At 41.0% G+C, this 144,179-nt stretch overlaps 3 protein-coding genes across 10 annotated transcripts in view; 2 read left to right on the forward strand and 1 right to left on the reverse strand.

The window, feature by feature from the left end:
• The first annotated feature begins 9,207 nt into the window (after positions 1-9,207).
• Sirt1 (sirtuin 1) lies at positions 9,208-30,022 on the forward strand. Of its 2 annotated transcripts, none has more exons than XM_050141079.1 (9): positions 9,208-9,691; positions 11,496-11,612; positions 12,850-13,091; positions 17,245-17,397; positions 23,020-23,167; positions 23,763-23,842; positions 25,119-25,305; positions 26,329-26,883; positions 28,172-30,022. In XM_050141079.1, the coding sequence occupies exons 1-9, from the start codon at positions 9,283-9,285 to the stop codon at positions 28,477-28,479; spliced, it is 2,199 nt and encodes a 732-aa protein (XP_049997036.1). In that variant the 5' UTR covers positions 9,208-9,282; the 3' UTR covers positions 28,480-30,022. The 2 variants fall into 2 exon arrangements, with proteins under 2 accessions (XP_049997036.1, XP_049997046.1); XM_050141089.1 differs by having other exon boundaries at positions 12,991-13,091.
• A 1,107-nt stretch (positions 30,023-31,129) lies between these two features.
• Positions 31,130-102,422, reverse strand: Herc4 (HECT and RLD domain containing E3 ubiquitin protein ligase 4). 7 transcript variants are annotated; one of them, XM_050141014.1, is made up of 26 exons: positions 102,082-102,414; positions 100,627-100,657; positions 99,931-100,234; positions 84,193-84,352; positions 80,550-80,626; positions 77,173-77,394; positions 75,772-75,863; positions 72,194-72,324; positions 71,779-71,939; positions 68,387-68,463; positions 67,975-68,099; positions 66,160-66,219; positions 65,612-65,723; positions 64,941-65,130; positions 63,443-63,615; positions 52,685-52,804; positions 47,625-47,648; positions 44,935-45,033; positions 43,386-43,553; positions 42,795-42,938; positions 39,316-39,482; positions 39,043-39,109; positions 34,882-34,964; positions 33,281-33,464; positions 32,578-32,680; positions 31,130-31,743 (listed from the first exon to the last, which is right to left on the reverse strand). In XM_050141014.1, the coding sequence occupies exons 3-26, from the start codon at positions 100,154-100,156 to the stop codon at positions 31,535-31,537; spliced, it is 3,174 nt and encodes a 1,057-aa protein (XP_049996971.1). In that variant the 5' UTR covers positions 100,157-100,234; positions 100,627-100,657; positions 102,082-102,414; the 3' UTR covers positions 31,130-31,534. The 7 variants fall into 7 exon arrangements, 6 of the variants coding, with proteins under 6 accessions (XP_049996971.1, XP_049996978.1, XP_049996997.1 ...); XM_050141021.1 differs by lacking the exon at positions 47,625-47,648; XM_050141040.1 differs by lacking the exons at positions 100,627-100,657; positions 102,082-102,414 and adding an exon at positions 96,378-96,510 and having other exon boundaries at positions 99,931-100,067.
• Positions 102,423-133,271: 30,849 nt separating this feature from the next.
• Mypn (myopalladin) overlaps positions 133,272-144,179 on the forward strand; it is a 75,397-nt gene continuing 64,489 nt past the window's right edge. The window contains exons 1-2 of the mRNA XM_050140200.1: positions 133,272-133,451; positions 133,947-134,069. The gene's annotated coding sequence lies outside the window, so the exon portion shown is untranslated. The remainder of the gene's footprint in view (positions 133,452-133,946; positions 134,070-144,179) is intronic.

Here is a 144,179-nt window from a genome sequence, read left to right on the forward strand (position 1 = left end):
AGAAGACCCTGTCTAAACATGGGGAGCTGGAGAGATGGCTCAGCAGTAGAAAGAGTTTGCTGCTCTTCCAGAGGACCAGAGAGTTTGGTTCTCTGCACCCTCTAGCTGGTAGTCTATCAGGTGTTCACAATGGCCTTCAGGTGATCTGACACCCACTTCTGGCCTCCATGGTCAGTTACCTGCACACCAACCACACAGAAACAAACACGTCATTTGCCTCCGCTCGGCTGTTATAACCACCAGCTGGGCACTCAATCAGAGTTCATTTCTCAGGCTCTGAAGTTGGACGTCTGAGACTGTGGCACCTGGAAGCCCTAGGACTCCCAGTGCTGGCCAAGGTGACCTTGCTATCCCGGAGAGCTGCCCGTCTCTGTCTCCTAAGTGCTTACATTAAAGGAGGGCATTGCGTGGGAATCTCTTTTTATAGGGGCCCTGATTCCATTTTTTTTAAAGATTTATTTATTTATTATGTATACAACATTCTGCCTCGATATATGCCTGCACACCAGAAGAGGGCGCCAGATCTCATTACAGATGGTTGTGAGCCACCATGTGGTTGCTGGGAATTGAACTCAGGACCTTTGGAAGAGCAGGCAATGCTCTTAACCGCTGAGCCATCTCTCCAGCCCTTTCATAACCATTTCTGAAAGGCTTACATCTCGGTGTTATCATTCTGGGGGTTGGAACATATCACAAAAAGCACTCTGTCCTTGATATTATTAAAGAGGTGGCTGCTAAGTTAATGGCTGACAGGGAATGGTGTGTAAAGTTATAATGGGGGACTAGAGATGTACCTCAGTGGCAGTGTGTTTTCTTTCTTTCTTTCTTTCTTTCTTTCTTTCTTTCTTTCTTTCTTTCTCTCTTCTTTTTTTTTTTTCTTTTTCCCCTTTGGTTTTTTTTTTGAGACAAGGTTTTTCTGTGTAGCCCTCACTGCCCTGGAACTCACTCTGAAGATGATGCTTGCCTCGAAGTCCCAGAGATCAGAGTGTGATGTGGGAGTGATTTCTTACTAATAAAGAAACTGCCTCGGCCCTCATAGGACAGAAAATTAGGTAGGCGGAGTAGACAGAAGAGAATGCTGGGAAAAAGAAGCTGAGAGTGAGTCGCCATGATTCTCCCGCTCCAGACAGACGCAGGTTAAGATCCTCCCTGGTAAGCTAGCTCGTGGGCTACACAGAATATTAGAAATGGGTTAGAACAATATGTAAGAGCTAACCAATAGGAAAACTGGAACTAGCCGGGCCAGGCAGTGTTTGAAAGAATACAGTTTCCATGTAATTATTTCGGGCATAAGCTAGCCATGCGGGCGGCCGGGTGCCGGGGACGCAGCCCTGTCGCTCCTATTTCAACAAGAGTGCCTCTGGGATTAAAAGCCTGCGCAACCACCTCCAGGCAGAGTGTTTCCTTAAACTTCACAATACTCAGTAACAGCCGCCTCCACCACCATGACAGTGGGCAATCCAGTGGCCAACACAAGCACAGTACATATGGCTACAATACCTGTTTCGTTTTCTTTCTGTGGTGGGGCTCAAACCCAGGGCATACTAAGTAATCCTGTAGTAGGGTATGTTGTAGAGTCATCGTGTCCAGGGTGAACACTAGCAAGAAGTAATTGCTTTCTACCCAGTTACCACCCAGGCCCAGTACCAGCAGTGAATTGGCCCACCCTAACATCCATCCCATCTGTGAACTGCCGAAGTATGTGAAGGGGCTGGTCCTGCAGATCCAAATCTATAGGATCTTCACGGTACAAGGCAGCAACAGGATATCCAGGAGTCCCAGTATCGATAGCTAGTGTAGCAGAAGCCAGAGACTTAGATCCAGACCAATGACTCATTGCAGTGAACACAATAAAGATATAAGGACCTGAAGGCACACTGTGTGACTCACTGTGACATACTACAGTTTCCATGGTGAAATTTTTTTTTTTTGTTTTAAATTTTATTTTGTCAGGGAGGTTGCAAGGGCAGAGGGCAGATTCAAAGGGATGGGGAGATGAATAGGATTGGGTGAATGATGTGAAACCCACAAAGAATCAATAAAAAGTTTATTTAAAAAAAAAAGAAATAGCTGTGTTCTGGGAGTATTTAGACCTTGAAGAAATCACTGTAGGGGCTGGAGAAATGGCTCAGTGGTTAAGAGCACTGACTGCTCTTCCAGAGGACCTGGGTTCAATCCCTAGTACCCACAGCTCAAAACTGTAACTCCAGTTCCAGGATATCCAATACCCTCACACAGACATGCAGGAAAAACACCAATGTATATAAATTAAAAATAAACAAATCATTAAAAAATTAAAAAAAAAAACGGTGTGAAAAACTGACTGTCCTCTTTGATTTAGCGAGGTATTTTCCTGAAGGGCTTCACGGCCTTTGCCTGACTTTAGTCACGAGATGGTCCTGGCACACCTGAAACATCTTCCATTATCGAGTACTGCAAACAGTGCCCAACAACAAGGACTAAAAATGCAGGGGCGTGACGTTTCCCTTCATGAAATAGATAGATCAGGGGCTTTGGTATGAGGAACTTGCTTTACCCAAGAATACAATCTGTGTGTCACAAACAGTAAATTAACCTCCACGGGTCTGTCTGGGGTTCAGGCCGTCAGAGACTCAGAGACTGTTCCTCTCTGCAGCCCCACAGCCTGCTTACATCCTGAAGTGATCCTCTTTCTCTGATCGTCCCCAGTAACTCAGAACACCACTGCAATCCCCAGCAACCTCCCAGGCATTGCCTCTGCTCTTCCTCCTGCTCCTTCTGCTTCCCCCTTTCCCACCCTCTTTACCCTACCTCCACCCAAGACGGAATCTCAGCTTGGTCAGTCCGACCTTAAATTTGCTACTTGGACAGGTGCCTTACTCCGGGTTTCTATTTCTGTGGCAAGACACTGTGACTGTAAACACCTGGGGGAGGAAAGGGGGTTATTTCAGCTTCCACCTCTCAGGTCACACTTCCATCACTGAGAGACTTCAGGACAGGAACTCGAGGCAGGAACCTGGAGGCAGCAGCCTGATGCAGAGGCTGTGAAGGAGTGTCGATTACTAGCTTACTCCTTAGCTTGCTCAGCCTGCTTTCTTACAGCACCCGGGCAACAGGGATGGCACCTGGGACCAGGGATGGCACCACCATCCACAGTGAGCTGGACCCTCCCACATCAACCAGTAATCAAGAAAATACAAAATGTACCACTGATGTGTTGACAGGGCAACACTAGTGGGAACATTTTCTCAATTTAGGTCCCTCTAACAAAATGACTCTAGTTTGTGTCAAGTTGGCACAAACCTAGCCAGCATAAAAAGGTTGATTTGTAACTATTGGGGGCGGGGGTTGAGACAGGCTTTCTCTGTGGAACAGTCCTGGCTGTCCTGGAATTTAGTTGGTGGGCCATGCTGGCCTCGAACTCACTGAGATCTGCATGCCTCTGCCTCCATCTGGTAATTTGTAACTTGTGATCCTCCTGCTTCCACTTCCCAAGTCTGGATGAAAGATAAGGACCTCCACGCCTGGCTTAGACAGTGCTAGGATTGAACTCAGAACTTTGTGCATGCTATGCAAGCTCTCTACCAACATCCCCAGACCCTTGATCCTTGCTTCTGATTCCTGAAATACTCCATTCTGCCAACCTGGATGATACAACCTGTCAGTCTTCTTTGTGTATAGGCACATGACTAACGTCTAGAAAGCCGGATGTAAGAAACAGTGCCACTTCCATGGTTAGTTCATAAAAATCCTTCAATGTGCCTGGTGGTGGTGGCACATGCCTTTAATTCCAGCACTTGGAAGTCAGAGGCAGGGGGATCTCTGTGACTTCAAGGTAAGCCTGGTCTACAGAGCTAGTTCCAGGATAGCCAAGGCTACACAGAGAAACCCTGTCTTGAAAACAAAGCAAACAGACAAACAATCGTGCAACATGTGCACAAATAGCCCGATGCTACACACATCTCCTACCTCCCGTGCTGTGTGCCGCAGAGATCTTCCTTTATGAGAAGTTAAGAGTTTTTGTGTTGGAAAGATGGGCGCTGAGATGTGAAAAGCTCAGTTTAGAGTGCATAAATGCTGCGAACAACAGTAAGGCCACTTCTGGGAACTGTAAATCCGAATGTGAACTTGAAGGGCCAGAGAACGACAAGATTCAGGTCAATGTTTTTCAAGTATTGGTAGAACAAAAACATAGCTGTGAGGTTCTTTTCCCCCCTTTGGGTCTCTCCTTGTTTGTTGTTAGAACTCAAAGTCACGATGTAGCAGAGGATGATCGTGAACTTCTGGTCTTCCTAGCTCCCCCTCACCAGGGCTGGTACTATCACACGTGGCTTAGGCAGCGCTGGGAATAGAACCTGGGTCTAACTGACGTGCATTCCCGGGTCCTGCTGGGGTGTGTGTGTGTGTGTGTGTGTGTGTGTGTGTGTGTATACACAAGTGCACTGGAGTGCTATGGTGTCGCTTGTGGAAGCAGAAAGACAACTTGCAGGAATCAGTTGTGTTTTTGTTTTGTTTTTCAAGACAGGGTTTCTCTATAGCTTTGGAGCCTGTCCTGGAACTTGCTCTGTAGATCAGGCTGGCCTGGAACTCTCAGAGATCCACCTGTCTCCAGCCTCTGCCTCCCAAGTGCTGGGATTAAAGGAGTGTGCTACCACTGCCCAGCATGCTATTTGTGTTTTTGAGACAGGGTCTCACTGTGTAGCTCTGGCTAGCCTGGAACTTGCTGTGTGTAAACCAGGCTGACCTCAAATTCCCTTTCTGCCTCTACCTCCTGAGTGCTAAGGTTGAAAGTGTGTGCCACTGCAACCCTTGGGCCTGAAGATTTTTATTTTTTAAATATGTTTATGTATGTATGTGTACACGAGGGTAGTCCCTGTGGAGGTCAGTATTACCTGGAGCTGGGGTTACACATGTTTTTTAGCCTCCTGAAGTGGGTGCTGGGAACCGATCTCAGATCCTCCCGAAGAGCAGTTCATGTGCCTAACCACAGAGCTATTCCTCCAGCTCCCAGGCTTAATTTTTAATTTTGAAGATTTATTTTTATTTGCGTGGGTTGTTATAATTTAAAAAACGGCAGTAAGGGGAACAAAATGGGGCCTCAGGTTCTTGCCAATGGCAGTCAAATACCTCCTTGACCCTCGAACAAGTCTCAGGTCAGGGACTATGTATAGGGACACTACCTGACCACTGCTGACCCCTGTGCAGTCACACTATGCCCCTCACAAACCAATCAGGATATTTGGTCCCAGCAAACGATACCTGGTGGGCGTGTTCCTCTGGCCTAACACCTTGCGCCCACGTGACTGTGCTGAACCGAACGAAGGGGTTTTGTGTCCTTGTACATCTAGTTCCCAGAGTAACCTACCATGCGCGCTGAGGAACCGTTAAGCCTTAGTGAGGCTACCCAGTACGCTCTTAGACAGAGAGCCGGTCACAGTCCTTACCCTTGGCATCCTGATGGGAACCAGCTTAGCAGGATTGGGGACAGGGGCAGCCTCCCCGTCACCCAACAGCATTATTATGCGGATCTCCGCATGTCAATAGATGAGGACATTCAGAGAATAGAACCTCCATACCCCACCTGCAAGAGTCATTACAGAACAGAAGGGGCCTAGATTTACTGTTCCTAAAAGAAAAGGGCTATGTGCAGCTCTGGGAGAAGAATGCTGCTTCTATACAGACCACTCAGGAATTGTAAAAGATTCCACAGCAAAGGTCCATGAAGGCCTAGCAAAAAGGAAAAGAGAACACGAAGCCAACTAGAGTTGGTTGGAGGCCTGGTATTCCAAATCCTCTTGGTTCACCCCCCTCGTTTCGTCCCTCATAGGGCCTCTGCTACTCTTCCTCCTGACACTCACCTTATTGATAGAATACTCCAATATACGAAACAAAGGTTGGGAAGTATACAACGTATGGTGCGACAGGGGTATACTCCACTCAGGCCTTATATAGCTGAAATTACGATCGTATCAGTAGGGCCGGTGAAATACACAAGCCATATAGCAAGCAGGCTCGTGATTGAGCCCCCTTTAGGACCAAGAGAAGCGGGGAATGCAAGACCCTTATCCCTTATTCTCAAAGGAACAAGCAGGAATTTCCCAGCAGAGTGTTTTAAAATCAAAATTCCCAGACTGGCTTCAAGTTCCCAGAAAAGATAGTGCCCTCCACACTCGGGATATTCCAAAGCACAAGGACCCCCAGTCACCAGGTGGAGACTGGTAAAGGTGTCCTGACTCAGGGACAGGGTGACCTTGCTCTGAAGACAAAAATAAATAAACAAACAAACAAACAAGCTGATGAAACAGGATGGAAAAGAGTAAAGACCTTGCACCCGTGCCAACCCCCCCCCCACCTCAGCCCTGAAGGGCTTGTAGTTTTTACCTTTAAAAAGCTAACCCCACAGAGGGACTCTAACTCCTCCCTACCTCGCTATGAGGGCAAGTGCTGGGGCTGAGTTCAGTGCTAGCTAGCTTACAATAACAATAAACCTTGCTTGTTGCAGTCTGGGGGAAAAAAAGGCAGTAAGAAGTCATGCCATACAACATGGCTCACATAGGAGGTTCATTGGAAGAGGAGAGAGAAGGGGCAGTAAAAGGGGGCAGTGAGGGGCGTGGGGAAGGTGGGCAGAGGCATGGCCCTGGGCACGAAAGTGGCAGAAGAGAGAGAAGGGAGGTGGGTAAGGCCCAGCTTTTAAAAGGTGATGTAGCAAATAATGCGCACGGGGGGTGCTTGCTTTATTTTGTTGGTATTTTGGTTTCTCTGTAGCTTTGGATCCTGTCCTAGAACTTGCACTGTAGACTAGCTGGCCTCTGCCTCCCGAGTACTGGGACTAAAGGCATGTGCCACCACTGCCCTGCTCACAGGGGGTGCTCTTAAGAGTTTGCAGTTGCCAGGCGGTGGTGGCGCACGCCTTTAATCCCAGCACTTGGGAGACAGAGGCAGGCGGATCTCTGTGAGTTCGAGACCAGCCTGGTCTACAAGAGCTATTTCCAGGACAGCCTCCAAAACCACAGAGAAACCCTGTCTCGAAAAACCAAAAAAAAAAAAAAAAAAAAAAGAGTTTGCAGTTGAGGACTATTCTGTCAGGACCCTAAGGGCAGGCCCGTACAAACGCCTGAATACTAATATTGGTGTTTTGCCTGCATTTATTATGTCTGGGTGAGGATGCCAGATCCCCTGGAATTGGAGTTACAGTTGTGAGCTACCATGTAGGTGCTGGGAATTGAACTAGGTCCTCTGGAAAAGAAGCCAGTGTTCCTAACCACTAAGCCATCTCTCTGGCCCCTTAATTTTTAATCATTTTTCATAGTCTTTAAGACAAGGTCTGAATAGCCCTGGCTAGCCTGAACTCCATATGTAGGCCAGGCTAGCCTAGATTCTCCTGCTCCACCTCCCCACCCCCACCCCGCAGCCCCCATACTGGTATTAAAGTGTGCCACCATACCTGGTGATTGTTTTGTTTTTGAGACAGTGTGGGCTCAAATTCCCCACGTAGTGAAATGCCTTAAATTCCTGATCCTCTTGCCACTAACTCCCGAGTTATCGGATTAGGGGATTACATACCAGTCTCGCTGTAGTAATTGAGCCATGTGTAATTGAGTTCTAATGACCCAAATGGATAGAGGGGCCCAGAATTTCAGGATAACTGGAAAGTGAAGGAGCTTCGAGTTGGGGAGGAAATAAGGCTTTAGAAACATTACTTAAATTCCAGGTGATGGTGGCTCAAGCCTTTAATCCCAGCACTTGAGAGGCAGAGGCAGGTGGATCTCTGTGAGTTCGAAATCCTGCAGCCTGATCTACAAGAGGGAGTTCCAGGACAGCCAGGGCTACACAGAGAAGCCCCGTCTCGAAAAGCAAACATACAAAGTGTCTTTTTATGTGTCTGGGTGTTTTGGCTGCATGCATGTCTGTGTTTGCCAAAAGAGGGTGTCAGATCTGCAGGTGTGAGTCCCCCTGTGGATGGTGGGTGGCAAACCCAGCCTTTGCAAGGGCAACAAGTGCACTTAGTCACTGAGAGCCACTTCTCCGATTCTAGAACTAAGATTTTTACATTTAGTTTGAGCCATTTATTTTACACCTGGCCAGCTGATTTCTCACCAGAGCACTGCAAAAAACACGGCCTGTCACTTTTAAATTTCATTTTCGAGACAAGTTTTGGGTATTTCAGGCCTTTTCTGAACTTCCTATGTAGCTGGAAGATGACCCCCGGGCCCTTCTCCCTAGAGCCTCATGCATGTTGGGTAGCGTGACTTTACACCTGAGCTGCATCCTCAGTCCTGGTCTTGCCACTTTAGAAATGATTAAAGATTAAATTTAGATGGTTTGCGGTGGTGGTGCACACCTTTAATCCCAGCACGCGAGAGGCAGAAGCAGGTGGATCTCTAAATTGGAGACCAGCCTGCTCTGCCGATCAAGTTCCAGGACAGCCAGGAATGCACAGAGAAAACTCTGTCTCGAAAAACAAAACATAAAACCCAAAACAAAAAAGCCCAAATAATAATAAATTTTAAAAGGGTTCAGAAAAGACTCAACTGCTGAAGTCACAGGAGCCGGGCCCCAAATTTGACTCCTTCACAGGAGTGCGTAAGAACCAAACTCTCTCCCTCCAGTCCTCGCTCTTGCCGCCCCACCTGAGCCAAGGGATTAAATTTTACAAATGACAAAAGCGAGGTCCAGAGACCGGAGCTGGGGGCCTTAGAGCAGAGGGGCCCAGGTCCCCGGGGCTCTGGGATTAACATTCCTTTGCACGAGATGAGGGAAGGTGGGGACGGCGCAAGCTCCGGAGGAGACTACAGCGGTAAACTGAGGAAGAGCTGTCACAAAGCGCCGGGCAGGTGGGGGAACTCTTCTCAGGGAGGCCGGCCTCGGCCAGTTCGGGCTGCTCGCCGCTCCAGGGCTTTGAAAAACCCCTGAGGGAGAAGCCGACCGAGGCGAAGCCGGGCAAGGTGCACGCGGCAGGCCCAGGTGGGAACTCGCGGCGCCGCCGCCAACTTGAGCCGCAGCCGAGCAAGCCGAGCCGAGCCAAGCGAGCGGGAGGGAGGCGAGCAGAGGCCGCCGAGGGGAGCCGGGCCCTTGGGTGGGGCCGGGGAGGGCCGAGGCCGCGGGCGGCGCCCGGACACGTGACCCGGCGTGTTGTGGTCCGGCCCGCGTGGGTGGCGGGAGAGGCGCGGGGGCGGGGGCGGCGAGGGGCCGGGTCACGTGACGGGGTTTAAATCTCCCGCAGCCGAGCCGCGGGGGCGCCAGTGCCGCGCGTCGAGCGGAGCAGAGGAGGCGAGGGCGGAGGGCCAGAGAGGCAGTTGGAAGATGGCGGACGAGGCGGCGCTCGCCCTTCAGGCCGGCGGCTCCCCTTCCGCGGCGGCCGCCATGGAGGCCGCGTCGCAGCCCGCCGCCGAGGAGCCGCTCCGCAAGAGGCCGCGCCGAGACGGGCCTGGCCTCGGGCGCAGCCCGGGTGAGCCGAGCGCGGCGGCGGCGGTAGCGGCGGCGGCGGGGTGTGAGGCGGAGAGCGCCGCGGCCCCGGCGGCGCTGTGGCGGGAGGCGGTAGGGGCGGCGGCGGCGGGCGCGGAGCCGGAGGCCCCGGCGACCGCCGCGGCCGGGGACGGAGACAATGGGTCGGGCCTGCGGCGGGAGCCGAGGGCTGCCGACGACTTCGACGACGACGAGGGCGAGGAGGACGACGAGGCGGCGGCAGCGGCGGCAGCGATCGGCTACCGAGGTGAGTGGCGCGCGCGGGGTCGGGACCGCGCAGTCGCGTCCCTCCGCGTCCCCGCCTGTGACCCGGTCCCGGGCTGGCCGGGGCCCCGAGGGCTCCTCGGGCTCGGCGGCGGCAGCGCAGCTCGGCCCTGGCTCGGCCGCGCGCCGCCGAGCTCGCCGGCCCTGCAGCGGAGCCGCGCGCGGACTCGCCGCTCGCCCGGGCCGCTTTGCGCTGCGCGCAGTCACCCGGCTCTCGTAGTTGTCGTTGAAGTTTTCCCTCCCTCGGATGCTTTTGACCCTAGCGCCTTTATTAAAGTTGCATTTTCCTGGCCGCTCGCTTTGGGCTGTCCTGTGGCTCGACCTTCTGCGATTGCGTTTGCAAGCTGACACCTGTATGGTGGTGTTTTTTTCTGTTTGGACCGATATCTTTTTTTTGAAGTTAGAAATTTTAATAGACCAAAGCTGTTTCGTGAGGCACCGTCTTAAATGTAAGGAAATGACTGTTCTAAAAACATTAATTTCCTGAGATTGCATTTAAGCACCTAGGTATAGAAGAGTAATAGTTTTACAGTACTTATTTTTCTTCTGAAATCATGTGCTCATAACACTTTTTTTAGTTTCCTAACATAGCTGATATTCTGAAACAAACCGACTTCTGTATGCCATTGACACCAAAGGTGTTGTATATGTAATAATGTCATCTGAACGTTTTTTGCCCAGAATTTATCGGAGTCTGTCAGTATTTGTGGACCATCATGTATTTAAAAGAAAAGAACGGCGTGCTAGGGACTGGAATAGTAAATAGCCCTGGATTTCAGCTATTAAAGGGGGAACGGATAGTGTAGTGGGAAGCATGTTTTATGTTCTTTAAAGCGTAAATTTGCTGAGGCTGAGGCAGGAAGTTTTCTACTTTGAGGGCTACAGAAAGACTGGCTGGGGCAGGGAGGACACTGCTAAGGATTAAGGGTTTTTTTTTTTTTTTCTTTTTCTTTTTCTGAGACAGGGTTTCACTGTAACAGTCGTGGCTGTCTTGGAACTCATTGTAGAACCAGGCTGCCTCCCCTAGTGCTGGGATTAGAGGCATGCGCCACCTACCACTGTCCTGTTTGTGGTAATTTCTGTTTGTTTTGTTTTGTTTTTTGTTTTTCGAGACAGGGTTTCTCTGGCTTTGGAGCCTGTCCTGGAACTAGCTCTTGTAGACCAGGCTGGTCTCTGAACTCACAGAGATCCGCCTGCCTCTGCCTCCCAAGTGCTGGGATTAAAGGCGTGCGCCACCACTGCCCGGCTGTGGTAATTTCTGTTTGATGCATTTCATGAAGCTGTAGGTTTTAGCCCTTGACGTGAAGCTCAGATCCTATTTTTGAAGGTATTTTTCACCTTAAGCTTTTTTTAAAAAACAAACAAACCAAAAAAAAACCACAACTTTTTTCTTTTGAGACAGGGTTTCTCTGTGTAACAGCTCTGGGCATCCATTGTAATTAGGCTGGCCTTGAACTCACAGAGATTGACCTGAGTGCTGAGGTTAAAGGTGTGCACCACCACTGCCCAGCCCCGTTTTTGATTTTTGAGCTAGGGTTCCACTTTAGCCCAGGCTGGTCCGGATTTCACTGTTCTGTGTAGGTTGGGTGTTCTCAGCTTCTGTGCCTCCCATGTGCTGGAAGCATAGATGTAAGTTGTAAGTAAAACCTTTCTGGTTTTTGATTTTTGTCTCAATAACCTGAGTCTTGTCCTGTAGCTCAGACTAGCCTGAAAGTGCCAGTGACTGCAGGTGTGCACCCCTAGCCCCAGATGAAGATGGTTTTGTCAGTAGCCTTTGTTTTTCACAGACAACCTGCTGTTCACTGATGAAATCATCACTAATGGCTTCCATTCCTGCGAGAGTGATGAGGACGATAGAACTTCGCATGCAAGCTCTAGTGACTGGACTCCACGGCCGAGGATAGGTATGCTTCGAACCTGTAAGCTTTGAATAAATGCCCTTTCCTTCCTTCCTTCTTTTTGAGACAAGGTGTTTTGTAGCCCAGGCTAGCCAAATTGCTCTGCAGGTCTTTTGCCTCTGGAGTATACCATAACCAGTGCAGTCTTTTTCTTTCTTCCTTACACCTTTTCTTCTCTCTTTCTTCTTTCTTTTCCCTTTCTTGATTTCTTTGACAGTTCCATGTACCCAAGCTGGCTTTAAACTCATGGAGTCTAGGATGTAAGGATGATGTTGAACTTCCTCCCAAGTGCTAGGATTATAGGTGTACCACACCATGTCCCTATGTCCGAGGATGTTCCTCATCCCTGTTCTTTTTCTTTCATACCGTTGACCTTTTTTTTTCTTTTGCTCCATATGTACAAATATTTTTAAAAATGTGTCCGCTTTCTTGTTGGGACAGGATCACTTTCTTGTAGCCTAGAACTGGCTTGAACTCATTGTATAGCCCCCATTGGCCTTCAGTTCCCTACTCCTTTGTGTTTAAATACTGGAGATTATAGTTATGTGTCACCAACGTCTGCAGCGACTTCCCCGAAGCTATTCTTGTACCATCTTTAAATTTTCTCACCTTTATCATTTAGATTTAGTTTCTCAGGTATTGGTAAGGTTTTTTTCTTGGCTTCCTGCATGCTAATTCCTGAGTTGCTTCATCTTCTACCCATTTGATCCTTAAAATATAATCAAAATACTTAGACCTCCCAGGCAGTGGTGGCATGCACCTTAATCCCAGCACTCAGAAGGCAGAGGCAGGTGGATCTCTGAGTTTGAGGCCAGCCTGGTCTACAAAGCAAATTCAGGACAGCCAGGGCTACACAGAGAAACCCTATCTTGAAAAACAAAACCTCAGACCTAAGCAAGCTCTTGTTCAATCAGATTTTGTTTGGGATATGACATGAAATACCTTTAAATTGCACTTTTTTTTTCTGTTTCTATTTTATTTTAGGGAGGGGGGGGCTTTTGGAGACAGTTTCTCTGTAGCCCTGGCTATCCTGGAACTGTCTCAGACCAAGCTGACCTTCTAATTCAGAGATCCACCTACCTCTGCCTCTGTCCACTACCTGGCTCTAAACTGTATTTTTAAAACAATACTAAATTAAACTTTGCATAAAAATTTTATATATTGCTAACTTATTTACTTGACAAAATAAATGAGGTTTTAATTAGAAGTAGAACTGACTGAAGCCTTTCTTCCCTTAATATAGGTCCGTATACTTTTGTTCAGCAGCATCTCATGATTGGTACTGATCCTCGAACAATTCTTAAAGATTTACTGCCAGAAACTATTCCTCCACCTGATTTGGATGATATGACACTGTGGCAGATTGTTATTAATATTCTTTCAGAACCACCAAAACGGAAAAAAAGAAAAGATGTTAATACAATTGAAGATGCTGTGAAGTTACTACAAGAATGCAAAAAGATAATAGTTTTAACTGGAGCTGGGGTATGTACGATGCATAAGAATAGTAAAGAGACTATATCTTATTCCTTTCCCACTACTTGTTTTCTGCACTTAGTTGAAGCCTTTGTGTTTAGAAACTGCTAAAACCTGAGGGACAGCAGCAGTTGCTATAAATTAGTTCAGTGTTTTGGAAAGTCTGACAATTTTTTTAATGTTTATTTGTAGCTCAATTGGTAGGTGGGATCATCCTCCCCCCCCTTTTAAAGATCTTATTTGTGTATGTGTGTTTGCCTGCATGCATGTATGTGTACTATGTGTGTGCCTGGTGCCAGCAGAGGCCAGAAATGGATGTTGGGTTCCCAGGAATTGGAACAATTGTGGGCTCCCATCTGGTCACTAGTAACCAAATCTATCTTCTCTTCAAGGGGCAGCAAGTTGTCTTTAATGGCGAGGCCATCTCTCCAGTTTCTGTGGTCAAGTTTATTTTTAATTCTATGTGTATGGGTAGTTTGCCTGCATGAATGTTTTGTTGTACTGTGTGAAGTGCCCAAGGAGGACAAGAAGGCATCAGCAGATCCCCTGACTGGAGTGACAGATGGTTGTGAGCCTCCAGGTCCTCTGCAAGAGCATCAAGCTATCTCTCCAGCTCCTGGGAATTTGGAGAAATTAGATTCTTTTGGAAAGCATGATAGCAAGGCTCTAGTGGAATCAGTTTTCATGGAGAAAGCAGAAACTTAATTCATGGTTAAAATACGGTTGGGAAGGTAACATGCTTACCTTTTATTTTAACTTGGTAAGACTGTAGAGACTTGGCCTTTTTCATTTGACTTGGTCTAAGACCAACTCATAATCCTGTATTGTGTAGTATATTAGACATTATGTTAGCAGCAAGAAGCACTTCAAGCAAAGTGAAAAGGTATTAAATGATCATTAAGAATCCCAGTTCTGGAAGACAGAAGGTGAGCCTGCCAAAGCATTCTGTGTGCACTAGCCTCTCAACACCAGAATACAATTAGTTTTCCCTGTGGGTGTGATTTAGACAAAGGTTGTTTTTTTTTTTTTTTTTTTTTTTTCCTTTTTATTTGTTTTTCTTCAATGGGGTTTTACTGTGTAACATCAGCCTTGTTTATCCTGAAGTGGCCCTGTAGACCAGGCTAGCCTCAGATCTGCCCGCCTCTGCCTCCCGAGTGCTGGAATTAAAGGCCTGCACCCCCCACCAGCTGCTTTGTTTGCTTGTGTTTGGTGTGTGGCAGTTTGTGTGCTATGGCCCCTTTGGAAATCAGTACAACTTGAGCTGCTTGTAGCCTTCCTTCCTCTGTGAGTCTTGGCTTCAGGCTTGGTCAGAAGAACCTTAACTGGCTAAGCCATTCTGCCGACTCCCTGTTTTAGTTATTTTTGAGATAGGGTTTTACTTATAGCCCTGGTTGGCCTGGAACTTGCCAGGGATCCTCCCAAGTTCTGGGATTCTTAGAGTGTGCTCTCATGGCTGGCTGATGGTCCCTGTAGCCTACAGGATGGTCTCAGCCTTGCAGCAGTCCTTTTCTTCCAGCCTGTTAAGTGTTGGGTCAGGGATGTGTTCCGGAGACAGTTTTCTTTCACTGTGAAACTGGGACAATAAAGCTTGCTGAGTCCTGATTTGAACTGCCAGGGTTTATCTGAAGGAGAAGTTTTGAGTCTAAAACTTTTTATTCATTTAGAAACAGTATCTCCCTGTGTAGCTCTGGCTGAACTAGAACTTCCTTCATAGACCAGGCTGTCCTCAAACTTGCAGAGAACTAAGAATAAAGGAAGAAAGGCATGTGCCGCCACACATGGTTATTTAAAAAAAGTTGGGTAGCCAGGCAGTGGTGGTGCACACCTTTAATCCCAGCACTTAGAAGGCAGGGGCTCTCTCTGAGTTTGAGGCCAACCTAGTCTACAGTTAGTTTCAGGACAGCCAGAGCTGTTACACAGAGAAAGCCTGTCTTGAAAAACAAACCCAACAACAAGAAAAAATAGTGTGTGCGCACACACATGAGGGTGTCAGAGGACTACTGGCATCAAACAAGTCATCCAGCTTGGAGCCTTTAGCTGAGCCATCTCTCTGGCCCTTTATCGTAATTAGTGATGCAGGGGATTTGACCCTGGGGCTTATACATACATACTAGGTCCTAGCACTCTACAACAGACGGATCTTTAGCCCTTTCTTGTTTTTGTTTTGAGACAGGGTGTCATTGTGTTACACAGACCTGAACTCAAGTGAGTCTGCCTCAGCTATCTTAGCTTCGAATGTAGACTTGGGCCACTGCTCTGGATTTGATTTTTGTATTTAACAGTGTGGCAGGTTTTCTTTTGGGCCACCAACCAGCTCCCAAATCATGACATGGAGACTTACTAGTTATGAATGCTTGGCCTTAGCCTATGCTTGTCTCACTAGCTTTTATAACTTAACCTGTTTCTTGCCTATGCTTTGCCTTGGCTTTTTAACCTTCTTTCCTTTCCTTCTGGATGTCCTGCATTCTCCTCATTCTTTCTATTCCTCTCAAGCCTAGATTCTCCTATTTATTTATTCTTTCTGCCTGGCCCTATCCCTCTACTGCCTAGCTGTTGGCCGTCCAACAGGCAGTGTTACACATGTAAGTAACACCTTTACATAGTTCAACATAAGTAGATGTGATCTCTGCTTAAAGTAATATTCCATAACAAACAAAAAATCACATCCCATAGCTGGGTATGGTGATGCATACCTTTAACCCCAGCATTTACCTATCAGGGCCTGACTGTAACCTCCTCACTGGTATGTAGAGACAGACTCCTGGATCTCAGTGGCTAGCGAGCCTAACTAAAGTGGTGAGATCTAGGTTCAGCAAGACACTATTTAAAAAACACACACACACACACACACAAAAACAAAACAAAACAAAACAAAAAAACAAGAAATTAGGTGGCTTTCAAGACAGGGTTTCTCTAGCTTTGGAGCCTGTCCTGAAACTAGCTCTTGTAGACCAGGCTGGCCTCGAACTCAGATCTGCCTGCCTCTGCCTCCTGAGTGCTGGGATTAAAGGAGTATGCCACCACTGCCTAGTGTGGTGGCCTGTTTTTTAATGCTAGCACTGTGGAGGCAGAGAGAGGCAGGTGTATCTGAGTTCCAGGCCAGGCAGGGATCTATAGTGAGACCCTATTAAACAAAAGACAAAATCCAAAGAACCCATAAGTAAATATGTTATATTCCTGAACTGGAGAGATGATTCGGAACTGAGCTCTTGCTGCTGCTAGACGGGGACCCAGGTTCAGTTCCAGCACCCACATGACCGTTGACAACTGCATGATGTGATTCCTTCTGTCCTCAGGACACAAGGTGCCCATGTGGAGCACAGATATACATGCAGGTTTCCATACAGACATAGAAAACAAAAAGAGTAAAGCCTGATAGCTTTTTGGGGAGGGGGACCTTTTTTTGTCCTGGTTTTTTTGAGACAGGGTTTCTCTATGTAGCTTTGGAGCCTGTCCTAGAATTTGCTCTGTAGACCAGGGCTGCCTTCAAAGTCACAGAGATCTCCTGCCTCTGTCTCCTGAGTGCTAAATTAAAGGCATGTGCTACCACTGCCTGGCAAATTACTTTCTTATGGTATGTGGGAGACAGTTGTACTGTTGAACGTTGTGAATACCCAGGGCCCACAGCCCCTTTATTGTAATGGTTTTTCTGTTGTGATTGTTCCAGCTAGTCTTGAAAATCTGAACCTAAACAGCCCCTCAGTCTCAGCCTCCTAAATATCTGAGACTACAGTCATGAACTTGTGTGCTCAGCTTTACAGTATAGGGTTGAAATTTTGGAATTCTAGTGTTCTTGAGGTATTAAAAGCTGGCCATATGAAAGCAGTTTCTTTGGTATTATCTGCAAGGAAGTCTTACCTACTTTTTGGTTAAAAAAAATGAGGTTGATTTACTCTTAATTATATTTGCTTTAATTTGTTTAAATGCTTAAAGTTTTTTAAGGTTGGCTCGACTTAGCACCACTAAAAGCAGTATGTGGCAGATTAATTATTCTCATTAGTTTACTTGTCTCTTCTTTATTTGAGAGAAATTAGAAGGGTGGTGTTTCTGTTCCTCAAACTTAACTTTTCTTTGCATTCTTACCACCTAATTGTGTGTACTAGAGGTCCTAATTATGAAGGTAGATAATTGAATGTTGCGAATTACGTCTTGAATATTTCAGGTTTCTGTTTCCTGTGGAATACCTGACTTCAGATCAAGAGATGGTATTTATGCTCGTCTTGCTGTGGACTTCCCAGATCTCCCAGATCCTCAATCCATGTTTGATATTGAGTATTTTAGAAAAGATCCAAGACCATTCTTCAAGTTTGCAAAGGTATCACAGTTTTTTGTTTGTCGTTCATGAGAAAGTGTTGTTCTCATGTATAGTCGTCTTAAATTGACATTGGTTGCCCAGTGAAGTGAATGCTACAGTGTGGTAGGTAGAATTTTTGTTTTAGGACTGATTGTAAATAATTTTGGGTTTTTTGTCTGTCTCCCCCACTCCTTTAGTGGTTTGTAGATCATAAAAAAATGACCTGTTTTGACTTTGAATCTATTTTCTGAGTCATAAAGTTTATAGGACCTACTGTAGTATGGTTTGTAGTAGACAGGTTCTATTTATTTATTTATTTATTTATTTATTTATTTATTTATTTATTTATTTATGATTTCTGTCTCTTCCCCGCCACCGCCTCCCATTTCCCTCAAGTTTTAACGGTGTGCCTCTGTCTGAAAAACGATTTTTAGTTACCAAAGACTGAGATTACATTTTTTTGGTGAACAGATGACAGGACCCTTGTAGAGTCTTCTAGTCTTTCTAGTCACTAGCTGCATATGGCTATTGAATACTTGAAATGTGTTGCTATACGTGAGGGACATACTTAGGGATATTAGAGATTTTGCTAAAGAAAAATGAACTACTAATTGCATTTATTAAATATTAAGAAACAAATATTCAGAGATATTTGGTAAAATGTTCAGGAGTCAGGCATAGTGGTGTAATCCTGCATTCCCAGGATTCAAGAGGAGACTCTTGACTTCATGATCAGCCATGGCTGCATTGTGAGACTCAGCTTCAAAAACAACAGCAACAAAAATTTTTATTAGGTATTTGAAATTTTCACTTGAATGTGAATTAGAAAATTGAAATTGTATCTCTGGCTTCATATATCTGCTGTGCAGCTCTGCTGCTATAGAGTATATATATTGTCCCAAGATTTTCATCTGTCACTAGAAAAGTTTGCAGTTTTTCTGCAGCTCATCTCAAATTCTCTTTATTTTTGAGGCAGTCTGTAGGCCTTTTAATTTTTATTTATTTATTTATCATGTATACAATATTCTGTCTGTGTATATGCCTGCAGGCCAGAAGAGGGCACCAGACCTCATTACAGATGGTTGTGAGCCACCATGTGGTTGCTGGGAATTGAACTCAGGACCTTTGGAAGAACAGGCAATGCTCTTAACCTCTGAGCCATCTCTCCAGCCCAAATTTTCTTTATTTTTGAGGCAGTCTGTAGGCCAGGCTAGTCTTGAACTTTGCATAGCCATGGATGGTTTTTGAGCTTCTGGTCTTCCTGCCACCACCTACCACCATGCCTCTTGTTAGTTCATTTTTATGGGACTTGTAAATAAATCCCAAAGGCTCTTCTGTATTAGGTAGACTTTTTTAGAGAATCCAGAAATTAAATAGGATCTTGAAAGTTTTATTTCAGAAGGGGTGGAGTGGTGAGTGGGTGATGCGCATGCCAAAGTGGTAGAGCTTTAGGCCCTGGATTCAGGTCCTACAAAGGACATATATGCTAGACTGTTTTTGTTCTTAGGGTTTAATTGGGTTTATGATGCAAGTGAGGAACATAAAAGTTAGCCTTCATAGAAAGATATACATGGGGGAATCAAAGATCCTCAGTTTATGGATGATATTCTATACATAGACTCTTAGGCTCCAAACATGGCTAAGAAGGAAATCTGAGGAAAAGCCTTTCACAGTCAAAAATTGGAGAGATGAGACAGTGCTTGAGTGCATTCTACTTAGAAAGTTTGGAAATCAGTTTCCAGCGGCTTGTCTCTACAGCTGCTGGAAGCCTGTGCTGCTGGCCTCCACCTCCATGGCACCTGCACTCACTCACCCCCACCCAAGACATACATATAACTAAAAGTTTTAAGATAGGGGCTGGAGAGATGGCTTAGAAGTTAAGAACACTCAAGAGTTTAGACCTGTTAAGAGGGACCTGGGTTTGGTTCCTATCACTCATGTGGTGGCTCACAACCATCTCTCCAGCTCTCTGAGAGGGTCCAATGTCTTTCTGACATTCTTGGGGACCAGGCAAGCAATACATATACATATTACCTATAGGCACAACACTCATAAAATTTCTTTTTAGTATATAAAAAAATAAGGGTTAGATGTGGTAGTACATACAGGTCTTTAATCTCAGTACTCTGGAGTGAGAGGCAGGTTTATCTCTGTGTTCCAGACCAGTTAGGGCTACATGAAACGCTGTCTTTAATTCAGCCTTATGCATGTAAGCTACATAACATGTATAACATGTGAAGTATGTATAATGCTCTACAGCATTATAATGTGAAATACAAGTATGGGTTTTGCATGTTCAAGTTCAGTAGGGATTAGTTTTGTTGTTGTTGTTGTTTTTTGTTTTTTCGAGACAGGGTTTCTCTGTGGCTCTGGAGCCTGTCTTGGAACTAGCTCTGTAGACCAGTAGGAATTAGATTTTAGCTTCACTAATTGAAATTCTTTCATTAGATTAGACATATCGGTGTACTCTGAAAAAAACTTGTTAGAAACGTGTAATTTTAAGTATTAGCTGACTGAGCTGTGAATTTATTTAAATGGACATATAAGTGAATATATTGATAGGATATACATTATGTTGCTCTATATACATTATGGGATGGTTATAGCTGACTAGTGACATCCAGTCACTTAACATACTTTCTACTCTTACACTCAGACATTGAGTGTTAATTGTAATCTCTGTGTTGTACAATATATCATCTAAACATCATTCTGTCATATTGTGTCTGCTCACCAGCTTCTTCCTGTCTTACCACACATCCCACTAGCTGAGAGTTAATTGGTAATGACTAGGAGTTCTCAGGTTGTTTTTACAACACATGACACTGAAATTCTACTGTATTGTCCCTAAGTTGTTTCAGTGACAGCCAAGTCCACTTAATAAATCATCTCTTTGTTATATGAGACCATATGGCAAAATGTGTAGCCCATACAGCCTAAAATATGCACTGTCACGATCTTGTCTAGAAAATCTGTTTTCTTAAAGTTAAATATCCCCCAAGAGGAAGCCAGCAAAAGGTTTTTATTGAGTAAACTCTACTGAGGTTTTCTGAATGAGTATGAGGAAGAGTCCTTACTGGAATTTTTGGTTTCTCTATGGGCATGTGTGTGATGTTTATGCAATGCCCAGGTGTAAATGTGCATGTCACAAGTGGTGGCCAGAGTTGACTTTGGGTATCTTTCTCTATTACTCTCCCCACATTGTGTATGGAGGCAGGGTCTCCTGTTTCTACCTTCTGCATGCAGAGTTATATAGCAAAGGCTTACCCACTGACCCCTCCCTCCCCAGCCCTTCACTTTTTTGTGTGGTGCTAGGGATTGAGCTCTTAGCCTCCCACATGCTGAGAAAGAGCTGGGTTTTTCCCTGTACATCAGGCTGGCCTCAAATTGGGAGGTCTTCCTGCTTCCTGCGTCTGCCTCTGCCTCTGCCTCCCAAGTGCTGGGATTAAAGGTGTGCACCCCAAGTGCCCTGCAGAATGTTAGCTTTTAAAACTACATATTTTAAATTTGAACTCAGTAGAACGGTCTAACACTCATGATTGTTTTTTGTTTTTTGTTTTTTTTTTTCTTTTATTGGAGGGCTAGGGGGTTCTCTGTAAAAGCTTTGGCTGTCCTGGAACTTGCTTTGTAGATAGACCAGGCCTGCCTCCTGCCTCCCAAGTGCTGATTAGAGGCATGTGCCACCATGCCTGACTTGAATGGTTTCCTTTTTGGGTTTTTTGAGATAGATTTCTGTATGTAACAGCTCTGGTTGTCCTGGAACTTGCTCTGTAGACCAGGCTGGCCTTGAATTTCCGGATATCCCCTGCCTCTGCCTCCCAAGTGCTAGGATTAGCAGATTAACAGCTGCATCCCTGCTATTGATTTCTTAAAAGGCTTTAGGATGTGCAGACCTGAGATTACCTATCTGATACAAAGTTCTTTTAGAATGCTATAATTTCTAGCTATCCTTTAGTTTGACCTCTGTGTGCTGGGCTTTTAGGATGTGCCGCATAATCCAGATTCAAGTTTTTTTCTGTATACATTGGAATGGAAATCAAAAATCTTGGATTTTTGTGTAATGGACCACAAAATACATGACTTCATAGAACCTAGGTTATTGTTGAGTGTGGTGATGTACATCTTTTTAATTCCAGCACTGAGGAGGCAGAGGCAGGTGGGTCTTTGAGCTTGAGGCCAGCCTGGTCTACATAGTGAGTTCTAGGAGAGCCAGGGCTATGTAGAGACAGACCCTGTCTCCTTAAAAAAATAAAAAAAAAAACAAAAACAAAAACAAAAACCAAACCAAAAAAAAAAAAACCCCAAAAATTAGCTAAGTTGAACTTGTGAGTTACTAAATAGGTGAAAAGTTAAGTCCTCTAATCCTACAGAAATCTTAGCCTTGTTTACAGTTGCTGTGTGTTCTCCTCACGTGTTTATACAGACAGAACCATCCATATGTGCATACAATTTCAGGGTTTTTTTTTTTTTTTTGCTTAATAAAACAAAAAAGATTTACTCCCTGGTGACTAACTTGCTTTTTTCCTGTGTCATGAACTATTTTTCAGTTTAGTGCATGAGAGCCTTCTCATTCTCTCAGTGGCTAAATAATCCACTGTATAGGTTTACGTTACTATACAACCAGTTTCCCTATTGATGGACATAATGGTTGTATTTAATTTTTGCTAACATTGTGATGAATTAGATAGAGCCTATAGTGTAAGGAAGTAGAAAGTATTGCTACTTTATTTATTTTTTTTGGTTTTTCAAGACAGGGTTTCTCTGTGGTTTTGGAGCCTGTCCTGGAACTAGCTCTGTAGACCAGACTGGTCTCTCACAGAGATCCGCCTGCCTCTGCCTCCTGAGTGCTGGGATTAAAGGCGTGTGCCACCATCGCCCGGCTAGTATTGCTACTTTAAAGAAAAAAAGAAACTTCCTTTGCCATAGTCACTTAACTAAATGAAATTGAATAAAAACACTGTCAAGGTAGGAGGACCAAAATTGATACTTTTTCTCTGATCTTTTTGCCATGTGTATATCTGAAATCTTTGTTTTTAAAGAAGAAACAGCATTGAAGCATTATTTGGGGGTAAAAACACACACACAAAATCCAGCAAGTCAGCACTCATGAGCAGCTCTGTTCTATCCCAGTATGCCTGTGCAGTGGAAGGAAAGCAATGTTGGTAAGGAATTAACACTTCAGCTTTAAACCCCCAGCAGGTTGATAATTATGAATGATAATCCAATTGCTTTAAATAATACATTGAGAGCTTTTTTAGTTGTGAAGTCACCATACCCTTTGATATCTGTAATTTCAGTGTAAAGTTTACCCTTTTTTTCCTTTTAAAAAAAAATCTGAATTTACAGCCAACAAAATTCTGATGTACCTAAGGTATGTATTTCTTCTGATTTACATTATCCATTAAGATGTGTTTATGGGTCACCTTACCTTGTTCTTCAAGGGACCACGTTCACCAATGCTGAGTTTTGTATAGTAACAGCCCTTTCCTAGGTGTGCCATCCATCTAGGTGCTTTAAAATGCTCACTGTGTTTATTAAAGTATTATATACATGGGGGTTATGATTAGTACATTTGACTAAACAGAAGCAGGTTATCTGTTATGCTTAATTAATGGAAACCTTTCTCCCTTTTGCATTATATAGGAAATATATCCTGGACAATTCCAGCCATCTCTGTGTCACAAATTCATAGCTTTGTCAGATAAGGAAGGAAAACTACTTCGAAACTATACTCAAAATATAGATACCTTGGAGCAGGTTGCAGGAATTCAAAGGATCATCCAGTGTCATGGTTAGTAAATGTCAACAGTGGTTTCTGTGGTGTGCTTAGATAGAAATATTGGGCACGGGAAGAAGCTGCGTAATGAGATTAAGCATTATTTGATAATCTTGAATGTACATAACTGAAAAACATACACAATAAATGCAGAAATAAGGCCTGTGGTGTATGCCTAATGATAGGCAATTCAAGACCAGCTATGACTATATAAGACAACTGAGCCAAGGTTGGTACCTTCTAGTTGCAGAGATTTATTTAGCTCTTGCAGAGTTGTTTATCACAATACCTTTAGAGGATAAAGAATATATACGTGTATTATTTATTTAGTATACAATATTCTGTCTGTGTACATGCCTGAAGGCCAGAAGAGGGCACCAGACCCCATTACATACAGATGGTTGTGAGCCACCATGTGGTTGCTGGGAATTGAATTCAGGACCTTTGGAAGAGCAGGCAATGCTCTTAACCTCTGAGCCATCTCTCCAGCCCTATACGTGTATTCTTAAATAACCCATATTATATTCCTTGTAAGACTTCAGGAAAACTCAGGTTAAAGTTTATTGTGTAAGCCACAAATATTTCTTAAAGCAGGTATATTTTGTTTTAGGTTCTTTTGCAACAGCATCTTGCCTGATTTGTAAATACAAAGTTGATTGTGAAGCTGTTCGTGGAGACATTTTTAATCAGGTAATTTAATTCATCTGCTCATTTTAGGAATTGTGTAATACTTGATGTTTGGTGTTTCTACCTTCATCTTTTCTCCCCTTCTGTAAAAAGCATGTGCTATACAGAAGGAACGCTGGAAATTCTGATAAATTATGTTTTCTAACTTAAGTAGCAAATCCTTGTATGGTGAAGGTGTTAGAGCACACTAAGGAGGTGGGGGGGGGGGTTGCCGCACACGCGTGCATGCTTGCAAGTTAACCTGAGTGTGTGTGCATATGTGCGTGCTTGCCAAGTGAACCTGAGCTATATAGGAAGAGTCATTTAAAAAAGAAAAAGTTGAGCCAGTTGGTGGCACATTCCTTTAATCCCAGCACTTGGGAGGCAGAGTCTCTGTGAATTCAAGGCCAGCCTGGTGTAAAGAGGGTTTCAGGACAGCCAGTACTATTACACAGAGAAATCTTGTCTCAGAGAAACAGAAGTTGGAATGTTGCTTGGTTGGTAGAATGCCTGTTTAATTAACATTCAGAGTCCTGAGTTTGCTCTCCAGCACCAGTAATCTGGTTAATCCCAGCACATTGGTGGCTGGAGAATAAAGAAGCTGAGGGTCATGCTCAGCTACAAATAAGTGATACAAACAAGTGATAGTGAAGTATTTACTACATGAAAGCAAGCCTGGTGGTGGTGGTGCACACACCTTTAATCCCAGCACTTGGGAGGCAGAGGCAGTCCGGATCTCTGAGTTTGAGACCAGCCTGGTTTACAAGAGCTAGTTCCAGGACAGGCTCCAAAGCTACAGAGAAACCCTGTCTCGAAAAACAAAACAAAACAAAAAAAAACCCATATAAACAAAAAATATAGCAACACACATCCAGAAATAGCTGCACAGTTAATTATGTATATTGGAATGGAGTCACTTTCACAAACATTTTTAAAGGTCAAGTTTGTTTCCTTTTTTTTTTCTTGTGCTTGCTTTTTGCATGCTTAGTATTTTGTGTGCACACAGGTGGGCATGAGGAAATAACAGCACTTGTGTGGAGGAGAATAGTAAAGGAGATCAAGGTGTTGGGGTCAGAAGATCATTGGGGAGGGGGAGGTGTCAGTCCTCAATCTACCATGTGGACTCTGGGAGTTGAACTCAGATTGGTGGCTTGGCAGGAATTGTCTCCACCTGCTGAGCTGTCACCTAGCTTCACAATAGGCTCTGTCAAATTTATTTCTGCTCCGCTTTTATGTTTCCTGGGAATATAATATTGACTGCTACTAACTTGGGCTCCCTTCACTTTCTCAATTTGTGCAGGTAGTTCCTCGGTGTCCCAGGTGTCCAGCTGATGAGCCACTTGCTATTATGAAGCCAGAGATTGTCTTCTTTGGTGAAAATTTACCAGAACAGTTTCATAGAGCCATGAAGTATGACAAAGACGAAGTTGACCTCCTCATTGTTATTGGGTCTTCTCTGAAAGTAAGACCAGTAGCATTAATTCCAAGTAAGTTGGTTTAGGGGAACAGTTCTGCATGCCGTGTGTTGTGGATCTGTGTAAGAGGTGATTTTACTGTTTCTATTTAGAGAATAGTTGAAGGTCTAAGCTTTACTTTAAAAAAAAAAAAACTTCTTTGTATATATGAATATTTTGTTTACATGCATGTATGTGCACCATTTGGATTCTCTAGAACTGGGGTTACAGATGGTTGTAAGCTATCTTGTGGGGGAATCTGACAACCCCATTTGACCAAAGTGGTCACAAGTACTCAGATTGGGCACTTACATGCTGGTAGACACCGCCCCCCTTCTTTTGAGACAATATCTCACTATAGCCTGGGATATTCAGACCAGGCTGGCCTCATACTTAAAGAGAGATGTCTGCCCAGTCTTCTGAGTGCTGGGATCAAAGGCATGTGCTACCATTCCCAGCTAGTAAATCTTTGGTAGTTAGGAATGATGACACATACTTGTAAGCCATGTCGTGGTGGCGTCAGGAGTTCAAAGAATAGCGTCTGCCACATAGCAAATTTGAGGCCACCTGGGTTAGATGAAAAAATAAAAGTTCATCTAACACCTTTAACCCCAAGAGGCAGATATCTGAGTTTAATTAAGATCATCCTGGTCTATATACAGTGTTCCAGGACAGCAGGGTGACACAATGAGAGCGTTTTAATACGCTTCCCTGCCCCCCCCAGAAAAAGCTTATGTCCAGTTCAAGTTTGCTATTCTTGAATTACTCTTTCATGTTTCTGTTGCCACCTCCACTGTGTGAAGCAGCTAAGACTATGTGCCCTGAGGCTGGGACAGGATTGCCATGTGTTTAAGGTCAGAGAATATGGGAGAAATTTGTCGCTTCCCTCATCCCCCTCCATTTTTTATGGCTGAGACAGAGTCTCAGGGGTTTTTGGCTGCTGTCTTGGTGGTGGGATTAAAGGGTTGTGCTACCATGCCCACCCATATGTATCTATTGTGGTTATAATTGCTTTCTCTTCCTTTTTCTAACCCCCTTTTTCCATCCTGTTTTTAGGTTCCATACCCCATGAAGTGCCTCAAATATTAATAAATAGGGAACCTTTGCCTCATCTGCATTTTGATGTAGAGCTTCTTGGAGACTGTGATGTCATAATTAATGAGTTGTGTCATAGGTTAGGTGGTGAATATGCCAAACTTTGTTGTAACCCTGTAAAGCTTTCAGAAATTACTGAGAAACCTCCACGAACACACAAGGAATTGGTTCATTTATCAGAGTTGCCACCAACACCTCTTCATATTTCTGAAGCCTCAAGTTCACCTGAAAGAACTATACCACAGGATTCTCCTGTGATTACTACACTTGTAGACCAAGCAACAAAGAACAAAGTTGACGATTTAGAAGTATCTGAATCAAAAAGTTGTATGGAAGAAAAGTCACAAGAAGTACAAGCTTGTAGGAATGTTGAGAGCATTAATGTAGAAAACCCAGATTTCAAGGCTGTTGGTTCCAGTACCGAAGAGAAAAATGAAAGAACTTCAGTTGCAGAAGCTGTGAGAAAGTGTTGGCCCAGTAGACTTGCAAAGGAGCAGATTAGTAAGCGTCTTGATGGTAAGGAATGCTGTTTGTTGAACCATTTCAAGTATTGTGATCCAAGAAAGAGGATTCCCAATGTCAAGAGAAAAATTTAGTGCTGTGTGTGTTGAGTTAGAGAAAGGTGGTATGTTTATTTTTGCAGGCAATACTGTGATACAGGGCTTCAGATGGCTAGGCAATGATCTCCTAAGTGAGCTATATAACCTCAGCTCTAGGAGTGGGTTTTAAAATATATTGCTGTGCTGTTTTAAGTGGTAGAAATGACTTAACAAGATGGATGGCTCACCAGGTAAAGACACGCTGTGTTTCCCTACCTCCCCAGTAGGGGATAGGGCCTCATACTTGGGAGAGCAAGCTGGCCTTTAAATGTATCCAAACCATAGCTGTCTAGACAACAGCAGAGCGCTGTAATATAAAATCTGTTTTCCATCCCCTATAGAAATAAAACACCATCAGACTTTTTATATATAGCCCTGGCTGGCCTCAACAGAGATCCGCTTTTCTGCTGGGATTAAAGGGGTTGTGATGCCCAGCTTTGACATTAAAAAAAAAAAAAAAAAAAGTTTATAGTTTCTCTAAAGTTCCCTAGAATTGTGGCCATAAGTTGTCACAGCCCAGGGTAAGAAATTTTAGATATTAATGGTGAACTTCTTGCTTCATCTCTCTAGTACTAGGATCATAATAAATATGTGTCACCATACCTGTAATGTTATTAACTCAAATTTTAGTGGAATAAATCTTTAAATTCTGGGGCACTCTATTGTCTACTGTCTATATACTTGTAAAAACAGGTGGTAAAATGCTTTAATATTTAATATTTCTGAAGCAGAAGACCCTGATAACAGAGCCCAACTTTTAAGCAGTAATTTATCCTCGTTCCAGGTAAACATGAACACTTATGTTTGGAAATGTTGGTATGAGAGGTGGTTTAGGTATGCTACATAACTCTTCCCCCTCCCCTGAAGTCTGGACATACAATGGGAGACTTAGCTCTGGGAAGTATAACTTGCCTGTATCATATATACATCTTTGCCTCTGGAGCAGTCTTTTATTATCATACTGTATTTTACAGGTTTTGTAGTCTGCAAGGTAAAAGCTATTTTTGTTTCTGATCACCTTGACTAACACGTAAGCCAGGCATGGTTTACAATACATACCTTTATAAATCCCCTGGACTTAACAAAACCACAACCTAGAAAGTTTTGTGAGCCTTCCAAGATATACCGAATGGACACTTGTAGAATGATTCTCCTGCCTAGAATCAAACAACTCAAAAGTAACATTTCTTACCACTCTATTTCAGGTAATCAGTACCTTTTTGTACCACCAAGTCGTTACATATTCCATGGTGCGGAGGTGTACTCAGACTCTGAAGATGATGTCTTATCCTCTAGTTCCTGTGGCAGTAACAGTGACAGTGGCACGTGCCAGAGCCCTAGTTTAGAAGAACCCATGGAAGATGAAAGTGAGATTGAAGAGTTCTACAATGGTTTGGAAGATGATCCTGATAGACCTGACGGTGCTGAAGGAGGGGATCAGGAGGGAGTTAATGAAGCTGCCGCCATGCGGCAGGAAGTGGCAGGTGTGGACTATCCATCAGACAAATCATAACGTTATCACAGCTGTCCAGGTACAGGAACTGCTCCACCAGCATTGGGAACTTCAGCATGTCAAAATGAATGTTTACTTGTGAACTTGAACAAGGAAATCAGAAAGATGTAATATTTATAGACTGGAAAATAGATTGTCTTCTAATTTTTAAAAGTTCCATCATATTTCTGTACTTGTACATTCAACACTAACCTTTTTTAAAGGTACCTAGGTATCTTTAATCAGCTGTTAGCTGACTTCAATTTCCTTTAAAGGTTTCATTTGTATGATACATCCATATGTATATATAATTTTGTTTTTGCCTAATGATTTTCAACATTTTAAAGTTTTCAAAAAGCCATTGGAATGTTAATTAATGTAAAGGGAACAGCTTATCTAGACCAAAGAATGGTATTTCACACTTTTTGTTTGTAACATTGAATAGTTTTGAAATCCTCAATTTCTGTTCTGCTGAATTTTATTTTTAGCAGTTACCTTTTGAAACACTGGCATTTTCAAAAACTTGTGGCAGCTAACTTTTAAATCACTGACTTTACAATGTGAGAAGGAAGTCAGCATGTGTGGGGAGCACTCAAAACCTGCTCAGTTTGAAGTGTATTTACTGCTTAAGATGGCATGTACTTGCTGCAGTCAGCAGACTAACCTGATGATTTGAAAATGTTTCAGTTACTCTAGAAACAATAGTCCTGTCTATAGGTCCCCTTAGCTTAACCTATCACTGTGGTAGAGCCTGCATCTGTTGTCATCACAAGTACTAAACTGCCAAGATGTGCATATGCAAAGCCTTTCCCAACCTAATAATGGTAATGGTACTTCTACTGGGAAGAGTGTAATATTTTGACTGCTGTTTTTCCACTAATGAGGTAAGCTACAGGTCTCTTAATTAAAGTTCCAAAGTAATAAATTATAACTTAGCCAGAAAGTACATTGTTTCCTATTGAGGATCCCAAAGTGTGAGCCTTGTATTATGGAGATGAATAGTCAATGAAACTAGTTCTTATTTATTTAAAAGCTTAGCTTGCCTTAAAACTAGGATCAGTTTTCTGAACTGCAGAAGCTTTTAGCCTTTCAAACAGTTCACACCTCAAATTACAGTCAGTATTTATTTTACAGACTTCTTTGGAACATTACCCGCAAATTTAAATATTCAATGTTGGTTTAGTATTTATTACCCCCAAAAAAAGTTTTGAAATATAGCTGTTCTTTTATGCGTAAAATACCCAGCGAGGACCGTTACTGCCAGAGAAGACTAATTAATAAAAGTGGCTCATTTCCCTACCTAAAAAAGATTTCAATCTGAATTTGGCTTACACTAAAGAATGCAGTATATTTAGTTTCCATTTGCATGATGTGTTTGTGCTATAGACAATATTTTAAATTGAAAAATTTGTTTTAAATTATTTTTACAGTGAAGACTGTTTTCAGCTCTTTTTATATTGTACATAGACTTTTATGTAATCTGGCATATGTTTTGTAGACTGTTTAATGACTGGATTATCTTCCTCAAACTTTTGAAATACAAAAGCAGTGTTTTATACTTGTATCTTGTTTTAAAGTCTCATATTAAAATGGTCATTTGGCTCCACTTCCCACCCCCACCCCCCATTAACTTGCCAGCCCAATAAGGTTCACTCATGTTGGGGTCTTATGGTGTCTGATCCCAGAATGCCTTCTACCTCTAACATCAACTTACTGTTGAGAACGAATCTCAATGACATGAATGTGGAATGAAAGCACTAGAGGGCACCTTGTATGGACCAAGTGATAAATAACATGGTTTTCCCTCCTGCCTTAATCTGGAAATCAAATTAGATGATCATAGAAATAGCCAGAACCTCACCTTGTGGCATAGAGCCAAAAATGTGAGCAAGAAATGAACTCTGCCACGTGTATGGTGGGCATGCCTGAGACAATGGGGTCACTGAACGACCGCTGAGGCTACAGTAGGTGAGAAAGGCAACAAAAGTGCCACCATGCTAGGCTTCTGACGGCATTTACCTGTAAGATGTCCTTATTACAGGGAAGAATTAACCTTAAAAATATGAAAAAGACATCCAGAGCCCATCTAGGCATTTTAAAGTCCCATTTAGTGAATAGCTTGAGCAGCCTTGACAATTCAGAATACTTACATCAGCAGCTGAGTGCGTTTACATATTCCTTAGCACCAATCAACATTGGGGCTTGTGACTTCAATGCCTGCTTCTAGCCTCTCGTTCATAGTGCACAGAAAAGATATACAAACCTCCCTGAGTTTGAATCCGATGAGAACCACTGGAAGTTGAAATAGTAAGCTTTTTAAGTTGAAAAGAATATTTGCATTGTAGCTAACAGAGTTACATATTTAACTCTTCCACAGTTTATTAACAAGCTCATCCTTAATTAAGACTTTCTAAAGCACCGAAAATTTAACAAATACTACAGCATCAGTTCCAAAGTGGCCACTGGTTCTGTTTCTGGCAACTTTGATTGTCAACAGATAGTCCTGAGATATACAGCCAGTATCAGGAAGGAGGAAAGAACTTCAAGTTAATTTACATCTGCACGGACATTTAATGTAGTAAAGATGTTTCTGCCACGCTTTTATGGAGGCAGATAATTTTTAACCCTTAAAATTGAGCTCAGTTCAATTACAGCCACAGAACTACTGGTATCTGAATGTCACTATTTTATTACAAAACTTTTATTTACAAAATGGAAAAATAATCAAATAACTAAAGGCAGGCCATAGTTTTTAACCCAGTGATTGAAGAAACATTAAGCAACAGTTCCATGCACTCACACATCAGGTCATTTCTGAAATATGCAAACTCTTAAAATTCCTGTTAGTAAAACTTTAATGTATTCACAATACTGTATGTTTATGAGGACAGGGACAATTCATGGTTATGTACAGTGTAGTATTAACAGTTGCTCAATTTTTCTTTAATATTTGGCTTTCATCAATACAGTAGTGAACAATTTGCAAGTGAGAATTACAAGTACTTCTCACTGCTGAAATTCACAAGAAAAACAAGTGGTTTGATGCCTTTGCACTAAACAGAACAAAACTCCAAGGTTATATTAAACTGAAGCCTTCATTGTGATCAATAGCTTGGATCAATTTAGATCGTAGAGTTTCTTTTTCTGTATATTTTGGTAGATCTAAAAGATTAAAACAGGTATGGGAAACCGGAAGATAGCTCTCACCACCTCCTGTTGACTGGATGACTAGTTTCAGACTCTTCATGCCAAGAATGGGAATGCGATCACTACCTGTCAAAAATACTGCCAAGAAAGATGATTTAGACAACAGTCCAGTGACCACAGTCTAGCTTTGCATGAACATCACCCACTGTCTTAAAAGTACTCAATAAATACTTGGTGAAGAATGTTGGTATTGACAAGCATTTAGAAGTCATTTAGAGAACTAGTTAAACTAGTTTTGTGTGTGTGTGTGTAAGTCAAAACTTTTAGAAGTTCTCTCCTGCCACACGGGTGCTCGGTTCTGAAGTCAGGTGTTGATGCTAAGCTGTGTTTACTGTTGCTTTTTACTTTGAAACAAGATCTTGGCAACTGCCCAGACTTCAACCTATTTTCCAGCAGACCTTGGAACTTGAGATCCTGCCCATGTCTTCTGAATAGCCAGGGACTTTGCAAAAGCAGTGCACACTCTTAACTGATAAGTGGACACTCCTGAGAGTGGGGAGACCTTCAACAGAGGAATGCCCTAGAACATTTTATACAAGGTAACAAATAGGAAAAGAAATTAAGCCATGCCCTACAGCACAGAATCCAAGTTAGGTTTCCGAATCTCAACCACCTATAACAACAGTTCCAGGGGTCAGACACAATTCTTGCCTCTGCGGACAACATACACAACACAGATTCAACATACATATAAATAAAAATCTTAAAAAAATAGCAAAAACTAATTTTTAAAAACTGGGCTAATATTTACAATTTTTAAGGATTTATTAATTATGTATACAGTGAACTCAGAACCTCTGGAAGAACAGTCAGTGCTCCTTAGCCTCTGAGCCATCTCTGCAGCCCATATTTTACAATTTTAACAATTATATTCTTGTCTAATAGACTATACAGCTGGTCAGAAATACTTACATAGAAATTGCTTCTTCTTTTCTAGTGGTAATTCATGAAACACTTCCCAAAAAATTTTTATTGTGGGATGTTCTGCCCAATACTCCCCTTTGTATTCTGTATTCTAAAAAGAGTACAGACAACTTTTTTTTAGCATTAAAACTTATCACGGGTGAAGTGAACTACTGCAATTCTACTGGTTCCCAGGAAGAGGAAAGAACAGATCTAAAATCACTAGAAATGCTTATGCAACACTATCAATAAGGATTTATTAAAATAGCACAAAAGGTTTATTAAAATGCTAACATGAAATTTTATAAAATTTTACTGTTTCCAAGAAGAGAAATCAAACTTTTTCTTTTTTAAACAAAAATGCTAAGAGGAATACAACAATATTCTGTGGTATAAATGTCTGAGCCAGCCAGCCCTCAAAGTTTTTCCTTTGTAGTCCCCTCCCTGTAGGAGTTACCAATTTAACACTAGATTTGCCAGAAAAGCACTGGGTGGAGAGCCATTCAGTCTGGGCACTCCTATGGCATTGTCTCAAGCACCTCCCCAGTGCTATCAGAAAGTGCACTGTGGGTAGGGGGGCTGGGGTGTCTACCAGTGACACCAATGAGTTGTACATACGAAGGGCAACAGCATACAGATGGGCTAGTTTTTCAACAGCAAGCCATATCCTTCCCTTTCTACACTGACAGGTAAAGGCTGGTATTTTCCTTACCTTCTCCAGTTCTTTCCAGTCGTAATTTGTATTCCCAATAACCATAGCTTGTAATTCATTAGGCTGAAAGAGCAGAAGAACTTTTCCTCCACAGACTTTATGAAAGCCTGCATGGAAAGCATCAAATAAAGATGCCACCGATTTATTGAATATGTAATCCACATAGGCATCAACAAACTCTTGCCTAGAAATGAAAGCAAAGCATGGTTACACGGGTCACACACACCATTTATGGAGAAAACTCAACACTGTCCAAGTCGCTTTTTCACTTCTTGCCACTTTTCAACTAAACTCAGAAAAGAGGACTTCAATGAAAAGGACACCATCATTATGGGGAAAACAAAGCCAAGCCAAAACCACACCAATCCCAGAATATGCTATATACAGAGACCCTATCTTGAAGGGGGAAAAAAAAGGCCTCATGCTATTCATTCCTAGGCTACTTCTACTGGAAAAAAAAATAATAATAATTTCCTATTCAGAGTAAGGCAACTGGCTATCAAATAATTTCAAAATAGACCCAACCCATGGAGAAATAAGACACTGGGTGATAAGAGATCTCCCTGGAAGCAGGAGGTTTATGCTACAGAGAACAGATTTTCCATCCCTTTGGTTTCAATGAACCTATATAACATTCATACCCAAGGAATAGGTATTAAGCATTCTTTCGAGATCATCTTTTAAAAGTTACAAATTCTTTTTTTTTTTTTTTTTTTAATTTTCAAAAGAGGTTTTCTCTATGTAGCCCTGGCTGTCCTGGAACTCACGCTGTAGATCAGGCTGACCTTAAGCTCAGATCTATCTGTCTCTACCTCCAGAGTGCTGGGACTAACAGCCACTGCCAGGCTAATAACAGTCTCTTTTCAAATGCGTGGAGTAGACACAAGTGGTTCTTTCCTGCCTCTCATGATGTTATGGAAACTGTAAAGAAAAATGCAAAGCTGGTCAGATGGCTTATTGGCTAAATGCACTTGCTACCCAGCTGGATGAAGGAGAGAAGTAACCCTCATGGGTTGTCTTCTGACCACCATACAGGCACTATGGCATGGTTGTTTGGAGTTACTGGCAGCCATGTGCCCTGGGGACAATGCTGGGTGACTAGACATAAAGGTTTCCATTTGATTCTTTACCAATCTTCCTGCTGAACTCCAGGAACTCCTCAAACCCTTAGCACTCTCTAAGAGTGGGTCAGACTCAGTGTCTTAAGCTGCTAGTCTGTAAAATGAACTGGTGGCTTCTGGGTGCTCCAGTCCATCTTACACCTCTTCCTCTCATCAGCCAATTAGCTGCCACCATTTCCGTTTAAACCGTATTTGCTGTTTTTCTTTTCATTTCTCTTTGTGCCACTATTCATCATGATCTTTTCACTCTTTTACTTATACCTTAAAGGGGATTTCAGACTTTCCCATTAAACATTCAATTATGGGTTGTTTTTAGACTGTTTTGAGACATGGTCTCATCATGTAGTCCTGGCAGGATCAGAGAGATGCCTCCTCTGAAGTGCTGTGTGCCACAACCTATAGCTATGACACGTTTCTAGTAACATTAGAGAATGCCTACTAACCCTTATCACTCCCACTGAGGTCACCGCAATCCCTTACCGATTTTGTTTGTTAACAGCTGTGTCTGCACCATTCAGAACCAGCTCTTTCACTTCTGTTGCACCAAAGTTTTCAACTGTGATCTATTAATTTAAAAAAAAAAAAAAAGGTCAATGCCAGATTCGAAACCTGGAATACTTTTAAATGTAACATTCTTCTCATTAAATATACAAACAAATTTATGCAAAAAAAAAAAAAAGAGCCCACTTACAACAGAGCCACAACTAGGACTCTAATTTTCTAGTAGTCTGATATCCCACAGCAACCCCAATATATTACACCAAGTACTTGGTTAGGTAAACACTGGCAACTTGAGCATTTCTTATAAATAAACCACTTCAGAAAGAATATCGTAGGAAGGGAACTCAGAAGACTGGGCAAACCTGAGAGATCTCTGCACTTAGAGCAGTGCACTCTTCCACATGACAACAATTTCCCCAGATTCTTCTGCTAAGTGTACTTGACAGGTAGTTTTTAGTTACATATTAATTTGATTTATAAGGAGGTATATTATTTTAAAACCTTTTATTTCTCCTAATAGTCCATGTTTTGTATCCACAAGCACTATGGGAATACATTTTTGCTTTCAATTCACTATGTAGTAAGGCAGGAACCCTTTATAAAAAGGATAAGAACAGAATTTTACCACACTACATAGGAATCATCTACACTACTAGACACACACCAACTCAACAAAAAAGTAAATAAAAAGTTCTGAAAGCGCATGACAAGGTGTTCTTAAAAAACAGTGTATGAGAAAATACTGTATAATATAATTATATAAATGGAGGAATAAGGTGGAAAGATAGCAGCTAGAGACTAAGTGGATAGAGTGTTCCTTTGCAAGAATGATGAACTGAGTTGGATCCTGAACACCAAGGCTAGGAGCTATGGAGAAGGCAGATACTGGGGATCAGTCCAGCAAAAAAGCAAGTGCAGTGAGCTCAGGCTACCGTAAGGGACCCTGTCTCAAAAGTAAAAAGCAAATGAGGAAGACATCCCAATGTCACCCTCGAGCCTCCATATGTGCTGTGGGACAATGGCCTGTACCCTGTCACTTGTATTTTAATAAATGGCCAGGAGTCAGGCAGAAGTAGAGGTGGGCAACGAGAACAGGAGAATTCTGGGAAGTGGAAAGCTCAGTCTGTAGTCATTATCCAGATACAGAGCAAGATATGACTGCCTCGCCAAAAAAGGTACCAAGTCATGTGGCTAACACAGACAAGAATTATGGGCTAATATAAGTTATAGGAGTTAATAAGAAGCCTGAGATACTAGGCCAATCAGTTTATAATTAATGTACACCTCTGTGTGTTTCTTTGGGACTGAATGGCTGTGGAATCCAGTGGGACAGAAATCTCAGTCAACACACACACATGCACCACATGGGCAAGCAAATCAGTGTATACACACCACACCCATCCCCCCATATAATATATGAATAATAAAATTTTATTGCCAAACCTGAAACTTGAATACAACCCCTAAAATTAAAGTTAGGAGATAACCGATTAAGTTGTCCTTTGAGCTCTGCACACACACACACACGAGTATACTAATTTTTAAAAAGAGAAATCATATCTTTTGTTTTCATAGCTTTTATTGTGCAAGTGATAATTAAAGGAGTGTGGAGAATCTCTAAGGCAGCTGGAAGCAATGTTCCTGAATGCATAGGAATATATGTATTAATAAATGAATCTGAGCTTAAACTTCACAGAACTCAATATTTTATTCAACTACAATACTAACAAAAAGTCAAGGAATGAGACCAGAGAGATGGTCCAGTGGTTAAGAGTTCAATTCCCAGCACACACATAGCAACTCACAACTGTGTGTAACTCCAGTTCTAGGGTGCTCTAACACCCTCATACAGACATACATGCATGTAAAACACCAATGCACCTTAAATAAACAAATCGTCAAGGAGTCTTAAACTGACAGTGAATCCACTGAAAAGTGGAACCAAAATTTAACAGACATTGGAAAGCATTCAAAGTTCCCTCCCTCTTCTTTCTTCCGCCTTCTCAACATTTGTCCCCAACCCAACCCCTTGTTCAAAACAGGGTCTCAATGTGTTGTTCTGGGTCTCTTCAAACTCAACCAAAAGATTCATGAGTCTCTGCCTTAGAGTTTTGGGGTTGAAAGTGTGCACCATGAGACCTGGCTATTATTTATTATTTTTTTTCCTTTTTTAAAATTAATCCTCCCAGATTCACTCGTGCCTCTTATACTGCCCCCAATTTTTGGGTCTTTGTGTTTGATCTTTCTAAAGGAACTCATCAATCTAATTGTGCTCACTGTTGTATAACAGTCTTCCCCAAGACTGAAATACTTCATCTTGTTCACTAAGCAAGAAGGTAAACAACAGCTGGGTGGTGGTGGCCCACACCGTTAATCCCAGCAGGAGGCAGAGACGCAGATGGACCTCTGAGTTTGAGGCCAGCCTGATCTAGGACAGCTAGAGCTACACAAAGAAACACTCTAAAAAACAAACAAGACACCACAAAACAAAAACAAAACAAACAAATGTGGGCAGTGGTGGCACCTGACTTTAAACCTAGCACTCAGGAGGCAGAGGCAGTTGGATCTCTCTTGAGATCAAGGCCAGCCTGGTCTACAGAGTAGACAGACTCAGGACAATCAGAGAAACCCTGTTTCTAAACAAACAGCCCTCCTCCATATCCCCCCAAACAAATAAAACAACCAATCAAACAACCAAAAATAAAAAAAAGGTAAACAACTTAAAAGGCTTCAGGAAGTCCCCAAGACTGATCAGATTCACTAGGTTCTTCCCTGCCAGAGTAAGCAATAAAAGCTGAGTCCCTCTCAGATGGAAGGAAACTGAACTGCAAAAAAGACTGAGAGCAGACCAGCTGCCTGTAAAAGCAGAAACAACCAAGCTGTCTGGAAGATGTTTAGACTAGAGGCACCTAGAAAGGACATTCTCCAACCTGCTGTCCCAGCTTTGTGACAAATCTGTCACCCATGTTGGGATGGGCCTTGGTGATGTTGCTGTAAGTAAACTCATATTCCTGTAAGTAATGTACTTTAGTGTTATCAGCACATCTTCCCTGGAAAAATTTGTCATACAGCACCCAAACATAAAGGGTATGTGGTCATCTGCTATGGTGAACCTACCAAAAACCTATCTAAAAAGAAATCTGTCTAAAAAGAAATCTAAAAAGACTGTCCCTTCAAATAGAAGCCATCAACTTAGGTGTGTAAATCTAAGTGTAGGTGTGTGCCTCTGAAGGACGCAGGCAGTGGTCCATGGAGCTAAGTTAAGGGCAACTGTGAACTTCCCAAGTGGAATGCTGAAAACTGAACTTGGGGCCTCTATAAGAACAGTAGTGTTCCAGGCCCCAGGAAATTTTTTTCTTCTGGAAAAACTAACGAACAAAAATAACACAGTAATTTTACATTACATTAATGATACAGGCTAAACATGTATCAGATTTCCTTACAAATACACCATTCACATTCTAATATATTAACAGTCTGGCAAGAAAGCTCAGTGGGTACAGGTACTTGCTGTACAAACCCAACAGTATACGTTCAGTTTCTGGATCCACAGTGAAAGGACGGAACTGACAGAAGAGAGTCAAGAATGACAACCAAACAGAAACACTGGAGGAATTCATCTACTAAGTAGTTTAAGCTCATTAGCAGTTCTCTTTTGTTACTCTTTCCATCTTCTAATCATTCCTATAGCTACAGGTTCAGAAGTGAATAGTAAAGTATGCAATTACTGAAATCACAGAGCTGGTAAATAATGACTAACATGCAATTATTTCAGTTTTAACTGTAAAACTAAGGATACAAAAATCTCATAGAATTGTTGAGAAAAAAATGAAATAATGCATGTAATTGTGGCTGGCACATAGCAAATGTTCAATAAATGTTAGCTGCAGGGTTAAGAATTCCATGCATGGGGATAGAGAAATGGCTCAGAAGGTTAAAAACAATGGCTGATCTTCCAGAGGTTCAATTCCCAGCATCCCAGCTCACATCCATCTGTAACTCCAGTCCTAGTCTGACCTCCATGGGCAGCAGGCATGCATGCTACTCAGATATAGAAGCAGACTAAACATCCACACACACTGGAAAAGAGAAACCCAAAAGCATAGCTGTTAAATAAGGCCACACAGTGTCTGCTCTTACTGTGAAATTCAGACAAAACGTTTCCTCTATATCATCTTCTGGATAATCCAACAACTGCTGCATGCTTCTGCAAAAAAAGAAAAAAAAAAGAGTGCTTCTTTAAAGTAAAACAGGTTATTTTGATAATTCTGATATGAATAACTACATGTAAGACTTTCCTTTACTGAAACAATGTTTATTTACTTAAAAAATGCTGGCAGAAGAACAAAACAAATATTTCTAGAAGGAAAGCTTTCTGTCCTTTCCTCTCTCTTAGCACTGCTAAGCACTAACCTCCCAACATCTGGCATCAGCTCCTTCAGATCATCCAGGGACGGCTTCCGTTTCAGCAGTTTCTTGTATAGAGCCAGGGGAAAATGGAGGTCCACGATAGTAAAGTTATAGATTGCTAAGCCACAGATAACACCAATTAAATGGAACAAATCACTGTCCTCAAATGTCTAAAAATACAAAGAAAAATATTTTTATTCCAAATTAAATACTTTTATTCCAAATTAAAAACCTTTATTTCTAATACAAAACCACATTTTCCACAGTAGAAAATTCTGAAGACAGAAAAGTAACAAGAAATTAGCTCATTCGTTTCCTCGTCTCCCTGGCATGATCATCACCGGCTATATCTGCATTCAATACTTTCTTTGTAAAAATTTGCTTAGTAGCCAAGAGTGGGGGTGCACACCTTCAACTCTAGTATCTGGGAGGCGGAGGCAGGTGAATCTCTAAGTTCAAGGCCAGCCGGTACTACAGAGCCAGATCCAGGGCAGTCAGGACTACAGATAGACTGTTATCCCAGAAACAAGCATTTCCATGTTATGAAACATAAACTTGGGCTGTCGGGCTTGCCTACTGTGGGATGGGAAGGAACAAGAGGATGACTGATAGACAATAAGAGCAAAACTTAAAAATGTGTTCATGGGAAGTGCCTATGTGTGCATGCACATGTGTGGTGGCGGCATGACAACACAATGTGTCACTCAAGAAAGCTATCTACCTCCTTCCTTGAGGCCTTTCAGGCTGGAGCGCAACAGTCAGTCTAGCCTGTCTGTCCAGTGAGTCCCAGAGAACCTCCTCCCTTCGTTAGCACTGCGGTCACACACTACACTTAGTAGGTCACAAAGCTACTTCCTAGCTTTTGGTTTGTTGTTATTTTGAGAGAAAGGGTCTAGCTTAGTCTAGATGTAGTCCAAGCTGTCCTCAAACTCACCTCTCAAGCAACAGAATTATAGATGTGAGTCACTATACCCTGTTTTCATCATGCCTTTTTTTAAAAAAAAAGATTTATTTATGTATACGGTTGTGTTGTCTGCATGTACATCTGCAGAGAAGATGGTATCTGATCCCAAAATCCTGTGGGACTATAGTGAGACACTTGTGAGTTGCCATGTTGGAACTGAACTCAGGACCTCTGCAGAGCAGCCAGTTCTACTGAACCACTGAGCCATTGTTCCTGAACCTTATGGCAGGGTATTGGGGATAAACTCAGGTCCTTATACTTCTAAGGCATGTGCTTTGCCAAGAGTCATAATCACAATCCCTAAAACAGTAACCTTTTTAAAAAGTTTAAAGGCTGAGAGTCATGGAGCATGCCTTTAATTCCAGCACTAAGGAAGAAGTAGGCAGCTCTGTGAGTTGGAGCTCAGTCTGGTCTGCATAGGGAACTCCAGGCCAGTCAGGGCTACATTTTGAGATCCTGTCTAAACAAAAACAAAAATATCAAAGTACAATATACATTCATAGTTATAACGGTGTACCCCTGTGATCTTGGCAACTTGGGAGGCTAAATATCAGGAAGTCAGCCCAGGTGACAGCACACGTTGGCAGAGGTAGGCAGGTCTAGTTCAAGGCCAGCCTGGACTACATAGAGAGATCCCACTAAAACAGACAGACAGACAGATAGATAGATAAGAGATAAACATCAACAAAAAATCCAAAAGGGTTATTTACAGGAGAAAGGAGAAAACGACATAAAGCTTAGCTTCTTCCAATCTATTCTCTAAATTTGACTGTAGAATTACAAACATTTATATACTTACAAAATTAAAATATACTAAAATAATCAATTTTTAAAAATCCCTTAAGTTAACCTAAATATGCAGTTACTGATAGAATAACCATAATAATAAAAATAAAAAATGTAGTACGACTATTTCAAATAACAGCAAACATCATTGTATCATGACTATACCCTAAATATGAAATAAATCAAACATTTAAAATGTATTTTCATTTATATCACAATATTGTTGCTATTGTTTGGCTATTTTTTAAGTTTAACTTATTTATTATGTATGCAGTGTTCTGCCTGCCTGCATGCATGCATGCCAGAAAAGGGCACCAAATTTCATTACAGATGTTTGTGAGCCACCATGTGATTGTTGGGAATTGAACTCAAAACCTCTGGAAAAGCAGCCAGTGCTCTTAACCTCTGAGCCATCTCTCCAGCCCCATTCCGCTGCATTGTTGAAGTCTAGAACATTTAGTGGAACTATCAGAGTGCTGAGGGTTGCCAGGCAACACGCCTAAGTCTTTAACAGACAAGATAATGTAGGTGGACACCAGTAAAGATAACAACTGCAACAAACAGAAACATAAGATCAAAAACTACACTGTAACTACTGGAGGGCTCTAGAGAACGGGTAACTGAACAGACAGGCCCCTTTCCTGGTGAACTAGACACACAACAAATAATGCAGGGTTGTTTCTCTATAAAAGTATCCAAGATAGTATAATTACAGTAGCTTTATTTTGTTTCTCCTCAGGAATTATCCTAGTGTTACCCTCATACAAGACAAACAGCCTCCTGCAACAAAGACCACAGACACCCCCCATAGGACCAGCTGTAAATATCTTAGTCTTGGACACAGCCTTGTAACTAATTAACTCTGCCCCTGACACACACGTGTAAAGAGCAGTCATAGCCTACTGGTGGCTTCCTATATGAAAATGTGTGGTGGGAAGATCTGGTTCACACACGACAATGTTCTAGCCCTCAATCTAAATTATAAGAGACATCAATAATCTCTAATGCTAAATGAATCCACCCTAGAAGAGAAGCTAACATGGTGATTACTATTCAGTTTTCCAAACTGAAATATACAGAAGGAAAATTCAGCTTTTTGGTTGTTTTATGAGACAGGGTTTCTATATATAGCCCTGGCGGTCCTGGAACTTGTTCTCCAGACCAGGCTGGCATTGAACTTAAAGAGATCCTCCTGTTTCTGCCTCCCAAGTGCTGGGATTAAAGGCATAAGCCACCACTGCCCATCAGCATTGTTTTTAAGTTGATTGGTCCTCAATTTATTTTCTTTTTTTAAAAAGATCTATCTATCTATCTATCTATCTATCTATCTATCTATCTATCTATCTATCTATCTATCTATCTATTATACAACATTCTGCCTCCATGCATGCCCACACGCCAGAAGAGGGCGCCGGATCTCATTACAGATGGTTGTGAGCCACCATATGGTTGCTGGGAATTGAACTCACGACCTCTGGAAGAGCAGTCAGTGCTCTTAACCACTGAGCCATCTCTCCAGCCCCCTCAATTTATTTTCTTAATTTTAAATGTTAAAAAAAAAAAAATCAGGGTTGTGTTTTGACAATAAGCCTAAAAGTTCCTAACTTCAAGTTGTAATAAAGCAAACCTCTGGCCAAAATACGTTAGGAATCTAGTCTTCCTGAGTGAATCTGATACACAAGGTATAGAAACAAAGATATAAAGAAATAATTGTGGTAGGTGGGCATTTTACCTGATCTGAAAACCAAATAAGCCTGGAATCTTCATAATATCGAAACATGCCATATTTAGGATCCAATAATTCCCTCATGATGAGCAGGAAAAATTCTTTGCGTACACCTCCCGCATCAACAGCATCTTCTCCAACAAATATAACCTAAAAGAGGGTAAGTAAGGTCAGCACTGAATCTTAACAAATATAACCTAAATGGGTAATGTGAACATTGAATGGGCTGTAAAGAAAGTGCATTTCAGAGACCCTGTAACATGCTATTTATTGCTAATCATTTAATTTCCCTGAGGCTAGAGAGCAGGCTCAGTGGTCAGGAGGAGCGGTAGCTCCTGCAGAAAATCCAGTTTGCTTCCCAGCACCCACTTGGTGGGTCACAACTATCTGTGAACTACAATTCCACAGGATCTAACCCTCTCTTGTGACCTCTGCAGGCCTCAGGCCACACACAGCGGACATACATGAAGGCAAAACATATGGATAGAATAAAGTAAGCCTATAATTTAAAAAAAACACAAAAACTTTCAAATACACACACACACACACACAACCTGAAACGTAAGTCCCAATGTCTATAGAGAACTGTTCACTTACTTTGAGTGGCTTTTTGTAATCTATGTTCTTGGTTTTCCTGAGGACTTCCATTGCATCTCCTACAATGTTTTCTCTGCGAACCACTAGAATTAAGCAAGGATTCACAGACTCAATCACTGGGAGAAAAAGAGAGGAGACATTCTGTCTGTGGGCCTGGTCAATAGCCATCTAGAAAACAAAAACAAACAAAAATCAGCATTTTATTTTACTTTGAGACAGTTTCATTTAACCTAGTCCGGCCCTGAATTTGCTATGGAGAGCTGACTATGGAGATTTGAATGTGCATGGCTTCCATAGGCTCATGTATATGAGTATTTAGTTCCCAATGGTGGACAATATTTAGGAAGGATTAGGAAGTGTGATCATGTTGGAGAAAGTGCGTCACTAGGGGTAGGCTTCCTGCCTGCAGATTAGGATATAAAACTCTAAGCTATTCAGTGCTATACTTGTCTGCCTTCTGCCACGATGACCAACTCTCTAAGACTGTAAGCAAGCCCCCAATTAAATGCTTTCCCAAACAAGGCACTTTAGTCATGATGTGTCTTCATAGCATTAGAGCAAGGACCGCTATGAACTCCTGCTTTGCTCTACTTTACAAATGCTGGAATCACATGTAAGCATCACCATGTCCAGATTTTATTTTAGTTAGCATCGAGTAATCAGTTTCATTGTGATATCCTCAACACACGTGTGCACACACACACTCTCTCTCTCTTTTTTTTTTTTTTTTTTGAGGCAGGGTCTCACTGAGTAGAGCTTTAGGTAGCTTAGAACTCATAGACATTGACCTGCTTCTGTCTTCCAAGTGCTAGATTAAAGGCGTGTGCCACCTTACCCAGACTCTTCCATGAACTAGTTTTTAAAATCTTCATTGTGAATAAAAAAACTCATTGTAAAATTGAAAGAGGAAGGAAAGGAGGGATTCTGGAGGCAGATCTCAGCAGTAAGACTCCCCTGCCAACACCAACAAAAAAAAAAAAAAAAAAAAAGGAAAGGGGGGGTCCCTATGACCAGCCTCAAGGAAATCAATCTTTCCTTCCCTCTGTCTATCTGGACCTAGCTGTATAGACCAGGTTGGCCTCTGAGTTCACAGAGCTGGGACTAAATGTGAATTTAGTGTCACCATGCCAGGCTCCAGGCAATTTGAAACTCTTCCCACTGAAGTGATGAAATGCTTCCAAGTTTGATTTTATCTCACCTTTCACTCCTTCCACTTTTTATCACCATGAATAACGGCTGCATTACTCTATTTTTATTACAGTTCCTTTTTGAGGAGCAAGGGGGTGGGTTCATGAAGAGAAGTCAGGATGGGAGCTCAAGCAGAAACCGGGAGGCAGAAACTTAACATGGCTCCTTTTTAAAAACAAGCAGCTTTCTTTCGCGCGTGTGTGTTTACAACAGTCTTCAGAGTTACACAAGGCACCATGCAAAGGACAGCCTACAATACTGTCCCCACACATTACACACTTTGTGTGTTTCAATTATTTAAAAAAAAAAAGAGAATTTTTAAAAGCATCCCCAAATCAAATGAGCACTGTACAGTACTTACCTGCATCTGTAAGACTGCATCTGTTTGCAACAGAGTAGTTTTTGCTTGGGCATCAAATACAAATGGATATGTACAAATTGTCACAGGGACATCGGCCAACTGGAAAGAAAAGAAAATGACTTATTAGTTCAAGCTGGTTATGGTCTGTGGGTGCTGTCAATTTTGGTAAAGATGATCATCATACTCTTGTTCATTCACTGGTATGGTTAGAAATTATCAAAAATGTCACTCTTTTTATTTTGGCTTTTCAAAGTAGGGTTCACTGTGTAGCCCTGGCTGTCCTGGTATTCACTCTGTAGACGAAGCTGCCCTGGATCTCAGACCCGTCTGCCCCGCCTTCCAAGTGCTGGAGCTAAAGGTGTGCGCCGCCACCACCTGGCGTCACTCATTTCTGACTACAGGATTTTTATTTTATATAAGGCAGAATAAACCAAAAAAGAATTACATAGACTGCATAAAATCAAAAATAACAGGTGGCCAATGAACTCAAGGCTTTGTGAATGTCACCTAAGACCTCAACCACTGAACTACATCCTCAGCCCTTTGTTTAAGCCCGAGAAGGCCTCAAACTCTTAAACTTCCTATCTTTGCCTCCCAAGTGCTGGACAACAAAGTGTGTGCCACAAACGAAAATAATGTAAACAAGGTAACAAAATAGTAATCCCCAGGTGATTTTTGTTTCGGACTTCAGAGACAGGGTCTTTCTACATAGCTCTGAGTGTCCTGAAACTCACTATGTAGAGTAAGCTGGTCAAGAACTCTCAGAAATGCACCTGCCAGGCCTCTGCCTCCCAAGTGCTTGGATTAAATGTGTGTGCCACCATGCTCGACCTAAATTATTTTGTATGAGTATATATGTGGGTACGCTGATGTCATACATGTGAAGGTCAGAGGTGAGCTCTTTCCATGGAAGGTGGGGGGTGGGGTGGGGAGTCCCACAGACTGATCCCAGGCTACGGGCTTGGCAGTAGATGCCTTTATCTGCTGAGCCATACGGCTAAAACTCTCACACAAAAAATAACATTTAAAAACTTTTATTGTGTGCTTGTCTGTATATGTGTGCAAATATGTATACGGAGGTCAGAGGACAACCTCCAGCACTTAGGTCTCTCCTTCCACCATAAGGGCCCAATGGCCAATGCCTTCACCCACTGAACCACCTCCATATTCCTCAGTCAGTCTTCTTTCTCTGTCTCTCTCCTTGTTGTTGCTGTTGTTTTTGAGGCAGGGTTTCTCTGCCTATCTCTGGCTGTCCTAAAACTTACTCTGTACACCACACTGGCCTTGAACTCACAATGATCCACTTGCCTCTGCCTCCCTGAGTGTTCACATTAAAGGCATGCGTCACCACCGCTGGCTGTCTTCATATTTCTATACATGACTATGGAGCTCTATTAAGCTCGTGGTTCTCAGCCTTCCAAACACTGAGACCCTTTAATACAATTCCTCATGTTGTGGTGACCCCAATCATAAAATTATTTCTGCTATTTCATAATTGTAATTTTGCTACTCTTTAGAAATCCTAAAATTTCAGACATTCTTAGGCAACCCCCACGATAGGGTCATTCGACAACCACAGAGGTCACAACCAAAGAGGTTGAAAACTGCTGGTTTAGTTTCTACAGGAAGTCTATGTGCTTACAATATTTCAAATCCTAATCATGTTTTCAAAACTGTGTTTTTTGAAAATTTTTCCCCTCTCCAACACAAACTCTTATTGTGCCCACGTAGCACATGGAGCCTTTGCGTAACAGGCAAGAACTCTAGTACTGAGCCCTGCTTGATACCAGTCCTATCTTTTCTTAATTGTATGTGATACTTACCTGAGGAAGCAAACAAACAATAGTTTATAATCTAAGCCAAGAAACACCTCATTAGTTTGGGAAAACCGGACCAAATAAAGTCTAAAGCAAAAGCAAAGCAAAACTAGCACTGTAACATAAAAGAACATAAAACCCCCGGTTCTGAAAAGGAAGTTCAGGGTCACTCATTAGTCAGGTCAAAGTACTACAACTTTACATAGTAAGGTCACAACAGAGGTAATATTTTTATAGTAATTATTAGTTTAAAAATGTATAATTTTATTTAATAAAATTTTACTCTGAGAACATACTGCATTTTATATTGGGAAACAAGGAGAATAATTCTTGTTAGAAGGTATCATACAGGTGTAATGTTAAGTAACATGATTTTTTTTGTTGCTGCTGTTGTTTTTTCCTAAGAGAGAGTCTCAGGGTACAGACCTGGTTGTTCTGAACTCACACTATGTAGACTAGTCTAATCTTAAACTCAGATAATCTGCCTGCCTCTACATCTCAAGTGCTAGGATTAAAGAAGCATGCCATCACACCCCGCAGCAGCATCTAATTCAGAAGACTTTTCTGAATAATATACAAGATAACTTAAATAGATTTTTTTTTACACCCCCCCCCCTTTTTTTTTTTGCTTTTTCAAGACAGGGTTTCTGTGTGTAATAACCCTAGCTGCCCCAGAACTTGATTCATAGACCAGGCTGGCCTCAAACATACAGAGCTCTATCTGCCTCTGCCAGGGTTAAAGGAGCACCATGCCTGGCTTAGAGTTTTATAATACAAAAGTTAAAATACAAAAATGATAACAAATTTGACTCTTCACAAAGGAAAAAACAGAATATACTTCAGGAATATGAGACTTTATCACACCAAACTTACCTCAGTTAATCCATGGCTGACATCCTAAGACAGCAATGCAGAATGCAACAATGAGGAAAGAGCAATGTTAGTGTTCTATTTCTAGTCAAGAAGTAGTTCATATATTTTGCTACAGCTGAAAATTGATTTAATGATGTAGAAAATAAATCAACAAAAAAGTTCACCACCCTATAAGCAACTTCCGTGTCTGTATCTATAAATTTAAGCTTTAGGGTTCTCTATATCATGAAACTAATAGGTTTGAACATTGTGAGATCTATATTCAGCAAGTAAGGTTTCCTACTTGCAGAATTTACGTAGACTAGCAAACTAATTCTAAGCCTAACACAACTTAATGGCTGTTTCTTTACCTAGAAAATGGAAGAATTATTTTCAGACTTGACTGATTTCAATGAAGTAAAAATGTTTAGTATATTAAAATATTGCATGGAAACAAAATAAGAAAACCGCCACAAATTGTTTTGGGACAGATAACCATAAAGATATAAGGTATCTTAAAAGTGGTTGTTTTTTTTTTCCCCTTAAAACTTCTTTTTGAAACGGTCTCTCTGTATAGCTCTGGCTGGAATGAAACTTACTATGTAAGCCAGGAAATCCTTGAACTCAAGAGATCAGATTCCCCTTTCTCTCTCTCTCTCTCTCTCTCTCTCTCTCTCTCTCTCTCTCTCTCTCTCTCTCTCTCTCTCTCTCTCTCTCCTCTCTCTCCTATATTCAAGTTGAGTATGACCACGCTCAGCCTGTCCTTACATTATTTTGTTTATTGTTATTATTGCACAATAGAGAATACACGTGTGCCTTTGGGGGTCAAGAGGCAGCTGTATAGGTGGTTTTCTTCCTTGCACTGTGAGTTTGCACAGCAATTACTTTTACCAATCACTGAGGCATCTTGCAAGCTCCCTTAGTGTTTTTGAAAACATTAACATAAAAGAAAAAGCATAACACAACATAACAACAGGTTGCTAAATTGTAAAAATACAGATTTATGAAGGAAAAATAGTGAAAACTTACTTAAATGGATAGAAAAGGAATATATACGGCTTTCCTTCCAATTCCAAGGATTAAACCCAGGGCCTTACACATATCAAGCCAGTTTGAACAGTGAGTCACATCCCCAGCCCACAAATGTACAAGCTTTTTTTTTTTTTTTTTAAGGAGGGTCTTATGTATCTCATGCTGGTCTTGAACTTAGCATGCAGTTTAGGATGATCTTTAACTCTGATCTTCCTGCCTCCTGGGACTGTAGACATGTGCTACCATGCCTGGTTTTGTTTGGTGTTGGGTATCAAACCCAGGGCTATTAACACCTTAGACAAGCATTCTATCAACAGAGTTATATGCGTTCTTACTGAGTGCTTCCACATATGCTCAGGATTTAGACTTCTAAGTACAAGAATCTCCAAAAGTGTGCCACTAAGTTTACACCTGGTGACTACTGTAGTGAACACTTTGGAATGTCTTTGGAATGACACGGATTTTTAGCTGCTGAGAATGTAAATAATATTATTTATGATGCAGACTTCAACCATCTGATATCAGTTCTGCCCTTAGGATATTCAGGCATAGAGGAGAGATGGCTCAGCAGTAAAGAGCATTTAGTGCTCTTACAGAGGACCCGGGTTCAGTTCCCAGCACCCACATGGAGTTTCACTACCGTCTCTAATGTAGATCCTGGGGATCTGATGACCCCTAATCTGACCTCTGCAGGCACCCTATCCACTCACAGAAAACAAAAAAGACAGCCATATTGTGATAAGTGACAGACACCCAATAAAAGCACTGGGCACAAGTTAGCTTCATTGCTTAGCAATCCTCTGAGCACTATCAAATATCAATGCCACATACCCATTTATGATTTTCCCATGAGAAAAGAACAGATGCTAATGACACCTCTCCTAGAGTCTTCCTGATGTGCCTTCACTTGACCAATTTTAATTTGTATTCTTAACAAACTACATTTGGTTGTGTGGTAGCTCTCTAAGTTCTATGAAATTAAGAACAGATGATAGAACCTGAGACAGAGTGGGGCAAACCCCGTCCCAACTTGGCAAGTGTGTATCAGAAATAAGGACAGTCACAGTGGTTTTCCTACAATTTGTAGGTGGCTAAATTCTAACATGCTTTGATAATTGAGAAGAACTCCCTACCTGAGGAAGTTAAATATCAGTGTGTCCTCCCAATGCTGGTCTATCCTGATGTTACACACCTGCCCATCTATCATACTAATGAGCATGCCAGGTTGCTAGTTCAATCACTATTCAATTAAATTCCCTAGGACAAATTTAGACACACAGCACAATACTGAATGAACAAGATTTATAACTTACAAATATATAACAAAGCAAAATAAATAAATGAACAAATAAATAAATGACCACAAACCCCAAGCCCCCCAAAAGAGCCACTTAACTTAAATCTCAATGTAATTGACAAACCAACATGGACCTTTCTTTTCTTTTGAAAAAAGCAGAATGAATTTCTGATCATTTGCCTCAACTTTTTGAGTGAGTGCTGGTATTATAAATATGCCCTACCATACCGAGGTCATAACTTTGAGCTTTATTTTTAAAGCATTTATTTGTGTGGGCGTGAGTGGGTGGAGTGCACATATGCCATAGCCACGAGTAAAAATCAGAGGATAACTTGTAAGAGTCCTTTTCTTCCACCACATGGGTCCCAGGTCATCAGGCTTGGTAGCAAGATCCCTTTACCTGCTGAGCCAGCTCAATGGCACACACCATAACGGGGGGGGGGGGGGGGGGGGGGGGGGGGAAGGAAGGGAAAAAGGAAGAGGAAAAGATAGCTAAATAGATAAGAGTTCTTCCAGAGAACCAGGTTCAATTCCCAACATCCACAGGGTAGTTCACAACTCTAGTTCCTGAGGATCCAACACTATCTTCTGACCTCACCATGGTACACAAGTGGAGGCCAGATACACACATAGGCAAAACACCAATACACATAATAAAAATATTTTGAAACTGCACATTATTATTTTTTTTTTTCAAGACAGAGTTTCTCTGTATAACAAACAGTTCTGATTGTCCTGGAACTCACTCTGTAGACGGGGCTGGCCTTGAACTCAGAGATCTACCTGCCTGCCTCCTGAGTGCTGGAATTAAAGGCGTGTACCACTATGGCCGGGCTGTACTTTACTATTTTTAAACTGTGTGTATGTGAGTGTCTGTGTATGGGTATATGTACATGAGTGCAAAAAGGGACATTGGATCCTCTGAAGTTGGAGTGACAGATGGCTGTGAGCCATTATATGGGTGCTGGGAACTGAACTAAGGTCCACTGGAAGAGCAGCCAGTGCTCTAACCACTTAAGCCATCTCTCCATCCCCTATCTTAACTCTTGGTAGGGAACTATAAACAAGCTGCAATGGTCACACTGGGAAGCTGAAGCAGAACTTTTCCAAAGTTGAATCTAGCCTGAACTTATCTTCAGAAAAGTTTACAACAACCGGCCACATAAGCCAAACTGGCATTCATATGTTTATGAGTACAAAAATACAGGCATACATGTATATACATACTTGTACTTGCATACAAATGTACACATCACCACAAAATAGCACGACTATCTTTAGGATCGCCTTTAAAACTTTACTAAAACTGTGTGAAGATGATGCCCAACTTAGCATTAAGACTGGCAATGAAACCTGGTGGTGATGATGCACGGCTTTAATCCCAGCACTCAGAAGACAGAGGCGTTGGGGGTGGGGGGAGAATGGACAAACAGGGACAGGACACAACTCTGAGCTCGAGGTCAGCCTGGTCTACCAGACTAGTTCCAGCGCAGTCAGGGCTGTTACACAGAGAAACCTAAATGTGCATCTTATTTCTTAAGATTTCAAGAAAGTCTTAAAAGTTCTGCATAAATGCAAAAGTTTGATGAACTCTCTTTGTTTTAAAAACAAAGAAGAGATGGCTCAGCGGTTAAGAGCACTGACTGCTCTTCCAGAGGACCCAGGTTCAATTCCCAGCACCCACATGGCAGCTCAAACTGTCTGAAAATGCAGTTCCATGAGATCTGACATCTTCACACCAATGCACATAAAGTTAAATAAATCATTAAAAAAAAAAAACAAAAACAAAGGAAGAGCTAGGTGTGGTGGCGTAAGTGTTTAATCCCAGAACTCTGGAAGCAGAGGGAAATGATCTCTGTTGAATTCAAGACTAGCCTGGTCAACATAGCAGGTTCCAGGCCAAGCAGGGCTGTCTTCCAAAAAGGGAAAAGAGACCAGCTTTCTGCAGTGATTTCACATTCACGTGTAAATGGAGACAGGAACTATATTATAGATCAGAAAGAATGAGAAGTAAAACAAAACAAAAAACACTAAAAAAAAAAATTATAGTCCTCAATTACCTCATTCTTATCAGAAAACAGTGAACAATAAAATAGTTCCTTAACAGATTTAGTCTGAAATCATCACAGCTTTGCACTAAGACGTGTATGGATGACGAGACTACCAAATTTCATGCAAATATTGAAAGACAGAAGAGCTGCTATCTTAACTAGGTTGTCTACAGATGGTATTACTTTTCCATTAGGCTGGCCCAGAGCTCACTGCCTCAGCGAGTGGAGCGCTGAGACGACAGGTGTATGCCATTGTGTTTGGTTCTCGTGGGACAGTAAGTATATGGTTACTAAAGACCTTCAGTCACGCAAAGAAGCTCATCCATAAGTGGACAATATTAACAATCTGAAATAAAAAAAAAAAACTCAGCGGTCCCACAACTCTCTTCTGCTTCTGAAGCAAACATCTTATAGCATAGCTAAGAGATCCAATATCTACTATGCTGAAAATTAGAAAAGAGGCAACCTTAAAGAAAATAAGATGAGTTCAAAGTCCAAGCCACACCTCCATTTGCTCAAGAAAAATACTATCTGTACTGTTGGTTTGGTGTTGAGAGAATATCTCCTATATACAATGCATTATTTTAAAATAATTAACTACTTGGAATAAAAGCTATGAAAATGCTTATTTGCTTCCAAAATGCTTCTTTTGTATTGTAACAAATGGCGCCTAAGTTCAATCTCCAAGTGTAGAGACGTACCACTCCATAGGCTTGCTGTTGGACCCAGTTGATATAGTCATTTCTTATGTCTATCAATTCTTGTACTTCATGTATATAGAATTTGTCGTATTGTATAAGGTGTCCTGTTTTCTCATTTACCTAAAAAAGAAAAAAGAAAGAAGTGTAATTAAATTAAATTTAGACAGTACTTAAAGCAGAGAGTAAACAGCTCTTAAATAGAAAAAAGGCTTTGGAGATTTCTTTAGCTAACTTTCTATGGGAAAAAATACAATTACTGAGTGCCTACTATATATGCAAAATCCTTATCAGGTGCTATGGGAGACAAAATATTTATAGGATGTGATATCTACCTGTGTTCAGTACCCCCAAGTCTAGAAAAAAATACCTTTACAACCAAACATACTATAAAATGTATAAATCAGAAACTTTATGGACTTCAAGATGGCAAACAAGACCTGAACAGTAATAGCTAATACCTGATAAATGTTATACTATTTAATATCTGATTAGACAAGAATTTTAATTATTCTTTTACTTTCATTTTTGTTTATATGACTGTACACTACACATGTGGAGTACCTTTAGAGGCCAGAAGAAGGGGTCAGATCCCCTGGAGCTGGAGTAAAAGGCAATGGAGAGCACCTAACATGGATGCTGGGAACTGAACTCAAGTCCCTTAATAGAGTAGTAAGTGTTCTTAGGCACTGAGCAATCTCTCCAGACCCTGATTATAAAAGGTGGTGTCTGACTACAGTGAAAAACAGACAAAACAAGGCTGCAGACTCACTTGAGAGATAAGCAAGTACACAAGCAAAGGTCATCCCTAGTGAAGAGCATCACCGCAACCAATCCTGGGACAGTGACATCTGCTGATGCAATGCAACAAGTCCACACCTTTTTATCAAGCACACTAACCCGAACTGAATCAAGTCTTAGAATCTAAATTCTGGTTTGCAGAAAATATAAAGGACGGTCAAGCATCACGATCACACAAGGACACGACCACAAAAATCCTCAATTTCACAACACGCACCACAATTCTTCAAAAACCAAGGAAATAGAAATTAAGGAGGGAAAAGGATGAAGGGGTTCTACAGTGAAGAAAAGGGGAAGGGGCTAGGTCCTGTAAGATGGTTTGGGGGAATAAAGGAGCCTGCTACTATGGCAGGTCTGGAAGCCATGTGATGGAAGTCTTCTGACCATGCAATGATAGCCACAGCACCCCCCACATACATAACTAGAGACTGCCAGGGAAAGAAGCTTACAAGGTCACCCTCCTCCTCACAGTAACAATGACAACTTGTTTTTTCTTTTTCTTTTTCTTTTTTGGATTTTCGAGACAGGGTTTCTCTGTAGCTTTTGGTTCCTGTCCTGGAACTAGCTCTTGTAGACCAGTCTGGCCTCGAACTCACAGGGATCCGCCTGCCTCTGCCTCCCGAGTGCTGGGATTAAAGGCGTGCACCACCACACAATGACCAATTTTTGACCATAAATAATGTTTTATTTCAGTAACAGAATTACACTAAATGACAGTCACAGAGAGGTACAGTATAAACTTCTAAGGACTCCTATAAGAGAATTATCAGAGCTAATAATTTGCCAAAATCATGGAGTATAAGTTCAATACTTAAAATTTTCAACTCAATTTCTCTACCAAGAAAGCTCTGAAAATGAAACATTCAAATTATATATAATTAAAAATATAAAATATTGAGGAACATTTTAAAAAAATGATTACTTTATGCATATGAGTATTTTGCCTACATGTTTGTCTGGACCAGAAGAGGGTGTTGGATCCCCTAGAACCGAATTACAACAAATGGTTGTGAATGCTAGAACTGAACACTTGGGTGCTAGGAATTCAACCTGATTCTCCTCAAGAGCAACAAGTGCTTTTAGCCACTAAGTTATCCCTCTGGCTGCCTAGGGGGATTTTTTTCAAGGATGCATAAGACCTATGAAAATGGTAAAACATTAAAAGAACAAAGAGACCTAGATAAACCAAGAGAAAGACTATGATCACAGACTGTAACAAAATTTAATCGGATTCTGCAAACCCTGTTTCAACCCCCTCTCCACCAAAAAAAACCCAACAACAACAACAAAAAAAAACCAAAAAGCAAAAAACCCAAAACCAAACCAAAAACAGTGCCTTAAAGAACATCCTGCTATAAATGGGGTAAACTACATATGCACAGACACTGCAGGATTATAATAAGAGAAATAATATTACTGTTCTGTAGAAAACCACTTGTCTACTCAGAACTGGAATACCGAGGACTGATATATGCATGGGGTGACACAGATGGCTCAGCATTTGCAGATCCTGCTGGGGGACCTGGGTTCTGCTCCCAGTACTCACAGGGAACCTAACAATCTCCAGTTCCAGGAGATCTAAATGCCCTCTTCTAGCCTCAGAAAGCACCAGGCATGCATGCAAATGTCTATGTACATGGTACACAAACATGTAGAGAACACATCAATATACATAAAATAAAAATTAAAAAGTGTGACGTGTGGTATAGTCACAAATGTTTTATAAAAATGTACACACACTAAGATAAAGAACAAATACAACAGGCTAACAATTGATAAATCTAAGATGGGGAATATAGGTATCCATTATACTTGTCTTACAATGTTCAGTATGCATGAAAATAGTTAAAAACTGAAGAGGGAAGAGATCAGGCATATAGCACAGTGGTAGAGGCTGGCTTAGCATGCAGAAGATTCTGGGCTTATTACATTACAGATACACATTCATAAAACAAAGTAAAACTCACAAGTGTAAAGATTTAAAAAAAAAAAAAAAAGGCTGGGTGGTGGTGGTGCACACCTTTAAACCCAGCAGTTGAAAGGCAGCCTGGTCCACAGAATGAATTCCAGGACAGCCAGGCTAAACAGAGAAACCATCTTGGGGGACAACAAAACAAAACAAAAACAAGAAGTTTGAGAAAGGTGAGTCTAAACTTGTAGGCAAAGAAGCATGGGTTAAATAAAGGAGGAAAAAAATTATATATCCTGGCTTTAACATCTGGTCCAACAAGAATGAAAGACATAGGAAACAAAATTGGACAAAAGACACAGCTCCAAGAAACTGAGCCAGCTTACTTGGAAACTGCCCTCCAGTGCTTCACTGAGGAACTGACAAGACCAATGAGGAAATAATTTGAAGGCAACAGGTTAAAAAAAATCAGTGAAATTTTTAAAATTATTCTGTTAGCTCAATAATATAAAGAGAAATGAGAGACTAGTGGTAAAAAAAATGAAGAAGAATATCAACAAGATACTAATTTCCCGCTCATAGGACATGCAGAGGCCATGGCAGCCAAATGGACAAAGTTAAATTTTTTTTTCAATACTTCAAATCTGGTGAACAACAACAACAAAAAGCCAGCAGTATCACCTATAAGTCAGAAGACACTCTTTTTTGGTTTTGTTTTTCCGAGACAGGATTTCCCTGTGAAACAGTCCTGGCTGTCCAGGAACTCACTCTGTAGACCAGGCTGGCTTCAAACTCACAGAGATCCACCTATCCACCTGCTTCTGCCTCCCTGGTGCTGAGAGAAGACATTCTTGGTACAGCAGGAAGTAGGAGTTGGGGAGGACGAGAAGTTTGGCATCAGGTCTTTGCAAATTCTAAAGTAAGAAGAGCTAGGTACAAAAGGTCACAGCACTCATTCAGGAGGTAGAGGCAGGAGGTTCAGACTTTTAAAGCTATCCTAGTGTCTTAAATCCCTAGTGAGGGGAAGCCAAAAGGGACTACTAAGACCACATGTCAAAAAAAAAAAAAAAAAAAAAAAAAGCCAAATAATTAAGTTAGTGCAATGGAAAGAACGATATAATTGAGAATTGTTTTCTTTAAAGAAAAATACTAAAAGCGATGGTAATAGTTAATTCAACACACATTAAAACAACACTAACTTTATATGGGAAACAATGAATGCAACTTTATTAATGGCTCCAACACAGTGAGTTATTAAAATCTTTTCTTGATTGAGCATGATGGTGCTTTTAATCCCAGCATTCAAGAGACAAAGGCAGGGATCTCTGAGAGAAGTTCCAGGTCATCCAGAGCTAGCTTCACAGTGAGACCCAGTCTCAAAAAAACAAAATACACCAACAAATAGTAACCCTTTTTTCTTGGGAAGGCCAGATGGCTCAACTGGTCAGAGCTCTTGCCTCCATAGCCTGACTGGTCACAGGAGTTGATCCTTGGGATCTATAAGAAAAGAAAAGAACGGAGTCCTGCAAGCTGTCCTCTGCTCTTCACATGTGTGCTGCGCTTCTTCATGTACACAAAATAAATGGAAAAGAAATAATTTAAACAGCATGTTATGGCGGTCCATGTCTCGTACTCTAAACAAAAAGAACATCCATTGAGTTGAACCCTGGTCTGAGTTCTGGACTAGCCAGGGCTGTAGCGGGACCATGTCACAAAACAAAAGTCAATCTATTAATGAAATCAACATCTATTCCTAATAAACCTGAACTTATGAGAAAGCAGAAGGAAAAGAGAGAAGATCATCAATTGGATGTATAGATCTAACTGGACAATGTCGATATTTTAAAGCAATAACAAACCTCCACAAGGAGGAATGAAAAGACAAGACAAAGAAAAGGTGCAAAGATATGCATACAGTTCAGCTTCCAATGAGACTTTAACACAAACCATCTCTAGCCACTGCACCTTCAGAGGGATGTGCTGTAATGAACAGCCACTGTTAACTTTTAGTAATGAGAAACAATTTTCAGATTCCAAATTTTTGCTTTGAAGGAAAATTAGAACAAACACTGCATACCACTTCTACAAAGAACAAGATCAGAAATCTTAACTGCAGACTTTTGCCTTAAAACCAGTTCAAACCGTATGTTTCAATAAGAGCCATGATTAGACCTAATGGTGCACATTATTTCAATAATCTCGCAAAAACAGTACTGCTTTTATTTTCAAAGTCATGTTTTTAATCCCTTTATTTTACTGATTAAAAACATTCTGAGCTCTTTTCCTGTTTCTTTGGGGTGGGGTGGAGGGAGACAGAGTCTCACTGTGTAGGTATGGCTTCTTTAAAACTAGTTATGCAGACCAGGCTGGTCTCAAACTCTAAAGGTCTGCCTCTTTCTACTTCTGGAGGGCTGGGACTAAAGGTCTGTGCCACCATTCCCTGCGCATTTTTTTCCCCAATGTTCTCATCTGGAAAAAGCAACCAGAGTGAAGCTGTTATTACAGAACAAAGGCCTACTTAATAACGGAGATGCAAAGTGATAAATACTGCCCAGACTTTTATAGAAGAAGCTGCTGCGTCCTGCCCTACAGACTTCTAACAGTAATAGTATTATAGCATTAGCAGCTGCAGTCTTTACTAAAAACACATGCAGCATCACACCTGCACACAAAAATTCTATAACAGCTTTTTCCTCAGATACTCATATTTTTAAGTATAAATACAACCCTCCTCCCACTCCTCCCCGGAGACAGGGCTTCTCTGTGTAACAGTCCTGGCTGTCCTGGAACTCACTCTGCAGAACAGGCTGGCCTCGAACTCACTGAGATCCACCTGCACTCTGCCTTCTGAGTGCTGGGACTAAAGGTGTGCACCAGGGGCTGGAGAGATAGATGGTTCAGTGGTTAAGAGCATTGCCTGCTCTTCCAAAGGTCCTGAGTTCAATTCCCGGCAACCACATGATGGCTCACAACCATCTGTAATGAGGTCTGGTGCCCTATTCTGGCTTGTAGACATACACACAGACAGAATATTGTATACATAATAAATTTTTTTTTAAAAAAAGGTGTGCGCCAACACACCTAGCTCATATTATATTTTTTCACATCATATTTTAATCACAGTTTTCAGTCTAAATTTAATGTCTCTTGTTGAAAATAATTCAGATCCGATTATTCTTTAAAAGAAGCATTTTAGTAGAATATAAATACTTTTATAATATTAAAAAAATAACTCAGTTTCCTCCCTCTCCCCACACAGTGTTTGAAATCTGAACTATTTTGTAAATGTAAGACATAGAGGTTCTGGAGAGATGGCTCAGCAGGTAAGAGTACACACTGCTCTTCCAGGAGACACAAGGCTGGATCACAGACCCTAACATCTGAGTGCTCACAAATACCTGTAAGTCCAATGCCCTCTTCTGTACTGCATGGGGCATTGCATTCAAGTGCACACAGACATAGGCACACATACTTTTTTTTTTAAGGTATGAACATTTATCAATAGAAATAACAAAATAATAAAAATTTAAAATCAGTGAAATGTTGACTTGTGGGAACTATAACTAGTAGTAAATTCAAACATAATGATTTAATAACAAAAGAGAAAATAGGTACTATAGCATTTAAAATAAACTGTACTGGAGAGATGGCTTAGGAGTTATGAGCATTTGTTTCTCTTGCAGAAGAGCAGGGTTGCAGCACCCACATGGTGGTTACTGCACACTGTCGCTGCAGTTCCAAAGAATCCAATACTATCTTCTGACGTCTATGGATGCGTGCGCACACGTACGCACACAGAGGCAATACTCATACACATAAAACAATAAAATAAACAAATCCATTAAAAGTATGAATAAAAATATTGGGTATTGAAGGGTTTTGATTGGTTGGTTTTTTTAAGGCAAAAATCTTTCTACACAACCTTGGCTGTCCTGAAACTCATTAAGTAGACCAAGTTGGTTGGCCTCAGACTTGAAGAAATCCACCTGCCTTTGCATCCCAAGCATTGGAATTAAACGTGTGCTCACCGTGCCTGGATCAGAAGAATTATCCAAAAGACATGCCTACAAATTTATACATAAAACACACATACACCTACCTCTCTGAATGGTATGCACACTTACAAGCTATCTTACAAAGCTACTTTTTCTCTAAGAAGCTCTTAATCCTTCAGTTAGTATATTTTCCCTTTTCTAGCATTTATGCTATATCATAAATATTCACTTATATGTACATATATAATATTTCTAGTTCACCAGCTCAAAGGTGGAAATCACATTTCCTATCACTAAATCCCTACCATCTAGTATAATAACAAGCATACAGTAGGCACTCAATAAATATTTGCAAAGGAAAACACAGAAATCACAGGTAAGTTAAAAAAATCCGTATATAATTTTTACTAAAAAATGTTCAAAATAAAATCTAAATTCTGGTCACAATGCTTTGATTTCTCATTATAATTTAGTATTTTGGTTAAGGAGTGACTATGCTGAATAAATATACGTTCTATCCATTCATCAGTTTGATGCCCCCACCCCATGTGTGAAAACCAGTACAATGCACAGCAACAAAACTAGACAGACCAAGCAATTCATTTTCTTTTGGCACACTGGTATTGCTACAATGTACTGTGTAAGAACTCAAAAACCAACCCAATTACTACCCAATAAACTTATTTATCTCATTATAGATCCATTCCTGACAGCAGGTGCCAAAGGTATTTTCCTCATGATGCCATTCAGAACACTGGAAATATTTTCAACTTACAAAGTTTTCCAAAGGACATGACATATGGGAGGAACAAGCACATCCTGAAATGAACAGTGAACACAAAATATAGTTTTCTTGGTCCTAAATCTGCTCCTAACTTAGGTGGGTCAAGGAGCAAACTGAGGAAACTTCCCCTAATTCCTAATCACTGAGCAGAGAGAAGGAATAACTAATATAGTGTCTTTAAAATCTTTTTAAATTAATTTACATGTGTGTATGCTTTCAAATGAGAACCCAATTTCTGTCTAACCCAGTAAGTCAAAGGTAGTGATTTCTTCCCATCCAAACAGTGTGACAATGAAATCTCTGCCATCAGAATATATAACAACTTAAAAGTTATATACCTTAGGACCAGCAAAACAGCTTAGGAGGTAATGGCACTTGTCACCAAGCCTGAGAACCAGCGTTCAATACCTGGGACCCACATGGTGGAGAGAACTGACTCCTACAAGTTGTCCTCTGAGTTCCTCATGTGCACCATGGTACATGCTCACTGGCATACATTCAACACACATATACATACAAAAATAAGTATTTAAAAACATTAATCTTAAGAAACTATCAGGGTGGTATTTTATTGGTAATTATTAATCTGCATATGATAGAGAAAATCTTGTTCAAAATCACAATTATAGGGAACAGAACCAAAGAGATTAAAATGTGTTGTATTGATTCCAGTCAGGAACGGCACTGAGGTGGACAAAGAAGCATACTCAATGAACAGAGGACCTACACAGCAGGAGTAAAGCAGCCCTGAGCCCAGTCCTCAGCTCTGCACATATATACACACATAAACAACACACGAAGCAGCCTAAACACAAGACAGTATACATAATGTACTCTACAGAGTTTGAATCTCGATACCTAAAGGCATAATAAAAGTAAAGCCCACTCCAAGCATGTGTGTGTACTCAAGTACAGATGCACAAGAGGCTTGGTGTGTTAGAACGAATCCCTTGCACGTGGAGTTGCAGAAGGTTGAGTTTGTCTGATGTGTGGGTCATCTTCCAGCCCCTAAGTATACAGTAACACACTCATTAATGTGAAATAAAAATAGTAGGGCCTTGAGAAGCAGATGGGAACTTCTCTTTCAACTCTATAACTTATTAAATTAATACTGAGCTGTTTTCCAGTTTCTTTCTTTGGTTTTCTGAGACAGGGTTTCTCTGTGTAGCCTTGGCTGTTTTGGAACTCTCTCTGTAGACCAGGCTGCCCTCGAAATCAGAGATTCACCTGCCTCTGCCACCCAAGTAGGCATTTGCCACTACTACCTGGCAAAATTAAGATTTCTTTGGTTTGTTGTTCTTTTTATCTTTTTGTGTCTTAATTTATAAAAAAGGACAAAATACCATCTATACAAGTATATTTTTAAAAATCTTTTAAAAATCGAATAACGTGCTCACATGTATTATATAAAGAGGCTACTAATGCTGGATACTGTTGGCAAACAATAAATATAAGATTCCACCCCCATACCAACCCTCAACTAGTAAGAAGGTGGGTCTAGTATCTGGCATGGTTTCATCAAAATCGTCTCTGGAGCTACACTTGGTAGATAATACTAAAATCCCAGCATACAGGAGGCTGAGGCAGGAGGATCATGAGTTTAAATCCAGCTGAGGCTATACCCCAAAACCTAAGACTTAGATTGTAGCTCAAGTAAAGCATCTGCCTAGCACGTACAGTTCAATTCAGGGACACAGAGAAAACAAAAACAAACAAAAAAGGGACACAAAATCTTTGAAGTACTGTCTGAAACTTTTATCTTAAAAACGGTGCAGATGGACTCTTAATAGGGCTCTCAGTAGAGACTGTGGCTTTGAACCGGAAAGTCCAAATTGGGATTATAAAAGTTCCTCCCCACCCTCTTTCTTTGAGACAAAGTTGCTCTCTGCAGTTCACAATGGCCTGGAATTGTGCTGATCCTCCTGCTTCAGTTTCCAGACTGAAGGTATCCCTTTCTCTTGAGATAAAAGACAGGGCTAAAGAAAACCAGTATTAAGAGGAATAAAGATAAGCAGATAATGGATACAAAAAGAGTAATCATGTAGAAATACAGTCCAGCTGAAGAAGGACGGTTCATGAAATATTAGGAAAATATCATGGAAAGAAAAACAATCAATTAATCGTTTGAATCCTAAGCAAAAAGCATACAGAAAGGTAGAGACCCATGCTATGATGTTACAAGATCTTCATAATTGCAGTATGCTGCACACTCAGGCCCTGATATGCTGCAAGAAAGTCTTGTTCTGGGAAATGAATGACCTGTTTTCCTAGGAAAGAAATTGCTATCACCACTTTAATTGTAACAATGAGAACAGAAGTAACTCCCTAAAAGTCATGGGCATACTAAAAAAGGAAAAAGAAAAGTTCATCCAGTTAAGTAGTTGCGAACCCAGGAGCTTCACTAAAAAAAAAAAAAAAAAAAAAAAAAAAAAAAAAAAAAAAAAAGCAAAGGTAAATAAATGATCCACAGGGGTTCTTTGATACAAAGAACAAGGACCTATATCACCTTTGTCCCCTTAATAGTTTACTTTAGTGCTGAGCAAGGAAGTTGTTATGGAAAAGAAACTATATTCACATGGAGTTTTCAGTCTATTAGGGGCTATGAACACGTGCTTCTCCCTTAGGTCATGTCTCATCTAAGCAGCAACTCAAGAATACCAAATGGCATAACAGAGATATACCTACCAACTGTCAGGGATGACTCAATCCATCTTTAATGAGACAGCTGAGACTCTATTTCTTCATGTAACTTTGCACTTCTACAGTGTAAAGTGTACTATTTCTTACACTGGGAAAAAGGGCAGGAAAGAACAATAGGCAAATTAATGAATTATATATGGTTTCATTTTCAAATTAGTCAATTGTTTCAAATGAAACATTCTACTTTGATTGAGGCCATTAGTACCTGACACCAAAAAAATAGAATTTTAAATGTTTGTAATTACAAGGGCCCAGTCACTTGTATGTATATGACAACTCCTTATAACTAAAAACAATGTATCATTAAATTAACACATTAGGTTACTTACAAAAAAGGGTAAGAATTCTAATTCATTAAGATGCTATTGTTCTGCCCAATTGTAGGCTACAGATGCCTAATAAACTCAAGTAAATCCAAAGCTACAAAGTACAAACATTACTTGTAAAGGAATTATAACGTCCAAATTTCTTTAATATGTATCTTTTATGCCATTCTAATATTAATGTTAAAATGAACATTACAAGCTGTTAGTAGGAATGGGAAGAGGAGAATAAAGGACTAATGGACATACCCTATGTAATATTTCTAAAACCTTTAATGCAGTATGAAGAAAACTGTTGAAAATTCTTCTTTCAGAAGGGGGAATGCCGATCTTGTAGAGTTTCAAAAGATGTACCACAACTTCCTTAAAAAGTTCTACTATCTTGAGGAATAGTGGAGGTTCAAGTATTGACCACCAGTTTTCTGTTATTAAAGGGTGAACATGCAAATAAAATGAATAAAAAAAAATCAGAATTTAAAAAAAACATACTAACTTTTCTTCTAGAGTAGTGGTTCTTAACCCTTTGAACATTTCAGGAAGATGAATATAACAATGATTTATATAACATCTCTAGGGCTTATAGATAACTTTCCTCACTACCAAGATAAAGGACAATGTTCTTAAAATCTCTTAAAAGTAAATATAAAGTATGAAAGACCTACTGAATTCACAATCTCGGTATCCTAAATTCTATTTAAATTCATAAATTGCAATCAGAAATCACCACAGCTAATATTAAAACCAGTTATTATAATGTTACTGAAATCGGAATTATTTTTAAACAAAATACACTTTAAAATAGTATTGTTCAAATATTTAAAATTCTAGGTTTTATTATTCAATTTAATATAGAAAACTGAAATATTATGAAGTAACAACTTTAAAAATCCAAGGAACTCTGGGAAATCAGAAACAGGAATTTAATGTAAAGTTGTCCTATACTGCCTTATTCATGTTATTACTAATAGTTTCTAAGTACAAATACCACGAGCCTATGAGATGAAGCAAGAGGAATGCACAGCCTTGTGAAGTGGCCTTACTTTTCCACACGGGCTCACCCTTCAGGCCCCAGCATTCTATCCTCACTCACTGATTCTTCCACTCACCTCAGCCTTACCTCTCAGCCTTTAAGTGCTTATGGTGACTTTATACTTCAGTATATTTCAGTTCCACATACCTAGCGCACACTCTTAGCAAAAAAACACTAGATTACCCATACCAAGTATAAAGGCCAGGAGTTAGAGATGAATCCACACTATTACAAGAATTAAGGTGAGCAAAGTTAGACCAAAACCCAGAGAAAAACAGAGACTGAACTGCAAATTCAGGAATCTTGTGCATAAGCAGAAATACAAAATTAAGTAAATGGAAATTAGCAAAGGAAGGAACTAAGAGGAAAAGGGTTGATATCGAGACTCAAGAATGACTTAAAACCAATGTTATTCAGTTTCAATGGCTCTTCCAGTTCTTTATCAGCAAGATCATTCAAGGAGATGGGGGGGGGGGAATACAGGCTTTAATTGTTCTTAATACTGTGTCTGTGTTATACTGAATTAAATTCTGTATTTAATATGATTCGCCTTCAGCAATTCCAACGATCAGAATCAAATACCCAGGAAAAAAGCCAATAAAAGAGAAAAATCTTTTCCATGTAGAATGATGTCAAATAAACAAGGCAACAAACAAGAGAACTCACTTTCATTTAAAGAGAAAACATTTCAGAAGAAAAAAATACTAAAATTCTTACCAAGTACTTTCAGTGGTGCCTTTTCTAGGTTCACAAGAGCTGTACCAAAGGGAATTGCTATTGTTGTGAAATTGTTGGAGTCACTCATCAGGGGACATTCTGGTAGAGTAAGATAAAACCTCAATGCTTCAACATCAGGTAAGGAGCTAGTCAGTTTAGGTATAAGATTCTTTTCCAAACTAGCTGCCACCTATATTTTGACAAAAAGCAAAACCTACTTCATTTAAAATGAATGCACTTCACAAAGGAACATATGCATGTTACACACATAACAAGAGAAAAGAAGATCCAGCATTATAAACAAGAAATGCTGACTAAAACAAAAAGGACAGCAGAGTGACAACTACTGCCTAGGCACTGCTAAGAAATTTCAAAAATCCTTAGTGTAATATCAACTTAAACTTTCTACCATAAGGCTACTATAGCTATTAAAAGACTTAACTGAACAGTAATATTAAACATTCAGAGTCTGCTACAAACATCTCAAAAGACTAATGTATCTTTAACATCTAAATTACAAATACTTTAAAATTAAAAACTTTTTTTAAATCACAAAGTATGTCAGTCTATGAAACACAAGGATAATTTGTTTAGAGACATAAAATCTCTGTAAAAACAACATGTAAAAATCCAGCAGCTAAATAAATATATATAATCACGTAAAAACAAACCTGCTGAGATATCTGAGGATGGTCAGGTTGTATTAGTTTGTGGAATAGGAGTCTAGCGGCATTCATATCAACCCCTGAAAATTTGGGACCTGTTCTATAGTGATCATCATTGCTAAAAGAAAAAAAAGGGAGAGAAGGTCATTTTCCTCGGTGTTAGAGCCACTTGGCTGTTTGTTCCCAGGCTGCAATGAATAAACCTCCATCCGTGCTCATGCAAACGACTCATAATAAACTCAGTGGACATCGCATGAGCACACAACAGAGGACACGAAGGTAGACAGGGAACTTGTTGGGAAGAAGGGTTAACAAGAGTGAGGAGGAGGTAAGAGGGCAACGAGGGGTTACAGTATCAAAGCGTAATTATATCCAAGTGTGAAGTTGTCCAAAAATTCACTTTTAAGAACAGAAAAACCAATGATTAAAATATTAATATTTTCATTTCAATATATAGATTTCTACAAGTATATACTAATTCCTCAATTTTTTAATATATTATACAATTTAATACATTTCAAAAAGGTTCAGGCAATGAAGGAATTGCCACTTACCTAGTAGCTAAAAAACTTCCATTTAGGCAACCAGATGAAGAAAATGTTCCGTCTATCTCACTAAAAATAAAATAAATGAGACATATAACTATTTATCTTTCGTTTTTAATAAAAATTTAAATGACAATTTAGACCTAGGCACAGTGACGTGGGTAGAATCTGATCATTTGGGAAGCAGAGGCAGAAGAATCTACAGCTTGAGGCCAAATGAGGCAAGACTGTCCCATTTAAAAAAAAATAATAATGACAGAAATGACTTAGTAATTGCTGTTGTATAAGCAAGATTAAGCTTGATCACTTATGTTTGCCGAGCTGGGGAAGCAGAAGGAAGAGTCCCTAAGGCCCAGCAACCACTAAATCTAGCCTAATCATAGCAATTTTAAGGGTCAGTAAAGGACCTGGCCTCAAAAAAAGGGAGAACTGAGGAAGATTTTTCAGTGTTGACCCATGGCCTCTACACATATTCCCAAACATGTACCTGCATACATACACACATAAACACGTACCTACACAAATGCACACAAATATTTAATGTTACAAAGTACTTCTCTCACTACTCGACTAAAATAACCAGAACTATGTAAATCACTGTAGATAGGATATATAATACTTGATAAAGTTATTAACTGTGACTCAAACTTAAATACATTCATTCATCTTTAGTTTGTAAAGTGTCTGTCTGTCACATAAAGACATGACCTCTGATTCCCTGATACCCACATAAAAAAACAGGTGTGGCATGTGCCTGTAACTTCAGTGGTGGTGACGGTGAAGGGGAGGGACAAGGGGACCCTAGAGCTGACTAAACAACCAGCCTATGAGCCCCAGGTCGTGCTTCAAAAGCTAAAGCGGTGAGTGATGGGGAGAACACTTAACATAGACTCACACTTCCACATGTCCATGGAAACATGAATGCAAACATCTGTGCACACACCCATACACAAAAGACTAAATTCAAGGAAATACATTCATCCTTCCGACCTACCTAGGATTATGTAGCCTTGGCTGGTCTGGAATTTGCTATGAAGACCATGTTAGTTCTGAACTCAGAATTACCTGCCTCTGATTCCCAAGCATGGGACAATCTTAAAATAATTTTTATTTAAGTGGAAGAGAGCTCACTTCTCCAAGTTTTCCTCTGACAGCCACATATGTACAACAGCACATGTGCACCCACACACATAAGCAAAATACATAAATATTAATTTAAAAATAACAACAAAAAAACCCCAAAGTATTAAGGAAACAAAGGAATACACTTTAAATGGAATTTAAAAATAGCTCTGTTCCACACTATATCAATTAGTTTCACATGTACGAAAAAACTGAAGCTTTGGGGCTGGAGAGATGGCTCAGAGGTTGAGCACACTGGCTGTTCTTCCAGAGGTCCTGAGTTCAATTCACAGCAACCACATGATGGCTCACAACCATCTGTAATGAGGTCTGGTGCCCTCTTCTGGCATAGAGGTGTATAGGAGGAATATTGTATACATAATAAATAAATCTTAAAAAAAAAAAAACCCTGAAGCTTTTAAATAAGATCTTTAAAATACCCCCTATGGAAGCTTAAGTACTCAAACTTTTATATACAAATCACGCAGAGAATGACAGTCAAGGAAATATTTAAATGAAAAATTCTTGGTGGGGGAGAGTGCAAGGGCGGAAGGAGGATGTGAACAGTTGGGGAAATGAATGGGATCAAGATACTTAATGTAAAAGACACATAGAATAAAAAGTAAAAAAGAAAAAGGAAAGGAAATTCTCCACAAATACTGCTCTAATGCACAGGTATGTGTGAGAAAATGTCTCCCATACTTGGCTATCTCCACAGGAAACCTTCCAGAAGGGTAGCTGAGCCACTTCTGAATCAGAGCTTCATTTATTGTCCAGATCTGCTTTGAAGGGTCAGGGCATCTGAAGTCATCTGCTGGGCCGCAGCTCTATGTTACAATTAATGAGATCAGTCAGAGGAAGAGATGTCACAACACAAAATTAAGAGCCAATATTTTTGTTTGTTTATTTCTGTTAAAAACAGTAGTCAATAGCTCCTAAATACCCAAAACAGAAACAGGAGATAGCTTAGGGGGAAAAAAAATTCTTTTGTAGACTTGAAGAAAAAATATTAAGATAATAATCTCTAATATATTAAAGAGGAAGGTAAGTTTCTAAAATTACACCAACTTATTTGAAGCTAACTGATTACTTATATAATTAATTATATTAGTACCTGAGGACTAGAATAATGTGAAAAGCTTTGATCTCCACCTGAGAAAATTCTTTTGACACAGAAATAGTCTTCAGTATCTACAATTTAAAAAAAAAAGTAAAACATTAGATTCCAAGACTTATATTTTCCAGAACATTAAATTTGCAATAAGAATTGTCTTGATCATCTAACTAGGTTTCTCAGGACTCCATAACATGAAATGGCTTGGAATGATCTGACTACTTGGAATGAGACTGAGCAAATGATGAACATGAAATAACCCCACAAGCCTAAGCATCATTTGGCAATTCCTAAGATCTTCTTCTGATCTGTAGCCATGCACAAAACTGTTTTCTAGTCTGTATTTCACATTTCGGCTTAAACAATATAAAACTAGAATAATTGTTATAAAAGATAGGTTAGAAGAAAATAAAATAAAATTTTATTTTATTTAATTAGGTAATTAAATAAAAGGCTTGAGATCTCAGAATTTGGTGAGCAGAAAGAGAACTGCTCATCTGATACAGCTTGGGTGACATATCAAGACTATACCTCAAACAGCAAACAGAAATTCATTTCTAAAAAGAACATGGGAACATTTAAGCAATTTTGAGTAAATACTTCATAATGCATAACTATCTCCATTGACTGTCTAAAACAATGATTTCTCAATTTGTTGAGTCACAATCCATTTGAAGGTCAAATGACCTTTTTACAGGGATCACTTAAGACCATTGAAAAACACAGATATGGGCTGAAGAGATGGCTCAGAGGTTAAGAGCACTGACTGCTCTTCCAGAGTTCCTGAGTTCAATTCCCAGACAACCACATGGTGGCTCACAACCATCTGTAATGAGGTCTGGTACCCTCTTCTGGTCTGTAGGCACACATGCAGACAGAACACTGTATACTTAATAAATAAATAAATCTTAAAAAAAAAAAAAAACCACACAGATATTTGCATTACAATTCCTAGCAGTAGCAAAAATCAGAGTTATGAAATAGCAACAAAATAATTTAATGACTTGGGGGGTCACAACATTAGGAAAATTAGGACCACTGATACAGGTGACAGATATTCATCAATAAAAATTAAGCTAGGAGCTGGGGAGATGGTTCAGCAGTTAAAAGCGCTAGTTTTGCAAGGGTGATGACCAAGGTTTAAAACCACTGTTTAAAAGAAACCCAGATGCAGCTAGGTGTGGCACACACTTTTGATCCTAGCACTCAGTAAAAGCAGGTGGATCTCTAAGCTTGAGGCCAACCTGGTCTACAGAGTGAGATCCAGGACAGTCAGGGCTGCACCCCCTCTTCAAACAGATGGGAGGGAGGGAGGCAGGGAGAGAGCTAGCTCAAGGACAGTCAGGGAGGGGTACACAGAGGACCCATCTTGAAAAAACAAAAAAGAACAAAGAAACTCAGATGCAGTGATCACATCTGTAACCCAGCACTCCTACATTGAAATGGGAGGTAGAAACAGAAACATCATCAGAAGCTTTCAGGCAGAGAGAAAAAATGACTTTCCAAAGTTGTCCTCTAATTTCCACACCACTACTCGTAGCTGCTAAAGAAATATTAGCTTTTTTCAAGGAAAGGAAAACTATCTTAATTTCCTTGATAACTCCCTTGTAACTAGTAAAACATGTTTTAAAAAAATCCTCAGTTTAAAAAAAATCAAAATGTAAAATACTATTTAAAATATTTCTATTTTAATTTTTATTTATGTGCATGTGTACGTATAGTATATATATGTGCGCGAGCGTGTGTGCTGTGTGCATGTGAAGACCAGAAGAAGGCCATGAGGCTTCCTAAAGTTGGAGTTAAGAGTGCCAGACATGATGAGTGCTGGGAACTGAAACTGTGTCCTCTGGAAGAGCACCAAGTGCTCTTACTTGTTGAACCATCTCTCTAACTACAGGAAGGCAAATTTCATCTGGTTTAGACAACACTGATTACAAGAGTTCAGAAAAGATTTCTCAAAAGTCACAAACTGTAACTCATAGTAGACTCCTTCTTAGGTAACACTGACAAAGCCCTGGGTTTAATCTTTAGCTTCAAAAGAAAACAAATTGCATCCCAGCACTTGGGATGCAAAGGCAGGCAGATGGATCTGTGAGTTGAGCTTCACCTAAATAGTGACACCTCTCTTAACAAAACTGGAAGGAGGGATAAATTCAATCTTATGATATCTCCTATTTATCACTCATCCACCTGTTGTCAGACACCTGAGTTGTCCCTAACTTTTTGCAACAGTGTATTAACAATGAATGACATTGCTGGATAAGCCTTGTCCCTAACTTTTTGCAACAGTGTATTAACAATGAATGACATTGCTGGATAAGCCTTTATAGGCAAGTACTATATGATGCTGTGTCAAAACCAGCAAGGGCTTGTCATTCACTATGGAGTCCAGAATGGGCTACACCTGGCAACAATAAAACTAAAACTATAAAAACAAAAATGAAGGAAAACTCCATTTCCTTTACCACTTCAATGTAAAGAGACCTTAAAATCTATGGTGTGAAAGGTGACAAAATTCATGTCCAGGTGAGTGAGTAAACATCATAAACAGAAATGTACAACTTTTTTTGTTTGTTTGTCAAGACAGGGTTTCTCTGTAACAGCCCTATAGGCAGGATTTCAGGAGAGAGAAAGGAAGAGGATGAAGAATTTAGGCACACAGGATACACTGAGAGGAAACAAGAGGTACAAGATGGAGGCGAGGTAACACGACGTTACAGAACGTATATGAATATAAATGGGTTAATTAAGTTATAAGAGCTAGTTAGGAACAAGCATAAGCTTTAGGCAGAGCTTTCATAATTAATAAGAAGTCTCTGTGCCATTATTTGGGAGCTAGCTGGTGGGACAGAAAAAGACGCGTTACACATGTATTTTGGGTCTTGCCATAAGCCCAGGCTAGACTAAACTTAATGTTCTTACTGTTACCACCATACTTGTAATTCAATGTTTTATTTTGAAGTGCCTATAAACATGGGAGACGAACATTTTTAAAAATTTTTTTTCTTTTTGAGACAGGGTTTCTCTGTGGTTTTGGAGCCTGTCCTAGAACTAGCTCTTGTAGACCAGGCTGGTCTTGAACTCAGAGATCCGCCTGTCTCTGCCTCCCAAGTGCTGGGATTAAAAGTGTGCGCCACCACTGCCTGGCCATTTTTTTAAATTTTTATTTATTTATATTTTACGTATGAGTGCTCTGCATGTATGCCTGCATGCCAGAAGAAGGCATTATTAGATCCTATATAGACGGTTATGAGTCGGGAATTGAACTCAAGACCTCTAGAAGAGCAGTCAGTGCTCTTAACTGGTGAGCCATCTCTCTAGTCCCAGAAGACCAACATTTTAATAAGAGTTTTAATATATGTAGCAGAGAAGTTCAATACATTAACACTTACCAATATCTTGTGGACACTGCCCATTATAAGAAAACCAATTTCCTTTTACAGTGAAAGGACTTTTTCTGTTGCTTGTTGAACCAGTTCCCAACTGCCCATTACCACCAAGACCAAAGGAGTAAATTCGTCCTGAAGAAGGAACAAATGCAGAGGTATGCTGCCTAGAATAAAATGATAGAAAAACCTCTGACTTAAGATTAAATTCCAAACAACATACTTAGAAAAATAAAAATCAACCAACATCCTTCTCTTTTTGTTTGCTTGTTTTTTGAGACAGGGGAGTAGGGTGTTTGTTTGAAACAGGGACTCCCTATGTGGCCTCCCAAGTCCTAGAATTACAAGAGTGTATCATCAAGCTTAACAGTTCAATAATGAGTCTAGAGACCAAACTTCTCTCTTCTTTACCACAGCTTACCTTCCACAAGCAACCTGAGTAACAATGCTTCCCATAAGTTCAAAAACTTTCCTTGGGTTTATTTCATGACTGGTAGAGTTATGACCCAACTGGCCATACCCTCCGGCTCCGAAGGTGAACACTCCACCTTCCTGGAAAACAACAACAACGTATGAGGAAGCTCAATCAAAGAAAACTGTTCAGACATGAGTTGACAAGCACTCAGACCCTTTTTATGTAGAACATTTTAAAGATGTACTGTTAGTGTGGGGAATCAGCTACTCGATGGAGCTGATTCTCTCCTTCCTCCTTTACTACTGAGTTCTGGCCAGTCAACTCAGGTTTCCTTTATCTGCTGAGCTATCTCACCACCTTTCCCTTTTATGTTGAAACAGAATCTCACACAGATGTCAAGGTTGGTTGGTTCTGAACTTGATCTTAGTTCAGGAAGGCTCCTGCTTCAGCATCTCACAGAGCTATGACCACAGGCTTGAACCACCAGGCAGGTTTTCGCAGATTTTTAAAGTAATAAGTGATGTTTACATTACTATCAAACAATTCCAGTGTTCATTTCAGAAGTAATTACTGCTGGGCATGGTGGTGCACAGCTGCAATCTCAGCACTAGAGAAGAGGTTGAAAGACTGCCCAAGAGTTTCATAAGTGACACCTTACCAAATAACAACTACCATTACATGAGTCAAGAAATACTTAATTGCACTGCTTCTAAATATCATTATATTCTTTTTTTAATTCAAATGACACATTTTTAACACTTCAAAAAAACTTTAAAATACTGCTATCTTTAGTTAGGAAGCTAGTTATTCCTTGAACACAGATGCTGGACCTAAATTGAATGTGATGTCCTCCCATCAGGAAGCCAGTGGGCAAAAAGATAACGAGTTTAAGGCCAGCTCAAGCTCTATAGAGAAATCCTGTCAAAAACAAAATAAAAACAAACAAAAGGCTCTACATACAGAGTACATGCAAGCAAATGCATAGATATGATTTTAAGCACAGATAATTGCTATAAGTGATAATCTTTTTTTTTTTTTTTTTTTTTTTTGAGACAGTTTCTTTGTGTAGCCCTGGCTGTCCTGGAACTCACTCTGTAGACCAGGCTAGCCTCAAACTCAGAGATCGACCTGTCTCTGACTTGAGTGCTGGAATTAAAGATGTGATCCTCTAGCACCCCACTGAGGCTATGTATTTTAAAACAGAGATATGATACACTGCAACCTAACACAACCAGTGTTTTTTTTTAATTTATTTTTTTTATTTTATGTTAATTGGTGTTTTGCCATGTGTTGGGTCCCTTGGAACTGAAGTTACAGACAGTTGTGAGCTGCCATGTGGGTGCTGGTAATTGAACCAGGGTTTTCTGGAAGAGCAGTCAGTGCTCTTAACCACTGAGCTGTCTCTCCAGTCCCAACCACAGTGTTTTTCAATTTGATACTTTTCTTCATAACTGTACTTATGTGTGTGCAATCTTACATACTGCTTTCAACACCTAACAGCATAATTTTTTGTATATTATAGTATAAAGGTGTGCTTTAAGAAACTTTCCATATCCAATACAGAGTAGGGCTGGGATACAGCTTTGGTTTCCAATGCTAACACTGTATAATGTGGGTATGATGGTGCACACCTGTGATTCTAATGCTCAGAAAGTGGAAGCAGGAGAATCAGGAGAATCAGAAGCTCAAGATCATTCTCAGCTACATTTAGAATTCAAGGGGAACTTGTAATGCCAGACCAAAGAGCCGGAGATTGATCACAAAATTGAGGACAGTCTCAGCTATGTTAAGATTTTGTCTAAGCCCAGCAGTGGTGGTGCATGTCTTTAATCCCAGCACTCAGGAGGTGGAGGCAGAGGCAGGTTAATCTCTGTGAGTTCTGAATTCTGGTCTACAGAGTGAGTTCCAGGAGAGCCAGGACCACACAGAGAAACTCTGTCTCAAAAACCACAAACCAAAACCAAACGAAGTTTTTTGTCTAAAAAGTAAAACTAAAAAAAGCAATTTTGAGTTTCTTTTCCTCCTTTTGTGATCTTATGCAAACCAGTACATACTCTGCACCTGAGCTCTATCTCCCAATCCAATCCAATTTCAATACCATTTTTATGTTTGAATGTTTTACCTGGATGTGAGTGCAGTGCCCCAGAGGTCAGATGGGGTCATCTGATCCCCTGAAATTGAATTACAAATGGTTGTGAGCTGTCATGTGGGTGACAGCAATCAAACCAAATTTTGTGAATCTGAACCCATTGATCTACATAAGTTCTTAGCCCCGTCAGGGGCTACAGAGTGAGACTCTTTATTTAAAAAAAAAAAGGGGGGGGGTAATGTCTTTTATCAGTTATACAAGACAGTATTAGTGAAGTCAGGCAGTGGTGGCACACATCTTTTAATCCCATCACACAGGAGGCAGAGGCAGGCTTATCTCTGTGAATTTGAGGCCTGCCTGGTCTACAGATCAAGTTCCAAGACAGCCATACCTACAGAGAGACAGCTTTTGATTTCTAAACTTTCTGCCAGTCTCCCTCTATCCCGCATTACCCCACTCAGTTGAAGGGTACTTGGGATAGAACCCAGAACCTCCTGTTGTCAGACAAGGAGCATCCCTAGCCCTTCTGAAACATCAACTTTTAATCTGACCAAAGAACAATTTCCCAGAATCTTTATGTTAATTGAATAAACACAATACATTTTTCCAGTAAAGATTAGCTGCACTCTGTTTTGTTTTTGTATTGTTCAAGATCTCATGTAGGTCCCTACATAACTTTTTACTGGGCTACACCCATTGTCTGAATATGTTCATTTCCATTTGACATCTAGTCACCACAGAAATACCCCAGAAAATGAAACATAAATGTTAAAGCAACTGATAAAGACTGTTCTGAAAACAAGCTGTAATTACTAGCACAGTACTCAGCCTACAGATAACAGAAATTCACTGCTTCTTTACTTGTTATAAAATATTTATAAACCAAATGGAAGCTTAATGCAAATTAGGCAGAATAACAGAGTACAAATGGGACTGACACATAGCACACACTGTAAGCCTGATGAACTAAATTCATTTTCATTCATAATTTTTATAATCCCAGCTACTCAGAAGGCTAACATGATTAAAAACCCAAGGTCAGCCTAAGCAATTTAGCAAGCTCCTATCTCAACATTAAAAAGGGCTGGAGATGTGGCTCAGTGGTAGAGAAGTGACCTAGTACACCCAAGGTCTTGAGTTTTAATTTCTGTTATCAACACCACAGACAAACACCCTTCCAAAAAGTGCTAGGCATGTAATGAATGCCTGTAACCCCAGCACACGGGACACCCAGAAAGGGGAGTGTCTACAGTTTAAGGTGAGTTTGGGCTACATCATCATTTAAACACTGCTGCAATCGCATGTGACAGTGTATCAAAACGCACAGTTCCTAACCCTAAACATTAAGACATGTTACTTTCAAAAATAATTTAGGTCTTTTTAAAGATAAAGTTTCTGAAACACAAAAACTGCTCGTTTAATGGAAATATCACAAAGCATTCACCAATTATGAAAAAATTACTGTGAATAATAAAAAGTTTTATAAATACAATACCTTGGTTAATGCAGCAGTATGATCTTCTCCGCAACAAATATAAACTATTTTCTGAGATCTTAGTGACTTTAGTAAATTAGGAACATACCTATCTGAAAATTCCAATAAAAGATGTTAATGATATTTTTAAACTAAAATTCTTCTAAAATGTGCTTCCAATACAGATTTCCAAACGCAGTAGACATAATACTAATTCTTACTATCACTTCAAGGCTTTGTAAAAGACTATAAAATTGGGTTTCCAGGACTCTACTCCTATGATAAACAATTCAAAGATGAGCATTAAATCACCCTTATGCCAATGTGCACAAGGCTGAGCAATTCAGTTTAGTGTTTCAGATTTTTTACATGTGCATCATTATTTATTCTGTAATGGCTAAGCTCAAAGACCCTACTCAATAGCCTACCATATTTTCTGCTTTTTTGTGGAAAAACATATACACAGCATAATATGAACATATTTTTATGCAGAATAAAAATCATCTAATTCTATAAGAAAATTATCTGCTCATCATTTACCAGTCGTTACTAGGTAAAAACTCACTTTGGCCCCCTCAGTCATTCAAAGTATGTTGAATTTTAAAAACTATGGACTTGTGTGCCATTAGTATTCAAAATACTGGCAGATAAAATATTGTAACTTTAAAAATTGACATTTTTTTAATAAAAATGTTTATTTTCAACACTATCATCAGTGTAAAAAGTTCAATCAAAAGTTAATGTAATAACCCAGATCACATAAATCTAATTTAAAACACATCAATTGAATATATCATATTACTTTCCTAGAGCAAATTTATTTTCAGTATCAGGCCAAGCCATTGCATGCATGTTCTACCAGGAAGCGATATATGCAGCTTCTTCACTAATTTATTTTATAGCTTCTTTCCATTAATGGTGGCCAATACTGGAACAACATTGGCTACCAATTAAAAGCAGTATTTGGAAACTGTCTTGACCCCCCAGTAACAAAGATTTAGAAGCATAAACTTCTTTTCTTCCAGTGTTGAGGATTAAAACCATAGGCTCCTGTGTGGTAGGCAGCACTCTAGCATGTTATACCCTCAGTCCAAACAATCTAAAAATTTTTCCTTGTTTTGGTGGAGGAAAGGTGCTAGGGGTTGAACCCAGGAGCCTTGTGCATACTAGGCAAGAGCTTTTCCACTGAGCTCTATCTCCAGGCCTCAAAAAACTTTCCAACTTATTATATGCTAATTTTTTGCCTTCCCATGATCTTCACAAAACATTACCACATTAAAACTTTAAATTAATATCCTCAATTCCACCTCTACTTGTCCTGGGAAGATCTGGGCATACGTATCTCCAATACTCTTAAAAAGCACTCATTCATCTCAGAAAATTATCTTTTAAAACATATACTTGAACATAATGAGAACCTACCATTTTCATCATTAAGACCTAGCTGACCAAATTTGTTACGTCCCCATCCAAAGATAGCCCCAGAAAGGGTGAGTACAAAACTATGGGCTCCTCCTGCTGCAACTTGCATGAATGGAATTCCAAGTAAAGACTTAATGAGCTGTGGTGAAGTCTGCTTTTTATAGTCAATGCCTAGACCCAGTTGGCCATATTTATTCTGTCCCCAACAGAAAACTTCACTTGCTGTAAGACAAAAATCGTAAAATTATTTTACACACACATAATTTGCATAATTTAATATACTAATACTCTTTGAGACATCCTCTCATTAGATGAAAATACACACTTATTAGCAATGAAGTTTGTTTCTTTCTATGAAAACATACTACTACCTAAAAGACATCCTTATCAGGATGCTTTTAAGTCTGAGAAAAACACTGGTAAATAGTAATACAAATTAAAGATGCGTGCCGTTCACTAAGGATACTCTACAACAAATGACTGTCCCTCTCTAACACTCCTCATCTTTCTCTCTTACTCTCTAACTTCTTCCCAAGTACTCTTCTAATCTCAAGGCTTCAGTTATCAACATATACAAACTGAAACAGAAAGAAACACCTTGTAACATACTGCTTTTCTGACACCCATACATGGATGTTTCAAAACCACTTCTAATTCAATATGCCTAAAACGAGTGATGTCTCCTACCTACCTATTTCCACTTCCCATCCTTTTCTCTTCCCAGTGCTGCCCTCTATCAGAGGCATATACACATCCAGGGATGTCATGACTCTTCTCAGACATCACCAAATCTAAATCTACCAAGTATTACCAAGTCACATAAAGTTCTCTCTCTAATAATAGGATTTCTTTTAGCATTCGTCCTGATTCCTTTTATCATTTTTCTCTGTTTGCCTCCTTCTTAATTTATTTAACTTTATTTCATGTGCATTAGTGTGAAGGTGTCAGATTCCCTGGAAGTGGAGTTACAGACAGTTGTGAGCTGCCATGTGGGCTGGGAATTGAACCCAGGTCCTCTGGAAGAGCAGTCAGTGCTCTTAACCACTGAGCCATCTCTCTAGCCCATGCCTGTTACTTTTGATTCATCTGTCAGACTATTTCGCAACTTCAGATATTTTTTACTAAAACAACTAACAATAATCTAGTAAGCATAATAATGAGTAAATTTAAAAGATTATACTACAAAATAGTACACATTTAAAACTAAGCTTCTAGGCTGGGGAAACGGCTCAGCTGGGAAAGTGGAAAGAGCTCAACAGGCTCCCAGAACCCATGTGGGAAGAGGGGAAGCCAGGTATAGTAGCGTGCTCTTGCAATCTCTAGCACTGGGAAGAGGAGCCAGTAATGTCTCTCAGGTTCACTGACTAGTCAGCTTGTCCTAACTCATTTAGTAAGCTCCAAAGTAGTGACAGCCTGTCTCAAAAAGGAAAAAAAAAAAGAAAGAAAGAAAAAAGAAAAAGAAAGGGTTTATGTCACCAGAGGACCAACTCCCAAAGGCTGTCCTTTGGATCCAAATCTGTGTACACATAGCTAAAAAAATAAAAGTTGGTGTCTCTTTAACCTTTGTTCAAGGACAGCCTGAGCTACGGAGTCAAGACTCTGCCTCAAAAACAAATAAAACAAACAAACAAAAAAGCCCAAGAAAACAAAAGCAAAAAGGATAGACTTGAGGGGAGAAGTCTGGAGCTTCCCACTGCACTCAGGATGAACATTCCTCACTCACTGCACTCCAGCCACACTTATACTCCTTTGCACGCATGTGTTGATTTCACCACCCTCATCACCTTCTAACTTTTTGTTCAGCTCACTTCTAGTCTTCATTCTTGGATACCCCAGATTAAATCTCATCCTCATTAAATGTTCTATAAACTGTAAACTTTTTCTCTACAGACCTTTCACAGTATATAATTATGTTGTAATTTGTGTGATCCTACGAGGTCCAGGAATGCAGCTATCACTTACTGTATACTGTATACTCATCTGTATAGTTCATACAAAATGCTCAGAAGGCTTGCTGCATGACTATGATACTACCTAAAGCTATATAATGCAAAAAATAAAAACCAGCTTCAGATGGCAAACTTTTTGTTGTTGTTTTGTTTCTTTTTTCTGAGACGATTTTTGTGTAACTCTGGCTGTCCTTGTTTACTGAGTTAAAACCTAGTATTTTGTTTACAGTAGACCCCATCAGGCAGTTATAGAGGCACCAGAACTTATTTTCTGGCATAGTCTAAGCTGGCTTGGAACTTGCAGAAATCTTGCTTCAGCTTCCCAAGTGCTGGACTTTATAGGTATGTATCACCATGCTGAGCTGAATTTATCATTGCATTTTTTTTAATTTATTTATTATGTATACAATATTCTGTCTGTGTGTGTATGCCTGCTGGCCAGAAGAGGGCACCAGACCTCATTACAGATGGTTGTGAGCCATCATGTGGTTGCTGGGAATAGAACTCAGGACCTTTGGAAGAGCAGGCAATGCTCTTAACCACTGAGCCATCTCTCCAGCCCTGCATTTTTTAATTCATGTGTTCGACTGTGTGTGTTGGAGCTGGAGTTACAGAGCTGCCTTATATGGGTGCTGGGAACTGAGCTCAGGGCCTCTGGAAGAGTCACTTCTCCTGTTCAAGGTTTATCTTTTTAAGTGGTAACACAAAAACCATGGGTGATTCTCAATTATTTTCCAATCATTAGTTGGCATATGAAGAAATTAAACCAGAAAGAATGTAAACAAAACTAATACGATACTTATCCTCCTCTGTGCTTAATTCCTAAAAAGCTTAGATATAAAATTTAATGAGATGGGGGAGAGCAAGTTTCCTCTGCTATGAACTAATGGCTTTTAAAAATTTAGTAACTAAGACATATAACTCAGTTTTGGGCCTATATAGTAAACAAAAAATAATGAACACACAAAAAAAATCAAATACCTAGTGAAAAACATAATAAAGATGTATAAGGTATTCGCAGATAAATGAAAATACTAGTGCCAGGCAGTAATGGCACACTCTTTTAATCCCAGCACTTTCTGAGTTGGAAGCCAGCCTACATAGTCTACATAGTGAGTTCAAAAATATCAAGAGCTACACAGTGAGAACCAAAAACTAGTAAGAAAAACTTGAAGAGAGAATTACATGGAGTATCATGTTCATGAGTTAAAACCTTATCACTGTTAAAGATTATTCTGAAACTGATTTATAGACAACAATCTCAACAAATATTTCAGCAGTTCTGTGTATGTAAAAACTTAGCTGATTTAAAACACATACAGAAAACAATCCAAACGCAGTACAAATCCTATAACAGGAGAAAGTTAGAGGTCTTTTTGTTCAAAGCACCAAGCAATAACTTTTAGAAAGAAAAGGCCAAATGCTTACCTTTAGAAAGTGCAAGTGAGTGATAGTAACCACATGCAACCTGTACTATTTGGATATCCGAAAGACTTTTAATATTTCTAGAAAAGAGCAGAATCAGTTAGTTCCCTGTGAGTAACAAGTGGATCTTCTATGCTACTTATGTGCCATACACTGGCCACTTATTATGCGCAAGATTATCTTTCCAGGGTGCGCCATCTTTTTCAGTCAGGCTAATTATCAAAACTTCAAGTTAAAATCAGTAATCAGAATGTTAAATATATATATTTTTTTAAAAAGTAAAAGATGGGCTGAGAAAACACCTTAAAAGACAAAATAAGGAGGTTGGGAATTTAGTGCAGTGGTAAAACAAGACCGAGGTCCTGGGATTTGGTCCTCAGCTAGGGGAGGTGGGGGCAAAAACAAAACAAACCAAAATGACAGAATAAAAGCCAAGTGCACCATGTTTACAGATAAACACCCTTTAGGATGCTCTTATTCAAGTGTTTTCCTCCATTATCCAGTACTTTTCTTAATTTTTACAGTGCGAAACTTGGCAGTTTATTTGGAAGACCAATTATTCTAAAACTAGTGCTCTCCTAACTCAGACCTGTGGACCCCATTCTCTCCCCCTAGCCTGCCCTTCTCAATCTGCACTCACAGCAGTGGCATCTGTGTTAACTAAAGAAATTTAGTTCATTCACATTTATTATAATCAAAATGTATCTTTTTTTTTGCTATCTTGTATTCTGTCTTCAAGCTCCTAAATTTACCTAACTACAATGTACTGTGCTTCCCCTTCACCTGACCAATCTTCTACTAGTTTTCTGAATGAATACTTTCAAGAAAAGGGGAAAGAAGAAGGAATTTTTCTTATTTGCCTTTTTCTGACAATGCCGTCTGACCTGATTCTGCCCTCTGCGTGTGTATGTATATACATACACACACATATTTCTTAACCACAGAACCTTAGAGTTGTGTTTCAAACCAGCAGGTTACAATGTAACTTCAGCTTTTAAAATCATTACAAAATACCATAGCAAATTAAATGCAAAAAGCTAGAAACAAAAATACATGGATGTGTATAATTATGCTGAAGTTAGTATTAACTCTTACTGCTTATGGGTACCACCTACATAGCACACTGATCTTTTCACCATATTAAATTACTCTGGAGAATGGGGATGTTCTAGCGGGAACTCACCAAGGCCAGCTGGCCTGAGTCTGAAAAGGCATGGGATAAAACTGAACTTGCTGAACATAGTGGACAATGAGGACTACTGAGACCTCAAGAACAATGGCAATGGGTTTTTGATCCTACTGCGCGTACTGGCTTTGGGGGAGCCTAGGCAGTTTGGATGCTCACCTTACTAGACCTGGATGGAGGTGGGTGGTCCTTGGACTTCCCACAGGTCAGGGAACCCTGATTGCTCTTTGGGCTGATGAGGGAGGGGGACTTGATCGGGGAAGGGGGACTTGACTGGGGGAGGGGGAGGGAAATGGGAGGCGGTGGCGGGGAGGAGGCAGAAATCGTTAATAAATTTAAAAAAAAAAATAAATAAATCAAAAAAATTACTCTGGAGAAAAAAACCTATTCCAGTTACTAATTTACAAGATCAAGTAGAACACTTCATAATACTTCATTTTCATAGAGCCCTGTTTTTCTGTCTTCATACTGTTATCACTACTACATATTTACTTAATATCTGTCTCCTGTACCAAACAATATACTCTGTAAAGGTAGAATACAGCTTATACTCATGAGACTCCCAAGCCTAACAGCGCTGGGCAAACACCAGTTAACTGAACACACCATTTTTAAAGGTCTATAGAGTGAGTTTGAAGCCAGCTAGAGGTATATAGTGAGATGCTGTAAAACTAAACAAACAAAACCACCACCTTAAATGACAACCCACTAAATTCTCCAGTTAAAAATGAGCAACTAAAGCTAGAGATTATTACAAACTCTCTACCAACAAACTCCATGACCTAGAAGAAACAGACCAATTCCTGAACAAAAACACTTAAAAACTGAACCATGAAGGAAATACAAAACTCAAAGATCAGCAAGGAGTAAGATAGAATCAGTACTAATGTGTCCACTAAAGAAAGTAAAAGACCGATGATGGCTTCTCTGCTGAGGCAAACATCTAAAGAACTGATACTGACTCTCATATTACTTTGAAACATTCAAGAGAAATGAATTCACCTACTCTGATACTAGTAACAAATAAGGGCATATCATAAAAGACTAGAGGCTGAAGAAATAGGTATAAAAGGAGTATATTTCTACATAATAAAGATGATACAAAAAATGCACAACTAGGGGACTGGAGAGGTGACTGATTAAAAGCACTTGCTGCCCTTGCAAAAGATGCATATTTGGTTTTTCCAGCACCCACATGTCAGCTCACAACCATCTGTTGCTCTCGTTCAGTGGTTCTCGACCTATGGACCACGACTCCTTTGCAGGTTGAGTGGCACTTTCACAGGGGGTGATTATCAGATATCCTGATTTACATTATGATTCTTAACAGTAGCAAAATTACAGTTATGAGGTAGCAACAGAAATCATTTTATGACTGGGGGTCACCACAGCATGAGCAACTAACTGTATTATAGGGTTGCAGCAGTAGGAAGGTTGAGAACCACTGCTCTAGTTCCACAAGATCTGATGCCTTCTTCTGCCTCTCTGGGCACTCACATGGTGCATACACATATATACATGCAGACAAAACACTCATACACATAAAAAAAGAAAATCTTAAACAGCAACAAAAAACCCAAGAAGTTAACATAGAGGATAAAAGCTAAATGCTCCCTCCAAGATTTAAAACAAGAACTAGGAATAGTGGTGCATAACTTAAGTCCCAGTATTGGTGGGGAGAGGGGTCCATTTCTAATGGAATTCTACACTGACTTAAACAGACAAAAATCAATTAAGCCTTAAAATAAAAAAGGTCAGAGAAACATGTAATCAATAGGTATTTTTTGGTTGTTTTTGAGACAGGGTCTCCCTATAAAGCCCTGGCTGTCTTGGAACATCATATATAGACCAGGCTGGTCTTGAACTCACAGAGACCTATCTGTCTGCCTCTACTTCTGAGTAGTGGGATTAAAGGCATGCACCACCACCCAGTAACTAATCAATATTTAATAAATATTTCAATAGCTAGGACAGTTGACAGAATACAAGCAGCAGCTTAAATCAGCCTATCCCAGTCTAGAAGAAAACAATTGCTACTTCTTTTTTTTCTTTTTTCCAAGAAAGGTTTTCTATGTATAACCTTGGCTACTCTGGAACTTACTCTGTAGAAGACAGGCTGGCCTCCAACTCACAGAGATCCACCTGTCTCTGACTCCAAGAGCTAGGATTAAAGACATGTGCCACCATACCTGGCATTCTACTTTTTTTCTTTAAAAACAAAAATTGTATCCATTATGAAGACAACATCAGTTATATAAAAAACAGCCAACCAAATACCTCAACCCCAATCAATAACAAGAGCCAACTTAGTAAATTCTAAGAAGATTCCAAGGGGAAAAATAATGAGGCAACAATACTTACATACTCACAGTAAGCAGAGTGCTCACCATAAGCAAAATGACTTAGATAAACAAATTTATTATAAAAGATTAAGGACCTCTTTGTGGTCACCTTTGTTACCTGGGTACTCTGATACATTCCTCTGATCCTAGGAGGCCAAGTTGTCCATCAGAGTCGAGACCCCAAGCATACACCTGGCCCTTGTCATTAAGTGCTAATGTGTGAGCTTCTCCACATGAAACAGCTACGATATTTTGGGCATCCAGGGCAACAACCTGCTCTAACAGAACAGAAGTCAAGAAGAGAAACATTACATTCTAGTTGAACTTGAAATGAGAATAAACATATTCGATTCTCATCGTCTATCAAAAGATGCTTAAATATAAAATACAATCAGTTGTGATGAAAAACTGACAAATATGGGTGGTGGTGGTACATGCCTTTAATCCCAGCACTCGTGAGGCAGAAACAGGTGGATCTTTGTGAGTTAGAGGCCAGCCTGGTCTACAAGAGCTACTTCCAGGACAGGCTCTAAAGCCATAGAAAAAGAAACCCTGCCTCGAAAAACCAAAAATAAATAAATAAATAAAATGAGTGAAATTGACAAATATGTTCCACATACAATTCTCACTGTGACAATACCACTAGGGATAATAAGTGACCTGAACATCATTGAGAAATTTAGGGCTCATCAAGTTGATCTCAGAAGTACTCTATTAAAAAACACCACTGAAAAAGGTAATAATAATATTAAATTATTAAAAAACAATAATAACCCCTGGGCTATTGGAATTTTAGCCGGTAATTCAGATTAACTTTATCATACAGACACTACAGTGTAGTGTTCTTGGGTTTTTGGGTTTTGTTTTTCAAGACAGGATTTCTCTGTGTAACAGCCCTGGCTGTCCTGGAACTTGTTTTATAGACCAGGCTGGCCACAAACTCAGAGATCTGCCTGCCTCTGCTTCCAGAGTGCTGAGATTAAAGGCATGCGCCACCACAACCCGACCAGCGTAGTATTCTTAATGAAATAATCTCAACTGGCAATTTATTTACAGATATTTTTGTTGTTGTTAGTTTTTTGAGACAGAATCTCATTATTGCAGCCCAGGGTGGTCTGAACTTGAGTTCTTATGCCTCTGCTGCCCAACTGCTGGGATTACAGGCATGCACCATCACTCCAGGCTCAGATTATTAAATATAAAATCTGTTGGGATACGCTGAACAGTGAGCTCAAAGGTATTATGCCCATTATAAACAGTACGTTTCAGTTTATAGATTTCCACTTTAGCATCAACAGCTATAAACCCCCTCACGTGTTTAAAATAAGTTCCCAAGTTTTATTTTTCTTAATATTTATTTATTTATTGTGTATACAATATTCTTTCTGCATGTATGCCTGAAGGCCACAAGAGGGCACCAGACCTCATTACAGATGGCTGTGAGCCACCATGTGGTTGCTGGGAATTGAACTCAGGACCTTTGCTCTTAACCGCTGAGCCATCTCATCTCTCCAGCCCCCTAAGTTCAAGTTTTAAATCAAAAGTAGCCAGCCAGCGACAGCTCAGTGGGTTAAGAGCACTTGCTGTTCTTACAGAGGACCTGGGCTCAATTCCCAGTATCCAAGCAGTAGCTTGCAAAACCTCCAGTTCCAGGGCATCTGAGGTCCGGTTCTGGTCCCTAAAGGCACCTGAATGCACATGGTGCACATGTAATCATTCAGGAAAAACACTGTTAGTGTTTTACCAGTAAGTTTTTAACATGCCACTTGAAATTAGCTTTATAAGCTTGCTACCATTATTACCTTCAACACAACAGAAGCCTCACGAGGAAAGTAATTAAAACTCCAGCAACTAGGGTTTCTTGGTGTACTAATTTGTAAATAATGCTATTGAATAATGAAACTGACCACATCAAGAAAACTGACATTCCTCCATGTAAAGTGATTGATATTGTACCTGGATTACGATCTTATATTTTTGGGGTGGGGGCAGAGGGGAGGCTAGTGCTGGATAACCTCCAGGAATCTGTACAACTCCACTGATACACTAAGTACTTACCTTAAAGTATCTTGAGTTGATGTATACTTGAGGCATGTAAACTTGGCCTTACTATGTAGATCAGGCCTGCAGCAATCTTCCTGCATCTGCCTCACATGTCCTAGGATTACAGTTGTGCACAACCATGCCAAGTGAGCTGATAATTCTTTAAGCTAGTGCCTAGTACACTGAAGTGTATAACACCAATTTCTCACTCTGCATTATTTTGTATATGTTTTAATAAAATCATATTGCAGAAACACACACACACAAAAACCAGGATATATCATGACATTTCTCTAAAAAAATTAAGAAAACTAGGAATCATTAACTTACACAAATAGTCCCATAAATCTTAATTACAATGGGAATTGAAATCTTTTTCAGTAACAGAAGCTCATAGGAAGTGGCACAAGCCTTAAATCCCAGCACTCAGGTGGCAGATGCAGGCAGATCTCTGTGAGTTCAAGGCTAGCCTGGTCTACAAAGCGAGTTCCAGAACAGTCAGGGCTACACAGAGCTTTGAAAAACTAGAGGGGGGGAGGGGGATAAACAGTCAGACAGAAAAATAAATAATAGCAGAGGCTCCCCAAGAAAGTCAACAGCACACTGAAGCAATTCTAATGGAAGTAGCAAAAGAAAGCAGAGTACAGGGCTGGAGAGATGGCTCAGAGGTTAAGAGCATTGCCTGCTCTTCCAAAGGTCCTGAGTTCAATTCCCAGCAACCACATGGTGGCTCACAACCATCTGTAATGAGGTCTGGTGCCCTCTTCTGGCCTGTAGGCATAGACACAAATAGAATATTGTATACATGATAAATAAATAAATATAAAAAAAAAAAAGAAAGCAGAGTACAGAAATGAGTTAAGATTCCTTAGTTCTCCAACTAGCCAACACTTAAATTGGATTCTGACGGCTATGAACTCAAAGGCATCAAAATCTAATGTGTAATATAAATATCCGATGTAAAATATTACACATTAGTATTAAAATATACACTGTTGCTCCCCAAGCACTTAAAATACAAAACTAAAGTTTGGGAAAAAGAGTAGAAATAAAGATTGTAATTAAAGGTTAAAATAAAGATAAGAAAAAGATGTCATGTGAGCAAGACCTTTACTTAGGTTTTGAAATACATTAGAAAGGATAATGATACTTAAGTCTTGAGCTTAGAAAAGCAAAAGAGGATCCATGTATCCATCAGGAAATTCAAAATACTAGAACAAAAGAAAGATAAATCAAAATTGAAAAGACTGATGGAGAAAACATTATTTATGCCTCTGACAAAGGAGCATCACTCATTCATTCTTTTTCTGGAGCTAGCTCTTGGAGATCAGGCTGACCTCGAACTCATGTTCTTGTGATGCTGGGCAGTGGTAGAAGTGTAGCTCCCAATTACATGTTCAAAAGTGTAAACAGAGACACACATGTACTTGTTAAACTATGATACCCAGCAGGTTATCTACATCAAATAGTTCTTCAACTTAGAAAATGTACTTTTCATGCTACTGGGGGGGAAAGTAACCAGTATCTCCCAGATCAAAGGGTACTAGGTGGACGAGTTGTTTTGGAGAAAATAAACAGACTAACCCACATCACAATCATTTCCTTTCTTGTTCTCCACAATCATTAAACTGTTCTAATTCCACACACACACCTTAACTTTCTCCCTACATATCCATTTATTGATCGATTGGCAAGATCTCTGCAGCTCTGGCTGGTCTCAAATCCAGACACCCTCCGGCTTCTGCTTCCCTGACTGCTGGGATTAAACGCTCTGATTTTCTTGACATGTACATTTCTCCTCTATTCAACTGCCAAAATAATAACTGTTTACATGCTAAGTAAAAATTATGCTCAGATTAGTGAAAAAAACAACTGCAAACACAGAAACGATAAAGACAAAAGTTTTTGGGGTTTTTTTTTTTTCATTTTACGGTCAGTTCATTGTTTACAGATCAGCTCATCATTTTCAGTTCAGTCATGTTTAAAAGCCTGTATAAATACTAATTTGAGTATTTATTTTTCAAAATATCGGGATACAATTAATCCTTATAATTACTCATTAAATAATTTTTAAAATCAATGGCTAAAGGTTTTCAAGATACCTCAATGTGAAGAAAGGGGCTTGCCACTAAGTCTGACTCAATTCTCTCCACAGGACCACAAAATGGGAGGTGTAAGTCACCTGCTGTAGGTTGTCTCTGATCCCTACATGTAGACTACGGCACATGTGTGCACTCATCTCCACCATATAGTTTTTTGTTTTCCTGTCCCGTGTCCTCTCTAACATCCAAAGATAAAATAATCCCATTCATTCTGTCTTGTTCCAATATAGCATACCTCCAAGGACCACAATGTTTTTGTTTTGTAATATTTTAGCATAGTTCCTTTTAAAAGTTACAACATGGCCTTTATTAAAGACTAAAGGAGGGGGTTGGAGAGATGGCTCTGGTTAAGAGCACTGCCTGCTCCTCCAACGGTCCTGAGTTCAATTCCCAGCTCACAATCATCTGTAATGAGATCTGGTGCCCTCTTCTGACCTGCAGGGATACATGCAGACAGAATACTGAGAACACTGTATGCATAATAAATAAATCTTTAATAAATAAATAAAGGCTAAAGAAGCGGGAAGTGGTGGCACATGCCTTTAATCTAGGAGGCAGAGGCAGGCAGATCTCTGTGAGTTTGAGGCCAGCCTGGTCTATAAGAGTTAGTTCCAGGACAGGCACCAATAACTAAAGAAAAACCCTGTCTCGAAAAATCAAAAAAAAAAAAAAACTGTTGAATAAATACCTATTTGGACTATCATGAAGAGATAGATCCTGACAGTTTAACAGGCTATCAGGTAAATCTGAAAAGGGTCTAATACCCAAACCCGAATTAGTCAGACCTAGCTATGAAAGCAAACATATGAGTGCTCAGCACGTGCCAGGCCACTGCTCTCTGCACAGTATGTGCTCTCACTCAATTAACCCCTCCCAAGAGCTCACATGACTGTCCTCATTTCACAGAACAGAACACTCAGACACACAAAGGGTAAGCAATACGCCCAAGACAATATAACTACAAGCAACAGACCAAGGCTGTATGTAAGTTCTTCAATGCCTGCTTTTTAAAAACTTTATTTTGCTGGGCATGGTGGCGCACTCCTAAATCCCAGCAATCCGGAGGCAGAGGCAGGTAGATCTTTATAAATTTGAGGCCAACCTGGTCTACATAAAGAGTTCCAGGACAGCCAGAGCTGTTACAGAGAAACCCTATCTCAAAAAACTAATATAGATACACATATATAGAGAAATAATACATTGTATCTTTTTGAACAATACAAACAATACAAAAGTGAAGCTTATCATTCATGCCCTTCATCAACCTACTTACGCTCTGCTTACCTCTGAACCTATAGTAACTGCTGTTATTGTTTCAATACATCTTTAAGTCAATATAAATGGATTTTTTTATTTACCCAACTTTCTCTACTACATTCTTTTATATCTTATTTTTTTCCTTAGTATATTAGATATCTTCTCATTCCAGTCCTCAACCACATAGCACTACATTACATTACAATGGTTGGACAAATTATAATTCTGCCATTTTCTAAAAGAAGCATTAAAACTTTTCTAATCTCCATAAAACACTGATGCAATACAAATGTAGCTATTATGTAGCAGCCCAGAAACTGACCTTTTCTCTGGGTTTGAGGCCAGGGCTGCAGAGATTCTGCCAATCAATCAGTCAATAGATTAGATAGATAGATAGATAGATAGATAGATAGATAGATAGATAGATAGATAGATAGATAGACAGACAGACAGACAGACAGACAGACAGACAGACAGACAGACAGACAGACAGGAGAAAGTTAAGGGGTATGTGTGTGGAGTTATAAAGCTCAGTGCTGCAATTTTTCAGCTATGTCATATACATTTTTAAAAACTGACCCTGAGTTATTACTCTTTTTATTGTAATTATGAAGGTGTGTTAAATTATTTCACTTATCTTATTTTCACTGTGTTGGGAGGGGGATGTGAATAAGTCAATGAACATGTCCACAAGTGTACCTGTGGAGAGACCAGAGGGATCACTGAGACTCCTAGGAGCTGGAATTACTCTGGAAGAGCAACAAATGCTCTTAGTCTCTGAGCTATCTCTCACGTCCTGTCCTCACATTCTTATTTTTCTCACCCAAAAAAAAAACAAACAGGGCTGAACAGTGGCACAAACCTGAAATCCCATCACTAGTTAATTCAAGGTCAGCTTAGGCCAAATAACAAGACCCAGTCTCAAACAATAAAAAAGCGGGTGAAGGCTGATTTTTAAGACTTTTAGGTAATACAGAAAGGATTCAACAATGCCTGACACATAATGATGGTTATTAGTTTTGAATACAGCATTGTATTTTTAAAATAATAGTTCATTAAGTTTCCATAATGTTTTTTTCTCTCCCTATATTATACTGCCATATCAACATCTAAATGAATGCTTTCTTCCTTATTTCTATTTGCAGGCTTACTCAACTGCTTACATGTGAACATATGTTCACACAGAGATAACCAATTAGCTTTTTTTTTAATATTTTTATGGTTTATTTAACTTTATTTTATGTGCATTGGTGTGAAGGTGTCAGATCCCCTGCAACTGGATCTTCAGACAGTTGTGAGCTGCCATGTGGGTGCTGGGAATTGAACTCGGGTCCTCTGGAAGAGCCTCTTAACCACTGAGCCATCTCTCCAGTCCTCACCAATTAGCTTTTTACAAGGCTACTCTGATAAGTGTAGAATGGGCTAGAGAGGTGGCTCAGTGGTTAAGAACATGTACTGCTCTTCCAAAGGACCTAAGTTCGAATTCCAGAACCTACACCAGTTGGCTCACAGCCACTTGTAATCACAGCTCCAGGGGTATCTGATAACTCTGGCCTCTACGGCACTTGCACTCGTGTGCACGTATCTACACACAGACAGCATAATTAAAAATAAAATAAAAAACTATTAACAGGGTAATTATAGTTTCATGAGGTTCATTACTGTTAGGAAGTAATGAATAGCAAATACCTGGATCAGAAAGTATGTATGCATATGGTAATTTCTAAGTACTTAGGATCAATTCTGGGCAGCAATCTGACCTCTGCACTCAGCATAACATGACAAGTCTTTCTGTTGTTGCTTTCCAGTTAGGGTTAGAGTTTCTCTGTGTAGCCCTGGCTGTCCTGGAACTCACTCTGTAGATAAAGCTGGCCTTGAACCCAAGAGATCCACCTGGTCCTCCCACACAAGTGTTTGGATTAAAGGCATGCACCACAACCACCAGGCTTGCATGACAGTCTTAAAAAGAAATAAAACCACAAATTTCTACTAATTATGTAAGCAAAGTAGCCAAATTCTCCTCTAGCTGTTTTGCACTGATTGCTCTTCCAGAAGCCCCAGGTTCAACTCCCAGCACCCACATGGCAGCTCACAATTGTCTGTAATTCCAGCTCCAGAGGACCAGACAGCCATGGCAAAACACCAATGCACATAAAGTAAAAATAAAAAACTTTTTTTAAAAAGAGAAAAAAAAGTGATATATCAAAGGAACTCTCACCCACTCCAACAACAGTTTATAATTACAATTATTTCAACTACTAGTAACCAGGAAAGAAGCAAGTCAAACAGTCATTAACTTGATAGGGATTGTTTGTTCCACAATAAGCAAATAAGCCTATTAACAAAATTCAAATGATCAAGATATCAGATGGTACATGACTATGGCAGTTTGAAAGAAAATGGTACCCAAAGGGAGTGGCACTATTGGGAGGTGTGGTCTTGGTTGGAGGAAGTGTGTCACTAGGGAGGTGGGCTTTGAGGCCTCATATATGCTCAGGCCACTTTCTGTTACCTACAAGTCAAGGTGCATGAACTCTCAGCTCCTTCTCCAGCACCATGTCTGCCTGCATGCTGCCTTGCTTCCTGCCATGATAACAATGGACTAAACCTCTGAACTTATGTAAGTGAGCCACCACAATTAAATGTTTTCCTTTATAAGAGTTGCCACGGTCATGGCGCCTCTTGATAGCAACAGAAACACCTAAGATACTGACAGACAATTTCATTTTATCATTTTATAAAAAATTCAACTTTAAGAAACAGATAAAGCTGGGCAGTGGTGGCACACACCTTTAGTCCCAGCACTTGGGAGGCAGAGGCAGGCGGATCTCTGAGTTTGAAGCCAGCCTGGGTTATAAAGCAAGTTCTAGGACAAGCTCCAAAGCTACACAGAGAAATCCTATCTGGTAAAAACAAAAAAAGAAGAGGAAGAGAGGAGAGAAAAGGGAAGAGGAGAGGGGGGGAGGGGAGGAGAGGAGAGGGGAAAGAAAGAAGAGGAGGGGAGGAGAGACAGGTAAAACTAGACCTGTAGCTCAAACCTGTAATCTGAGAATTTGGTAAACTGAGACAGGAGGGTAGCCATGAGTATCAGGCATCTCAAAACAAACAAAAAATAATAAAATAGAAAACAGATAAAGTAGACAGCCCTTTATGACCTTTAAATTTACAGGTTACTTTAAATTCATTAAGTACTTTTAACAGTTTCCAAAGATTGACTCCTAACCACAAAATAATAGCTATATTATTAATTACTTGATACAATGGAAAAATTTACAGCCTACCTAATACACCTAGAGAAAGCAAAACTGGAAATAAATACTTCATGCTTTTAGTCATGATTTTCTCCCCTTTGTTTTGATCCCTTACTGTCCACTGAATATTGTTATCACAGTCACAATAAAATTTACCTTGTCAGAATTATCTTTCTCCAAACAGAGTTAACAGCTCTAATCATACCACATCCCGTATTTCCAACCAACGACTCCACCAGGGATCATAGCTACAATTCACTTCCATCAAGTTAACAATGTCTGTCCATCTTCGGTCTGCCAAATCTCTCCTGATCTGCTCCTTCATTATTTTTAAGAACTACAACCACAGCTAAATTAGTTACTTTCCCAATTACCTCTCTTCAATTCTTCCTTAATAAAACCAGTATTTCCCATTAAAATCTTAGTGCCCACTAACCAAATTAAAATGAAAACATCTAAATATAATTTTATAGTTCAATCTGCTGTTGTAGAACATCTTACAAGTGCATATACTCACAAGAATGTCAGGAAATGAAAGTTCCAAAACACATTCATTTGACTAGCTTCTGAGTATAATGAACATATGAACAGATGAATGACTATATGAAATTTTATGTTCCCTACTCTCAAGACATTCCAGCTAAATGGATTACTACTCCCAATACCGCATCTAACTTGCCTATGGTCATCTGAGCTGGTGTGTCTCTAAAGCACTTTCCATTCTTTCCTGTAAGAGCACTGCATATATTTCCTGCCCATGTGCCATCTACCTCTCCTACACTCACCTTTAAGCCATGCTGTTTTATAAGGTTCTATTACGCATCTTCGTATTTCAGGACTTTCTGTGACAGGATCTAACCGTGAAGCCTTGACTAGCATAGAACTTCCAAAAGAGATCAGTTTGGACTCAACCTTGCAGCATTCCCGAGTCCTGGGTTACAGCCGTGAGCTGCCTTGCTCAGCTATTCTATATAAGCATTCATCTGTAAACGACACTGCTATGTATTTACGTGCAGTCCTGATTTGTGTCTAATTTTCCTTACTAGACTTTCAAATGACATGCATCATATTGTACGCAGAAGCCTATCAAATGAATGTATTCTGGAACTTTCATGTACAAACAACATTCTCGTGAGCATACATTTGTAAAATGAGCTACAACTGTGTTTAACATTCCACCCCACCCCTCAAGACAGGGTTTCTCTGTAGCTTTGGAGCCTGTCCCAGAACTAGTTCTTGTAGACCAGGCTGGCCTCGAACTCAAGAGATCTGCCTGCCTCTACCTCCCAAGTGTTAAGATTAAAGGCACGCAATACTACCCAGCCTGAATTTTTACCTTCTTATAGCTGCCAAATTTTCTACCAAGAATGTCTACTACTTTTGAAACCAGAAAAAATATGAAAAACTAAAATTGTATTTAAGAACTGAATGATAACAAAGGAAAAAAACATGAGTCTTGAGTATTAAGAAACAAAGAAGTGGCATATGGTTAACTGATAAGAGTGCTGGTCTAGTATATCATACATAAAACCCTGTGTCTATTTTAACACTTCAAAGCAATGACAAAAAGTAAGCATTGGTTTTTAATAATATGTGGAAAATGTGTTACTAAAGAGTCTTAAAAATGCAAAAATAAGCTGGGCAGTAATGGCGCATGCCTTTAATCCCAGCACTCGGGAGGCAGAGACATGCAGATCTCTGTGAGTTGGAGGCCAGCCTAGTCTACAGAACGGTTCAGAATAGGCTGTAAGGGTACACAGAGAGACCCTGTCTCAAAAAACCAAAAAGGAAAAATAAAACTATACCAAAAAAGAAAATACAAGACAGAAGAGTTAAGTCCAGGTAAATAAAAATGTAGAAGCACTAATGGTCAAGAAATTTCCCTTTTTTAACTATAACAAATTGGTTTTGATTTTGTTGACAAGAATCTATTTCTACATAACCCAGTCTGCCTTCCAATTCTTGATCTTTCTGCTGCAACTTCCCAGTGTTAAAATTAGAGGTAGATACCACTACATCTAGCAAATTTGTGTATACTGATTATACACAACACCATTTTCCTTGCATGTATTCTATGGACAAAGAGTTAAGTTTGCATATGGCTCCTTTACTTATTTCCTACACGATCCCACTCAAATAAACCCTTGTAGCAATGCTTAAGTACACCTGTATCAGAGTTTAAAACACATCTCAACATTCAATAATACACTTTATAGTTAGGAAGTCACTTTCATTTCTTCAAAATAATTTTTTAAATAGATGGAATTGTGAGATCATGCTATACTTATATAGCATACTGAGAACACTGGAAACCTAAGAATCCTTTAGAAGTCTCTAAGAATAGGTGTGGGATGGACTGGAGACATGGCTCAGTTTAAGACATGGCTGTTCTTCTAGAGGTCTGAGTACAATTCTCAGCAACCACACGGTGGCTCACAACCATCTATAAATGGGATCTGATGCCCTCATCTAGCATGCAGGCAGACACGCAAAGCACTCACACCAAAAAAGAAAAGAAAAAAAAAAAGGAATAGATGTGGTGGTGGTGCACATCTTTGACCCCAGACTTAGGAGGCAGAAGCAGGAAGATTTCTACTAAATTGGAGGACAGTCTATAAAATAAGCCCAGGCCAGTCAGAACAACATAATGAAACCCTGTCTCAAAAAAACACAACAAAAATCTCTGAGTAGATGATGCAAATTGATTCCCTAGGCTTGTCATTTTACAATGTTAACCATTGGTAACTACCCTTGAACTAGCTCTTATAGACCAGGCTGGTCTCGAACTCACAGAGATCCGTCTGCCTCTGCTTCGCAAGTGCTGGGGATTAAAGGCGTGCACCACCATCGCCACCATCGCCCGGCCAGCATTGGTAACTACCCAAACTATGAAACTGAAGTCTACCATGCGCCCCCCTTTTTTTGCTAATGGAAACAGTATTTTGGTTTTTCATTTTCTATTTTTAAGGGGGGGTCTTGAAGCCTCTAACTAATGATCCTCCTGCCTCAACCTTCTGAGTGTTGTATTAAGGGCCAATCATCTAAGCACAGTAATAAACCAAACACAAAGAAAATACTGAAAGAAGCCAACTGTGCCTTTTTTTTTCAAGAATTGTTTATATAACACAAGCAAAGCAACGCATCCCAAAGACAGAGAGCCTTGATACAACTTAAAATTATCTTGTTCTAATGCTAGGCATTCAATCAGCCCTACTACAGACTTCTGATAGACCAGCACAGCAGTCAAGACAATAAAGGAATATATGATAAAATAGAAACAAGAAAAGTAAGCTTTGTCTGTCTAAATATTCTTACACTGGGGCAGAGTTGAGTGTCAGTGTTTGCTTCTCGTGAATGAGGTCCTATGTTGGATCTACAGAATAACTCCCCTCCAAAAGAAAACTGTTCACACTACACAGTGGTATAATGCAATCATCTTGGTAAAATACTGATTTATTTCAAGAGGCCATCAAATAGAATGGCAAAAAAAAAATCTGAATTAGTACCTGGTCTGCCTCAAAGAGATCTTATTGTAAATAACACTAAACACAAGCACAACTTAGTGAATACAGTAGGAGACCTGTAGGCTTAAGCTTTCAGAGTCAGTTACAGCTGCTCACCAGTCTCCTGCTGTTTGACAAGTTACTTACCAACTTGTGCTGCCATTTCTCCGAAAACTTATCCCCTAAGATGAGGATAATTCTTGCAATTTGTGTCACAAGCATTTTGAAAGGAACCATGAGTTATTGTGTAATGCTCTTGAAATTCCTCAGATGTGGGGTCCTACACAAAGTAAAGTATTATTATACATCTCTCTAACAGCAACTGTTTGCATTATGACTTTTCCCCTACACTTGAAACTGAGACTCCTGGGCACCGACCTTTCTCATAGTGCTCAAGGCCAAGCCTCACTTCCTGACCTAGGTAATTCTTTTTTCCAAGTCATTTATCATCTACATCTTTCTCTTGCTTAGAAGGTATTATGAAAATTAAGACTTACAAAACCCAGTGAGCTTCAATCTTGAATGTTTTAACAAAGTAAGAAATATGTGGGACAATCTGGTACTTCTAATCTGCAAAAATAATTTACCATATTTACATATTTCCTACACTATTTTTAAAACTCTAGATGTATATAAAAGGACATTTCATTTATAGATTTATGTTTTATGAACAGAAAGAATAGGTCAGAAAGTGAGGAATCAAGAGGGCAAGCAAGCAGCTACTGCTATGACCAAAATACTTTCACTGGAACATCGAACAGGAGACACTGCGGTGAGGCTCAAATGAGATAGTCCATATACTCCATTCCAAAGAACTTGGAAAGCCACAAAAAGCTACCAAAATGCTCTGCTTAACAGAATTATAACATTATTTACAATAATAAAATAGCTTAGTACTGCTTCTAACATGCAACAAGTACAAACAGACGTATACAACATACACGTAAAGTTTCTGCCAAGAGTAAAAAAACCTGTTAAGAAAAGTTTACTTTTAATAAATTACTTTTAAATCTCTTAAGAAAATCTAGAAGTATACAAATAAAACTAACAATTCATTAAAATGGACAGATATACCGAATAAATGTATTTACTTGTAAACTAAAAATTAGGAAATTGAGAAGCTAGCTTTAAAAAGTATCTAGAAGTTTCCATGTAGGAAAAACTACACGAAGGTGGAAGAGACACTCATTTTTCTAGCACTAACTCAGAGCTAGGAGTGAGGTCATACCTATGTGAGAGAACAGATATGGATATGGACTTAGCCTATTGCTCTTCGTATAACCAAAGTTAGAAAACATCTTATGATCCCTAAAATATCCAGAATGGAAAACTCTCCCAATAGGTTGCATGTCCAAACAAGTACACAACAAGGCCAACCCTAAAGTAAGCCATGTGCCTCAAGTAATTTATCCTCAGTGATGCTAAGCTCCATTCCTTTGCTACAATGTATTTATGGTTACAAACCCAGTCTATGTAAAGAAATAATTCTTAGTTTTTCTCTACTTTCTTTGAGACTTAAGTAAAGCTCTGAGGAAGGAATTGTCTATGACACAGACATAACCAGACAGTTCGATTAGCAAGACTATAAAACCAACTAAATAAGATCTAACAATTCCTTAGGTCTAAACTCAACCCTCAAATTCAACAATTCATAAAAGGGGCAGGGAACGGACATTTTTAAAACACTGAACTAGTCCAAAGAAAAATAATTAGTTAAAACATTATTAAAATTTACCACTTGTGTATTTTAAACCAAAAAAAAAAAAAAAAGAAAAGAAAAAAGAAAAAGAGGTTGAAAACTGGAATCCTATCATAGCAATCAAACCTCTTTGAATTTCTGTGTTTTTCTCTCTCTGCAGCCTGGTTACTCTTCAAAATACCAGAGAACTAGGACTTTTGCTTAGGCTCAGAGCCCCCCCCCCCAGTCCCCTTTATAAAAGCAATTCTAGCTCCAGACTGATTTTGTGGCTATTATGTGACTACTGACAGAATTTAATTTAAACCTTTATTTCTTTAATTCAATCCCACAATATCTTTCTCATTATTTAAATTTCCTAGGCTTGAAATATAAAGCAGACAGACAAATTTCAATATTCTTTAGTTATTTCATTTACATATGTCTGAACTCCCAACTCTAGCGCTAAATCTCTGGAAACAACGCTCTCCCCCTCCCCCCATCGTCTATTTTATATGCCATGGACATCAATGAGCTCATCTCAAAGGGGAAGCACATTCTTCAACTTTGTATTACTAAACAGTTTCCGGGATAAATTCACAGGAAGACAGAGATGTCACAATACAACCATCACAGAGTCAACAATATCAAAAAGCATCTGGCTTTCCCTAAACTTCATCTGTGCAGTTTAAGTTACTCTTCTCATCGGTGTATGTATTTACCCTTGTTCTGAACACCAAGCATGGGTTAGTAACATTTAAAATTTCTAAACCTCAGTAAGTTACAACGAGCGTGCTGGCAATTACATCTAGTAAGTAATCCAATACCATAGAAATCTCAACTTGAGGCAGCATTTTCCACACTAAGCAAAATGTACAGATAGTAAATAACCACCCACAACCACCTCAATGCACAAGAGATTATGAAAATCTGTAAGATTCTGTAAGATGCTTTTGTAAAGTATAATACAAGAAAACTATCATTTACTTTGAGTTTTACAATCATTAGACCCATTGTATTAAGGAATCGTTCTCATTCACTCAATAAAACCAAGTTACATACTATGTATGCCTCAAGAAAAGGGATTAAGATCCTACTCACAAAGATTAAAGCCTCCAGGATCTCCAAATTACGAGTGAAGTATAGCAATGGCGGTGAGATGATATGACAGACACTTCAATTTAATGCCTGAGTTTTTATACCCACATTTATCTCTTAAAAACAGACTACAAAAAAATTATAAATGAGCTGATAGAGAAAAAGGATTGTCATAGGGAATCCCTAAGGGTCTTACTGTGACACCAGGTACAGCAGCAGTCTCCCCTGAACCTACTAAACAAGCCCGTCAAAATGTGTTGATACCAAGTAAATACAACATCCAGGAAAGCAGAACAAGACTTGTGACTAAATGCTTTCAATTCTCATTACCTGTTAAAGTATTTTACATTTTGCTTAGATTCCTCTACAGAGTCAGACCAGCTCACATTCACACTCTTTCAAAGCTGGCACTGGTGTGAAAGCAGAAAATATAGGAGACTAAACAGTCTGTCTAACTAGCAAAACAAATTACATATCTAAAGTATAACAGGAAATAAATGGAAGAATTAAGATATAATTTAAGCAAGTAAACAAAAGTAAAAGTTTTTACTATACCCCCCTCAGGTGTACAGAAACCCTATAGAGCAAATTAAAAATTCACAATATGTTCAAGGTAGATGACTTATTAAAGAATTTGATGTCTTTATATTTTGTAAAAAAACCATACACTGAAGGCTAGTTTTTGTTGTTATTGTTGCTATTCAACCATCATCAATTAGGGTCATACTAAAAGTAATAGTAACAAAAGAGAAAAAAAACCTAAAGAACTAAGAAGGGTGCAAAGGTCAAGAATGTTTAATTCTTACTTTGCTTTTAAAACTTGGTGGGCTGCAAATTTTATATTTATATTTATATACAGGTCATATAAAGCATCATTTCAAATATAAAATGGTACCAGTTGTTAGAGCTAGAGTATATTTAACTTACCTGGTTTCTTCCTTGACTTCTCATGACCCAGCTGCCCTAGATCATTACATCCACATGTGTACACAGTTCCGTCATCCAGGACAAATACAGTATGTCTGAGTCCACATCCTACATCGCGGACCTTTTTATTTACAAAAAAGTCACTTTTTCTGGGCTCAAGTACAATTTCTTCATCAATTCCACCCAGACCTAGCTGTCCATACGATGCATTTCCCCAGCACAACATGCTTGTAAGGACCTTGGTCTTCCAGCTTCGATACACAAGTCCCTTCGGTAACACTGGGAACTTGGAGGTGCCTGACGTCTGAGGAGACAAAGTGCACAGGACTTCAAAGGAAGAATGATGTATAACTGCTCTTTCATCAGTGTTAAGCTACGATGAGGATCGCAATTGTTAAATATTTCAAATACGCCTGTTATTAGTTCTTTCATTTTTAAAGCACCATATGCAAATGTTTCGGAAATGACATCACTTTCTACGGTTCTTCACAAAACTTGAACCAGGAACTGGTTTTGACTTTGTTATATAACTTAGTAAGAAGAACTCTGATGAAATTAGGTTTTTTCTTTAAACAAGATTAATGAGAACAGTAAATGAGGCATGTGTCCAATACTCAAACAAGACACCAGTCAACTTCAGGAACATAACCTCACAGTCCCCCTCAACTCAAAAGAATTCAATAGTCTGATACCTACCTCCACATCAACAGAAAGCTGAAGTTCTGATCTGTAACAGAAATTAAGCCAATAATGAAACTTAAAAAAAAAAACTGTCACAATTTGACTATATACTTTATTAATGGCTACACACAAAATTAGAATCTATCAAGTCATAATTTTAAAACTCCATTTTACAAGTCAAAATATTAGCACCAAACCCTCTCTACTAATTTAATTTTAAAACTAAATCGATGTGATTATAATACATAAAAATACTCAGCTTAAATATCAAGAGTCTCCCAATTCAATTTTTTTTTATTATGAATGGTTCCTATAAGTAAAACAAAATTCTCCTTCAGTAATCTTTGTGTGTACTTCTAGGACAATTACTTAAAGATTAAAAACTGTCAACAATGCCAGAACTATTATTTTGGTTTTTTTTTTTTTTCAAAATAGGAATGGGGTTGAGGGACTGTGAGGCACCAACAGTTTAATAGAGAAATCTATATAACTTCTTCACTTGAAAGACTACATGAGGAGCTGAGAGGCCTCTCAGAGGTTAAGGGCACTGGCTGCTCTTTTAAAGGAACCGGATTCAATTCCAGCACCCACTTCGCTGCTCGGTCCTGTCTGTGTGTGACTAGTCCCAGGGAATCCTACGCCCTCTTCTGGCCTCCACCAGCACCAGACGCACACATGGTGCACAAACATCTAAGCAAAATATCCATAAACATTATAAAACACACACACACACAAGACACGAGCCTTTCTCATATAAACCTCCACATTTTAAAAAATATATATAATGCATTATTAAGTAGCACCCTTAAGTGGAAGTTACTCTTATCCTTGCTGTCCAAAGTCACCTAAATTCCTTACACTGAATCTGAGGTTTCAAAACACAATTTTCTGCATTTATTATTTAGAAAGTGCTGACACTGTCCCACTACACTCGCATAACCAGACATTTGATTTCATCCCTTTGGGACACCAAAACTCGAAAGTTTCAGAGAGTTCTGCATTGTCTTTCCGTATCTTATTTTATTTTTAAGGCTAGAGGAAGGCAGAAACATTTCTCCGATTTCAGCGCGCTTCGTTTGGGTACCCTTTCTTTTTTTCCTCCAGAAGTCAGAACGAAGATCTGGAAAGGCGTTCTCTCGCCAGCAACAGGTAGGAGAAGGGGAAGGAGTTTCGTTTCCTTTCCCCGACCGTGTACCACGATCAGCTCACGCGGCCCCGGGATGGGGAAAGAGGAGAGGTCCACATACACCCTACCTCCTCGCGTGTCCACCAGCCGAACTCCCGCGGCCACCGGCACCGTCCCACCGGGCTCGGGCCCCGCGGCCTCGGCCCCGGGGAGGGCCCTTCCCCCGAGGGAGGTGCAACACCCCGGCCCCGGCGAGCTCGGGGACCGCTAGCGCCCTCCGCCGAGGCCCCAGCCGAGCCCACCTCCGTCACACTACCCCGAACCCATGGGGGGCAACGACTCACCCGGCCCCTCGGGGCAGGGAGAGCCCCAGGCGATGGAGGACGGCTGGCTCTCCGGCTTCTGAGATCTTCCTCCGTCAGGCGGCTGCGGCAGTGACCACGACGCCTCCTTCGGGATCCCGGCCGCCGCTCCGCTGGCTCGGCTTGCCCGGCTCGCTCCCTCCCTCTCTCGTGTGAAACTTTCCCAGGTTCCTCAGAAAAAAGCCGCCGCCGCCAGCGCTCTCCGGACCGAGAGACAGCCGTCAGCGACCCGGATGGAGCGGGAGGGGAAGGGCTGCTGGCGAACAGGGCGGAGAGCACGAGGGGTGGAGAGAGCCGAGGGAGAGGCTGGCGACAAGGGAGAGGGGCGGTGGTTTCGCTGGGGATGGGGATGAGGGGGGGGAGGGGCCGGCCGGAAGTCAGTCGCCGCGCCTGCGCAGCCCTGCCCGCTTCCCTGGCCGCGCGCCTGCGCGGAAGCTCTCCCAGGGTTCGTCGGACCCAGGCGCCTTCGCGGTGTTTTGCTAGAGGCGAATGGAGGATGAGGACTGCGAGCTATCAGTGTATTTTCTTTTTTTTTTTTTTGTCGGTGGGTTTTTAACAGTGCTTCGGCGTTCACAAGGGCGGCTTAAGGAAATTTTCTTTGTCTTAAGGAAATTTGGTTTGTCTCTCTACTTAATAGGTTTTAGCCTTCTCGTAAATTTGATTCCACCTTTCCTAAGGAGATTTTGAAGTAGCAGGTGAAACAATCGCAAAAATTAGAAAAGCGATAGCTCAGTGTAAACCCTTAAACCCACCTGAACTTAATCTGAACGTGTGTGAGGTATTGATAGCAATGGAGCAATGGCTTAGCCTAATCTTTGTCCAGGTTCCTGGAACAGTGTTGGCTCACATTTTTAGCTAACTCATTAGAAGATAAGGTTAAATTGCCCGGCCTCTTTCGCTCAGCAAAAAATAGAGCGTATGACTTCAGTTCCTGTTTCATGACAACGAAATCCAGATTTCATAGGCCAATATTAACATCGTTTTGATACCAAAGCCGTCTGTTATGTCTCAAAAAAAAAAAAAAAAAGAACCCAGTGAACGAATTGAAGGGCAAGTTCTTGGGACAAGAAAAAAAGATTTATTCGGTAAGACACTCAAGACCAAGCATGTGAAGTGGCTTGCTGACATTTTAACCTTCTTAACACAGGTTCCATGCCCCCTCTATTCTTAGGAGGAAATGATTTGAGGAAACCCAGTGGCTAATGCTCTGTGTGGCTGTGTCAGTCTTGAAGAGGGAGGGGAAAAAAACAACATGGAAATCCCATGCAAATCAACTGTGCTGCTAGTTTGGGGGGGGGGGCTGCATGGACTAAAGGAGGCATGAGCCCTTTCCAACAGATAGCTATAAAGAAAATTAGTCCCATTTGAAAACTAGAGAACTTAAAACAAGGCAGTCTTAAAATTGAATAGGACTTATTTTTACACCGCATTTAGTTATGTCTTTACTAGGTGTGTTAACCAACTAAGCACATCACCAAAAACTAAGTTATGGTGTCTACAAACTTGTAGCTCCTCCCTCATGAAAAGCTGAGATGGCAGGTGTAGGCCATAGCGCCTAGTTTAAACCATACGAGAACCTGTTACTTTGCCATCAGTGTTAAATCATCTATAATCAATGCCACAGTAGGCTGGTTTTTGCAGATTAGGAGTGTCTACCGTTTGGTATATGTGTGTTAGCTTCCTAGACAATAACAACTTACCATGAATCAAGTCTCTTAAAACAGTAGAAATTTGTTGTATCCATTCTAGATCTAGGCCAGAAGCCGGAAAAGTGGCAGCAAGTTGGTTCCCTCTGGTTTCAAGGGGAGAACTTTTCCGTGCTTCTCTCTTACCTTCTGATGATTGCCAATAGTCCCGGTTAAACCTCGTGGAAGCATCACCCTGATTCCTGCTCCCACCTTTTCTTGACGTTTCCCTGGATGTCTGTATTAAAGTTTTCCTTTTTATAAGGACACCAGTGATTGGATCAGGGCCCATGGTAGGGAAAAAATCTCAAGAAAAGCCTCTCTGCTGTAAAGAGCTCCAATCAAACCAGAATGACCGAATTAAAAATGCCCACGTTTAATAAATGCAGCACTCCCGGATCGCCAGGAGCATGGCTGGGGTGGGGGTGGGGGAATAGAGGGAGGACACAGAAGGAGAGCACACGCAAAAGCCAAAAACACGTGTTCTCCCCCCCCCAAGCCTAAATAACCTGTGGGAGTGGTCCTGACCCTCCCCAGGAGAGGGGTCAGTGCTTAGCAGGCTGGGAGTTGGAGTCTGGGCCTAGACAACTCCCAGGGGGAGGGGCCTGAGATGGAGCTTTTTGCTCCATTGGCACTCCATAGATGACTGCCAGGGACTGGGGTGACACCCCCAACTTAATATTACAGCCCATTCTTATCCATTATGAGCTCATCATAGCAATTGTATCTACAAAGATCTTATTTCCCAGTAAGGTCACATAAGGTACCTGAGGTTAAGATTTCAGCCTACTATAGTATGTTGTTATGCCCAAATCCATGGGTCCCCACAAAAGCCAACAAAGGAGATCGAGTCCTATATGTAAAAGCAAAGAGCCTTTATTTTAACCAAGTTTGCAAGCTCAGTCTTTCTGCATGTCCAACATATTGGAATATCCGGAGAACCCCAAACTCAATTAGAATTGGGTTTTTATAGTAGTAAAGGTGGGGGTGAGGGGGGGTCTCTGAGGTTCACGACCCCTGATCGGCTGACATTTGTCTAGGGTGTCCTGGTGAAGTACTGGCAGGTGTTTCTATCTACAGTGCTTGGAATGTCAGCAATTTCCTTTGAATGGTCTGCACTTGGGTGGGTCGGGTAATCTCGGCCTGCCTGGCGTTGTCTCAGGGTAAACTATTGAGACTCCATTTAAATTTATTGATGGCCCGAGTCCCAGGTGATAATGGTTGGAAGTAAGGAACTTCCTTTGGATGACCTGCCCAGACTTAGCTTTCATGGCTGGCCCCACAAGGTCAGAGAAGTATAAAATAGTAAAATATTGGCCGTGCGGTGGTGGTGTACGCCTTTCATCCCAGCATTCGGGAGGCAGAGGCAGGTGGATCTCTGTGAGTTCGAGGCCAGCCTGGTCTACAAGAGCTAGTTCCAGGACAGCTAAGACTTGTTACACAAGAAAACCCTGTCTCGAAAAAAAAAAAAAAAGTAAAATATTTTAAAAAGCAGAATTTCAATGTTGGATGTTAGAGTGCTCACAGGCATTCTCATTTCCACTGTTCCGTCTTTCATGTTGTCAATTTTTTTCGAGACAAGATCTCATTATTTAACCAGCACTACTCTCAAACAGAAGTGCATTGGAAGCTGTGATAAAGGATCAAGTTGAGAATGGCAGCGGGAGTCCTTGAAAGAGGATGGGCAGTGACAGTCTCCATGGGGGATGGGGAGGTGGATTAGTGGTTGAGAGCGCCGACTGCTCTTGCAGAGGACCTGGGTTCAGTTCCTGGCACCCCCATGGTGCCTCACAAGCATCTATAATTTCAGTTCTAAGGAATCCGATGCCTCCTTTTGACTTCTTTGAGCACCAGGACTGAGCGTGAGGAAGGCAAAACACACACGTGAAATAAATCTAAAAAAGGAAAATTAAGTAAAATTAAAGGTAGAGGAGTTCAAGGTCATCCTCGGCTCCACCGGGAACCTGCAAGCGCGTGGACGGGGTCTGGGGGTGATAGGCAGGCAGTAGGTAGGATAAGTGGAGCTCAAGCCCTAGGAAGACAAGGAAAACATCCAAGGTTAGGAAACCAAAACGAAAGCCGCTGAGGAAGAAAAGCACAGGACACTTACGGAACTGGAAGAAAAAGGTGTAGGTCAAGGATAAAAACAGAAGTTTGGGAACAGGTAGAGGGTATAATTTAGACAGGAAGCCAGTCAAGTACAGCGTGAACAAGAAATTGATGTCAAGGAAGGAAAGGAGTGTAGCAACCCTAGGGGCTAAGGGGGGAAAGCTAACTTTTGGTGTAGGACAGACCAGGATTGCTGATCAGTGAAAGGTGGGGAGGTTGCATTATCAGCCTTTTGCAATGATGCAAATGCGAGTTAATAGTGGTAGAGCCTGGAGCAGTTGTAATGGAGATTGAGAGGATGTGAAGGTTGCTTTCTGCCTGCTCACTTGCTGCCCCTGTCCTCACCAAACACCATACCCCATAAAGTCCTGACACCTCTTTACCTGGTACCAGCTTACCTCAGTTCACCCTTATAGCTACAGTGACTGATTAGAACCTACTAGCAACCTGCTACCCTCAGCTTTCTGGAAGATGCCAAGGAGACCACAGATTCAGAACCCAGACCAAAAAAAAATATTTTGGGAGTAGATTCCAGTCCAGTTCACAGGATATTGTCTGAGAAAGAAGCTGAGGACAAGACATCAGGTTTTCAGATGCGTTCGCTATGCAGCCCCATTTAGTAATTCCAGAGCTTGGGCTAGAGAGATGACTTAGCAGTTAAGAGTTTCTTCACCCTTCCAGAGGACTGGAGTTCGATTCCCAGCACCTGTTAGGAGCCGTGCAGCTACCTGTAACTCCAGCTCCAGGGGTTCCAACACCGTTGTTCTCTGCTAGCCCTTACACACATGACATACACTCACACAGAGACACACATACAACACGAATTTAAAAAATAAAACTTAGCGACAGAAGTGAGAGGTCCAGCTGAAACCCTCTGCCTCTTCCCTTACTCTTTGAACCCCCTGAACTATTTCTTCATAAAATAAAATGGATATCAAAAACAAAAGTACAAGCAAGATAAAAAAAATTTACTTTGTGGATAAATTTAACAGGGTTGCACCAGGTGGTTAATAGAGATTGTGGACACAAGAAGCTTTTGGACTTAGCAACTGACTGAGTAGCAAATACCATTTACAAACATGAAGACTGTTGAAGGAAGCTGAAGATGAGGTTTCAGTTTGCTTTAGTTTTTTTTTGTCGTCATTGCTTGTGATAAGAAAAGAACAGCTCAGCCAGCACAAAAAATCCAATTAGGTCGAATCAAACCAAATCAAAATGCCATCGTTTTATCAAGAATGATGCTCTCAGGTGGCTGAGTGCATTGTGGGGAGACAGGACAGCAGGGAGCCCATGCCGACCCAAAACCATGTGTTTCTCACTTAAATACAGGGTTGGAGTGGAGCTCCATGGTACAGTGCTTGCTTAGCATGTGAAAGAATCTGGGTTTCATCCCTATTACCATGAAAGAAAAAAAAGAAAAACATAACCTAAATAACTTATTTTCTCACAGCGTTGGAAGCTGAAAGTCCATGATGAAGGTGTCAGCAGGTTCCCACCCCCACCCCAGGACTGTTTCCTAGGTTTGCTAATAGCCACCTCCTTGCTGTGTGTTCCCATGGTCTTTGCTTGGCTTCCTGTATTCCGGTCCTGCCTTTGTTCTTGTAAAGTGCCGAATCATAATGGGTTAGGGTCTATCCTTGGGACCTCGCTGTACTTTAATTACCTCCTCAAAGAACCTGTAGCCACTTTCTGGCATAGTGAGTGAAAGGATTTCAACACAGGAATTTGTCAGGGAAGAGTATAATGTGATCCACAGCTGTTTTTCTTTTTAACTCATTTTTATTTTATGTGTATAGATGTTTTGCCTACATGTGTGCCTCTGTACCATGTGATTCTGTGGTGCCTAGAGAGGCCAGATAAGGTGTCTGATCTTTTGAAAATCGAGCTACAGATGGGTGTGAGCCACCGTGTGAGTGCTGGGAACCAAATTCAGATCTTCTGCTAGAGCAGCCAGTGCTCTTAACTGCTGAGTCATTGCTCCAGCTCCTCGTTTTAGTTTCCCAAGACAGTGTCTTAGTCACTGTTCTATTGCTGTGAAGAGACACCAGGACCATGGCAACTCTTATTAAGAAAAAAAAAAACTGCATTTAATTGTGGGCTTGCTTCCAGTTTAAGAGATTAGTTCATTATCATCACAGCACGGAATATGTGGCATGGAGGCAGAAAAAGTAATAGTTGAGAGTACATTCTGACCTGGAGAAAAAAGAGACAGAGATACAGAGAGAGAGACAGAGAGAGAGACAGAGACAGAGACAGAGAAACAGAGAGACAGAGGGAAAGAGAGAGAGAGAGAAACAGAAAGAGAGACAGAGGGAAAGAGAGAGGGAAAGAGAGAGAGAGAGAAAGAGAGAGAAAGAGAGAGAGAGAGAGAGAGAGAGAGAGAGAGAGAGAGAGAGAGAGAAGACTTTTGAAACCTCAAAGCCCAACTGCAGTGAGCCACACAACACCTAAATTCTTTCGAGGTAAAGCCACACCCTGATGACTAAGCTTTCAACTGCACAAGCCTGTGGCGCCATTATCATTCAAACCACCATAGGCAGTCTAACTCTGTAACCCTAGCTGTCCTGAAACTTAGTGTGTAGCCTAGGTTATCCCCCCTCTTCCTGGCACTGGACCTGTTTCAGCCTGCAAGTGCTGGGATTACCGATGCTAGGAATCATGCCCAGCCCCGGATAGCATTTCTTTGTTTTGAATTATTATTAAAAAGTCTTTTGAACTGGGAATTGAGAGCAATTGGTACAGTGTCTACTTAGCATCCATAGTTAAATAAACCAGGTATGGTGCCACATGCCAGTATTCCCAGGACTTGAGAAATAGAGGCAAGATAATCAATCAGATCAAGGTTGTCTTAGCCTATTTACCAAGTTCAGGGATAGCCTGGGCTACATCAGAACATAGCTCAAAAAATAAATAAAAAACCCTTTATATTATCAGTGGGTATGGACCTATTCTCAGAGAGAGAGGGTGGAGGGGAAATAACCCCTTCTAAACTAAAAGCAGTTTTATTGATGACATTGTTAGGAAACACTTTGCTTAGTCAATAACATACAAAAGTACTTCCGAGTATTTATTGCAGGAACCTCCTCAACTTTCACTACCATAGTTATCCCAGCCTCCGTGTTCTTCTCACCGTCTCTGCGAAACAGCAGTAATCTTTGTGCCGTGGAAGCCAGAGCCATCTCTCAAGGTTCTCTCTGTGTAACCACGTGACCCTCTGCTCCTCGTTACCTAACTGCAGAAACTCCGCTGGTAGTCTAACATGTAAGCCCGTGGCATGGCATGTAATGTGGCCCTTGACCAGTGTGTGGGGATGTGTCCATGTACTTGAACTTAGAGCCTTGGCTCCAGATACCACGCTACTCTCTTCTCAGAGGACATTCTCTTGTTGTTGGTTTGGTTTTTTTTTACTTTATTTTTCACAACTGTTAAAAAAAAAAAAAACAAAAACAACAAACTTAAGACTCGACTGCATGATACACCACATTTTAACTTGGTTTTATCTCCAAGTAGTCACAAGATGGATGCTCTGGGAGTTAAGTAATGAACATCATGACGTAATACAAGTGTGGGATCCCCGGTAGGTGTGAAATGGTTCAGCGGCCAAAGGTGCTTTCAGTTAAGACCAAGGACCTGGTTCCAGTACTCAAGACCCACAGAGTAAAAGGAGAGACCTGGCTGCAAAAAGTTGTCCCCTGACTCCCATGTTCATGAGTGTGGCATGTATGCATCCACAGACATACATATACACACACACAGTTAATGGATTGGAATTTTCTTTCAACATCTACTGATACTTTTTGTTTTTGTAGTTGGTGGTGGTTGATTGGTTGGCTGGGTTTATGTTTTGCTTAGTTTAATCTTTTAAATTTTTTTGAGACAAGGTCTTGTGTAGCCCAAACTGGCCTCAAAATTGCTATGTAGCTAAGGTTGACGAAGTCCCAAGCCTCCTACTGTAGCTTTTTGAGTGCTAGGATTATAAACTTGTACCAACAGACCCAGCACAACTTCTTTTGGAAGTAGAAAGTGTTATGCCCAAATCCACAAAGTCCCCCAAAAACCAACAAGGAGACCGAATCCCGTATGTAAAAGCAAAGAGCCTTTATATTATGTAAGTTTGCAAACTTGGTCTCTCTGCTCTCTGCATGTTCAATGTATTTGAATAAACGGAGAGCCCCCGAGCTCAGTTAGAGTTGGGTTTTATAGTAGTAAAGGTGGGAGTGAGGGGTTTTGGAGGTTCGGGACCCCTGATTGGCTGACATTTATCTAGGGGTGTCCTGGTGAGTGTGTGCTGGCAGGTGATCCTGTCTATAGCAGTTGGAAAGTTTGGCATTTCTTTTGGATGGTCTGCTCTTGGGTGGTGCTCCCGTAATCTTAGTTTATGGTCCTTCCTGCAACCAGGTATTGCTTCAAGGTAAACTGCTGATACTCAGGCCTCCATTAAACTTATCAATGGCTGAGTCCAACTCTGGCAGGTGATAATGGTTGGCAGTAAAGAACTTCCTTTGGCAGAAGGAGAGAGAGCACGAGCAAGGAACTCAGGACTGCAAGTCGCGAGGGGTGCACCCACACACTGAGACAATGGGAATGTTCTATCGGGAACTCACCAAGGCCAGCTGGACTGGGTCTGAAAAAGCATGGGATAAAACCGGACTCGCTGAACATAGCGGACAATGAGGACTGCTGAGAAGTCAAGAACAATGGCACTGGGTTTTGATCCTATTGCACGTACTGGCTTTGTGGGAGCCTAGGCTGTTTGGATGCTCACCTTATTAGACCTGGAAGGAGGTGGGAGGTCCTTGGACTCCCCACAGGGCAGGGAACCCCGGTCTGCTCTTTGGGCTGATGAGAGAGGGGGAGTTGGTTGGGGGAGGGGGAGGGATATATGGGAGGCGGTGGCAGAGAAGAGACAGAAATCTTAATAAGTAAGTAAGTAAATAAATAAATAAATAAATAAATAAAAACAAAAAAATTTCCTTTGGGTGATCTGTTCATATTTAGCGTATCATGGCTGGCTCCTACAGAAAGGTTTGTCCTAAAGCATGTGTTAGGAGAGGGGAGGGCATGCTAGAACATGAGACAGGTGTAGATGCATTTGAGACCAGCTTCACTGTAAAGAGTTCTCAGCCAGGGATACATAATGAGATCCTATCTCCAAAAAAAAGAAAAAAGAAAAAGAAAGAAAAAAGAAGAAAGAAAGGAAAGGAAAAGGATTAAAAAAGACTAATATCCAGAAATAAATAAACCACTGACATTCTTTTAAGCTTGAAATCATGTTTATTTAGTGTCAGGAGAAGTGGGGGGGATGAGAGGGTACCCACTAAGTGTAGAAATCAGAGGACAATTTTCAGGAATTGGTTCTCTCCTTCTACCGTGTAGGACCAGGGACTGAACTCAGGTCTTTAGCAGCCAGGGTCTTTCTCCACGGAGCCGTCTCATAACACAGCATCGTTATTTTTAAGGGCAGATACTGATTAGAGTTTGAAAACTGAATTCTTGCAAACTTAACACAGAACTGATAGGGACTGAGCTGCAGTGAGCAGAAGGCCACGGTGTTCTAGGAGATAAATTACAAGTTGTCATATTAAAATAACAAAAATGTTAGACCAAGAAAAATGCAATGCTCTCCTCATTGCTTTGTCAAAATCTATGTACAGACTAAGAAATCAAACAGAAAGTGTTCATTAAATATGAAAGCAAATCAAGATGATGTGTTCCTCCACAACCATCTTTGTTCAACTTTTTTAGGGGAGCAGGGGCTGGCCTGGACCTCTCTGTGTAGATCCTGCTGACTTCTAACTCACAGCTCCAGTGTATGGGTGTGCACAGATGCCCACAGTGTGCAAGTGGAGGTCCGAGGACAGCTCTGGGAAGTTCATTTCCTCCTTCCACTGAGAGGGTTTTGAGGATCAAACCTGGGTCATCGGGCTTGGCAGGAAGCCACCTTTAACTGCTGAGCCATCTCACTGGGCCAAACCATTTATCTTTTGTTTGTTTGTTTTTGAGACAGGATTTCTCTGTGTAACTTTAGAGACTGTCCTGGAACTTGTCCTGTAGACCAGACTGGCCTTGAACTCACAGAGATCCGCCTGCCTCTGCCTCCCAAGTGCTGGGATTAATGTGTGTGCCACCACTGCCCGGCTTCCATTTATCATTTTTAAAATGAGAAATAAATTGTTAGAAAACTTTTTCAAGCCCATGAAGATGCTTAGACATAATATCTTTAGCGGAAAAGATAAGACCTCAAAGAAGACCGAACATAATCAATATTTTTTTTACTTATTTATTTATTTATTATGTATACAACATTCTGTCTGTATGTATGTCTGCAGGCCAGAAGAGGGCACCAGACATCATTACAGATGGTTGTGAGCCACCATGTGGTTGCCGGGAATTGAACTCAGGACCTTTGGAAGAGCAGGCAATGCTCTTTGTCATCTGAGCAGTGTTTCCTGTTTAGATCACAACCTTTTTGATTGGAGAGACCAATGGTGGCCACAATTAGTACCTCTAGTGCCCAACAGAAAACTGTATTCGCGTCCCTTTTCACTGACAAACTGAGTAAGCAAATCATTTCATTATCTAAAATCCGAGTCTAAGCCGGAATTTCTTAGGTTTGCCTTTGGGTCTGTATGTATTGAGATACCCGTGTGCCTTCTGAGGAACAGGGTCTCACTTACTGCCGCAGAGCCAGAGTGGAAGCTTGACGAATGCCCGGTTACCAGGATTTCACCAGTCAACACAGGTCTGCTTCCTTCATTGGTGCGTTTCAGTGACCCTGGGCTGTCTAGTAAATATTTATTTGACAAACATGATGCAGAAACCCGACTACTGGCAGACACAGTAAAAATTCAGTGGGAAAAGTTTGCTTTCATCTCTAGAGTTCAGGATCAAATTCAGATCAAAATGAGCATTATTCTGAAAGGGTTTCTGCTTGGTTTTTGTTGTTATTTTGCCTTAGTTTCGTTTTAGTTTTTTGTGCTGGACTTGAACCCAGGGCTTAGCATTTGCTACCAAGCCCCTGAAAGACATATCTTAAGACTTTATATACATTGATACTACAGTGAAGCAGCTCAGTTCCCCAGATATGGGGTGGGGGAGGAGAAGGGAGACAAGCTGGAAACAAACAAGTGAGGCTCACAGGAGAAAATAGCTCCTCCGAGGGGAGCCGCATGCTTTGATACCCATGGCAGCCGCATGAGGAAGCAGCCTAAAATTAGCAGGATGGGCAAGCCCAGGAGGGAAAGCCAGGCAGACTTCTCCGCCTTCAACTAGTGAGGATCCCAAAGGAATCCCCTTAGCCTCTGCAGCCTCTGCTGGTGACAGGTAGGGCCCCCATTGGGGGGAGGGAACCCTCCCTTCTTCCTCCCCCCTCTACTCCTCCTTCCTATTGTGTTTTTTTGTTTTGTTTTGTTTTGTTTTGTTTCTGAGACAAGTCTCACTATGTAACTCAGACTGATGTCAAACTTGCCATCTGCTTCATCTGCTTGCCTCAGCCTCCTAAATGGTGGGATTATAGGTGTGGACTATCACACACACACACACACACACACACACACACACAGAGAGAGACAGAGACAGAGAGAGACAGAGAGAGAGAGAGAGAGAGAGAGACAAAGAAAGAGAAAGAGAGAGACAAAGAAAGAGAGAGAGAGAGAGAGAGAGAGAGAGAGAGAGAGAGAATTTCTTAGGAGGCCATCCAGAGAATTGAAAGATTCGCTATTAGCAATGAATGATGCTTCCAATAATCTAGCTATTAAGAGCTCTATAATAGAAATCTCATATCCATCCTACATTCACCCAAACTACCACTGTTTGAACTGAGGCTCTCTAGCATATGGTACACTGCCTTCTCAAGTGTTACAGATGCCTTGGGAAATTAGCAAAGCCTGCGGAGAGAGGACTGAGGAAGGTGCCACTGATGGATCAGAGGAAGGGACGAGATAATGCAGAGCCAGAAAGATTGACGTGATACAGACAAGACCAGTGGGGCGGGCAACAGGGGGCTTTTTCCATGGTTGAAATACAGAATAGTTGAGCTGATTGAGAGCAGATGACAGGGTCCTGGGAAGAGCTGGGATTTTTATCGACTATTATTTCATAAAGGATTAGCAATTGGGCAGTGATAGCTGCTGTCATTGGGAGCTCCAGCACTTGGGAGGTGGGTATTGAAGGATCAGGAGAGTTCAAGTCAGCCTGGGCTACATGAGATCCTGTCAAGGAAGGAAGGAAGGAAGGGAGGGAAGGAAGGAGGGAGGGAAGGAAAAAAAAGAAAGAGGGAGGGAAGAAGGGAGGGAAGGAAAGAAGGAAGGAAGAGAGCAAACAATTCTCAGTCAAGACACTAGCCATTCACTCTCTGTTGACTGGTTGGTTTGGGGACAGGGTTTCACTGTGTGGCTCATGTTGGCCTCAAACTCTTGCTCCTTCTGCCCCAGCTTGTCAAGCCCCGGGAACAAATCGACCCCCACACCCAGTTTCCGCTCTATTACTCCAGCCATGGTGATGGTGGTAGAGCTGTAGCCCAGATCTCCAGCACGTTAGGCAGATGGTCTTCCACCGCTGCCCCCCCAGCTCCTCTCCATTGAAACACAGCTTTCTGTCTCCTCTTCTGGAATTCATTTTCATATGTCTTATTTCTTTTTTTAAAAGTTAAAAATCTTCCCTGATGTTAAAACTTTCAAGGGAAAGTGGAAAGGATCTTCCCATGTTTAACCTGAAGGGACTGAACGAAGGAATAACATTCAGAACTAGCACAGTAATAACTTTATTGGGACATAGTGCACATAGCATCCAATCACCCACATGGTGTAGTCATCTCAATGGATTTGAGAGTATTTGCAGGACTGTGCAGGCTGCAACCACGGCTGAGCAGTTTTAGAATACCTCACCTGTCCCCCCCCAGCCCTTTTCCCTCCGCAAACCTGTGATGCACAGACCAGGCCACCACTGACTTCCTCTTTGCTTCTGTAAATTTGACTATTCTGGCATTTCAAGTAAGTGGACTCCTGATATAGTCTTTTGTGTTGTCTTTTTTAAGATAATCCTCTGCCATTAAAGTGTTAGCCGTTGGTTTCGCCGTCACCTCCACCGTCGGCTCACAGTGAGCATCTATCCATCTAAGGTTACTCACTGTGAAGGCGGTCTAATGTTGTATGGTTTTCACCAGTGTTGTGTAGTGATGATGACTTACTTTATTTATTTATTTATTTATTTATTTATTTATTTATTTATTTCGAGACAGGGTTTCTCTGTGTAGCTTTGAAGCCTGCCCTGGCACTCTATTGACCAGGGCCTTGAACTCAGAGAGATCCACCTGCCTCTGCCTTCCAAGTGCTGGGATTAAAAGCATGCGCCACCACTGCCTGACTGTAGTCATGATGATTTTTATTTATGATATTTATGATATATAAAACACAGGTGTTTTGCCATCATGTATGTCTTTGCATCACATTTTGGCAGTGCCTGCAGAAGCCAGAAGAGGTATCAAGTCCCTCGAAACTGTAGTTACAAATGGGGGTTAGTAGCTGTGTGGGTACAGGGAATTAAGCCCAGGTCTTTTGGAAGAACAGTCAGTGCTCTTAGCTACTGAGTCATCTTCCATGCCCAGTGCTGATTGGTATTTAATGATCGTCTCAGGTAAGACCTGATAGAATGGTACGTGTCTATTTAGGACAACATGGGAGAGCACACAGGTGTACATTCTAAGGTTATACATTCTGTTCGTTTTTTTTTTTTCCTGAGACAGGGTTTCTCTGTATAGCCCTGGCTGTCCGGGAACTTGCTCTGTTGACCAGGCTGGCCTGGAAATCACAGAGATCTGCCTGACTCTGCCTCCCCAGTGCTGGGGTTAAAGGTGTGTGCCACCACCACCAACTGACTTCTCCTTTCAATATTAGATATCTAATCATAATATAAAACCTACAAAGCAGATTAGAAGGCAGCATTAACATAACAGGGTGCTTTAAACAGTGAGTGAGTGTTTATTAAAACAGGAAAGGAAGATAGAGTTGTAGATACGCACTTAATACAGCTATGTGATGTGGGAGTGGTTTCTTATTAATAAAGAAACTGCCTAAGCCCCTTGATAGGCCAACCCTTAGGTGGGTGGAGAAAACAAAACAGGATTGTGGGAGAAAGAAGCTGAGTCAGGGAGTCGCCATGATTCTCCTGCTCCAGACAGATGCAGGTTAAGATCCTCCCTGGTAAGCCAGCTCGTGGGCTACACAGAATATTAGAAATGGGTTAGAACAATATGTAAGAGCTAGCCAATAAGAAACTGGAACTAGCCAGGCCAGGCAGTGTTTGAAAGAATACAGTTTCCGTGTAATTATTTCGGGCATAAGCTAGCCATGCGGGCGGCCGGGTGCCAGGGACGCAGCCCCGCCGCTCCTGTTTCAACAGCTATGACATTGTTTCATAAAATCTGTTGGAGCAGCTTCATGTTCCGGACCAGAAGCACCAATTGTAATGTCAAGTTTGAACTAATATCAACTACCACCCGGTACCTGGCTTACTTTCTTGGGTTCCCAATGTATCAGCAGTTCTAGATTAGGAATATTAATAGTGTGGGGGCTGGAGAGATGGCTCTGTGGGTAAGAGTGCTTACTGTACAGGAATGAGGCCCCAAGTGTAGACCCCAGCACTTGGAAAAGTGCTACCTGCAACCCTAGCACTGGGAGTGTGGAGACAGGAGGATGGTTGGCGCTTGCTGGCCACCAGCCAGCTCCCAGTTCATTGAGAGACCCTTTTTCAAAGAGATAAGGTAAAGAGTGTTAGAGCAGGGCACCCAGTGTCCTTCTCTGGCTTTTACACGCGTTCTGCATAGTCATGCACATTCTCAAACATGGCGTCATATGCAACACACACACACACACATGGAATCATTAGGATTGTAGGCAAAATGCTATGTCCGTTGTTTATACTGCGAAATTATTTTACTGCAGGGTCTCCCAGACGCACCTGCCTTGGAGGTGTTTATCTCATGCTAAATATGACACACTGAATCACAGGGTTGAGTTTTAGGCCAGTCCACTTAGTTGACTGTCATAGATCTCGTATCTTATAATTACCTTGATGAAATTAGCAGGTTCTACTGTCTGGCATCCAGCTTTCCAAGCTCAGACTCATAAACGTTGTCGTCCCCACCACCACCAAAAAAAAAAAAAAAAAAAAAAATCTCAAAGTAATTCTTTTTCATTACTGAAGATTGAACCCAGGGCCTTTATTCGTGTGTATTCCACCAGCCAGAGTTATAATTTGTTAATTTACTTTTCTATTTGTTTGTTGTGTTTATTTTTGGAGACAGGACCTCACTATGTAGCCCTGGTTGGCCTAAACTCATTAGGTAGACCAGGCAGGCCTTGAATTCACAAGACATCCTCCTGCCTCTGCCTCCTGGATGCTAGAACTAAGCGAAAGTGCCGCTCCAATTTGCTTATTCACAAAGAGACAAAAAGGTTTTAAAGGCAAACAAGTGGCAGCTTTTCTTACCAACTTATTTTTTTCTTCATAAAGAAACCCAAAGCCAGGGTGCTGCTGGGCGGGCAAAGACGAATTGCGGATCACTGCCTATGGAGCAGCGCTGCTGGTTTTGGACTCTCAGCTCCTCTGTCTGGAGCAGTTCCCTATTACGATATAGCAGCACAGAGCTGAGGCTATCTGCACAATTAGATGAATGGATATATATCCCACCCATCAGGCTACAACCCAAACATTATTCTCTTCCCTTCTTGTGTCCTTGAGTCTTTGGGGACAGGATTAGGACAATTTTTTTTTAAATCTCTTTATAAAAATTCTACACCCACAGTTGGGTGTGGTGGTGCACGCCTTTAGTCCCAGCACTCGGAAGGCAGAGGCAGGAAGATCTCTTAGTTCCAAGCCAGCCTGGTCTACAGTTCTGTTACACTGAGAAAACCTGACTCCAAAGACCAAACCAAACAAAAATAAAAATCCTATACCCATATGAGAAGCATTATTAATAAATAAATAATTTAATGTAAATGTGTGTTTATGATAGGGTTCCACTATATAGCTCAGGCTGTCCTGAACTGGAAAATTCTCCTGTCTCAGCCTTCCGAGTTTTGAGATTACAGGTAATTGCCACCACTCCTGGCTTTAGAAACTTTTAAAAAGTACAGTTAGATTGAGGAGAGGACTTGATAAAGAGCTTGTTGTACAAACATGAAGACTTGAGTTCTGAATCACAGCTACGTAAAAACAGCATTGAACAGCCACCTAAATGATACAACTAATAGAAAGCCAGAGATAGCCTAGACCCTGAACCCCAGTGAGTATGGTGGTGAACTTGGTTCAGAGATGGGTAAACACTGTCCACAGAGCAAACGATACGTCCAGTGATAACTCAAGCATGTCACTGAATGCACATGGACACGGTTCACTGAAACTTGGAGATAAACAATGGCCTATGCAAATCACTCCATACTCCAGTGATTTCTAGGACCGAGAGATGCCATGTCTACGTGACAGCTTGCCATGGTAAAGCATGTGCATTAAAGCAAATCTACTGCCAGGGTTTGGATGAGAAATAGATCAGACAAAAAAAGGAATCATTTTTCAAATAAAACATTTTCTTTTTCTTTTCTTTTCTTTTTTTTTTTTTTGAGACGCAGTTTCTCTCTGCAGCCTGGCTGTCCTAGAACTTTCTGTGTAGGCCAGGATGGCCTTGAACTCACAGATCTGTAAACAGAGACTGCTCTTTCATTTCCCAAATAATCACACAGAAACTATATTAAGTACAACACTGTTTGGCCAATCGTTTAGATGTATTCCTAGCTAGCTCTTACATCTCAAATTAACCCATTTCTATTATTTTATATTTTACCATGACGTTTGTGGTTTGCTACCACACATCTTGTTTCTTGGACAGCTACGTGGCATCTGCCTGACTCTCCTTTCTTTCTCCCTGCATTCAGTTTAGTTTTCCCACCTAGCTATATTCTGCTCTGCCATAGGCCAAAACAACTTCTTTTTTACCAATAGTAGTAAAACATATTCATAGCATACAGAGGGGAATCCCACATCAGGGATTCACCTGCCTCTGCCTCCCCAAGTCCTGGAATTAAAGACGTGTGCCACCACCACCTGGCAAATAAAATGTTTTATCGGGATTGAAGCTATGTCTCAGTGCTACAGTCCTTGCCTAGCATATACTAATCCCTTGGTTTCTATCCCCCGTATCACAAGTAAGCAAGCAATAAACGTAGTGCTCGCACTTCAACCTTTAAATAATGGGTCTTCTTAATTGTCTTATTTTTGTTTCTCACTATTGTGCCTGTGCATGCATGTGTGCACACACAAACTGTGGTACACTATGGAAGTCAGAGGACAGCTCTCAGAAGCAAGTTCTTGCCTCCCACCTTTTGGAAGCAGGGTCCCTCTGCTTCTTTTGCTGTTTATTTTTTATCATTAGTGTGTGGGCAAATGCACACACATGGACACAGCGTTCTTCTGCCTTTCTCGGGGGGGGTTTCTCTTGCTTCTGCTCTGCTGTATATTAGAGGCTAGCTGGCTTGTCATCTTCCAGACGGTTCTCCCGTCCCCACCTCCCATTCTGCTGTGGCAGTGCTGGGATTACAGGTTTGTGTCAGCACACTTGACCTTTATACATGGGCTCTGGGTGTTGGGATGAAACCAGGTGGTCAGGCTTGCTTTGCAAATGTTTACCATCTTGCTGATCTGGTAATAGTCTTAGAACTCTACTGTATTGTATTTGACATCTGTTCCAGTTGACTGACATCATCTTTTGGGGCCTCTTGTTTGGGAGGCATTAATAAGTATCAACCTTAGTCTTTTCTTTTTTTTTTCTTTTTTCAAGACAGGGTTTCTCTGTAGCTTTGGAGCCTGTCCTGGCACTCACTCTGTAGACCAGGCTGGCCCCGAACTCACAGAGATCCACCTGCCTCTGCCTCCTGAGTGATGGTCAACCTTAGTCTTTTGGACAATTCAGGACCATGGAAAAATTAAGATATCCCCCCACTTTCCCAGGTTTCTCCCCTGGAAATCATTTAAACTAAAGAATAGCTTTGTGAGCCTGTGTTGACTGCTACCCTCAGACAGACATCTTTTATTTAGGTCAAATGAAGAATAAGATACTCACTGATACTGTCGGTTACTTTCTTGTCATAAAGCACATGCCATAGACTGATACACTGCTCTCATATTTGTCGCCAGTCTATTTGGCTGCACAGGTCTTGTTTGATACCTGGCCCATCAGATCAAATTATAATTTAAAGGCTTTAGCTATGTTTAGCCCCTTGGCCGTGGGTCAGTTGACAATCCAGAATTCAGAAGCAGACGTTTCCAGAGCACAGTAACTAGAGAGGAGCATTTTTTCTGTGTATCTCTGGCACAAGTCTGAGCTCCGCTGACCTGCGCGAGGTTTTCGTGACCTGACTCACTTGTTTCATAAACGGCTCCCCCACGTTACAGAAACTCGTCACTCTGGGCACTAATTGGGCATTCTTGTTGTCAGCCCCAGGAACGACGCCAAGGCCTGAATCAGTCTGGAAACCCGAACTGCGGCAGGGCCTGAGTCATCGGTCTAGGTGGCCCATTCAGCCTTTGGCCTTTCGTTAAGTTTATGGCTCGGCCCAGCTGTGTAACTTCACTACCTGTGACTTTACAAAGCAGGCCAGATGATGCTTACCTCACTTTTTGTTTCTGGTTTTACTTTAATAATTTTAGTGGCAGAGCCCTGCTCTAGAGTCGTGGCTAGCCCGAAACTCACACTGTGGCCCAGACTGCCCCAGAACTTGTGACCGTCCTCTTGCTTCCGCTTCCGGAGTGTTTGGATTACAGACGTGCGCTGCTAACGCCTGTCTTAAGATACACTTTTATAACCGTAGTGATGCTTAACATTGTTGTTCTCGTGTGAGGGACCAGGCATCGATCTGAGTGTTAATAATGGGCACAGAATTCCTATGGTGGTGGTTCTCACTACTTCCTCTTTAAAGTTTATTTATCTATTTATTAACGTCTTTACTCACTTATTTGTTTCTACAGGGCCTCAATGTGTTGCCCAGACTGGTCTCAAACTCTGGGTTCAAATGCTCATCCCACATCAGCTTCCAGAATGTTGGGACTTTAGGGGCCAACCACAGAACTTGGCTTCCCATTTGTAGAAATGAGTAAACAGATCCATAACATCAAGAGACTTCAGCCGGGCGATGGTGGCGCTCGCCTTTAATCCCAGCACTCGGGAGGCAGAGGCAGGCAGAACTCTGTGAGTTCAAGACCAGCCTGGTCTACAGAGCTAGTTCCAGGACAGGCTCCAAAGCCACAGAGAAACCCTGTCTGGAAAGACTTCATAACTTGCTAAAGGTTTCTCAGACTATCAATGATGGAGTTAGAATCTGACTCGAAATTCAATTACATTCTGCCTAGTTATAGTGCTGACTTGATTTCTTCTCTTACCACCTTCTGTGAACCTGATTTCTCGGTGTGTACGTGTGGGATGCATGACTGTGTGCAGGTGTGAGTTCATGTGTGTGCATGTTCATGTGGAGGCCGGTTGACAACTTCAGGTGGTGTTCCCTTTCTTTGTTTTTTATTTTTGTTTGTTTGCTTTATTTTTTCAAGACAGAGTTTCTCTGTGTAACAGTCTTGGCTGTCCTGGAACTCTCTTTGTAGACCAGGCTGGCCTCAAACTCACTGAGTTACGCCTGCCTCTGCCTCCCAAGTGCTTAGGAAGCAGAAGCACAAAGATTGGTTGTTCCACATCAGCCTGGACTGTATAGTGAGACCCTGTCCCTAAAACAGCAACGGAAAACTCTAGATTTTTACAATGATGTTTATCTTATCTATCGTGGGTTTTTTTTTTCTGTTTTTCTTCCTAAGCACTGGGTTTACAAGTGTGCACCTCTGCACATGGCTTAAAACAAAGACCTTTAAGGACCTAAAAGTCCTGAATGATGAACAAGAATTAAATGTAAGAAATATGTATGACTTTAGTTGGGCTGTGGTGGCTCACGCCTATAATCCCAGCACTTGGGAGGCAGAGGCAGGCAGATCTCAGTGAGTTCGAGGTCAGCCTGGTCTACAAAGTGAGTGCCAGTACAGCCAGGACTTTGACATAGAGAAACCCTGTCTTGAAAAACCAAATTTAATATTACCCAGGCTTAGAAAGAGTCTCTGCTCTCCACTTTCTAATGGTGAAGAGAAAATAGCATTAGATTAAAATAAGAACTCGTTCTTCTACTCCATCCTGACATAAGTACAGTGAGTAGCCATCAGACAGGTGTCCCAGGACCTTCTTTCTGTTGTCATAGCAACTTAATTCTTTCTGCTTACTGTCTGCTTTTAATTTTCTGTCTTACGATATAACTCAAGCTGGCCTGGAACTCATTATGTAGCCCAGGCTGGCCTTGAAACCTTGAACTCTTAAGTGTGAGCCCCCACGTCTGGTCTCCAAAATTAACAAGCTGGACAAGGCTAGTCTGCATAGTGAGTTCCAAACAAGCAAAGGCTACATAGCAAGATCCTGTCCCAAGAAAATAAGAAAAGGGGGGGGGGGGGAAGGAAGCAAATAGATTTTAAAAATAAGTAAACAAATCTAATTCTCCGTTTAGAGATGGGACTTTCCCATAGTAGCTAAGAAATATATTTTTGATGGGATAAATGGTCTTTAAAGTACAGTTCATGAAGCAGTTCTATTTCTTTCAATGGATAAAATAAACCAGTCTAATTCTCACCATTTCCATAGCTCTGTAAAATAATGTTTATAGCAATTCCTATCTAAAGATATGAAATAATCGCTCAATGTTTCTTTCAGTTGCTTGTTCTCGTCCGTGTGGCCCCAGATCTCTCTGGCTCTCGTTTATCGCTCAGTCAGGTCCAGGGTGTTACCCCAGAGAAGCTCTCCCTAGTCTGATGAGCAGTGACCACGGGACTCGGCGTTTCACCGCTGGCGTGTCCTCACACACGGCCCTGGTCATCACAACTTTACTAGTAATCACGTGAAGACCAACTTCAAGGACAGTGCACTTCGGCTACTTTTACTTGTATTTCTTTGTTTATAGGATGAACCCGACCCGTACTGCCCAACCCTGGCCCCAAGCTCTCCTCCTGCCTCAGCCTCCCGAATAACTGGGGCTACTAAAGTTTGGGCATGGCCCCCAGCTCCTTGTTATAATGGCATTACGTTGGAAATAACTTAGAAGGGTAAAATGCTGGGGCTGTGTCTACTTGAAAGACTGGAGGGGGAGTAAAAGCGTCCCGTGCTTGCGTGTCCTGTGCCTCAGGATACAGATACAGAGAGCTGTTGATTGTTGTTGTTGCTTCAATTCATATAAGTTGTTTCTCTGACGAGCAAGAGTGACTGAAGCATCTGGATTTCAAAGGAGTCGGGAGACCTTTGGAGAGAGTTGGTAGCCATCATGATCCAACATCACCAGACACTTCCTTGTTATTCTACTCTGCCAAGGTTCCCCCAAGCCCAAACTGACTCCTGAATGTATTCCTAACCAGTGTGGATGCCTCTGAAAGGTGGTTTGCTGGCGTAGAGAAGAGCTTGGGCTTTGGCGTCGAACAGACTTGGGTGTGAATCACAGCCCTGCGTGGCTTTGTACAGAGTTCTTCTCTGATCTTTTGCTTCTTCCTCTATAAAAAGAAAATAATGGCATAGTACATCTTAAGTGATCTTTTTTAGACCCTTGAATCTGAAAAAAAAAAAAACATAGAGGCATGTAATTGGTTTCTCAGGTTCATCTTCTATAAAATAGGGATAATGACCTGCACTTCCTGAGTTGTATTAAACATTTATATTAACTAAGGCAACAAAAACAAAGCTTGGCTGTTGTGCTGGGATCACAGCATCATGCACGGAGCTAAGAAATGCATTCTTTTCTCTGCATTTTAGAGAGTAAATTTAATCGGGAGTCAGAAACTAACACTGAGATCTTGATATAAATTAATGTATATTATATGTTTTAATTTATTTATATTAATTAATTATATTCTGTTGATTTGGTTTGTTTTTGTTTTTGTTTTTTTGAGATAGGGTTTCTCTGTGTAGCCCTGACTGTCCTGGAACTCGCTCTGTAGATCAGGCTGGCCTTGAACACACAGAGATCCGCCCCTGCCAAGAGTTTTAAATATATTCTTTACTTCTGGACAAATAGAAAGCATGGCTGGAGCCCAGAGCTGGGCTCCCCAAAACTGAGGAAAGGACAGAGTTGCTCTCTTAGGGGCGGGAAGTGCAGAACCCCAAGAGAAGCAGATTGTGGAAGAGAAAATCAATCAGGAAACCAACCGAAAGCCAGGCTTCTCTCTGTGGAGTAGAATGAAGTCGGGGCAGATATAAAGCAAAGGTTGTGGGCAGGTTCAGGAAAACGGATAGGCACTGTAGGAGACTGCAAACGTGGGAAGGACCTCCTAGGAGGCTTCTTTTGCATGGATCCTTGGGCATGATGGACATCTAAACCTTTCCCAAAAGTAAGGGTTCTCCTCCTCGAGTTATGCCGGAAACTGGGCAATCACTGGGGCAAGGACACATATGGCTCCCCACTTTGTGGCCTGTATACAGCAAATATCCAATCATCTCTAGTTTTCTGCTTCATTTGACTTCATTCTTTCTAGCATTTATGGATTAAATATCATAACTATGAGTGATAACTTAGCCACGACTGAGGAGATTTCAGGCCATTTGATCTCTTGTAACACAGAGGAAATGGTAAGCAAATATGTATTGAATTAAGAGAATAATTTAAGACAACTTCCTAATAATTAGGACAACTTAATAATGTATACTTCATTTTCATGATATGCCACAGGCAAATATTTGTCACCCGGCTCCTTTGTGCTATGCTTTGACAATTTAATTGTATGGTTAAAAATTTTTATGGGGAAGCCAGGTGTAGCGGCACACACCTTTAATCCCAGTGTTTGGGAGGCAGAGCCAGGCAGATCTCTGGATTCCAGGCCAGCCTAGTCTTACATAGTGAGTTCCAGGACAGCTAGGGCTACACAGTGAGACCATGCCTCAATAAATAGATAGATAGATAGATAGATAGATAGATAGATAGATAGATAGATAGATGAATAAAAAATTATATATATTAGGTGTGGGGAGGGAGTTGGAAACATGGCTCAGCCGTTAAGAGGGTTTACTGCTCTTCCAGAGAACCAGAGGACTGTCCCCAGCATCCACAGTGAATGGTTTAAAGTCACATGGAACTCCAGCTTCAGGGGAATCTAATGCCCTCTTCCAGCCTTTCAGGCATATGTACACAGACACGAACACACACAAATCTTTTTTAAGAGCATTTTTATGTGTTTGATTCTCAAGGAATTTACCTGGGTATATAAATGCAAGTGTAGTTCAGCTACATACAAAGAGCAGGGCATGGAGACACACACCTGTGTGGTGCTTAGGAGCTGGAGGCAGGGAGATGAGGGGTTCAGAGCAACGGGCAGCCACTAGCTGTTTCATCGCATCCTAAGTAAAAGGAACAGTGAGAAAGGAACAGGGAGAGGAGGCAGGGAAAAGCTGGTGGAGGTTTTGGTTGAAGACAGGATTTGTGCAGAAGGTGAGACCTATTGACACAGGGCCAGGAGGATCACGTTTCTAATTATACCAAGGCCTTTCAGCACGTAACAATTACCCGTGCATGTGAGACACAGTGTGGCGTGGCTATTACAACATGTGTTTTCTTCTTACTCTTGACCAGAGATCTGCAATATTGCCGGCAGCTGACAAATAGATTTGCCTCTAGTTCACTGAACACTGCCCTCAGTTTTTGTGTTTAAAGATCTCTGCGACATTTGGGGGGCAGAGGCATGCAGATCTCAATGAGTTTGATGCCAGCCTGGTCTACAAAGAGAGTTCCAGGACAATAAGGGCAGTTACAAAGAGAAATCCCATCTCGAAAAACAAAACAAAGGAAGGAAGGAAGGAAGGAAGGAAGGAAGGAAGGAAGGAAGGAAGGAAGGAAGGAAGGAAGGAGAAAATGCCAGATGGATAGACCAGATGCAGAGAAAATGTAAGCTTAGACCAGTGGTCCTCACTCAGCCTGTGGGTTGTGACCCTTTGGGGAGTTGAATGATTCTTTCATAGGGGTTGCACATCAGATATCCTGTATATCAGATATTGATGCTACAATTTGTAACAGATTATAACAGTAACAAAATCACGATTATGAAGTAGCTACGAAATAGTTTTACGGTTGGGGTCACCACAGCACTAGGCGCTGTATTAAAGGGTTGCAGTGTTGGGGCGGATGGGAGCCACTGGTTAGATAAAGATATAAAATACAGATTCCTTTTGCATTCTTCACAGCCAACATTCTCCACACTCTCTCCTTATTCTCTTCCCTTTTCGGCAACAAACTCATCCCATTTGACACATTTACTAATTCCATGATAAGCTACATGAATTACGATGATAATTTCTCAGAATGTGTCTGATTCTTTGCTATTTCAGCCAATTTTATTAAGGTGTGTGTGTGCATGTGCATGTGTGTCTTAAACTTTCTCTTCCTATTTCTGTAAAATAGACATCAAGTCCCTAAGAGTAACGGTTTTCACAACTTCTTTGCCTATCAAAACATAGAAATCAAGATGAGCAACCTCTTTTGGCTTTCATGAATAGACAGTGGGGACCAATGATAAGAGGACGCATTCTAAACTAGAAGACCAATGTTCGAACGCTCCCAACCGTGCACGCCACTGTCGGGTTACTTTGGGGAAGACACGCTTCTTAATTGCCCTTAATTGCCCCAGTATACACTTGTAACGTTAAGCCTTGGAATTGCTGGAAATTAAAAGAGAGTAACTCCTTTAATTAGAGTTAGAAACACTGGTTCCCATTTCTCCCCTCCAGCTGTCGGTGTTAATGTGTTACTCATATATCTTGAAGAAGAGCACTGAACTTTGATTCTGAGACGACCTTAGCCCAAAAATAGCCTCTGAGTGGGATCACCCAGAGCCTGACATACCAGCACATTCCACGCTAACACTCTACAGGGAGAACTCAAACCTACCTCTTGCGTGCAAAAATAGAAAATTATTGACTTGTGTGAATGTGCTCAGAAATAACATTTAAATGTCGTTTCAAATGAACAATGCTCTTAAATTATTTCGGCAATTTGCTGTAATGAATAGAAACCTGAAAAAGTCCTGGAAGGTCCCCTGCCTGCCTGTCAGTGCCCTTCCTCTGAGCATCGTTTTGGGCTTGTCTGCAAAGTAAGTCACAGCACAGGCTAAAATCTGGCAGTAGTGAATATTCGGAAGCATCTTTATTCCCTGCCCACTAAATTTTTTCCTTCCTCTCGTTGGTCTAATCATACCGAAGGATTCCAGAGTACATGTCAATCAGAAACAAACAAGTTTACATAGATTCTCTTTAGGGTATATACTAGAAGAAAAAGGCATGTTTCATATTCTGTTAACCTAACTTAGTCTTTTAGCAAAAATGTTGGAAGTGGGAGCATTTAATTGTTTGCAATGGTTATGAGCATATATTTATTTTTACTCACAAATGATAAATTTCAAACACGTAGAACACACCTTTTGCCTCTTTTGAAGTCCCAGATTCTCCCGAGAGGAAAGAACACATAAAGTGAAGTGCAACCTACATGAAGCTCTCAGCGAAGTTTCTAGTGCATGGCACAGGAACGCTGACTCATTTTTACCAAAATAGTGAGTTAATATCTTTGAGATTACATATCTGATATTAATTATTTTGAAGTTTTGTAACTTAGCGTTTCTCACAGAATATTTTAAAGATACGTTTATTCCTTGTGAGTTTCATACAACATAGTATGCTTGTTCACCTCCCCTTGCCTAGCTCCTCCTAGATCTACCCCCTCCCTCACTTTCCTACCCGTCCAACTTTGAGTTTTCATCTTTTTCCCACTATGGAGTTCAGTTTGTGTTGCTCAACCATTCTTGGGTTTGCCCTAGAGAGCAGTTTACCTACCAGGGGTCCCACCTCCTTATAGAAAACTGTCTCTTCTCTCTCGCAGCTATCAAATTCCAGTCACACCTCAGCTAGCGGTGGGATTTCGTTCCCACTTCCCCACCTCCAGGGTGAGATTTTGTCTGGCTCAAGCTTACACAGACCCTGTGCGTGCTGTCGCAGTTGCTGTGAGTTCCAGCGTGCAACTGCGCTGCTGCGTCCAAAACAAAAAACGAAAGAAGACAAACACGGCTCCCTTGACAAACGAAAGAAGACAAACACGGCTCCCTTGACGCTACCTATCTCCCGCTTCTGACAACATCTCTGTCTCCTCCTTCACAAAGATTCCGAAGGCTTGTGGGAAGGGGTGTGATATGCATGTCTCCTTTAGGCCTGGCATCCCACTGTCTCTTACTCTCTGTGCGTGGGTCAGCTGAGAGTCTCTGTGTCGACTGGCATCTACTACAAGGAAAAGCTTCTCTCGTGAGGGACGAGAGATGCCCTAACCTGGAGTCCTGAGTTGAACTCCACCACTCTTCGATTTGTTGTGGTTTCAATCTTATTTTACATGTATGAGTGTTTTGCCTGCATGTACGCCTATGCAGCATTTACATGTCTGATCCTTGTCGAAACCAGAAGAGGACAGCAGATCCCCCAGAACTGGAGTTAAAGACGGTTGTGAACCACCATGTGGGTGCTGGGAATTGAACCTAGGTCCTCTGCAAGAGCAGCAGGTGCTCCTAACTGCTGACACCTCTTTGTTTTTGTTCTTTCATTTTTTTTTTAAACCAGAAAGTTTGGCAAGTTGTGGGCCACATACCAAGTTCAGAAATGTGCAAATGAGAATACACACACATCCTAGAACCAATTAGCTGATTTTGTACTTTATTCCCATCTCATATCAACTGTGAACAATTGAGGTCATCCCCCAAATAAATACTTAATTTTTTTCATTACGTGTATCCATTGTACATGGTCCTGTGTTTCATAAACAGGAAGCTTACCTAATCACTTACATTTGTGTGTATTTGCATGTGTTTATGTGCACACACATACACACACACACACACATGCTCTGCAGATTGAACCTAGGGGCTCATGCATTCTATACACACACTTTCCCACTGAGCTGCTCACCAGGTCTCAGGACATACCTTCACAAAGGTCTGGGAACAGGGACTAGAGAGATGGCACTTAACAGTGCTGACTGCTCCAGCAGAGGACCTGGGTTCAATTCCCAGAATCCATATGGTTTTGGTTTCCAGCACCCTTGTTGCGTGGTTCATAATTACTGCCTGTAACTCTAGCTCTGGGGCATTTAGCGCCCTCTCCTGGCCCACACACATGTGACATACACTCTCACAGACACACACATACACATAATTAAAAATAAAAACTAAAAGTTCTGGGAACAGATTTTGTTTCTTGGAAGTAATACTTTCTATACTTATATCTATACAATATAAGCTTTGATATGTTTGGAGATAGACTACACTTCCAGTGTTCATACCAACAGCACAATAAAGTAAGCATTGCTGTGTGTTAACTGGAAACTACACTGTAGCCTCTAAAGCTGGGGGCACAAACAGGAAGCATTTAGCAACAGTAATTGATTGTACCCTACATTTACTTAACTAAATGCATTACCCATAGTCTCTATTTTGTACAAATTAAAGCCTCTCTGTGTCCTATGTCTTAAATTTTGTTTTCCAGAATTACTTGGTTTATTTTAAGTGTATTTTATGTTTTCAGTTAGCATATATGACAAGAAGATTCCTTAGGGAACCGTCACTAATACTCAGTGTGGTGGATGTGCTTTGGAACCTCTGGTCTGAGAGGTGGAGCGTGTCTGTGTCCATCGTCATCTCCGTTATTATCCACCCCACCACTGCTGCGGGCTAAAAAACATCATTACAGACTGGGTTATTAAAGTCGATCTGAAAGAGCAATGTGTTCTAAGCAACTGTCCCTGGATCTGCAACAGAACCCCGTGAATACCCTTCGTTACTCAGGCTGGGCTGTATCACATTTCCTCCATGCTTCTCGTGTGCCTGCTACAAGCTGGGCAGTGAGAGCCGGGCTTTAGGTGATCCTAGCTGGATCTAGGGATGGCGCCTCTCCTGATACAGGTAATGGCAACTTTCCTTTATAGGCTCATGCGTGTAAACAGGTCTGTGTAGCTTGGGAAAAGACTGTTAGAAGGTCTTATAACCAATGAGTTTTGAATTGATAGTTTTTAGATTTTTTTTTTTTCAGTTTTTGCAGGTTAATGCTCTTAGGGTGAAAAAGAAACTTCTTAAGAATGTCATTGTATTTCTCAGTTGTATAAGAGGGTTGTACAATAGCTTATGCTCTATCTCTTCATTTTATTTGAAATGGTTAAGAACTTGTCCCTGGGGTGAAAGTGATTTTCATTACAAAAACCTGGAAGATGAATTTATATTGCCGGTCTTTAAATATGATACCAGAGGGGGAACCTCAATATAAAACAGCAACTTTAAGCCAAAGTGCTTAAAACTTTGCTATGTGGGAGCAGTTTCTTTTAGACATCAGAGTTTATGGTGATATAGAAAATAGGAAACCAAAATGTTACGCGAATCTCCTAGCACGGCGATTCATGTCTCTCCTCCGAGGGAAGACAGCTCCGTCGTAGATTCCCAGATTCCTCAGAGTCCCCATGGCTCATCCCAGTGTGACTAAACTGTGTTAAAGGAACAGCTGAAAGCAAGTAGAGAACCCGGCTTAAAACGTAACAACATACGTAGCAGGGCTGCCCTGTGTTATGGGGAAGGCTGAAGACACGTAACCTTATATTTGCTTGTCGCGAGTAAGTTAATCTATGACTATGTTAGGTTTTTAAAAGCTTTAAATTTTTTTCTCCATATTAATAAACTCTGGTAAGAAAAACCAAGAGGTTTGTGGTACAATATTAGTTTAATTGTTACTAATGAGCAAGGGAAGAACTAAGACAAAATCTAGAATAAGAGTTTGCGATATGATAAACAAAACACCTCGTAGTTGCTGAGTAATACCTAGATACCTAATACTCAGCTTTTTAAAAGAGCCAAAAATGTGTACAGTATTTGTTTTTGAGAATGTCGAAGGGCAGAAATTCTTGGCCTCTTCTGTAGTTCTTTCATATTTTAAGCAAATTCTAACATCTGGTTAGAATACCCAGTTTCACTGTCCTACCGACTCTGGTCAGTCTTTGAGTGTGGAAGCTCTGGGGATGGGAGGACAAAGGCAGAGACGGGGGCAGCTGAGAGACAGCAGCAAGGAGCAGGGAGAGGGAGAAGAGCAACCAAATCAAGTAGGTATTAAAATGCCATGCAGAAATCTGTTACTTTATATGCCAATTTTAAATTCAATTAGAAATGTCTTTTCTTTTTTTTTTTTTCCTTTTTTTCTTTTTCTCTCCCCCCCCTTCTCCCCCCCCCCCCCCCCCCCCGAGACAGGGTTCCTCTGTAACTTTGGAGCCTGTTCTGGACCTAGCTCTTGTAGACCATGCTGGCCTTGGACTCACAGACAGAGAGAGATCCGCCTGCCTCTGCCTCCCAAGAGCTGGGATTAAAGGTGTGCGCCACCACCGTCCAGCTTCAGATGGAAATTTCTAAAAGCAATCTAACCAGATAACTCAGCTCTTCCTGTGTTCCTGTCTTTCCTTAATAATAATTTTTTCTCCCCTCATAAACCTGGTAATCAAAGGTACAGTGACTCCTCCGATGTGACCCAATAAACAGATTTCATCTTTCTCCAATGCGCTATAGGAAGTCTCAAGATGACTGAAGAGGATAAAGATCTCTTAGTGAGTTCTACGAGGGCAGGAAGATGTGTGCACTTTGCACACTTCTTTATACATGCTGCCTGGTACAAGATCGAATTAGGTAAATGTTTATTGAACGAACGGATGTAAAGAAACTTACAAACAGTTATGTGATTTAGTAATAAAACTAAATTTTAAACCAATCTATTTCATATATTTTATGTCTCAAGAATGTAAAAATGATCCTTGGGAAAATAATCCCCGCCTTTAATCCCAGCACTCAGGAGGCAGAAGTAGGCGGATCTCTGAGTTTAAGGCCAGCCTGGTCTGCAGAGTGAGTTCCAGGACAGCCAGGGCTACACATAGGAAAAAAGAAAAAAAAAAAAGGGGGAGGAAGGAAGGAAGGAAAAAAAATTCCTGGCATTCAAGACTGAATTTCGGAATGTAATCTTCTGACCAGACAGCAGTGTTAAACCAACCTTTAATCTGTACTAATGGAGCTAATGTTTTTCAAAACTCGTGGCTTTGGAGCCTGTCCTGGAACTAGCTCTGTAGACCAGGCTGGTCTCGAACTCACAGAGATCCACCTGCCTCTGCCTCCCTGAGTGCTGGGATTAAAGGCGTGTGCCACCATCGCCCGGCCTAATAATAAGAGTTTATTGTACTGTTTCGGTAGTCATTTTAACCTGACCAATTTTGTGTGTGTGTGTGTGCGTGTGATGTGTGCATGATATGTGTGTCCACACACGTGTGTGCGTGTGTGCATGTGTGTGTGGTATGTGTATGTATATTTGTGTGTGGTATGTATGCTTGTGTGTGTGTGGTATGTATGTGTGTCTCTGTGTGTGTGTGTGCATGTGTACACATGCGTGTGAGTGCAGTGCTGGAGGAAGCCAGAAACATCGTCTTGGAGGTGGAGTTACAGGTGGTTGTGAGCTTTCTGACACGGGTTCTGGTAACCAAATTCAGGTCTTCGGTAAGAGCAGTCAGGGCTCTCAACTGTGAACCATCCTTCTAGTTTCCTTTTTAAAAGAACGTTTTTTAATTTTAAAGTTACATTTATTTGTGTGTGTGTGTGTGTACATGCAAAAGTTTATTTTTTTTCACCACTGGGTCCCAGGCATTGAATTCAGGTCACTAGCGAAAGCCTTTACCCATGGAGCCATCTTGCTAGCCCTCATTTAACTTTTAAGCTTATCCAATTCATGGGATTTTAATTTAATTTGTTTATTTTTATAGGATCTCACTATGTAGCCCTGGCTGGCCTGGAACTTACTAGGTAGACCAGATTAGCCTGGAACTCACAGAGATCTCGCATCTGTCTCCTGAGTGCTGGGACTAAAGGCACGTGCCACCACATCTGACCTAATTTTTGTTTTATTTTTGTTTGTTTGTTTTTCGAGACAGGGTTTCTCTGTAGTTTGGAGCCTATCCTGGAACTAGCTCTTGTAGACCAGGCTGGCCTTGAACTCACAGAGGTCCACCTGCCTCTGCCTCCCGAGTGCTGGGACTAAAGGCAGGAGCCAGCCCGTCTCGAGGTTGTGAAGACAGTCGTTTAAATGTGTTGTTCCTGTATTGATTCTCGAGCCAATGGAGTTTTCCTCTATTTTTTTTTTGTCTGTGCTTTGGAATTAGCTCCCTGTGGACAGTTTTAAAAAGCTCTTGGCTTCAAGTTGTCAATTTCCGCTTTGTATTTCCTTCTCAGTGTCTTAGCAGATAAATGGAAGTCAGATTTCCATTGACTAAAATTAAAGATACTGGACCAATGGGATGGCTTAAAGGGCGAAGGTGCTTCTGGCAAGCTTGATAATCTCCGTTTGACCCCCACATCCCATAAGGTGGAAGAAGCCAGCCAGCTCCTGAAGCCAGCCCTTCATCTCCACAGGTACACGGTGGTTCCTGTGCACCCCCTCTACATGCCCCGCACACAAAAACTCACCAAGATAAACATACCTGTTTTTTTTTTTAAATTAATAACAGCAAAAATGTCACATTCTGATGCGCCTTTAAAGTAATGCCATTTTCTTTGACAGGTGGAGTGTGATATAGCTCATTTACTATTAATTCAAAATGTCAATCAATAAACACGCCGGGCTTCCAGCTGTAAATGAAATTCTGTAGGTAGAAAAATACCACTGCCCCGGGGCTCCCGTAGGTGCTGTCCCGCAATGGAATCCCTTTGCTCAGTCTTTCTCCTGTCCAATCAGGCGGAATGTTTCACAGGCACATGGTTTATACAGCTCAAAATAACTTGGGACCCGTGAGCTGACAAATGCTCTTGGCCGCGGTGGTGACAGGTTGCCCAGCTTCTAACAGCCATCTTCACCAACACTAAGGTTAACTCGGAGTGCTCTATGGACGGCTGCTCTCTCTTTCCAAGGGCGTGAAGACTCTCCCCTTTCTCCCGTGTTTTCACCCGAAACTTCTCCTTGGATAATTGTCATCTCAGAAGAAGTGAGCCTGGGTTGGACATCCTCATCTGGGTCAACTAAAAAAAAGCAAGGTAATATCCAGATTTAAGTTCAGAAAGTGTGTTCCGGCAGTGGGTTGCTGACTCTGGAGAAAGGGACATTTCAGAGAAGTAATTACTGCTCCTTAGAGCGAAACCTAGGAGAACTTTCTAATTATGCCTGATGAGATACACAGTTAAATGGAAAATAAGGCTTTCTATTCCAAAGCTTTTGGACCGGGATGAGACTCACGGAGATGGTATCCCATTTGAGTCCCTGTTTGGGTTCTAAGGAACAGTACTTCAGGGGAGGAAGCGGTGGCAAATCTGACTGACATTTTCTGCATACGCACCAATTATACTAATGTGTTCTACATGGAGAATATGTGTGCGATGCCTGCTTCCCTCTTAAAGGAATCAAATCTGAAATAGTATGACTCCATGGTTGAAGACTTTCATTTAAAACTTTTTTTTTTATCCTGTAAAAGGATCTGCTTGCTATATTTAGGGTTGGGAGATCTGCCCCCTGGATTAATGTACACAACAGCTGCAGAAAGTCCTGCTCAAGAGACACTGCGCTCTCTCTCTCTCCTTTCTCTCTCCTCTCTCTCTCTCTCTCTCTCTCTCTCTCTCTCTCTCTCTCTCTCCCTCCCTCCCTCCCTCCCTCCCTCCCTCCAGCTGCATCAGATACTTGATGGTCACTGGCAAATGTTTGGCCCGGTACACTGTACTCTTAGCTCTTAGCAGTAATTAGAGGCATAGCTCGAATATTTTTAAAACTATCCAAGCAAAGAGAAAAGGCAGATGACTCGGTGTCTCCAGTCAAAAGGGGTGCATGACGTGAAGAGATGGCATCACCTTGTCCACAGATCTTCGCGTGTGCGTTAAGAGTCGCTCCCGTCATGCCGTTTACGAGAGACGAAACTGCTAGTCTAGATTTTTTCTCTCTCCCAAATCGTTAAGGTAATTTGATCATTTTCACATTAGTAATAATTTAGTAATGAGAAAATGAATTGTAGAGGCTATGAATTAACTTTTGTCATAACTCTACAGTTTCTCCTTAGTCATACACTCAGAGGCACTTAAAATCTAAAGTGTTTTTCTAGGAAGTCAAGAATGTCTATATATGTATAGGTACTATCTCTGACATTCTGTTTGACAACAAGCAAAATCTTTGAAACCAAGGCCACCGCAGGAAATCTGAGGTACAGGGAGAGGTGGAGTGAGTAAGTGGACTCTGAAACAACTGGCCACTAGGCAATTCTGGAATGTCGTCTGTGTCCCCACTGATACTGCGTGGTTAAGGAGACTTACACTTCTGGGAGGGAGGCACCAACTCTTTCACACGTCTATAATTTGCTGCAGAGGCTCCTCACGTGCTCCTGTTACAGGAGCATACACCGTGCACACCCACGGGGATGGAGAGAGGGTGGGACAGGTAAGGCACGCGCTGCCAAGTGTCTGACCTGAGGTCCCTCCGCAAGACCCGCTTCACAGAAGGAGGGAACAGACTCTCAAAGGTTCTCTTCTGACCTCCACACCATGCAGTGGCACACACGTACAATATGGCAACAACAGTGTTGTTAAAAGGGATCCACTTAGAAATATAGTTTATGAATTCAGTAGGGGGTTATCATGCAGATCAGTTTTGGAATTGATGGAGATAGTTTTTACAAAAGAAGTTTTGAAAAGAAATGACCTAGAAAGGTTGTTTTTTTGTTTTTAAAAGAAAAAAAAACAGCCTTTTCCCCTTGCTTGGAGATGTTTTCATGAGTTTCTACCATTGTCTACAGAACATTTTTAAAACATTTCTAGAGTGTCACACTTGTCCTTCAAGGGAACAACCTGCCTGTATGTATGTGTATCACATGCGTGCCTGGGACCCTCAGAGGTCAGAAGACAGCAATGGAGCCCCGGGAAATGGAGCACTAAGGACTGAACCTCTCTGGGTCCACTGCAAGAGCAACAAATGCTCTTCTCTCCCCTCTCTCTCTCTCTCTCTCTCTCTCTCTCTCTCTCTCTCACACACACACACACACACCACACACTGTATGTGCTAAGTAGATGCTGTCCCATGGAACTACTCCAGCCTGCAAACACCTTTCTAGCCCTAGATCCCATCGCCAGGCCCTGAGATTTCCTGGTCACCAGTTGTCTGCTGTGTCTCAGCCTCAGTAGTGACTGGGCTCTGGCGTCAGGATCTCCTACACTAATCTCTTACAGGTTCTCTCACATCGGTCCCCTCCTGTGTACAAAACTGCTATGTTGCATAGCCAATCTCCCTTTCTTGAGCATCAGTGAAATCTTTCTTTCCTACTCCCTGGCCTCTATCAGTTTATGAAAGCAACGAGAGAACGGCCTGCTCGCCTTTGCCGTAGTTCCGTAGTTTCTCAAAGTGCTTTCACCGGCAGACTCTGGCCTTCGGGAGGGGTCTAATTAAGAGACCCTCCCTCACTGATTCTCCTTGTGTGGGCTCGGCTTTGCCTGATTCCAACACACGCTTTTTCATCTTTAAACAAACAAAACAGACAGACAACTTTTTAAAACCCAGGATCTTGCTGTGTAGCCCAGGCTGGTCTCAAACTCACAACCCTGCTCCCTCAACCTTCTAGGTGCTGGGATTGCATGTGTGTGCCTCTGGCTTCACCCCCGACGTATTCTCTTCCTGGGTCTGTTGTGTGGATTTGTCTGTGTCTGCTGTTTTTCTTCCTCCAGACCAGAAGCTCTTGAAGAGAATGAGCCTCATTATTTCTGGACTTTGGCACGTTCCCATATCTCGTCCCCACGTCTATCTACACGAATGCATTAAATTACCAATACCATTCACATTACAGATAGACTAGAAGGAAGACAAAGGGCAAGATGATCAATGTAGTAGCTATCAAGGGATAGGCATTGAAATGGTGTGAAAAGTGCATCTCACTGGCAGTCCAGTGTTTCACAAAGGTATTCCATACATAGTTCCCCAAGCAAAGGTACCTCCCAAAGGACTCGCTTCTGCTGGGGAATCCTGGGAAATCCTATCTGTAATCTCAGCACTCAGAAAGCTGAGGCAGGAGCATTGAGGGAGGCTAGTCTGAACTTAGTTCTTCTGTCTTAAGGGGAAAAAATTGGGGCCAGTGAGATGGTTCTGTAGGTAAAGGTGTCTACTGCCAAGCCCGGTAACCTAAGTTCAGTCCCTGAGACCTGTAGGTAGAAGGAGAGTGGCAGCTCCCACAGGCTGCTCTCCGATGTTCACGTATAAACAATGGCACACAAGAGTATGCAGCCATCTTTCGCTCTCTCTCTGTCTCTGTCTCTCTCTCACACACACACACATTCTCTCTCTAAATGACTAAAATGTAGTTTGTTTTTTTTTTTAAAAGAGCAGTACTCAGGAGGTAGAGGCAGGAGGATCAGAATCTCAAGGTCATTCTCAACTACAAATTGAGTTTGAGAATAGAGTTGTCTACAAGAGAACCTGTCAGAAAGACACAAAGTCCGAAAGAGAACATTGTCTCATTGTTCCCCTAATGAAAAATCTAGGCCTAGTAATTATGTATCAGCAGAAAATAGTTATCGTAAACGTGCACATTGCTCTATTTTTAAAGCGCTTTCGAGACAAACCTAGGAAGTAAGCAGGGGATTTGTGTGTGTGTGTGTGTGTCTGCAGTTGAAGGTAAGTAGCTTAAACTTTTCCTGTCCCAGAATTCTTCCTCAGTAACTATTAGACTGCTTTTGTGTCAACCTAGAAACTAGATTTGATTTTATGGGTTTGTTTTGTTTTTGTGGTGGTTTTATGAATGTGTTCTCCACACTGCACTGAATGTATAGCCGTGTTTAAAGAGCTGTGTGTCAAAGATATTTCCTGTTTTACAGTTTTATTAAGGTTAATTGACAAAAGTTGTGCTTGTTGATGATAGTAACATAGTGTTTTTATTATATATATGTATTGTACAGTGATTGAGTCAAGCTAATAATTACATACTTATATTTTGGCATACACTGTTGTATTGGCTATAGTTACCATGCTGCACGGAGAATCTCCAGAACATATTTCTTCTGTCTAATTGAGATTCTGGCCTCTTGCACAACCTCTCCTCACCTCCAACCTCTGTGGTTGTTTTTTTCAATTAAATATGTAATGATACTTGACGTGTTTAGCAAGTGCAAGGCTCTAAGTTCAGTCCCTAGCACCAAAAAAAATAAACAATTATTGATATTTCATAACCAGAAAATTCTAGCACTTACATTTAAATTTGAGTTATTTGATATTGGGCTTTGCCAGTTCTCCAGGTGATACCACAGCTTGTTTGTTTTCATAGCACTGGAGAGCCAACCCTGGACCTCCTGCATGGGAGACAAATGCTCTGCCACTGGACTAAGTCCCCAAAGTGCCAATTTAAATGTAAATGAAATATGACTTTATAGTGTGTGATCTTTTCAGCAACAGGGACATTTTAGAGCCTGGAGAACGTAGCACTGAGTTATAATGAGTCAAGAAATATGCCCCACGGGCTGGGGATAGAGCTTAATAATAGACACTTGCCCAGTGTGCTGGAGGTCCTGGGTTCAAGCCCAATCAGAGGGAGGAAGCAAGCAGAGTAGCGCAAACCTTTAATCCCAGCACTTAAGAGGCAGATGGGTCTTTATGAGTTTGAGTCCATCCTGGTCTACATAGTGAACTCTAGGTCAGCTAGGACTACACAGTGAGACCCTGTGCCAAGACAGAGAGGGAGAGGGGGAGGGAGAGGGAGAGGGAGAGGGAGAGAGAGAGAGAACTAAAGGTATTAGCATCAAGTTTTGTTTTTTATGAAGCAAACAAGTTCCCAGGGCAGATTCTCCTCAGGAAAAGTCGTAGGGAAAAGAAAGCACAAAGAAATTCCACTAAGTAAGTTCTCTGTGTGGCCACTGATTTAGGACTATAGTCAGATCTTTCCACACAACTGATGGGGCTGCTTCATTTCCAGCCTGGTCCAGTTCACAGACACCATAATGTCTTCTCAGGAGCAACTATTCATCTTATTTTGAAAGTGGCATAAAACTACATTTCGATTTACAAGAGACAAAAATGAGAATATGGCCAAATGTCCCAGAACACCCCAGATGAAATGTCTAAGAGAACCCTTGGTTTCCATTCCCCGGATCTGATTCTGCCATCCACCCAGTTGCTCAGGTCATAAATACTCTGGCCTTTCTCTCATCTCTCATTCTCAACCTATGAGCAAATCATTGGCCTCTGCTTTCAAAAGGGATCTCAAGTCCAACCATTCCTCACCACCTCCTGCTGCTATCGCTCACTGCCCCCCCACCTTGCATTGCCCATCACAACTGATTCCTATTCATCTCCCTTCATAGGGTAAAAAAAAATTGAAGCCCTTTCCATGGTCTGCAAGGCTTAATATGATCTAACCTTTTACCCTTTCCTTTCTTCCTTCCTTTCTTCCTTTCTTCCTTCCTTCCTTCCTTCCTTCCTTCCTTCCTTCCTTCCCCTCCCTCCCTCCCTCCTTCCCTTCTTCTTCTTCTTCTTCTTCTTCTTCTTCTTATTATTATTATTATTATTATTATTATTATTATTATTATTATTATTATTATTATTAAAGACAGGGTCTTACTCTATAGTTCAGGCTGTCCTGAAGCTCACTGTGTAGTCCAGGCTGACCTGGAACCCATGGTACTGTGCCTGTCACAGCCTTCCAAGTGCTGGGATCACAGGCATGAGCCACCACATGCACTCTGTGGCCTTGTACTTTCCCAACCTCGTGTCTTCCATTCTTCTTTTTTGCTCCCTGAGTACATAGAGCTTGTTCCAATGCCACGTGTTTTCTTTCTGACCTTGACATTCCTTCCTTCGTAAAGAATATTCTCCCCAGGTGGTCAGATTACTGATGGCTCCATCATAGGTTATCTTGGCCTTCCCAGTAACTCACCCTTCTCGCCTTCCCTCCCCACTTTAAAGTTGGCCACCACACCCTATATTATTTTCGTTCATAACATTGGTATCAATCACCCCCAGGAACTCAGCTCCATAAAAACTGAAGCTCTGTCCTTTATTGGCCACTGAATCCTCAATCCCTAGAACGGCACCTGGCATATAGGAGATGCTCAAGTAATATTTATTAAAGGACGTGGCAGGGTTGTAGCCAGTAGCAGAACGTTTGCCCAAAGTGTGCGAAGCCTTTTTTCATTTTTGCAGTATCAGTTAGTTTTTCTTTTGATTATACGTCTTCTTTTGTCATTTTATCTCTTCAACCTAACCCTGCAATAAAAAAAAAATAACGAATAGGGCTGATGGGAAGTTCCGGTGAACAAAGCAACACAGCAGGTATTTGTCGATGACCTTCTACTCTGTCTGTGGAGAGAATGCAGAGCAGTGTAGAAGAGACCATAAAAAAAAAAGACAAATTCAGTATATTTCAGTAAGCACTGTGTTGGGTGATAAGAACACGAGGTTTTCAGGCATATTGGAGAGAGGGTGGTGATGTCTTGGCTAAGAGTTGCAAACTATGCAGAATTTAGTCTAAAGAGAGGAAGGAGAGGTGGGAACAGTGAGCAGGCCCCAATCGAAAAGAATATATGCAGTGTTCTGAAGTGAGGGCAGGTCGTTCATGAGCTCGGATCTCAGTAGAATACAGACATGCATTACGAAATCCATCCATGCTGGGTAAGGACAAGGCAAGGGGCCAGTGCATTGTCCACGTCCTTCCCAGGAAGATATCTCACTGGTGTTCCTGTTGCTCCGTCTCGAAACGGGGCCATGTGCAGTCATGGCAGTCATGAGTCAAGAGTAAGGACCCTCTGTTGATTGTTTAAAAACTGCCTTACGCCGAGACTATTTAATCATCACTTCAGCCCAGAGATGGCCACCGCTGTCTTCCCTGTTTCACAGCTTGAGATGAAGGCTTCCAGAAGTTAGGCTTTCTCAACTTAAGATGGCCAGGAAGCCACAGATGTTGAGCACCGAGCACCAACATCTTGGGGCATAAAGCATTAAAACTACTACAGAAATCCTATATTTTTGAATACCTGGAAGTTTTATTATTGGAATAGTTTTCAGAACTGTAAACATAAAAACAAGCGCACGTATCTCAGTTGGCTTCTTAAAAAAAAAAACTTTATATAGAAATCAGTGACTATTCTCTTTATCCCTTCCACCCTAAAAATGAATTTTCTGAAATGTCTTCAACATCAATGTCTATGCCATGTTTTAGGAAGGAAAAGAAATGTCTTTAAAGGCATGCGCCACCAGACCAGCCTGGTCTACAAGAGCTAGTTCCAGGACAGGCTCCAAAGCCACGGAGAAACCCTGTCTTGAAAAACCAAAAAAAAAAAAAAAAAAAAAAAAGAAATGTCTTTAAAAATAATGATAGCCAGGCGGTGGTGGCGCACGCCTTTAATCCCAGCACTCGGGTGGCAGAGGCAGGCTGATCTCTGTGAGTTCGACGCCAGCCTGGTCTACAAGAGCAAGTTCCAGAACAGGCTCCAAAAGCTACAGAGAAACCCTGTCTCGAAAAAAACTAAAATTAAATAAATAAATAAATAAATAAATAAATAAATAAATAATGATATCAGTTGCATCTTCACAAGCACAGGCTGTGTGTGAGGGGCTCTGCCTTCTTGACATTGTTCTTCTTGACTCTCAGAGAGCAAGAAAGATTACGTGGAGATAAGATAAGGGAAGTGAACTCGAGAAATCGTGTCGGCGTCTCAGTCACATTCCTGCTAAGAGGCAAAGCCATATTTTGAACTCAGATCTCCCTAATTTGAAAGCCAATGCTCATTTCTTTGTTAACTCCAGATCTAAGCCAATGCAAACACACAGAGCCAATGACAAAGTCACATTATGACATCTCAAATAATATCATCCCTCAAACAGAAAGGCATCCACTTTCTAAGCAGTGATAGTTTTCACCCTCGCACTTCAGCGTATTCAGAAACTCAAACAGAGCTAAAGAAGTCATCGATAACAAATGGGTAATTACAATAACTGATTTATGAATATTGGTAATAATCAGGATATTAAATAAGCTTTCAAATAACAGCACTTTGAGCCTTATTTCACGCATATGTTCTTCCACAGAGTTCGTGCACAAATGAAAATTTTCAACTAACATATTAGTTTTGCTTTCATGGTCTGTTTTGCAAATTTAAAACTATTCTAGTAAGTGAACAGATCATAATTTGCTTAACTAAGTCTTACTGAAAATAGCTTCAGTTTTCATATTAGCATCTGTATCATAATGACCGTCTTCCTAGACTAAGGTGATGGTTTTCATCCAACACCCATGAATTTTAAATTCATCACCTTTGAAGGCACAACAGACTTCACTGAAGTAACTCCAGTCGGAACCATCCCAGGCTCTGGCAAGAGCATGCAAAACTATCTCACTGCATGCCATCTTTCCAGCCCTCTCTAGCTGCCCTCTCAAGGTGACTGCCTACTTTGCCAGTTGAGAGGTTAGTCTGGGATAGCACTGTGAAAGTTTGGAGCCAGGGAAGTTCCTAGGAAGCCTTCAGTGTAATGTAAGTGAGGGACTACTGCGCCAGGCAGAAGAGACGGATGGACTGAAATAGGCTTTGTCGTGAATCTTAGGGTATTATTTTCACCCCCATCTTTCCAGGACAAGGCCAATACCTAGTAGCAAAGAGTGGCAAGTAGTCTTCATTCAGTCGCCACAGCTGAGGGTGGGTGGAGCTAAAGGGTGGAATGCTAAGCGAGTCAAGGTCAATGGGAAGGTTGTAGCATCTCTTCAGGATGGGGGAGAATTGAGTGACAAGTTTGTTATCCCTCTAGTCAGTGGCTGAATCAATACAGGACATCACCAGTACAAATCACACTGTACTATTTTCTTTTCTTTTTTATTTTATTTTTTATAGATTTTAAAAAAAAAATTTATTCATGTGAGTGCTTTGCCTGCATGTATGTCTGTACCCACACGTATGCTTAGGGCCTCCATGTGAGTGCTGGGGTTCAAACCCATGTCCTTTGAAAGAACAAGTACTCTCTTAACCAGTGAGCCAACTTTCCAGCCTTGTGTATTTCCTAAAGGTTTTGAAAGTATTCATTTTCAAAAGGTGATATATTAATAATTTACGAACTAAGACTGCGCTCAGGCATGCTAAATCCCCTGTCAAGCATTACATTCTGCTGCCTCTCGTGTCTTCTCTTAACCAGGCCTAATTTAAGACACTCTTAAAAACCTAGACTTGGGGCTGGAGAGATGGCTCAGCCGTTAAGAGCACACTGCTCTTGCAGAGGGTGCAGTTTTATTCTCTGTGCCCACACTGGGAGCTGATGCCTCTGGCCTCCTTGAGCACTGGCACTTGTGGACAGACTCTACACAGACATACAAATGATTCTTTTTAATTTTAAATCTAAAACAAAAAATAAATACAAATCCCCACAGCTTAGACGCAACACGAAGCCCAGATTATCCTAGCTTTCAAGAACAGACTGAGCCCAGCAACAACACTAAATTTAAACAGCTTGTCTCTAGTCAAACAACATAAACATCATTTCTTTTCATGAGCCGTAGATACCAAGGCTATATTTTCAGCAATTAAATGGGACCATGTTGTCAACTTATCCTCAAGTTAACAAAATTGGCAAGAATGAGGAAAGGATGCAGAACAGATCTGCACATCATCACCACAGAGACCTCTGCAACTCTTAGCAAAATCAGGCTCAGACAGGTCGATGAGTGGGGAAAGGTGCTTGCAGTCAAGCCCAAGTGTGCTTCCTCGGCCTACATAGTGGAAGAAAGACCCTCCATGGCACATGTAGGCATTACACAACAATATATAAGTGAATAAATAAATAAATAAATAAATTTATAAATTAGGTTAGACTTTTTTTTTTTCACATTTTAGGCAAGTATTCTGCCTCTGAGTTCCATCCCCAGCCCTGACACTGAATAAAATTGCTATGGTTGGGCTGGAGAGATGGCTCAGTGGTTAAGAGCACTGACTGCTGTGCCGGAGGTCCTGAGTTAAATTCCTAGCAACCACATGATGGCTCACACCCAGAACACTATATACATAATAAATAAATTTAAAAAAATGCTATGGTTATCTCACAGCTTGTACAATAGAATTTAATATAAAGAAAGTACTGAAATAGATATCCCCAGGCATTTTTTGTTTGTTTGTTTTGGATTTTTAAGACAGGGTCTCTCTATATAGCAC

This window comes from Alexandromys fortis, unplaced genomic scaffold, assembly GCF_014885135.2.
Source record: "Alexandromys fortis isolate MF-2015 unplaced genomic scaffold, M_Fortis_MF-2015_v1.1 scaffold_9, whole genome shotgun sequence".
NCBI lineage: Eukaryota > Metazoa > Chordata > Mammalia > Rodentia > Cricetidae > Alexandromys > Alexandromys fortis.

What these genes read in the sequence shown, in the direction of transcription:
- Herc4 (XM_050141014.1), bottom strand. Translation starts at nt 100,156, where the DNA reads ATGTTGTGCTGGGGAAATGCATCGTATGGACAGCTAGGTCTGGGTGGA. An exon ending in TCAGCCATGGATTAACTGAG is followed by an intron (nt 45,034 to 47,624) that starts GTAAGTTTGGTG and finishes TTTTCTTTCCAG; the next exon opens with TTGGCCGATGTCCCTGTGAC. An exon ending in CGTTTTGTCTGAATTTCACA is followed by an intron (nt 34,965 to 39,042) that starts GTAAGAGCAGAC and finishes TTAAATTAATAG; the next exon opens with ATCACAGTTGAAAACTTTGG.
- Sirt1 (XM_050141079.1), top strand. Translation starts at nt 9,283, where the DNA reads ATGGCGGACGAGGCGGCGCTCGCCCTTCAGGCCGGCGGCTCCCCTTCC. An exon ending in CATTCTTCAAGTTTGCAAAG is followed by an intron (nt 17,398 to 23,019) that starts GTATCACAGTTT and finishes TGCATTATATAG; the next exon opens with GAAATATATCCTGGACAATT. An exon ending in GTGGAGACATTTTTAATCAG is followed by an intron (nt 23,843 to 25,118) that starts GTAATTTAATTC and finishes CAATTTGTGCAG; the next exon opens with GTAGTTCCTCGGTGTCCCAG.